This window comes from Cygnus atratus, chromosome 1 (genome assembly GCF_013377495.2).
Source record: "Cygnus atratus isolate AKBS03 ecotype Queensland, Australia chromosome 1, CAtr_DNAZoo_HiC_assembly, whole genome shotgun sequence".
NCBI lineage: Eukaryota > Metazoa > Chordata > Aves > Anseriformes > Anatidae > Cygnus > Cygnus atratus.
Window position 1 is genome coordinate 101406970 of NC_066362.1, and position 143853 is coordinate 101550822.

General features: G+C 44.7%; 3 protein-coding genes and 1 gene segment (V, D, J or C); 1 reads left to right on the plus strand and 3 right to left on the minus strand.

Annotated features, from left to right (window-relative positions):
• Positions 1-388: 388 nt before the first annotated feature.
• Positions 389-68794, minus strand: LOC118247547 (T-cell receptor beta-2 chain C region-like). The segment is given in 8 exon segments: positions 389-431; positions 1325-1431; positions 2159-2176; positions 2492-2827; positions 5426-5459; positions 64973-64982; positions 68019-68319; positions 68752-68794. Coding segments are annotated over 8 exon segments (852 nt in total).
• Positions 28711-58652, plus strand: LOC118247549 (trypsin I-P1). The gene is made up of 7 exons (XM_035545600.2): positions 28711-28806; positions 48364-48436; positions 54491-54580; positions 55771-55936; positions 56551-56804; positions 57596-57732; positions 58494-58652. The coding sequence occupies exons 3-7, from the start codon at positions 54541-54543 to the stop codon at positions 58641-58643; spliced, it is 747 nt and encodes a 248-aa protein (XP_035401493.1). The 5' UTR covers positions 28711-28806; positions 48364-48436; positions 54491-54540; the 3' UTR covers positions 58644-58652.
• Positions 32866-36513, minus strand: LOC118247550 (trypsin II-P29). Its single transcript, XM_035545602.1, has 5 exons — positions 36471-36513; positions 34772-34934; positions 33853-34106; positions 33416-33552; positions 32866-33015 (listed from the first exon to the last, which is right to left on the minus strand). The coding sequence occupies exons 1-5, from the start codon at positions 36511-36513 to the stop codon at positions 32866-32868; spliced, it is 747 nt and encodes a 248-aa protein (XP_035401495.1).
• LOC118247548 (trypsin II-P29) lies at positions 46808-50455 on the minus strand. Its single transcript, XM_035545599.1, has 5 exons — positions 50413-50455; positions 48714-48876; positions 47795-48048; positions 47358-47494; positions 46808-46957 (listed from the first exon to the last, which is right to left on the minus strand). Exons 1-5 carry the CDS (start codon positions 50453-50455, stop codon positions 46808-46810), a joined length of 747 nt encoding a protein of 248 aa, XP_035401492.1.
• Positions 68795-143853: the final 75059 nt, after the last annotated feature.

Below are 143853 nucleotides of genomic sequence, written 5' to 3' on the forward strand. Positions count from 1 at the left end.
CTTCCTTCCTTCCCCCCCAGGCTGAGATATAGAGACTTCCTTTTATGCCCTATGCAATTTAAATATACCATGAGAACATGATCTGGAGTACCACATTGCTCCAATAAGTAGAGGTCATCTTTGTTCAGTTGTATATTCTCCCTAGAGCGAATTGTATCCATTCAGTTCTTTGAGAACAGTAGAAATCAGTTGTGTCATCCTATCATAGCTTATAAAGGAAATTACAGAGAAGTTTATTAAAGATAGACTTTTATCAAAAGATAATTTGAAAACAAGCAAAAATAGAAGTATATAGCCAAATCGCTGTTGTCCTGCCTTTGTTAGTATAGAAGGCTGGTTCCTGAAGCAAATGAGGACTTGTGTTCAAAGATTTGAAGCTTGCATCATATGTCCGTCTTCCTCTTCAGGGCAAAGCATATCTAGAATATTTACTGCATAAAGAAGGAAAAGAGATTAAGGATGTGCCACTGAAATTACTGAAGTCCAAGCAATGTTTCTTATGTAAATTCTTTCTCTGAGAGAGAAAGGAAGAAAGGGACTAATCAAGTTTTCCACAGTTCAGTCTACAAATACTTAAATTCTTGCAATGGATAAAAGAACTAGGTGGTTTTGTTTACAACAACAAAAGGATTTAGAATACATTATGTATCTAGATGGAAAGTGATTATTTGTGTTTAAGTAATAAAGTCGATAGGAAGGAAGGAAGCAGGGAAGGAGGAGGGTAGAGATAGTGGGTAGAAGGGAGGAAGGGAAGGAAAAATGGAAGGAAGAACGGAAAGAAGGAAGGAAGGAAGGAAGGAAGGAAGGAAGGAAGGAAGGAGAGTTTTCAGGAAGGAAAAAACTTCAGAGGAAGTTTTCAACAACAAATCAATGCTGCTCACAAACATGGCTTTAAAGAACCATTACCTTTTTCCCCTTCCTGTTCCCCCATTGATTAAATTCTCTTCCATTTTTTCTTGGAGTTATAGGTTTTTGTTTGTTTGTTTGTTTTCCTCCTTTGCTTTTCTTTGTCTATCCTACTGTTCTCTGTGTTGTTTCACACTTTAATTGCTCTTTATTCTTTTCTTTAAAGACACCATAGATTTTGGTAATATTTAGTTCATTGCCTACCTCCCTGCCATCTTTCCCTCTTTTTGTCTGGAGACCTTCCCTCCATCCTCAATATTTTTTTCTCTTGAAAATGATGAGACACACAATATAATTTAGGAGAGGTGGGTTTGTATAAATATCAACTGCATGACCTCATTTTGCCCAGATGGGTCTCCTGTACAGTTAGAATGAATTAGGACAAATGTGTACAGAGTAAAAGAACTCTGTTCCTTACCTTGGACCTAAGCATCATCCCCGCTACAAATATCCCATACAAAATGCTCTTCAAAATAAGCATGATGTACAAAAACTTCCCAGCTGTAGCACTTCTTTGATAGTTTTCTGAAAAGTAGGAGAAAAAGAAGAAAATAAAAACCAACAGAGAAAACAAACTTTTTTACAAAACTTTCCTGGGCAAGGACATTATTATTTCAACCTGCTGATTAGGAAAACTTGTGCAATGCTCATTTGCACAAGTTATAACTTGGCTGCCCTTAGCTTAAATATCATCTTAATCATTAATTGTATTAGATTTCTCACATTCACAGTGGTGGGACTGATTAGGAGCTGATCTGAAGAAATAGAGTTTGGAAGCATCAAATGAAATTGTATTTGGAGTCTTTCACATGGGAATACAATTTATTCTGATTCTGCATTATATTTAAGGAGACGACATGCTGCAGAATGTCTTTGCTGTCAGTGACCTACCAAGTGTTCTGACTTCTCACTAGAAAATCAGCATCCAGCTTTATGCTATGAGCAGCTGTGCCACAGTGAGAGATATTTTTATGCCAAAATGTTGAGTTTTAGCAGCCAGTCTCATGGAATGTTTAATGAGAACAGACAGAATTGGATGTTCACACATATACAGTAGAACGTGAATGTATATGTCCACATATGTACTTGCTTGTGTACACAGGCATAAACTACCATGCCTGACAGGAAAAACAATCACAGGGACACACTGAGACACTTGTACACAGGACACATCTCTCATTGCACACATGAGCGTTTGTGTAAAGTAACAGACACTTTGTCAAGAGAAGAAAAAATCAGTCATTTAGCTTACCTTTGAAAATAGTACAGCCTAAAAGCAGAAGGAAAGAAAAATAGGAGTTATTATTTGAGCAGTGATATATATCAGCTCACCTTTTGCTGTGTTTGTGCAATTATTTGTATAATGGAGGGTAGATGTGAGAATGAGAATGATAGAGTTTTTAGCCAGTTTGAAGAAAAACAGAATAGAATGGATTCCTTTGACTGGTTTCAGTTTTCTGGGTACTGATAGATCTGAGTTAAGTGTACTAGAACTGCCAAGAAACATGCTTGCAGTGATGACTACTTGCCCTAGAGAAAGGAGCCTACAGAGGATGACACCCACACCCATATAAGTCTTACTCACCAGCATCACCATAGATGAATTTGTGTATTGATTCCTGTGTTTCATTCGTAAAAAAATTGGCAACACACTCAAAACGATTCAAAGGGTTGAACCATTCTTGGGCTGAGATTCTCAGTCGGCTGGTCAGTGAATAAGTATTCCCATATGATGTGGAAGTCTCATCTGTCCCCACCCCTTCTGTCCTGTCAGCACCATTCACCTTCCAGACTAGATTGAGGTTGTCGGGGTAGAAACCAGAGGCCAGGCATACCAGTGTGGCCTTGCTCTTCTCTTGGATCTCTTGCTTTGATGGGGAAAAGATGGCCACAGCTGGTGGTATGATTACATCATTCTTCTCTGAAACAGAAAGCAATACAGCCCAGAGCCTCCATTAATGACTTCACCATCACACATGCAAATATCAAAGCATGGGTGTTTTTTGTTTATTTTGTTTCTTTGATTGGTTGGTTTTGTTTTGTTTTGTTTGTTTGTTTGTAGAAATATGTGTATGGGAAGCTGTATAGTGAATTCACAATTCAATTTGACTTACAACACTGAGTATGCAGGACCATGATCTTTGGGCTAAAAGACAAGTACACATACATTAGCTTATAATTGTCTTTCCAGTATTGTATGTACTAAATATGTCATGCTATATATGCCATTTGAGTCAAAATCAATAGGATATTTGAACAGAATATGGTATGAGGATTTTAAACATAAGTGTGCAGAGCAAGTACAAAATATTTTTTCTTACTATTGACCAAATAGCCAAGATACTAAAGATGAGATGTTAATTGAATACTACTACCCATAATAATAATTTAATTCTTTGTGCTAAACTAGACAATGAGCAGGGGTCAAAGTGAGCCTCTGCATTCACCTTCTGTTGGGTCTTTATGTCTCTGTGTATGTTTGTCTCCTCTCTCTCTGAGTCAAGATTTTTCTGAAATGTCTTGGCTTATTTCACCTTAAGTCCTCTTTCTCTTGTCTTACCGTTTTAAAAAGAAAAATAAAACAAAAAAAACTGAACTCCCCAGACCTATAATCTACAATTTTTTTTAACCTACAAATTTTCCCAAAAGAATCAGGAGTGACAGTGTTTTCTTTCTTAGCAAAGAAATAGTAAGCTATGTTTTCTTACCTAAGCCAGACAGTTTAATTTCTGCCACAAAATGTTGCTTATATCCAAACCACAAGGACATAAAGAAGTAATAAATTCCCCACTTCCATCTATTGAGGAAAACTTGGATTTAAATTTTGAAGGCTTGATTCTGCACTAATGATACAACTTCCACTCTGCCTGTTGAGAAATATGTGGATTATATCCTTAGTGCTAAAAATAGTGCAAAGTGCAAGTTCATTATAGTATGAAAAAAAGCAAATGGGACTTCAACTGTGTTTCTCATGCCATTATCACAGGACTTGTCAGTTCCATCTTTTCTATGAAATGACTCTCTTATTTTTTTCTTGCATAAATCCATGGCAATGTGGAAATGGAGTTCGGAAAAACCAGACATGTCTAAATGTTAGACAAGAATTCTTTTTACCAAAAATCTACTTGCTTTTGTCTGACAATATAAATGCTTGAGTGTTATGGTTCTGTGTGTACATATCTGTAAAGATTTTCACTGATATAGAAACTTTCTCTGATAGACCCTCTTTAATTCAGACTCTTCCCATTTGTCTTTTCTTATGCCCTCATGGATGACACTATAGATTTATCTCCCTCATCAGCATTTACAGTTTTTGCTGATTTTCTCTCTCAGACTCATTTGACTATTTCCTTCTCTTCTTTTTCTCTTTCCTCATCTCTCTGCTAGGAATCCTTCTGAAATCTGAATAGCCAGACATCAGGTAGACAGACAGAAATATCATGGTAAAAATAACTTCAGCAACTCTAATTGGTGTGTCAGACGCCAGACTGAAACTAACAAAGGGAGGGTGGAATCTTGACTCTAGTGAAATTAGTGGAAGCTTTATCAGTCATTTCAATTAAACTAGCATTTTAACATTTTGATGCTTTTTTTTTTTTTTTTTTCCTGGATCCAATGGTATGGTTCAGGGTCAGCACCTAATTTGAGAAAATGCATTTTCCCACGTTTCCCATAGGTGGACATACATATAGGTCACGTCTCTTCCCCCTGAACTGGTCCTACCTTCCGAAAGTATAAATGCTGTCAATTAGGAAAGTCATAGATGTTAGCACTCTATCTGCAACTTTGAGCTGGTTTTCTCCAGCAATGTATTTTTCACCAGAGCTGGAGCAGGGTATGTTCATTCACTCACGCACTTTCATGCACCACCATTCCCCTCTAGTCTTAAATCTGTTGTGTTGCCTCTCTTTTCTCTCTATCTTTTCCTAGAGAATCACAGTTAAGATCACCAGATTTTACTGATTTAGTTCCCAACAAAAATTCTTTTTCATTTTATTTTAGAATCATAAAGGAATTATCTAGTGTTTGCTATATTTCTTTCTTTATTTATTACACGGAACTTTTAAGTGTATTCCTCCTCCAAAATGTACTCTCTGTCTTCGATAACACACTATGTTATTTTTGATCCAAAATGGCCACCCCCAAATCTCTCCTCCACTCGCTCTTATAAAGCTCCACCATATCCACTCTGTAAGTCTATGTGTAAGCAATAGGTTGGTCAGAATTTTTTTCATAGGTTTGATAAATACAGTCACATTCACCAGATGTCCTTATATTCATCTTAATGTGTTCCAGTCAGAGATGGAATTATTTTTATATTCCATTCTGCTGTGCTTCCATAAAAATGGAACAGTTATATTTCATTCTAGTCTACATTAACTATAGAGTATCAATAATGAGACATTCTGAAAAGAGTATCCTTCATCTGAATCTACTGTGTTTCATCTTTGTTTACCTCCATTACACTCCTAGAATCTTGCTCCTTGCACAACATAAGTCAGTTATGATTCCCACTTACCCAGAACTGTTACTTTTGTTCCTTCTCCAAAATACTGGGTATTGATAAAACACAGTTTCACAGTCTAATATCAAAACTACTCACTCCTGTCTTGCACTGCTGTCCAGTGATAAATGTGTTAAAGCTTCAGATATGATTTTTTTTTTTTCACAGTAGTAGCCAAAGGTGTACTGAAAAGAAGTTGTATCAATTATCTGTATGGTAGTTGATCATTAAATATTTTTCATTGTTTTCTAATGATGATTTGGATCATAGCATATGAACAAGCACTCATTTCTCTGTCATTAATAAACCATTAATAAAACAATTTATTGTCTACTGCTGTACTGTGATATCAACATATCCTCACACTTTTTAGGAATTATGATGCATAATGCAAGATCCATCCTCCTTTTGGATACATTCTCACTTTCCTTCCAGCTTCCATGTCTTTTGCTAGTTCCTTATGAATACATGTACATCCCTCCCAATTCTTCCATCCTTTTCTTTCATGGACACACATTCTATTTGGATATGACAATGGGAGATAGACTGTAGGGATACGAAGAAATCATAAGGATTGGTTCATTCTGCAGGTATCCTAATTCTGTGGAAAAAACTTGGTCAGGAATATAGTTCATTTCTAGTAGAAGACAGCCAGTAGACTCATTGAACCCTGGATAGTCTTTGGGACTTCTGCATTTCAAAGGTAGAATATGTTCTTCCAGAATACACATACTTACAAGTCAGTCTTATCTGACTTGAGGTATCTTCTTTGATTGTCTCTTCCTTCTGACTCCACTTTCTTCCATTAATCTTGCTTGCTTGCTAGCTTGCTTGCTAGGTTTATTAATCTGACAATATAATATCAACACATCCAATTCCCCGGGCAAATTTAATAGCAATGAATTGTTTAATTTGCCCCCCTCTTCCTCACAATCCCTGCTATATCCCTCTTTCTTGACCTGCCTTTCCTGAAACATCTTTCCAGCCTTCCTAGTGAGGCTCTGCTGATTCAAACCCTTCTGTTACACTTCTTTTCTTACCTAGAACAGTGAGCCATGTTCCTTCTTCAAAATATGGTATTGTTGCTGACCTTTACATGAAAATGTCTGAGGAGCTTGCCCTGCCTTTCTCCTCCTTATTGGCACAGTTTTCTATTTCCTAGTCCTTCATACTCAGAAAAGCCACCACTGGAACTGTTATACAAGCCACTGGAGATACAGTATGCTACTTCCGAAAGTAAAGTCTACAGCATTAAAATACTAGGACCATGGGGAAAGTCCTGTCCATTCTTCCCTTGCAGTCACTTACTACCTTTACTTCCCTTTCTTTCAAGCCTAACCAAAAAAAAAAAAAAAAATTTAAGCTGTACTGGAGTTAGTCACTGTCTTCCCTATTAACCTACAAAGACTTGCCTTTAGACAAGGAATTTATCAAACCCCTGACTTTAAGTGTCCCAAACAATAACCAGGAACTCTTTCTTTCTTTCTTTTCTTTTCTTTTCTTTTCTTTTCTTTTCTTTTCTTTTCTTTTCTTTTCTTTTCTTTTCTTTTCTTTTCTTTTCTTTTCTTTTCTTTCTTTTCTTTTTTCTCTTCTCTTCTCTTCTCTTCTCTTCTCTTCTCTTCTTTTTCTTTTCTTTTCTTTTTTCTTTTCTTTTCTTTTCTTTTCTTTTCTTTTCTTTTCTTTTCTTTTCTTTTCTTTTCTTTTCTTTTCTTTTTTCTTTTCTCTTCTCTTCTCTTCTCTTCTCTTCTCTTCTCTTCTCTTCTCTTCTCTTCTTTCTTTCTTTTCTTTTCTTTTCTTTTCTTTTCTTTTCTTTTCTTTTCTTTTCTTTCTTTTCTTCTTTTTTCTTTTCTTTCCTTTTTTCTTTTCCTTTCCTCTTTTCTTTTCTTTTCTTTTCTTTTCTTTTCTTTTCTTTTCTTTTCTTTTCTTTTCTTTTCTTTTCTTTTCTTTTCTTTTCTTCTTCTCTCCTCTCCTCTCCTCTCCTCTCCTCTCCTCTCCTCTCCTCTCCTCTCCTCCTCTCCTCTCCTCTCCTCTCCTCTCCTCTTCTCAGGTTATCTTTTTTGTTATCAGGTGCTTAACCTACAAAATCTGTTTTCTCCTCTCTCACAATTAATGTTTGTCCTGGTCTTTAAATACTTCATCAGCCCTCCTCCTCCTCATAAATTATATTAATAGAGCACTAGTTTGTCCCTTAATCTATCTTTCAATTCCTGAACGGAGTATTAGTGCCTTTATCTGCAATTTATCTCAGTTAATGAGTTTTGCTTCAAGAATAAAAACAGTCCAGTAAATTCTGGACTTAATCTTCTACTTTCTCCTAAGGGCTTCCCCCCTCATACTTTCCCGCCTGTGTTTCTGTTTGCTTTTATTCTTTTTTAAATTATTAATTTTTGTATATATATTTCTTCGACTTTCTCAAGAGAAAAAAAAATTACCTAGGAACACCTTTCACAATTATCAGTGCAAATGTGGCAAAAATTACTTATGAGCTAGCAACTGTAGGTGTAAGATTGATCACCAGTCTCACTGGTACATAGAATAACTTAAACATACTTATTTAAAATAGAAAATTATGATTTAAACAAACAAACAAAAATGCTGAAAGACAAAATTCTTCTAAGCAGTTCCGGCTTTCCTTTCTTTTATTTTAAACATACCTTCTAAACAACATTTTCTTACTTGTAACAATCTGCCTGGTCCCTGCTCTAAATTGCAATGGCTCTGTGTAAGCAGAGCTAGAAATTTTTGCTAATAATTATTGCTAAAAACTTGAAGGTAGAATTCCAAATGGCTATGATTGTTATTCTTCATCATCTGAGTCAGTGTGAAAGAGAAATCAGCTCAGATTTCCTCTCTTGGTGGAGAAATAAATGCTAAGACTTGTGACATTACAATGTTTAGTAGGTGATAATAAAAAGGCCTCCTTTTGTTCATGCCTTGTGAATTTAACACCCATAAAGGCATTTTTGTAAAAAGCAGTTTCACAGAAAACCGTTCCTTTGGATTGGAACTATCATGAGACTACATAAGTAACGTCTGTAATCAGAGCACCAAACAAACCTCTTTCTTCAATATGATATTTTCTCCTGTTTCAAAGTGTTTTCAGGAGATGAAGGAAGTGACAAGCCCATTTCATGGGCTCTATGCCTATCTTTCCAGTAGTACCTATATATATATACATTTTCTGACAATGACATTAAAAAATATATGCCAATTACACTAAAATCTGTCATCAAATCCTTTTCAAATAACAAGAATAACAAATGCATTAACTGACAGGACTTTTAATCTGTTCACCATATCAATTCACTTTTCTTACCTACCACAACAAGCCTGGTGCAATCACCAAATTAAACTCCAGTGTAAGAACACAGTGATAGAAGCAGCAGCTACCATCCCTCTCCTGAAAGGGTATCAGTTCTCATCTAGCTAGTGTTCTGTTCCTAGCTCTACCACGCTAGAATCCTGCATCTACTTTGGCTAGAAATCAGCACATTTTTTTATTAGCAGTTATTTGAACATTTGCTTAGATGACGGATAAGAGAAATGGAAGAAAGCTCCTCCTTCACACCCATTACACAGGCAAACACAGTAGAATATGTTCTAAAGCTTTGCCACTTGCTGATTTGGCTGTACTTGTTTTAAACAGGAATGCAAAAATGTCAAAATAGTTGTGTTGGTCATATTGAAAGGTTCCACTAAACTAACACCCTATCTCTGCATTCATTAAGAATAAATGTCAAGTGAAGACTATAGGACTAATGAAGGCATGTAGAAGTTACTTTCCTAAAACACTTTTATCTCCAGCACTTTTCAGTTCAGGTACTACAGGAAAATTGAAGGATCATTTATAGTTTTGTCCTACATTAACCTACATGATCTCACACCAGATCCACATAAACATTTAGTTTACAAATATGCTTAGTAATACAAACTTCTTCTTCTCCTTTATGTCAGTAGACACAGATTTAACAATTACTCTTAACTGCCTTTTGCCAAGATAATCAAACCTTTATCACCTTTTATTGGTTGTTCCAGAATTCTATTCTGTAATGAATTAATATCCTAGAGTAACAAACAAAGGGACAAAAGAAACTTACCAAGCACTGTCAGCTGGGTGCCCTTTCCAAACTGTAGTGGTGAGTTTGCACAGTATTTTGAAGTACCACTACAAAGTGCCACTAAAAGCTATCAACTGCACATAAAACCTATGAAGTATCAGGATATATCATAACTTTCGTTAGATCAGACACTGAAGGGACCATTATGCTGTCATTTGTGTTAGAAAAATACTATACTTTTTCTGAAAAATGTGTTGAAATAGGTTGAATATTACTTCTGGAGATACTGTATCTAGTGAACCCAGCCTCTCTAGGAAGTAACTCTTTCCACCTCTGTATTCTACTTCTCAGTTTCAGAATTCAATCTGAGAAAACTTTTGTAAATTAGAGCAGAAACAGTGAATCTATCTTCTTTCTGCCATCACTAAGCTGTGCTAATGAAGACTTGAGTTTCTGTAACTCACCCATTTGCCCATTCTGCGCTTAGTTTGCCTGTCTTCCCCCCCGCCCAATCTTCATACAACTCTTCAATTTTCTCTTACAAAAAACTCCACTGTCATGGATTTGTTAAAAGTACAGGCTTCTTTTCCTTACCTAGTACCGTTACGTGGGTCCCAGGACCAAACTCAACTGAATATGTATCACGGTACTACAGAGGCTCTCTCAAAATATGCCCCTCCCCATAACAAAAAGGGGACAGAGTAATATGACTACACCATGTGAAAAATCCAGAGAGGAGACAGAGACTGAGGCTAGCAGGAGAACGTGCAAGAATGCTAATAGAGCTAACAAGTAGGCCACAGAATCTGCTTCCCAGATAGAAGTGATATAAATGCTGTTTTGTTGGAAACTGAAAACTAGACTGGACAACATCTGAAGGAGTATCCTGTTGGATATATTGTCAAAAGGATGATGTGGGATTGGGAGGTAGATGTAGGCCTTCTTGTGGCCTCCTTCCTTGGAGACACTTACCTGATTTGGTACTTTTTCCCAGCAGGAGCAGTGTTCATAAGCCTGTCAAAATTACATTTTTCTTTCTTTCTTTTTTTTTTTTCCTCATGATAATATTGTATTCATTTTTCCTCAAGCCCCAGCCTGACAGAATCTTCCAGGACCTCATGGGAGAGCAGAAAGACATTGCATGAAGCAGTATGGTTCCCATGTGGCTATTTATTAATGACCACAAACCTACTGATTTCTGTACAGAGGACGTCCTGTTTGAGACTGTCCTGTCATGTTGGAAATATCTACAGATCACTGATGGACTGAGCAAAATGTTTTTTTTCTACTTACAAAGTCTTCAACGACGTCTAGACTACAAACCCTCCCACGTGAAGAAAAACAGGAACATTGCCAGGATTTCATTACAAGATAAAAAAAAATATGTGGGTGACTTCTGGGTATAAAGAGGAGAGAATTCATTATGTTTTGTCTACCTGTTCTCGCTGGGTGTACTTGGGAGCTTCAGAGTTTATCCCTTCTTAGGGAGGGTTTCTGTAAAGGCCTCCCAGAGGAAAGCATCGCTCTCCTACCAGTGTTCTTGCAATGACTGATTTTGATGCTTCCTTCAGCTCCACTCTCAGTGACCAAGGACAAATTTTAGAAAATGCCAAAGTCTGTGCTTACACTGACTGGACTATAGAAAATGGATGGTCTTGACTGTGTGATCATATTGCAAAGATATCTGGGGAGAATAAAGTGCTTCTGTCCCTCTGTATGCAGAGCTGTACTATGCTATTTGACTCCTCCAACACATTACCACACATCAACCCAGTCCTGTATATATATCTGATGACAAACAGGAAAGGGAGATGGCTGTGATAGGTTGAGAACTAGAAAGACACAGACATGGGTATGAGCACACCACAGAGATGCTAAACGCTAGTAGGAAGGTAAACAGCACAAGTGCAGTGAAAAAAGATGAGTGCAAACTTGTTGTCATGGGATAATTTAGGGGAAAGATAGTTACAAAAAGAAAACACCACCACCACAACCAAATGCCATAGTTTCTAAAATACATTTACTAATATATTAGGCTGGGTATAGTGGGTGGATAGCAGTTTTTATTCTAAGATTTCTGACACACACACAGACACAGAATACACCAAATACATCAATCAAGCCCTCCATAAAATCTGTGGCCAGCACCCTGGACATGGGTAAACATAACACTCACTCCAACTGGTCAATGGGTCTAAGTCCAAGCTGATCACCAGGCTTACAATGCGCACCTCAAGTTGTCTTCTACAGTGTTGGACATCATTAATGTTTTTGCCTAGAAGAGATCTTGTCTCAACTATTTACTGTTCTTTGCCTTAGATGGCTGGCATAAGTCAGCATTGGCCTTCCTAGTCATGTCACACCAGACTGACCTCTTTGACTTTATCCATATTTGAAGCCAATTAACAATTGTTACCTGTTACAATCACCTTCTAGCTTCCCACCATGTATATAACAAAGATGAAAACCTTTTAACAGTTTTGGAGGATGCAGTCTGGAACTCTCCCCCATCCCAGTGATCTGTGTTTCATTTCTCTGTACTGCATAGAATCATGTAATGAATGAGAACAGGGCAAATGTAGTCAAAGCCTCATTTTGTCTGAGCGGTACTTTCAGGCAGGTTTCACTTTGATACTCTCTGTCAAGGCCTGAGTGTGCCAATAGCCATAATGTACCTGATCACCCTCACCTGGGACCTCTCTCCATGAGCCCAGGATCTCCATTTGAGCTTGGACCTGGGCCTTCAATTCTTGCCTGAGCCATGTTTTAAGTGTACCTGTATCCATCCTCCTCAGTCGAACTTGGATCTTTGTTGTAGGTAGCTTGTTTTCTAGATGGACCTCTCATATGCACACTGTAGCTTGTCTCCAGTCATGTCTTTGGTCCTGTCTCTTGGACAGACCAGCACCATGAGGCCATACACAATGAGACCATGCAGCAGCAATGTGGCCTTATGGCAAAGAATCACAGAATCATAGAATTACAGAATCATCTAGGTTGGAAGAGACCTCCAAGGTCACCTAGTTCAACCTCTGATCTAACACTAACAAGTCCTCCACTAAACCATATCACTAAGCTCTACATCTAAATGTCTTTTAAAGACCTCCAGGGATGCTGACTCAACACTTCCCTGGGCAGCCTATTCCAATGCCTAACAACCCTTTCAGTAAAGAAGTTTTTCCTAATATCCAACCTAAACGTCCCCTGGCGCAACTTCAGCCCATTCCCCCTCATCCTGTCATCAGGTACATGGGCGAATAGGCCAACCCCCACCTTGCTGCAGCCTCCTTTAAGGTGTCTATAGAGAGCGATAAGGTCACCCCTGAGCCTCCTCTTTTCCAGGCTGAACAAGCCCAGCTCCCTCAGCCGCTCCTCATAAGACTTGTTCTCCGGACCCCTCACCAGCTTCGTTGCCCTTCTCTGGACTTGCTTGAGTACCTCAATGTCCTTCCTGTAGTGAGGGGCCCAAAACTGAACACAGTACTCGAGGTGCGGCCTCACCAGAGCCAAGTACAGGGGGACAATCACTTCCCTAGACCTGCTGGCCACACTGTTTCTTATACAAGCCAGGATGCTGTTAGCCTTCTTGGCCACCTGAGCACACTGCTGGCTCATATTCAGCCGACTATCAACCAATACTCCCAGGTCTTTCTCTGCCAGGCAGCTTTCCAGCCACTCATCTCTCAGCCTGTAGCTCTGCTTGGGGTTGTTGCGCCCCAGGTGCAGGACCCGGCACTTGGCCTTGTTGAACTTCATACAGTTGGCCTCAGCCCATCGGTCCAGCCTAAAGAAAGTTAATTGTGTCCTGGTCTGCCATAGGAGTGTTGCCAATAGGTTGAAAGAGGTGATCTTTCCCTCTACATAGCTCTGGTGAGGCCACATCTGAACTGCTGTGTCCATTTCTGGGTTCCATTGTACAAGAAAGATATGGAAATATTGAAGAGAGTCAAGTGAAGAGCCACTAACATGATTAAGAAACTGCTAAGGCTGAGGGAGCTGTGACTGTTTAGACTGGAGAATAGAAGACTAAGGGGGGAATCTCACCAATGTACACGAATATATGTGGTATGGTTTTAAGAAGACAGAGTCAGGCTTTCTTCAGTGGTACTGAAAGAGAAACAAGCTGCTGGTATTTAAGGTAGCTATTGTTTGACTTAAGTAAATTTAGTGAAGTCCTGGGCCACTGTATGAGCTCTGTGTAACCTGAACCTGGTATATAGTGGTGATCGAGCAACAGTGACCAGCATTGGTTGGGGTGGGGGTGGCACTGATGGGGTGGGGTGGGGGTGGTGAGGAGGAGAGGATGTGCTGACCAAGGATGGCGCCAGATGAGAGCCTTCCCCAGAAGATAACAGAAGCCATGCTGCTTTGAGAGATAGCAGAAGCCATCCTGCCCTGCAACAAACTGCAAATCTGAAGGAACATAACAAGCATGTGTCAAATACAGATTGGACTATAGCAGATGAAGTGAAGACTGTACATGTATAAGAATCAAGGGAAAGCTTTGAGTGGGGTCCCTCCTTGGAGGCACACAGTTTGAGCTGATGTAATGGGAACCATTAAATTCTCACTGCTTTAAATAAGAGTTGACTCTCAGTGAATTCTAGTTGTCTGGGGAGACCCATTCTGCTAGGGGAAACAAGGGGATCCCCTAACAGGTAGCCAGTGACAAGACAAGAGGCAATGGGCACAAACTGAAACACGGGAGGATCTTCATGAACATCAGGAAATACATTTTATTGTTTATTTTTTTACTATGACTGAACACTGGAGTGGGTTGCACATAGAAGTTGTGGAGTCTCACTCCTTAGAGATGTTCATAAGCCACCTGGACATGGTCTTGGGCAACCTGCTGTAAGTGATCATGCTTGAACAAGGGAGTTAGACCATAAGATCTCTGGAGATCTCTTCCAACCTCAACCATTTTGTGATTCTGTGAACCCACATTGTAGCCTTCTTTCCAGTCCTGTCTGTGGAGTACAGCCCATTCTAGTCTTCTTTTGCTGCTGACTGGACATCCTGGATGTATTCATCGTGGTTCACTGCTTACTGTGTTCAGCTGCTGTGGGACTGCGCCCTGGTTAGTGAAGCCACTGTTCATGTTGTATTCACCCTTGGCTCCTGGCTTCCCTTTCCCACTGGCCCTTGCTGCTCTTTGTCATTTTCTCAGAAGACTATACATAACTAATAACACTTAGACATATTCATACAGTTTCTCCTCATAGTAGTCTCCAGGTGAAAGACACAGAAACCAAACCTACAGAATAATGAGGGACTTCAGCAGGGAATGAAGACACTCAGGAAGTCTTAGCTGGCATGATGGAGAAGTGACTCAGTATGAGCTTCAAGCATGATCTGTAGTAGGAATTTGCAAGCCTTGGATGCAAAAGCAAGCAATAGAATGTAAGATATGGGAGATTGTTTTACAGTGCAAAAACACAATAATCTGTCTGAGAAGAACATAACATGAATTAATATCAGGGAGTTGAACATCTCCAGACAGAAATAAAGTAGATCTACCCAAAAGTGGAGGTGAAAAGCTACTACAACATTACTGAGAAGGGAAGGTCTTTCACTATAATTAAAATCAATTAAATGATAATTATATTAGATGATAGTTAAGTGGTCCTTTTTAGACTTCTGACAAATGCTTATGCTCATGAATAAGGTGGCTTTGAAATTAGTTTCCAAACTGGTTTTGTTATATGGCTTGACTTGTTCATACCTGATGCTGGCAGCCTGAAATCAATTCATGGTTTAACTTTTACAAGAAAAGCGAGAATTTATCCATTTTATTCTTTTGCCCAACTCTGTTGGTTGGAGAAAACAAAGAAGAGGTGCTCTTTCATTTCACCTTTGGTTATTCTATACTCTGGACTTGTTGGGTCTCCTTCAACACTGAAAAGAATGACCTGAACTATGTACAGCTCATTCAGATGCTAAGTGATTAACATAGGGTATAGACAAAGATCAGCAGCTCTCTATACCTGCTCATCCTTCTCCTCAGGAGTGTTTCTGACATGCCCCAAAGGGGCAATTCTTTTGGGGCCAGATTCACCAATCTGGACAACTTTCTTTTCATTATGAAGATACCACAAGATGGAGATGAACAGTACTCTTGACCATTGGGAGTGTGAATAACTTTTTCCTTGCTTTTTAAACTCTGTTCATCAATAGCTCTGGTCTGTTTCTTTCAGTCTTCCTCTTCTCAGGGGGGTATATTTTGATAGTAGTAGTCAAGCTTTCATTCTCACAGCCTTCCCTCCTCTCTCACATGATACCATCATCCATTTTCGTCATACAATACTGCATGCAGTAGAACAGTGTGTTTATCCTCTAGGAATACAAAAACACTACCATCATCCTAATCACATATCAGGGTGGGTGTGGGGAAGGATGTAGGAGGACATTATGAAGAGTCTTATGAGTGTTAAACAGGAGTACACAGTAGATGGACTACCGTTCATGCATGTCCTGTGAGTGTTTAACTTTATGCAGGAGTTAAATACACATATTTGGAATTTTCTTGTTTTCCTGCCCTGAAATAAATGTAAACTTTCTTTTGCCCAGGTAAGTGTCTAAAGTTAATTTTCTTGCATTTACCCTTAACTTATCTTCTGTAATATGAGGGAAAGAGAAACTCGTTTTTTATCACCTGTTTAGTCCTTGGTTTCTATAATGAGAAGGGCAGCAGTTAGTCCCTTCTGTATCAGCAGTGAGGGTTTCATTTCATAATAAAAAGGTCAAAATAATGGTCTGAATGTGAGATCTGTGTTGGTGTGCAAATGCTTCCATACTTCACAGCTGGCTACGTGTGGTATTGCAGGCAATACCAAAAAATTACGAAAAACTTATTTTTTTTTCTTCTTTGGCCCCCAAAGAATTTATGATTGTCAAATCACAGGAATATCCCTTCTACCTCAACCCCCATTTTTCTTTTCTTCATTTAGACTGAGGTTGGATCCATCTTCTCAATTTATGAACTGCTGTAGCACAAAAACTGTTGACAAAGAAGGGATGAAGCATAGGAAGACTGTTAACACAAAATGTACCACTGGCCATCTAAATACTGCTGTGCAAGGGTTGATGATGTCCTAGGTGTTCTAAGATGAAAGAGAGAATACTCTAGGAGGGAATGGTAAGTTCCAGTTATTTTATTTGGGGTTACTGAATCCAACAGAAAAAAGGCTGCTCCAGCCTCATTCTGTGTCCCTCTGGCTGATCAGCATAAAGGTCTGATCAGGAGGGATATACAGGATGGATCCCTCCATTAGCTGGCCTTAGACATTCTGTTTGTCTAGGAGCTGGCCCTGGATCCTTGGGCTCCTCACATCCTCACATGCTGGTAGCTGGACATTTGAGCCCCTGAGGCCTGCAGTCCCACTCCACTCCTTGGTACAGACACTTGGTACAGATACTAACCTCCAGTTACCCCACACACCTGCACACATACTGGGACCTACACATATGTACTATGCATCTCCCAGCAACTTGACTTAGACATGCAGTCTGTTTGGTATCCCCTCTCCCAGTCACTGGACTGGGCTGTGCAAGCTTCTGAAGCTTGGAGTCCACTCCAGTTGCTGCTATACAGTAGCAGCAGTGGATGAGCCTTCTAATATTCTCATAAGAGATAGACTGTTTCTCTCAGGACTGTCTGTGAATGTTTTTTAATGTGAGTTCCTCACAATACTACAGGTCACTGGAACTCATGGTGTAGGAAGCTATTGCTACAAAAAAATCAAACTAAAAAAAAAAAAAATCAATTCAAGCTTCTCAAATGGAATGAAGATAAAACTTTATTCCCAATTCAAGGAGCTGATGCAACTTGATGGAACTCTCTAATCAACAAGAAGGTGTTAGTTTTAAAGCTATGACAGAGATATTTTTGGATGTCCATGGAAAACCCACCAGTGATTACAACAAATTAGAAAGAACAGGAGGGAACAGAGAAACACAAGAAACAAGATCTTAGACAGAAGCCTGTATCCTTTATACAGTAAAAAATTGAATTTGCTTTGGTCCTGCTGATGCAATGGAGAGGGTTATTCATTCATTCTGTGTACAGTGTGCCACCAGCCTAAATGAAAACAAAACAGAATTAACAAACAAGCAAAAGCCACAAATACAACAATCTAGGAAATAGTAGTCCACATATATCAGTGTCTAAACTGTTGTGTTTCCTGAGAATATTAACAAAAATGAGCATGTTGTAGCTCTCGGTTTTCACCCTTTCTTTGTAGCAAGAAAGTATCTTAACCTCTACATATTATTTTCTTACATCCTGACCTAATAGTTTTACACACAGATTTTCGCAGATCATTGTGACCCAGTAAAGTACAAACCTACTTCCTCAAGCAGCCTTCAAAAAGGAGACAAAAAAGTCTTGAAAATAATTGAGGTTCTGTTCATACTCACTCTCAGCTCTGTCAGGTCCCTTTTCAAACATACCTCCCAGTCCTGTTTTTAAAGGAACAAATGCTGAGACTTCTACTACTCTTACTGGAATTATCTGCTAGGTGTATGAGAAGCTTATGGATAAAAAGTATTTCATGGCAGTTACTAGCTACTTAAACTTCTCCCACTTCTTCAGATTTATCCCATTCATCGCACATATCTCCTCAAAACCCCTGTTTATTACTTTTACTGCAGCCATGTGTCTCTTTTCAGTGCTTATAGAAAAGTATGATATATATGATATTTCCTTTTTTTACCTTCTGGATAAGTTGTGCATAATTATTCTTCTCTTTTTCCATGTGTTTAAAGAGTATTTCCAGAAGGAATTGCTCTGCTAGATAGCACTGATTTTGTTTGAGATGTGGAAAAACAGTAATAGAAAATTCATCACTTGCGATTTTTCAAACTAGGCAGGACATAGCTCTGCAGAGCATATGGAGAACACCCCACGCCTGAGAGTAGGTTTTGTCTTATGCTTGTACTAGTGAACAAAATCATACTGGAAGTGATACACAAGCCTACCTTGGCTGTCAACATCAGAGTGCACACCAAAATAGCATACAAGAAGGCTTTCCCACAGAGAATGAGGTAAGTGAGCTTCAGAGAATTTCCATGTAGCATGTAGAACTCTGCAAACCAAATATCATTGGTGTATTGAATTATCATCAACAGGAGAGACTGGATCTAATGTAGCTTTAATCAAATAAGAATTCTTGAAATCTTTAACTAAGCAAAGCAAAGGAACTAGAGCCAAATAAATAGCTATGTTAACACCTGTGATAGCACAGGAGATGAAAGAATATTGTGATTCAAAGAACCATAGGAGAAAATGACCCTAGAAAAGACATAGATTGGCTTTATTCTAAAAGAGTATGTCCTAATTGGGAACATTTAACCTTTGTGTTACCACACTTGCTGAAAAACTAGGGTGGTCTTGTTAATCACCCTTAGGAACTGGAATTAAGCTGAATCGCAAGATACAATTTTTTTCACTCATTCTTTTCAGTGGCCTTGTGAATGCTGATATATAAGCAAAGTTTTACTTAGTCCAGAATATCCTGGAATCTACACTTTCATTCTTACATCTTTTTCACTCTCAAGGTACCGTGGTAGTGTTGAGAGACCAGCCTGATTTCATTTCAGCCTTCAGATACTTGAAGCAGTAAAGAAGTTGGTCAAAATCAAGAATATGTAATTACGAATACATAGAGGAAATAATCATAATTATTTGTACAGATATCTTCACAGTTTGATGGAAAGCTGTGACTTTTAATAAGAAACATTCTGAATTCAATAATAGGAAATATTAAGAATTCTGGGGTTATAATTTTGAGGTCATAATCACTTGGCTAACTATGATTTCTTTTCTTTCAGGGATTATTTTTCTTCTAGGAAAAAGATAAGCAAGCAGCTTCCCAATAGAAAGCAACATTGAGGACTGGAGAAGATAAAAAGAGCAAATGACAGTACAGGAAAGTTCCACTGTTTCTTGTACCATTTCAAAAGGTAAACATAAAGAAGAGCTAAAAAACCAGCTATGTACAACATGCAGGTCCAGCCATTCCTGAGTCTTTTTTTTTTTTTTTTTAATCTGACATTCATGCTGTTTAGGTGTAGAAGTATAAGTTATTCTTTTATTGGAAAAAAAAATATATATGTCTTGTACCCCTTGTACATAACATCAGTAAAACTGGAATTGAAATAAATGCAGATATTTTTTTGCTTGTGAGGAGACACACATACCTTCAGTAAGCGCACATCCTGAAAGGCAAAAATGAATTGAAAATTACATTTCTCTTCAATGTGAATATAGCACAAATTTTAGAAGTTTAATTTCACAATATTTATTTTACTATACTATATATTTTACATCAGTATATATTTAGTACAGTAAATATATAAACACAGTATAAAATATAAATATAGTATATATTATATCATAATAAACATTTTACTATATATTTACACTAAGAAAATCTGAAGAAACCTTTGAAAACCTATAGATATATAATGATAATAATAGAAACACAGGTCTGGGAATATGGAAATAGGTACACATTTACATATAATTTGTGCCATGAACACACCACTGTACATAGAAATAAGTAACCCACAGCCTTTTTCCTCCTTTAAGTGATTTCTAGTTTGTACACCGTGATGATGATACTCTTTTATTTTTATTTTTTTACTTACCAGCATCACCATAGATGAATTTGTGTATTGATTCCTGTGTTTCATTCGTAAAAAAATTGGCAACACACTCAAAATGATTCAAAGGGTTGAACCATTCTTGGGCTGAGATTCTCAGTCGGCTGGTCAGTGAATAAGTATTCCCATATGATGTGGAAGTCTCATCTGTCCCCACCCCTTCTGTCCTGTCAGCACCATTCACCTTCCAGACTAGATTGAGGTTGTCGGGGTAGAAACCAGAGGCCAGGCATACCAGTGTGGCCTTGCTCTTCTCTTGGATCTCTTGCTTTGATGGGGAAAAGATGGCCACAGCTGGTGGTATGATTACATCATTCTTCTCTGAAACAGAAAGCAATACAGCCCAGAACCTCCATTATTGTTTTCAGCCAGGAAACTCTTGTAACTGTGCATCATATTTGTGCTGTGTGACTCCTGGTATGTCTGGCCTTTTAACAAATGCCTATTAGACATATAATTATTTGTTAGACAGATAGACGTCAAGAAACTGCAAAAATTCACTCATTGCACAGAAATATAAAAGGCCTGGCTACAGAAATGGAGCACTGTTTGTATTTCTGGTGTTGTCCCTGTCAGAAGAACAGGAAAGCTTATAAGAAGCTGAGCAAACAAAGTAAAGTACCCAAAAGGTCTGTATTTGTAGTAACAGACAAAAGCCTGTGTTGTAAGGCACAAGCATCTTTAGCTGACTGCAGCACATTCCTGGAGTTGTAGTAAGACAGGACTGTTACTGCAGTGTTCAGAATTATATTTCCATGTGATACCCTAATTGGAGCCCCAGCTGAGGGGCGACCTGAAAAGAAAGAGATAATCTTTCTCACTATCTGAAGTGAATAACTCTTTAGGTAGGTAACCTGAGCCTGCCTGGGGCAAGTTTAGCTCTAGATCTTTACTTGCCATCCTTTTTTAAGACTACCAAATATCTCTTTATGTTATTTATTATTTAGGTTATCCTGGGTATGAGAAAACCTCACCTTAGACTTTTCAAAGTAAAGTGAGAATCTATACACTCAGAAAACAAAAGATATTCCATGTCCTAGAGCATTTAATATTTTTAGTCTCAAGACTGTTTAAGACATTTAATCTTACATATATATATACATATAAAATATGCAGATATATGTATATCTTATATGTATATCTACAGTCAGAAGAGATGTACAAGGTAACAATGAGATGCTATTCAGAAACTAGGCAGTGACTAAAAGCCACCTTTTCATATTTTTTTATATTTGTTATATATTTTACTAGAGTTCCTTTCTTTTATTAAGCTTGATAATTCTGCCAGGTCTGCAGAGTGCACATGGAAACAGAAATTCAGAAAGAACTATGAAGCCAGATAAAGAGTAAACTTTTAGTTTTTCCTTATGATAGAATTAACAGAGTTGTGACCAGCAGTTCTAGGGAGGTGATTGTCCCTCTCTGCTCTGCCCTTGTGAGGCCCTACTTGGAATACTGTGTCCAGGTCTGGGGCCCCCAGCACAAAAAGATGTGGCCTTGTTAGAGCAGGTCCAGGGGAGGGCCATGAGGATGATCAGAGCTCTGGAGCACCTCTCCTATGAAGAAAGGCTGAGAGAGCCAGGGTTATTCATCCTAGAGAAGAGAAGGTTCCAGGGTGACCTCATTGCAGCTTTTCAAGACTTAAAGTGTGCTTATTAAAAAGATGGAGAGCAACTTTTTGGTTGGGCAGATAATGACAAGACAAGGGAGAATGGTTTTAAACTAATAGAGAGGAAATCTAAAATTAGATGTTAGGAGTGAAATTCTTCACTCAGAGGGTGGTGAGGCACTGGAATAGGTTGTCCAGGCAGACTGTGGATGCCCCATCCCTGGAGGTGTTCAAGATCAGGTTGGGCTAGGCCCCGGGCAGCCTGGTCTAGTGGGAGGTGTCCCTGCCCATGGCAGGGAGGTTGGAATTAGATTGTCTTTAAGGTCCCTTCCAATCCAAACCAGTCTATGATTCTACAGTACATTGTGGATGCTCTTCCTGATCATTCCCTCCTTTCTGGAGTGGACATACATAAATAAACAGAAATTTATCTTGCATAGATCTTGACCCATAAGCCCTGGACTTTTCTTTCAACCGTTAGCCTTAATCATGATTGTCAGTGCCTACTCTACAAAGAACCTTAGGGCCCTTCTGTGAAAATATGAGCTCATACAGACCTCAGAAAGAGGTAACTAGATAGTTACATATATAACTCACTAGCAAGTTTGGCACTGCTTTCCTTCCAAAAGTAAGGCTGATCACTTTTACTGCTCCTTCTAGTACATGGTTTGATGATTTATTTTTTTAATCTTAAAATTCTTTCTAGCATAAGTTCATTGTCTCATAGCCCCAGTGGCTAAAGAGTGAAGACACTGAAACAGATGAGAACAGAAAAGAATAGTGAGAAAGATTCAACATGCTAAAAGAAAAAAAGAAAAAAAAAAGAGAGAGAGAGAAGGAGGAAGGAAGTGAAAAAGGCTGACAGAAAAGATGACAAAAGTATTAAAAAAAAAAAAGCCAGAGATGAGCATGCTTGAAATGGAATAAGGAGACTGATACAAGCAAGAGCAGAGAGAATTAGAAAAAAATATGTATCAACAGCCCATTCTGTTCTGATCTTCCACATTGTTCATGGAAGATCACTGGTGCAATGCTTAATCACTGTCATACATAATTACATGTATACCCTGTTAAACATTCTTCATCCATCTAAGAGAAAAAGTATCACAGTTCTCCCATTCCCCTAATAGCAAGATCATTTTAATAATATCTTGCTATTTTTCACCTCTATTCCCATTTGAAAATCATCTGTGTATATGTTGTGTATCATTAATGCAAGGAAAATTTTCAAATGTCCTTCACATTGAGCTTACGTATAACTCTGAACACAGTGCCAACTCTAAATATAACTGGTACACTCAAAAAGCACAGGTGTACAACATTATATAGTAACACAGAGAGTCCTTGTGCTGTTTTTGTCAGCTACTTAGTTCTTCAAAATGGGAATGTTTAAAGGATCAAGCCCATGTGTATTTCTACAGTTTGCTGTTAGAGCTGGCAGTGGCAGAGGGAAAAGGTTTTTTTGTCCTGTGATTCCAAAATGCTCAACACAGCAGCCTTGATGTTAAGGGCAGATGTTATTAACAGAGCAGGTGATGTTAAATCCTTTCCTTGGAGGAGAGAAGGCAGAGAAAACATATATGTAAGAAGAGAATGAATAGCAGAGAAAAGTGCACTTCCTCTCAGAAAAGTAAGAGAAAGAGAATACAGACTTTTTTTAATATATTTTTTAACTGTGAAAAAGAATGTTAAAAGGAAAGTGTCCCAGTGCAATTTCAGGCAGCCTGCCTACCATCTATGGAGAGGGAAACAAAATACCAGCAAGACTGCTCCTTCCCTGCCTGATTCAGCCACCACAAGCATACAAACAGTGAACTTGGCTGTATCTCTGAAATTTTGCTTTTGGTTGTTAGACAGCAAACCAGAAGAACTGAAAAAACAAAAAAAAAAAACAAAAAAAACAAACAAACAAAAACAAACAAACAAACAAAAAAAAAACACCTTGCAGACTAAAGAAGGACCCTACATTTTCAAACTCTGTAATGTTTTCTTGAACAATGGGAGCAGTGTTTTTTTTCCCTTTCTCCCATCATGAATTTCACAGTCAGGGTAGACAGAACATCATAAGCCAAAAGAGAAAACAATCTTAAAATTGGTGCCTGCAAACCCTACACTTTTACATCAGAACATCTGTTTCTAATAAACAACCAATAAATCATTAATCCTGTCATCATGGATGAGCGAAAAATGGTCATTATTTTGCTGTGAATTGAGAATACTCTTGTCCCTTAAAACAGTATTACACACATAATACAGAGATCTGATTTTTCTCTTACCTATGACTGTGAGTTTTGTCCCAGTGCCAAAGAACAGTTTTTCATAATTCACACTATTTTGCAGCTGCAGTAAAACCTCTCTGCTACTATCAGTCCTCTGAGCCAAACCTCTGGACTAATCCTCCCTCATGCAGAACTAGCAAATACTGAAACACGGAGCTCATTAATTCATGGTCCCCTAAAAAAAAAAATGTGTAAAGGAACAGCAAGTACATCTGTGTGTCTGATCCAGTGAAACCAATCCAAGAAATAACTCTTCCAGAGCTCTCTGCTTCAGGCTTAGGTGAATCAGTTGCTGCAGCTTTCACCTTTTCTTTAGAGGACACATGCAATGTTAGAAAATATTTCTCAGATGCAGACAGAGCAATTTTCATTGCTTATTTTCTGCTGAACAGACTCAGTTCCTTATTTCCTCATTTTCTTTCAATCTTGTTAATATTACTGTCTTGTAAAAAAAATATTTTTTAACGTACATAATAGTTTGTAGTATCAATACTCAATTATGGGTTTGTGTAATATTTCCATCAGCACCACTGATTTGCACTGTATTTATTTTTTTTTAATGGCTGATCATGTCTGAGGAAGAGCCTCCATTTTTCCTATGAAGACTAAAATTTATCACTCGAAAGCATTTTTCTCTGCAGGGAAGGGTCTGGTATAAAAATGTGAGGTTCTTCTAATTCCAGGAATAATAATAATGAGAAAAAGAGATCACCATCATTAATCAGTCTCAGAAACAGGCTTGCTTTCCCTTGGATTCGGAAAGAGTCCAAATCCAGAAGTGTGGCCCAGATAAAAATATTCCACAGGAGTTACTTTTATTTGAAATGAACCACACATTCTCTTTTGGTGATTTTCAGTGGCCTTTCAGAATCTATTCTGAAATAGTAATTATAGTAATAGGAATAGTATTTTTATTTAATATTAGCAATAATAATAATAGTAAAAATAGAGTAATTTTTATTATCATCCTGACAAGTGTGCTCTGTGGAAGAAAAACTTGTCATGCTGTGGACAATAGTTTTCTAGAACAACTAGAAATTAAACAGCTGCAGAGAGCCGATAGTATTGCTTATGATAAAGCTGAATATTTTTGCTTCTGTTTGTTAGCCAAAAACAGTAGTATACTTATTTGTCTTTCCCAGTCATCTGAGATAACATGTTTTAGTTTACCCTCAAAAGACTCAAAGTAATTTGTTCGTAGATTCTTGATTTGTTTTCTAGACCTGTCCTAAATGTAAACGTAACTTAGACAACTGTTACGGACAACCTGGAAACCCAGGAGAACTAGCATTATGGAGGCATAGCTATACTTTCAAGAATAATGATTTTTGCAGATGCTGATTTATTGAGAAGATACAGTGATAACACGCACATATTATTCAACCCATCTATCCTTTTTATGGACAGTCCTTTATTCACAGAAGATGCCTTTGTTCAGTTCTCCAAAGTGAAATGTATGTCCTTAACTAGAGTAGCAAACTTAATCTAGTCTCCAAAGGAGACTGGGCTACTAGAACATTAGTAAAACACCAGCTTAACGATGAAAAGGAGGATAAAGTTGAAGTTCTCTGAAAATAAGAACTGGGATTTAAAGCTATTTAAAGAGAAAACAAAATTTTCTTACCCATCACTGTAAGTTTTGTGCCAACACCAAAATCACCTTAGTGTTGGTCACAATGACAAACTGTTGTATTATAAGCTAAGAAAATGGATGTGCTGCAGTTGAGTTTAGTAAGCAGAAACTTAGGTAATGTTTACTGTATCTGGAAACCCAAAGATGTCCTTGGTCTCTGAAGGACTATGGCAGAACACCAGCTTGAAATTCTATTGTATAATCTGTAGGATTTATAAGAGCACTTTTCAGAGTTTATTGATACTTACTTTGTTGTCTACATTTCACCTCCAGTTGTTTCACAGCCTAATCTCCATTTTCTCTCACTGATATCACCTGCTGCTCTCATTTTGAAGACATAAAAACCATACAGAGGTACCCAAAGTACCAGAGGCTGTCAAAGTCTACAAATACAAATACAAAATACAAAGTCTACAAATACTCTACAACTGCAGCTGCCTTTTTGTCCTACTTGTACTCTAAGCGTAGGAAAGCCTTCATTTCTGTAGCCTGTGGAGCTTAATAATCAAATTGTTTTGTGGTGGTCATAGTCACGTGTTTTCATATAGGTGCTTCAGCTTTGTGGTATTGAATTAAAACAAACTCATTTGTTTTCCCTTCACTGGCAGGCCAGACATCTCAAATAGTCATGCAAGATCCCATTAAAATTCCTGATAGGTTAAAAGTAATCTACATAAGTACAGTCCAGAAGAATCTGTTGGCTAGTCTCAGACAAACCCTTTTGTATCCATTAGAAAAAACTGCAGTGAGATAGAATGGAGGATTTGAGAAAAAAATTGCCTTGACAGGCATGTCTTAGTCAGTGGACACTGGAGACTTCTCCAGAGAAAGCCCCAACACCATTTTATATATTGCCTTTGACAGATACCTGCTACTTTTCAGATTTTTTTCCTAACACTTTGGTCATGTTAGCAAAGAACAATTGGGAGGGGGTCAGGGGGCGGAGGGTGGGGGCAATAGCAAACATTATTGCATCAGAAAAAAATATTAGTTCCCTGTTTCACATACTCTGATAGGTTTTAGGTGCATCTGCAATAATCTGGTTCGTTGAAAATTATTTCAAGGTCATCCCAGAATCTCCTGGCTTGTTTTCCAGACAGGATAGGCTTAGGCTTGCAGTTGTCAGATGATAAAAGTAAGTCTCAGCATACAGGTCTGTCAGGAGAAATCAAGACAGAACATGCCCACTGTGCTGCAGAATGCTCTGTACTTGTCTTAATACACTCTCCCCTGAGGCTTATGCACATATGGGTTTTTGTAAAGATCTCCTGGAGAATATATCATTGTGGAACCCCTGTCCCCACAACGATACAACCTCATACAAAAACAATCCCATACATCTCCACCCTCACATTTTGTCATCCAGTCACCATGAAAAGTTGCTGGGGCAACCACAGGCCCCTTCCTTCCACTGCCACTGTTTTGTCTGTGAGATAGTCTGGTTACCTCTTAGTGTATCCATTATCCCAGAATCTATATTTCCAACTTTTTTTTTCCCTATAGACAAAAATTAGTCTTTTATTTTTATTTTTTTCTCATTTTATTAACTGGTTTTATATGCAATTATTTTTCACCATGCAACTTCATGGCAGTATTTATGGTGCTTTCATTCTCACCCTTCCAACCCAGAATGATAAGCAGAACTCAAACCCACTGTAATTGCTTTGCATTGAGATTGATTTGCTTACTACAGACTGGTGTTTATATTTGTAGTCTTGCCTGATTGTGAATATCCTCTTCTGCCTGTGCAATACTTTTTGGCTGCTCTGAAAGGGAGGGAAGTACGATGCTGAGCTCTTAGGTTTTTACTCCTCTGACTACCCTGGTCCAGGAAGCAGAAATATAATCTTCTCCTGAGTACCTATGACTATGAAAAAGCTTCATCTAGGAATACGAGCGTACCTTCATGTTGGAGACTGTTTTAAGGTGGTGGGAACTTTAAGGTAGTAGGGTACTTTATTATTATTATTTTTTTCTCTCTCACATGTAATTAAATGAAGAAACAAAACTGCATTTTTCCCCTTAGGTGTGCCCAGGTATGACATAACTTCCAAGAGGGAAAGATCTGTGCCAGTGAGACTGTGTATACAAACAGACATTGAGGCAATACAGGGAGAGACAGGCGCATGAACAAACAAATTTAGGTTTAGGACATGCTCAGCTGATCCAGGCCTTATCTTCTCACACAAATAGTCAGGACATAGTTAGCAACATTACTGAATACCTTCAATTCATGTTGCAGTCTAATGGTTTCACTCCATCCTGTCTTGATATAAAAAGCAGTCAGTTACTACAGAATACATACAATTATTTGAAAATAGATAACTCTCTTAGGAAAATAATTTTATTTATTTTTTTTTCTTTTGTGCTGTTCTGCTAAGCCCCTAACAGCTGTTATGTCCCCAGGGGAGGTGAATGAGAAAGTCAGAGTAAGTTGAAACATTTAGGACCAAGACAGAAGACTACGGAAAGCCATTTAAAATATTGGACAGATGACAGGTGCCCTTGCAATACCTTCTCTTCTACAGCAGCCTGCATGTTTAACTTGCTGATTATAATAATGATGGCAGGCATTTGTCTTTGTTTGGACTGAATTATTTTAAAAATACATTTAGCATTTTTTTGGTCTGTCTCTGCCTACATGATAACACTAACAGTGTGATATTATTTGCCTGCCTTGGTCTAATTCTGTCTCTGATGTCAGCAGTGTTTATTCAGGGTCTAAAACCTTTTACTGAAATCCCTTTAAGATGATCCTGTTTCCTTTACCAGTCTACAGCTCCATTATGGTCCTTTTTGTCATTAGCAGACTCTCTCCAACATTGTGTCTTTCATGTAAAACCATTCAAACCACTTCTTCTGTATTAATTTTGAAGGAGTATTTCGATGTGATGCTAACATCACGTAGACGGTCACTATTATGAGGTAATTTCCAAAAGTGCCAGCAGACAGCAGTCTTGTCCCACTTTAGAGTTCATTATTAGTTCCCGCCCTCCACCCCCCCCCATCCCCCCCCATCCCTCCTCAAAAGGAAAGGGATTGTAGGCCGTGAATTTAAACGAGTGGAAGGGAAGCAAAGCTAGTTTCTTGATTTGGGTTTCCGTGTATCTGATAGGAGACTTCATGTGTAAAACTTCAGCCAAGAAGGAAAGGTAAGGATTTGTCAACAAGAGACATTTAAGGCCATATTATGTAAAAACAATATCATTTTAGTGAGGGAATTTCACAGGAAATAATGATCTCATTGCTTATGCCAGTCTTGGATTATTCTCTAATACACAGAGGAAGCAAAATACAGAGAAGTCTTGAGCTTTATAGATTTGTCTTAGGAGCACTAGGAAGTTTGTTTCATAAATGTTCGGTACTTCCGACCATGAACCCCTAAAATTAAGCAACAGCCCTTTTTCAGAGCATAATTGCACTGCATAGTGGAGAACAGAGAGATCAAGCTTCCTAGCTGGGTAAGCAAAAGTCAATTTCCTCATTCCAAGACTGATAAGCTTGACTTTCTAAAAGGGGAAAGGCAGAAAAAGTCTGAATAGCTAGAACAGACAATGAAGAAAAAGCTGAAAAACTGGATGTGGTCATCCTACAGCTACTGGGATGGTTTGCCACTACAGATGCTGTTTCTCAGGATTCTTGTGGTACAAGAGCTGACAGACCAGAAATAACAGGACAGATGACCTTGTGCTAATTGCTCAATATAGGCACTAGCTTGGGAGCAGATGGGCATTTGGGAAACAATATTGTTCCATAGTAGTAAAACTTGGGTGCAAACCAATGGCTCTAATACAAAGCTTGAGTATACACAGGCTAGGAGAGAAGGGAAGGAAAGAAAATATACCTGCATAGTATGACATATTCTACATAGGGATGAGACTTTACATATCCTCTCCTTCCACCATATTATCTTTTGAGTAGCCAGAACAATTTCTAGACTGTTGGTAGGCTATTACTGACAAATTGTTATTTTTGTGAATATACAACACTGTGAATATACTACAGTTTACACAATTGTGTCTGGAATGTCATTGCTGGACATCTGCAACAGGTACCTTTGACTGTGGTTTCTGTAATTACAGCTTCCCTAAACTCCACTCCAGCAGGAGTTGAAGAAGAATAAATATAAGGACAGGGAATGAGACAAGGAAAATAGCTATTTCATGATAAACTGTTCTTAGAATAGCTGGTTATTTTCAGTGCCACCTCAAGCTTGCAAAAGAACCAAAGCCTAGGATCAAGTTTTACCTCAGTGCTGGAATTGGGCACTGTGGCTGCAGAACTTCAAGTTGACAAAGTCCACAAGAGATATGGATGGTTTTCCACTGCAACTGAAAACTGCACAGCTGTGACCAGTCAATAACCAGCTCATTTATATACTGGACAGTGAAGGCTACTGATAATTTGCTTTAACAGGCTCTTACAATTGCATTTGCCACACTAAACTAAACATACCTGTGAGCTGAGAAATAGATTCTTTGCTTATGTTCCCAAGCTAATAGAACTGGTTTTCAATGCTTAAGCAAGAGGTCTGAGCTAGGACAGTAATATTATGAATTTCAGGAAGTGGTAACTTATTAAAGGATACAAAAAAAAAAAAAATGCCACTCCCAAAGTTGCCATCATGGTGTTTATATTCCATAGTGATTCTGGCTTAAACTGGTTTTCCCAGAACTTTCACAGGACTGTTGGACTGAAATGTAGGTCTTTGATTGCAGTGACCTTCTTCATTAGTCCTGATGTTGCATCTTCCAAGCAATATTACTGAGGTTTTCACTTTTTCCTCCCTTTTTGTTGTTATCTTTCGTATATTTGCCTGAAGCTCTAGAGAGATTCATACCTGTCCCTTGGCCTTCAAAGATTTGTAAAAAGGACATGCTCTGCCTGGAAGAGTGGTGTACATCCTGGAAGAATTGGTAGTGAATATTCCCCGTCTCTCTTTTTTAACCCTGCTTTTTAAAGAAGTAAACAGAACTGACCTGAAAAGCTATAGTTTCTTCCCAGAGAGGAAGAAAATATATTCTATATGATGCGTGAAAGCTTTGTATGCTCTTTTTATGCTTTGTATGCTTTGTAAGCCAAACCAGAGTAAGATAAAAGGCAGGTATGATTGAGCTCCCCAGTTCAGATCCTGAACTACTGGATTTTCCCCAAAGTTGGACAGAAAAAAAAAGGCCTATAAAGTACAAACATTAGAAAAACAATGAAAAGAAGGAAAATGAAAATGTCTAAGGTGAGGCAATCGATGCTGTTTTTCTTGGTGTGAGTGGTGAGTATGTCAGTCTGTGTTGATCTGTGTGCTTGGCTGTGTATGTAGGTATGCATGTGTTGTATGTATGCGTGCCTACCGAAAACACATTCTCAGCCTTGCTACTGTCTAGGCCTGGGTGTGTGTGTCCATGGCAGCCACCGCTCTGTTGGGCTACCAGATTCAGCCCTGCCCAACAGTAAGTCTTGGGGAAAGCAGTGAGATTGCCCCCTTAATAAAAAAGAGACTATAGGAAGAGATGTGGCAATGAGCAGAGGGCTGATGTCTCCTGCCTACATGGAAGAGGATCAAAGGATCAAGGAAATGCTTCCTATTGAGGGAAGGGTGTTTAAGGACAGTTGGGAACAGTAAGAGCTGCTCAGCAGAGGTTTCTGTTGAATCTGGAGGCTAATATCGTGAACAAGAACATCAAGAAAGGACTGGATTTCCAGTCCCGACAGGGACAAATGATGGTTGCAAGGCAAGGAAGACAATGGCAGCCCACTTCCAAAGCTCGACAGATGCTTAACACTTAAGGCCCCAACTGGGACTGTCCAGCTCAACTGTGACTGTGTGCAATTACCATCAGATGGCTCCTAAGCCTTAATGGATGTAAAGCATCTCGTGTCAGTTTCATTCAGTAGCCTACATTGGTGCACAGTTCCTCTGGAACCTGACCGGAGACAATTCTTCTTGCAGAAACCCTTCCACCTGGGGCTTGGCATCCCAGATCCCCTGCCCAGTCAGTCCTACGCTCCTTTCACATCTCTCATACCCAACCAGTCCATTCTTATTCCATTTCTGATAGGACTGCGTCTGCTCATGTGGTGTGAGTTTCCCCTCCTCCTCCATTCTATTTCACTGTGCCAGACTCGCTAGCTCCCACTTCTAAACTCCTTCCCAACTTTTTCAGACCACTCGACTCTCCACCTCACCACCCTTGCAAGAATCTTGCACTTTTCCCAGTCCCTCCTAGGCCTCTCTTTTTTCCTCGCAAGCTCCCCCATCTGAAATTCTCACAATGAAGAGGCGGTTTCTAGGTTTGGAGAGGCTAAAGTTGCTCCATAGTGGCCCAGTTTACACTGCCTCAGGGTGCTTTGGGGGAGGTCTTTCTTGCCACTAGCTACAGATCATGTGTTGCATGAGATGGGTTAAATATACACTTTAAAACTAGAACTCCACCATCCGCGATGTCCTTCCGGAGCCCAAAGCTTATGACAAAGTTGCTCTCTATCCTTCCTTTCTTAACTGATCTTCCCTCCATGCTTTACATTGCTATCAGGTCCCCGGCATTTTTCCTGCCTGTTTGCTATTGTCTGCCTTTCCCTAGCAGCTAGTCTGTGTTACCTGCTGGACCCTGCTGGACCCTGGTGGACACAGTCCACCTGTCTCAGATGTCCAGGAGCAAAGGAGAAGAAGGGGAACATATCAGTGCCCACAGGTGTTGTCTGCGGCCTGATTGCTCTGTGCTTCTGGATTCTGCCTGCTGTCCCACCTAGTGCCATAGCAGTAATGGCCACCATCAAAGCTGTTACGGTGCCAGTGAGAAGAAAACTTTGCCACCGGCAGGAGCAAAATGGAACTCTGCTCTGCTGCTGTAGGAACCCACTCCCTAGAGACCTGCTCCCTTTCTCAGTAAGAGGGCCATGAGCAAAGAAAAGGAGGTGCCTGGCTCAGAAGACTTCTTGGATGGTGGCACAGTGTCATATTCCCGTAGCCTGACAGCCCAGCAGCTCTAGAGCGCTGCTCCCAGTGCATGCACCTGAACCAGAACAGCAGGGAAGGTTCAGGAGGAGCTGGTGGAAGGCTGCAGGGAACCCCACTTGTCTCTAACGAGCTTCAGTCCCCAAAGTAAATGTCTGTAAGGCTCTTTAAGTGAGATATTTATTTGTGCTGTTGTCTTCTTAAGGAAAGTATTAGGGCAGGAGGGTAGTGGCCAAGGAGCCAGGTGGTTGTCAAGATATCAGTAGGCTGCAATGGTCTTTTGGATCCAATCAACATAATTGCAGACCTTGGTGTAGACACCGGGATAACCTTTCAGAGCACACCCAATTCCCCATGACACAATGCCCTGGAGTTCTCCGTTGCACACAACTGGTCCGCCTGAGTCACCCTGGAGGGGAAAATGTACGGGCACAAGATGACTGAAAAGCAGAATCCCACCTGGAAAGTTTTTGACTTGGCAAAAAGAATCCAGGGAATGCAAAACAAAGTGCAGCAGGCCCTGATACAGGAGCACAGAGAGAGCCCACCCCTTGTTTGCTGGCCTCCCCTAGCCCCCAACAATTCACTGGTACCATGCTCAGTGCCAACCAGCAGATGTGGCTGGACCGGCTATTTTCAGTGTAGTCCACCCTGCATCCAAAGCCTGCTGGAAGGGGTGCGTCAGAAGAGAGCACCTGGCGAGGAAGAGGCTGAAGCTAAGCAGGCTGCCAAGCTCCGACATATACCGTGCAGCCTGGGGCACCCTGGCAGTGTGTGGCCCAGGGCTCTGTGCAGACATCAACTCCTACCTGGCATGAGTCTTTCCCACCCTGCAGGAATCCTACGCAGATCATGTTGCTGGTGATTTCACCCGGGTAAGCATCTTGGCACTCTTGGTCACTCAGAATTGGTGCTTGCAGGCACTGGAGAAGTTCAGGGTAATTGGCTGCCGGGAGAGCAGTAACAATTTTAGGTTTTGTCTTGGGACTCAGTACTGTCAGTGAACAGAAAGATCCAAAGACCTATATGCGAGAGCCATCCAGCTAAGGAGGGTAAAGTAAAACGGTGAAGTGCATTGTAGATTGAGACACTGGCAGGGCAGTGTGGAGGCAGGGCAGTGTGGAGGACTTGCAGGCACAACAAGAAAAGGCTGCAAAGAAGGGGTGAACTGTACATGGGTCTCACGAGCATGGTGGTACAGCAGTAGAAGTGTGAACAGCTACATGCGATGTGTGTAGATACTCACTGCCACTGCTCAGTGTGTTTCCCCACCCCGAAATCAGGCACTCGGTCCCTGCCTTGGCACAAGAGGTGGGCAGGGCTATGGGTTGAACGTCAGCACTGTAGTCCACGGCGGATGCCAGCTTGATCAACATAATGTCATTATCAAGGGTTCTTGAACTGTAGTTAGGATGGCGAATGATTACTGAAGAACTCCGGACTACTTCACTGTCTTCCTGCACATAAATGTTGTACTCTCCCAGCCTCACTTGTATACGGCTGCAAAATTGTCAGCAGAGAAAAGCAGCAGTTAGCCAAGGGGTGAACAACTGGGTGCGACGTGGGGACTGGCAGACACTTGAAAGAGAGTAAGGGAGTGCTGCCCTAATCAAAGGTTTGTGTGTCATGCAGCTCTAGGAACTTCATGATTTCATGGAAGACAGAATTGGGAGAGCCTTGCCAGATGGGCATCCTGCGTGGTGGATCCCCAGCTGGCAGCTGTGGCAATGGTGTAAGCGTAGATGGATGACTCCAGAGACCTACGGCAATGCTTAAGAAAGGGAGATTCAGTTTCCTGTTGCTCTCTCTGCACAGTGTGCCCTAAACTCAGGACGAGACAGATCCATGGAGGAAGTCTGGAGGAATGAAAACGAAGAAAGCGGTAATGGTAAGCCTCATGGATGTGTAAATATAGACCGAAAGGCGTGTTAGGATGCACAGAAAAGGATGCTACGAGTGCAGGAATACTGGAAAGTCCATGTAACACAGCAGGACTGAGGCTAGGGTTTCTCCTTTGGTTTCAGGTACACCATGCATTGCCCCACCCCTGTCCCTTCCCCCATGCATGCATGGCCTTCTCTTGAGAGGCACCAGAGTTCCAGATCTGGTGGGTTTGTAAGATTTGACCAGAATCCATCCGGATACACAACCCAAGCCATACTTACGATAAGTAGCAGTGAGCAGCTGACACAACCCACTGGCTGTTGATGAGGGACCCTCCACAAAAGTGATACCCAGCATTCAGGGACACCTGGTAGGGAACTGAATGCTGTGGGCAGTTGTAGCCTCCCACAATCTTGTCATCATCAGCATCTCCAGGGAAAGCAACTGAGGGAGAGAGAATTGGGTTTCACAGCACCATGCCTGAATCGATTCTCTTAAAGTGCAGCAGCAGCCAGTGAGCTACAGAGGAATTAGCAAGAGCCAAAAGAGCTTGAAACTTCAGAAGTCTTCAGGCAACTCCTGAAATATCCTGCCGAGATCTTTCTGCACTACTCTGAAACACCTGGTTTTGTCTGTACCACCTCAAGTCAGGAAGAGAACAGAAGAGCACAAGCTGCCAAAGAACCTCACAAATGAATTGTACACAGCCTTCACTGTGTTCCTTCCGGGGTACCTTTGGATTGGGATGCGACAGCTGTGTCATGGTAGAAAGCGTACAGTGATCATTTGTGTAGGGTGGAAAGTGTTTCGAAAATGGCAAATGCAGTTGAGAGAACTTCTTAATTTGCAGGGGTGAGACAAAGAGTGAGCAAGACAGGTAGAAAAACGTGGTAGTGGAGGATTGAGAGAGAACACAAAGGCTCCACAGAGCTGGAAGATGATATTATAGCAGAAAGTTAGAAAAAACATATTTGTTGAAGCCAATAGAACAGTGGTCTCCAGCCTTTTTTGATTGCACACCCCTATCAGCAAAACACCCTCCCGCACCGCGACATATGTCTATTTGTTCATTTGTAAGTTACATACTTGCTCTACTGAAGTTCAAATGTTTTCCTCCCACACGGTAATGCACAACCCCAGAGGTGCATGCACCCCATTTTGGAGCCCACTGCATTAGAGCATTGTAGGCTGGGACCCTGCCTCTGACCATCCCCAGGGAATGCAGGCTCCGCAGGGAAGTAGTCACTGCACCAAGCCTGTTGGAATTTAAGAAGGATTTGGACTGTGCACTTAGTCACATGGTCTAAAATTTTGGGTAGATCTGTGTGGTGCCAGGATTTGGACTCGATGTTCCTTATATGATTATATGATTCATTGATGATTCAATGATTATATGATCCATTACAGATGCATGGAGTAGAAGATGCAAAACCCTTCCACATACACTCCCTAGCCTCCAGCAACTCAGGGGCTTGACATTTCTACGTCAGATGGAGTGTCTGAACTTCACAGAGTTAAATGGCTTTGTCTTTCACAAATGTGTCGCCTGTCTGTCCGTCCCATCCTCCTCCCCTCTGACCTGCCCCCCCTCCCCCCAATTTTCTGAGGCCATGTAAAACTTTTGCATCCTCAAAAAATGTGGAAAGGGGTTCACAGATTTCCTAAAAGAGCACAAATTGTCCTTTGCTGTTTGTGAACCTGCCAAAACGCCTAGGTGTGTTTCATACTTGCTAATTCTTGCAGAGGAGGAGACGGCAAGCCCTGCATTGTTTTATGCACCCCTGTCTTGTCCTACCTTCTCCATCTCTCTAGGAGGCTGAGAGTCCATGTCTCTGACATGGTTGGGAATTGAGGAAAAACAGAATGTTGTGCTACTGGGGAAAGAGAAGGGCCGGTAGAGAGGACAAGGCAAGAGGCTATGAGAGAAGGTTTGCTCAGGTGTGCAGATGGCTATAAGATCAGCAGCTTTAGAGAACGTACCAGCGGCTCCCAGGCAGGAGAGAATGAGGAAGAGAGAATGCATGGTGCCTTCACCACCAAGTTCCGTGATGTGCACGAGGACCAGCCTCAGAAACTCCTCAGCTTTATGCTCCTGAAGAGCTTTATCTTTGTCAGCCCACGGTCTCTCCAGCTTTCCCTTTCCCAGGATCTTGCATCAGCCTGGACGAGTTTACTTATTTTATCTGAGTACGGCGATGACACAGCTGACTGAAATACCTGAACTAGGAGAACACAGTTCTAGAAATGCAAGCTGTCATTGCCAGTCCATTGATAATACCCAACACAGCTGCTCTCCATTCAGCAACCCTCCTTCCTCCCATGCCCCTGGAGCCACCAGCATTCTGCTGCAGCACCACTGCACTCAATGAGAGAGTTGTTTGCAGCTGGAGAGTTGGACCCCCCCCCCCCCCCCCGGAGTTTATGTTTGGAAAGAGCCCGAAAAATGGGCCTGTGGGATGTTCACCCCCAGTGAGCAGAAGAGGGCATTTACATTTCATGGAGAGGTTCCTCATCTTAAAGAAAGAGGAGGAGGTGGGAGGGAGGGGAGATGTTCTAATTTTGACCTGAACACAAAGGAGTCAGTTCATCCTTCAGAGTTTCCGATGAAAAGCCTGAATTCTTTTCTGATGGGGCCTGTCTCCTGGATGATCTCTGAGTTGTCCATTTGAGATCTGTTTGTGCCATGAGCTCCAGCACCATTGAGCCTACAGGCGTGACCTCTCAATTACTGGGATTCACAGAGGCCTCTCAAAAGGGCCCCTGAGAGGTGGGTAGGAGAACGGGGAGGGACTTGGGTGCGGTACTTTCACTATATGTCTGTCATCAAGGACTTAGGAACAAGGATCCAGGACTTCTGCTGCAAGCTCTGGCATTAGTCCAGGAAGGGGTAAGTAGTGTCTGCAATGACATAGGCAAGTAGCACAGAGAGTCTTTGAGAGACCTTTTTCCTCTAAGGAGATTACCAACCTGCCCCCCTGTGATGTCGTGTGTGCTGTTGAGAGTGGATGATCCATTTTTTAAAACGCCAAATTAAAAAAAAAAAAAAGAGAGAGTCTTGTGTTTTAGTCTGGGCTTCCTGAGGCCTCGGGACGAAGCGGGTGCAGAGAGGCCCACCTGGTGTGCAGAGTGGTGCTTTAAGGATGTGCTGTTTTGCAGCTCCTTTTTGACTGACTGTCTACAGTACTAGTGTCCCACGTACCGCTGCCGAGGTGTCTGACGTTCTCATGAGCAGACCAGACCACAGCTTTGCCCACACACCATGTGCTTCCACACAGGGGGTGACGGTTCCTTCCCTGGGTCTTGAAGGGAGCCTTAAAAGGGGAGGTTGGTTAGGGAAATTGCAAACCTAGTTAGGCAGCGCTCTGGCCAACGTGCATTCAGTTTCTGCCCACAGCTGTCCATCACAATGGACGCACCATGTGAGAACAGCCTTCTGTGGTTTCCTTTCTCTGGCCATGCAGTTTTGCCATCAAAGGTGCCTTAGTCTTGCTCAGAACTGTATGCGTTCCTGTGGCAATTAAGAGGTGTGTGGAGCAGGTGGCTAAAAGTGTCTCCCAGAGCACAGTGTTACTTGTGAAGCTGCCAAGGGGCTGCCCCTTCCACAGTGGAATGTATGCCTGGTGCCTTGGGCATGCTTCCTCCCAGCTGGACTGGTGTCAGCCTCCCATGTCCATTGCCAGATGCTGGGCTCTCCTCCCTCAACAATCTTTCCTTCAGTGGGCACTTCTGTCTTTGGGTGGTATGTGGGAGAGCCTTGAATTTTCCTTTTGCTTTGTACTTTACCACACACTCTCTCTCCTTGGTGCCATGGTAGGGCCTGCTGTGGGGACTAGTGGCCCAGAACACGGCTGTGCTGCTGTAGCACTCACTAGTCCTGAGAAGTATCTGCTGCCTTTCACTAACCACGCCAGCAGTGCCCCAATTCTTAATGCCGACCTATGTGTTTGTATATCTGAAGAGTTTTTGTCTTCAAAAATGCTAGGTGCTGCTGCATTGTTTTGCCTGACCCGCTTCCCTCCAAAGAGTCCCGGCTCCATTAACCCACTTTGCCCTTGTTTCCCTTCTGCTCTTTCTCTGCCCCTCTCCAATCTGTCTCACATTTTTTCAGAGACTTTGTCTCCCATTCCGGCAAGGTGGGGATTTTATGTTAGTGCTCAACCCCCTCACTGTACCGTGTGATCACTCGCAGCACAGAAATACGTGGCTGCATCCTTGCATGTCACATTCTTGATAGTCATAACAGAGAGATCGCTGTTGTCTCTGCTGATCTCAAACTTGGCCTCACTGTAACCTTCCGCATAAGAGTTCTGCAACCACATAGAAGTGCTGGCTACTAACTTAAGACCACTCCCTGGAGGCTGCTGGTACCAGAACATATAGGCAAGTCGGCGGGTATGATTCTGGTAACAAGAGATGTCCACAGTCTCTCCAGCTCTCTTGAGGGTTTCTTCTGGCCATTGTGTGATGAGTCTTCCGACCCCAGCACCTGCATGAGTCAGAGAGAAAAAGTGGAAGGGAGAAGAAGAAGTATGGACAGTGGCCAAAAATGGTCCTTCACCTCATACCAGTCCAGCATGGCCTGGATGATGCTGCAGATGGATCTACTGTCTCTCACCAGGCAGAAGAGCAAGCAAAATGGTCAGCATGGTTAGGAGCAGCTGTTCCAGAACAGTGTGTGTTAAGAGAGAAGAGGCTAGAGACTGATGCCCCTCCCCGTGCGCTGATTTGTCCATGAAGTTTGGTCAGAGAAGAGCAGCTGACCTAAACTGACCAAAAGGATATTCCATACCATATGATGTCACACTCAGCAATAAAAGGTGGGAAAGGAGAAGCGGGGTGTGGGAGGGCTCTTGTTACAAAAATGTCTGTCCTCCCAAACAACCACTACATGTACTGAGGCCGTGCTTCCTGGGATGTGGCCGAACATCACGCGTTGCTGGGAAATAGAGACTAATTTATTTTCTGTCTCTGTGCTTCTATGCAGTCTTTGCTTGTCTTTTATTTTATTTTTTCTTTTGTTGTTTTATTTTTCCTTCTTCCTTTTCCCTTTAATTAAATTTTCCTTATCTCAACCCGTGAGTTTTTTTTTGTTTGTTTGTTTGTTTTGTTAATGTTTGTTAGTTTTCGTTCAAACATACTTTATTCTTCCCCTCTTCTTCTAAGGAGGGGGAGTGAGAGAGTGGTTGTGGTGGAGTTCAGATTGCAAGCAAGGTAAAGCCACCACAGGAAAATATTAAATGTTTGTAGATTCTTCTTCCTAGAAGAATTTTGGAACATTTTGTAGCCTCATCTTCAGGGGTCCTTCAGTCTGTTGTGTACAACCATTTTGGAGTAGAAGATGCTTTCTGTTTATCAGCATGTAGTCAGGTGCTATACATCTACTTAAAACATCTGAAAGAGTGTGGTGAACACTCAGGCGGCAGCGTACTCCTGCTGGGGAAAACAGCAGGCAGAACACGAACTCTCGCCATCACGCCCGGCCCCCAGCCGTATGACTAAACTTTTCCTGGTGCAGAATCCCTGAGAGCTGTACTTGGGAAATGAAAGCAACCTCTTCCTAGGACTAGTTTTCTTAATGTACCAGTGCTATGACCTAGTGAGGCTATTTTACTAATTGGGGCTGCTGTCTATACCATTTGCCCCAGTTAACTGGGTGTGCTGGGCTTCCTTAGTTTTCCTGGAAGAGTCAAAGGAACAGAGATTTTCCTGGGTTCTGATTTTAAATCCCCCTAACTGCAACTGGCGCTGGGAAAGTCCATGAAAAACCTGCAAAAGTGGACTATGTAGCTGTCTTAAAAATGCTTAACAAATACTGTTTTCACTTAGAGAGGCTTGTGCTCTGTCAGATGCTTAGTAGTTGAGATGCCTCTGAGAAGAGTAATGGTTGCCTGAGTCAGGGAACAGCACAATATACAAATGATAACAGAGCATAGCTTTGTGTCCTATTGTTCTGGAAGCTCTTGTTGAACTCCTTCTCAGAATCTGCCCTTCACGCCCTTTTATTTCAGAAAAAGCCTGGCATCCTTACCTTCAGGCTATTTGCACCAGGAGACAAAGGAACTATTGAAAGTCACAGTCTTTCCCTCCCTGACCACTGCAAGTGGAGACTGTTTAATATCTTTGCCTGGTATGTCAGGGGAGACAAGAAAATGGAGGACCATGGGGAGGATGAGATAAAATGGGGGGAAATAAACTTTTATATCAGCAGGCAGAGTGCATTCTCAACTATGAGGGACAGGCATGTGGAGAAGAGTAGTTTGGAAACAGTCCCCGACCTCTGTCACTGTCTACCCACATGTGTCAGGGCCTCCAGTGGGTAAAGAAGAAATTCCACTTTCCAGATGATATGTCAGGCTTGATTTTCAAATTGTTGGAATGTCCTCACAGGTTCTCCCCTCTTCCGTGGCTGGAATACCACTTATGCCACTAGTGAACAGTGCCATGAAGAGAGAACCAGCAAAGTTGTTCCCTTTTTTGCTGACTGCATCTGACTGGGACAGAACTTTTCACACAGCAGCCTTTGTAGTGCTCTGCTTTGTACTTGTAGCTAGACCAGTGTTGGTATCGCACCAATGTTTTGGCTGTTGCTGCGCAGTGCTTGCACAGCATGAGGGCTCTATCTCCAGCTCTGCCCCCTTACTGCCACTAAAGGTCAGTAAGCTGGGGGTGGGCAAGACTAAACTGACCAAAAGGATATTCCATTCTATATGGCATCATGCTCAGCAATAAAAGCTGGGGGGAGGAGGCAAGGAGAGAAAGAAGAGGGTACTTTTGTTATGAAAGCATTCATCTTCCTGAACGTCCACTACATGTATTGAGGCCCTGCTTCCCAGAAGTGTCTGAACATCCCTTGCTAATGGGGAGTAAAGAACTGTTGCTTTCTCCTTTTGCTTCTGCACAGCCTTTGCTTTATGTTCATTAAACTGCTCTTATCTCAAATCTGCAAGCTTTTTCCTCTACCATTTTTTCTCGCTTCTGCCCTGCGGAATCCTTCCTCCCTGAGTGGGAGTTAGAGAGTGGTTGTGTGGTACTTAGCTGTCTATTAGTGTTAAACCACAACAGTCCTTTTTGGTGCCCAGCACACAGGGCAACTTGAGATAAGGATGAAAACTACGAGAGGTAACAAGCAAAGCATGGACTGGATATTGCCAGAGTGTGCAATAATTCTGGAGAATTTGTGTTCTAATTGTGATGAAGGGATGAGGGGTGGAGTGTTCTGATTTGTCCATCAAGCTTGGTCGGAGGAGGGAGAAGAGACAGCTCACCTTTGATACCCTTGTTAGTGAGCCTTTAAAAGAAAAGCCAAGCATTCATGTGGCTGTTAAGTGTTGCTTAGCCTTTCTGCAAGAGACGCAGAGTTCTGATGTCATTGACAAAAATGTGGGACTGCCTGCAGACCAAAAAAATGCTCTCTGAATGTTGTATTGTCAGGCATTTCATCATTGTGCATTGGAGCTGTCAGGCATGGACCTAGGGTGTATTTGCTTCATGAATGGTTTGCCAACTCATTTACACCTCTGGATATGACTTGGGACATCTTGCCAGAGCTAGTACATTTACATTCTAGTAAATGTAATCATACAGTTTTCCATTCCCGAGAGATCTTCTCAGTACGTGACAGATGATTATACCTCACAACTCAGAACTTCTGTCAGACAGAAGCAAAGATAGGGAAGGCACAAAACAAATGTGCTTAGTCACATCTTAGTTTCTTCGGTTTTCCGGTCAGCGAAGCATATTCCCTACAGTTTAACCTTCCTGGGAGCACTTCCTAATTCACTTCCGAATAAAAGAAAGGAAGGTATCTCTGCCAGCCTTTTCTTCCTGAAAGCAAAAGCTGTGACTAGACATCACCTCATGATCAGTCTGACTTCTCTAGTCTTCCAAGTGTGTCCTGGCTAACTGAGGTTTTCATTTTTTCCTCCCTTTTTGTTGTTATCCCTCGTGTATTTGCCTGAAGCTCTAGAGAGATTCATACCTGTCCCTTAGCTTTCAAAGATTTTCAGAAAGTGCATGCTCTTTCTGTATGAGCAGTGTACATCTCAGTGGAATTGGTAGTGGATATTCCCCGTCTCTCTTTTTTAACCCTGCTTTTTAAAGAAGGAAACCGAAATGACCTGAAAAGCTATAGTTTCTTCCCAGAGGGGAAGAAAATATGTTGTATGTGATGTGTGAAAGCTTTGTATGCTCTCCAGTGGCCCTGACAAGTAGGGATATGACCATGGCGCCTGTCCAGTGAGTAGATATGGGGCCTGAGAATTTTCTGAGGAGCAGGTAGATGAGTGTTCCTTAGGAGCAAGGAACGGTGTGCCACACTCCTTGCTGAACAACTCCCGAAGTAAGAACATTACTGGTGTGCAAGGCCCTTTCAGAAATGTCTTTTTTGGATTGCATTAAGTCAGGGTAACAAAGAAAGTTAGCCTCCTCAGAGCCCTGCCTATGCCCAGGGCAGGACTACAATTATCATAAGTGTCTGTCATGCATCTGTATTTCCCTAGTCAAGCAGAGTGTAGGTTATTTTAGAGCAGAGCCTGGAAGCAAAGTAAAATTTATGCAGCTTGGTTGATCCTGGTATGACAGTGAGTGATCCATCCTGGCACTACAGAAGTCTCTTAGAAATTGTGGTAAAGCGGAGTATGGGAGGGAGGATCTAGCACAGGACATGCTCCCAGCTGCTTCCCTGTCCTTACTCTTACCAGCTATTCTCATCATCCCCCTCTCTTTTTCTTCTTTCTTTTTCTTTTTTTTTTTTTTTTCTTTTTCTTTTTCTTTTTCTTTTTCTTTTTCTTTTTCTTTTTCTTTTTTTCTCTTTCTCTTTCTCTTTCTCTTTCTCTTTCTCTCTCTTTCTCTTTCTTTTTTTTTCTTTTTTTTTTTCCTGTGATCAGATGGTAGTTTTCACTCCAGCGCATCCAGCTTTGCCACAGCATCAGAGAGCAGCATGGCATATTTGCACTCTGTGATCTGTTTTACCTCTTTGCTTTATGTGCTTATGTCTGCCATACCTCTTGAGACAAGCAATTGGCCTGTGCTTAAGAGCATGCAGACTGTCAAAAAGAAGGCCTAGAAGAAGAACTCCAAAATACACAACTCTAGAGCCGTACTTTCTTAAAGATACCTTTTTGCTCTTTTCTGTGAACTTTGAAGAAAAGGTAAATGCCAGGTTATGTAATAAAAATTGAAGCAGAGAGGCGACGGCAGACGGGGGGACACTCAGAAAATACCCTGGCCTCACTTTTCCCAGTCCTACCACACCAGAGTGATTAGCCCATCAAAGGTTCACCTCTGCAATCAAAGAGACAAGAGGCACAATGGGAGGCAGGGGGGAACCCAAATTTCAGAGTTGGAGAAACAGCCTGTCTGCGCTCTACCCAGAGCTATCCCAGAAGAGCCATAAGCCCCATGGTCCAGATGTGAAATCCATCCACATGAATCAAGGGGAGCAGCTCTCCGGATCACTTCTGGGTCTCATGGGTCTTATTGCCTACAGGCATGGAACGTGCTAAGGAAATCAGGAGAAGAGCACTTGGGGATTGCATCAGACTTAGGGGACGGTCATGTGAAGAACCAAAGGCAAGGAAATGGAGGGATTTAGGTGATCTGGGGAGGAATGAATGCGGGGAAAAAAAGAGGAATAAAGGTATAAAAAGGGCAAGCTGCTAGTGAGTATGCTTGCCTGGCTATGCCCTATGCCTCTGTCTGTCCCTTTCCTTTTATTAAATTCTACTACTAACAATTTCCCTGAGTGAGGGACTCTATTCTGTGTACATGTCCTTTGTGTATGGGGGCCTATGTGTAACGAACTGTAGTCAGACCACAGGTACCAGCGACTGGAGAGACCAGAGTGAGTGAACTTAAGCACTAGGAACTCGAATAAGGCCACAGGTAAATGGGCCCATGTTTTTGTGATGCCAGCTGCAGGAGCAAGGCAGGGTATGACAGTCTGTATGATCGCTAGTGAACTTCAAGCTGGACTTCATGGTACATAGGCAAAAAAAACATGGGTGGCATGTGCGTGTATTTATCTGATGGCAGGACTAGAGTGGGAACTGGAAAGCAAAGGGACCAGGGTTGTCCCAGGCAGCTGTTTGTAAAGATGTGTCTCTGTGATTGTGCGTATTAGGGCCAGCACTTGCATGCTTGGGGGCTCATAGGACCTGGTACCAGTGAAAGCAGACTGGAATCTAGGGGCAGCTACTGGCCAGACAGAGCGTCTGACCACAGCTATAGGAAAGATACAAATTGTACATATAGATGTCCGTATTTCCCCAAAATGAACCTTGCTTGTGAGCAGAACAAGAAAAGGCTGCAAAGAAGGTGTGAACTGTACATGGGTCCCATGAACACGGTGGTAGAGCAGGAGAAGTGTGAACAGCTACATTCAGTGTGTGTACTCACTGCCAGTGCATACTCACTGTCACTGCTCAGTGTTTCTCTACCCCAAAATCAATTGCTTTTCAGTTCAAAATATCTAATTCTTTCATGCTATTTTTCCAATAAGACTAAAGAAGGAAAAAAAAGAAAAAAGAAAAAAAGAAAAAACTAGGAAAGACAAACCGTAGTAAGATAAAGACAGGTATGATTGAGCTCCCCAGCTCAGATCCTGATTTTCCCCATATTTGGGCAGAAAAAATGCCTATAAGGTATAAACATATATAAAAAAAATCAAAATCCAACAAAAACAAACAAACAAGCAAAACAAACCAAAACAGAAAACATTAAAAGAAGGAAAATGAAGATGTCCAAGTGGATGCCATTGGTGCTGGTTTTGTTGGTGTGAGTGGGGAGTGTGTCAGTCTGTGCTGATCTGTGTGCTCGGCTGCGTATGTAGGTATGCATGTGTTGCATGTATGCGTGCCTACTGAGAACACATTCTCCGCCTTGCTACTGTCTGGGCCTGCGGGACACCCCATGGCAGTCACCACTCTGTTCAGCTACCAGATTCAGCCCTGCCCAACAGTAAGTCTTGGGGAAAGCAGTGAGATCGCCCCCTTAATAAAAAAGAGACCATCGGGAGAGTCAGGGCCCACCTGACCGGAGACAATTCTTCTTGCAGAAACCCTTCCACCTGGGGCTTGGCATCCCAGATCCCCTGCCCAGTCAGTCCTACGCTCCTTTCACATCTCTCATACCCAACCAGTCCATTCTTATTCCATTTCTGATAGGACTGCGTCTGCTTATGTGGTGTGAGTTTCCCCTCCTCCTCCATTCTATTTCACTGTGCCAGACTCGCTAGCTCCCACTTCTAAACTCCTTCCCAACTTTTTCAGACCACTCGACTCTCCACCTCACCACCCTTGCAAGAATCTTGCACTTTTCCCAGTCCCTCCTAGGCCTCTCTTTTTTCCTCGCAAGCTCCCCCATCTGAAATTCTCACAATGAAGAGGCGGTTTCTAGGTTTGGAGAGGCTAAAGTTGCTCCATAGTGGCCCAGTTTACACTGCCTCAGGGTGCTTTGGGGGAGGTCTTTCTTGCCACTAGCTACAGATCATGTGTTGCATGAGATGGGTTAAATATACACTTTAAAACTAGAACTCCACCATCCGCGATGTCCTTCCGGAGCCCAAAGCTTATGACAAAGTTGCTCTCTATCCTTCCTTTCTTAACTGATCTTCCCTCCATGCTTTACATTGCTATCAGGTCCCCGGCATTTTTCCTGCCTGTTTGCTATTGTCTGCCTTTCCCTAGCAGCTAGTCTGTGTTACCTGCTGGACCCTGCTGGACCCTGGTGGACACAGTCCACCTGTCTCAGATGTCCAGGAGCAAAGGAGAAGAAGGGGAACATATCAGTGCCCACAGGTGTTGTCTGCGGCCTGATTGCTCTGTGCTTCTGGATTCTGCCTGCTGTCCCACCTAGTGCCATAGCAGTAATGGCCACCATCAAAGCTGTTACGGTGCCAGTGAGAAGAAAACTTTGCCACCGGCAGGAGCAAAATGGAACTCTGCTCTGCTGCTGTAGGAACCCACTCCCTAGAGACCTGCTCCCTTTCTCAGTAAGAGGGCCATGAGCAAAGAAAAGGAGGTGCCTGGCTCAGAAGACTTCTTGGATGGTGGCACAGTGTCATATTCCCGTAGCCTGACAGCCCAGCAGCTCTAGAGCGCTGCTCCCAGTGCATGCACCTGAACCAGAACAGCAGGGAAGGTTCAGGAGGAGCTGGTGGAAGGCTGCAGGGAACCCCACTTGTCTCTAACGAGCTTCAGTCCCCAAAGTAAATGTCTGTAAGGCTCTTTAAGTGAGATATTTATTTGTGCTGTTGTCTTCTTAAGGAAAGTATTAGGGCAGGAGGGTAGTGGCCAAGGAGCCAGGTGGTTGTCAAGATATCAGTAGGCTGCAATGGTCTTTTGGATCCAATCAACATAATTGCAGACCTTGGTGTAGACACCGGGATAACCTTTCAGAGCACACCCAATTCCCCATGACACAATGCCCTGGAGTTCTCCGTTGCACACAACTGGTCCGCCTGAGTCACCCTGGAGGGGAAAATGTACGGGCACAAGATGACTGAAAAGCAGAATCCCACCTGGAAAGTTTTTGACTTGGCAAAAAGAATCCAGGGAATGCAAAACAAAGTGCAGCAGGCCCTGATACAGGAGCACAGAGAGAGCCCACCCCTTGTTTGCTGGCCTCCCCTAGCCCCCAACAATTCACTGGTACCATGCTCAGTGCCAACCAGCAGATGTGGCTGGACCGGCTATTTTCAGTGTAGTCCACCCTGCATCCAAAGCCTGCTGGAAGGGGTGCGTCAGAAGAGAGCACCTGGCGAGGAAGAGGCTGAAGCTAAGCAGGCTGCCAAGCTCCGACATATACCGTGCAGCCTGGGGCACCCTGGCAGTGTGTGGCCCAGGGCTCTGTGCAGACATCAACTCCTACCTGGCATGAGTCTTTCCCACCCTGCAGGAATCCTACGCAGATCATGTTGCTGGTGATTTCACCCGGGTAAGCATCTTGGCACTCTTGGTCACTCAGAATTGGTGCTTGCAGGCACTGGAGAAGTTCAGGGTAATTGGCTGCCGGGAGAGCAGTAACAATTTTAGGTTTTGTCTTGGGACTCAGTACTGTCAGTGAACAGAAAGACCCAAAGACCTATATGCGAGAGCCATCCAGCTAAGGAGGGTAAAGTAAAACGGTGAAGTGCATTGTAGATTGAGACACTGGCAGGGCAGTGTGGAGGCAGGGCAGTGTGGAGGACTTGCAGGCACAACAAGAAAAGGCTGCAAAGAAGGGGTGAACTGTACATGGGTCTCACGAGCATGGTGGTACAGCAGTAGAAGTGTGAACAGCTACATGCGATGTGTGTAGATACTCACTGCCACTGCTCAGTGTGTTTCCCCACCCCGAAATCAGGCACTCGGTCCCTGCCTTGGCACAAGAGGTGGGCAGGGCTATGGGTTGAACGTCAGCACTGTAGTCCACGGCGGATGCCAGCTTGATCAACATAATGTCATTATCAAGGGTTCTTGAACTGTAGTTAGGATGGCGAATGATTACTGAAGAACTCCGGACTACTTCACTGTCTTCCTGCACATAAATGTTGTACTCTCCCAGCCTCACTTGTATACGGCTGCAAAATTGTCAGCAGAGAAAAGCAGCAGTTAGCCAAGGGGTGAACAACTGGGTGCGACGTGGGGACTGGCAGACACTTGAAAGAGAGTAAGGGAGTGCTGCCCTAATCAAAGGTTTGTGTGTCATGCAGCTCTAGGAACTTCATGATTTCATGGAAGACAGAATTGGGAGAGCCTTGCCAGATGGGCATCCTGCGTGGTGGATCCCCAGCTGGCAGCTGTGGCAATGGTGTAAGCGTAGATGGATGACTCCAGAGACCTACGGCAATGCTTAAGAAAGGGAGATTCAGTTTCCTGTTGCTCTCTCTGCACAGTGTGCCCTAAACTCAGGACGAGACAGATCCATGGAGGAAGTCTGGAGGAATGAAAACGAAGAAAGCGGTAATGGTAAGCCTCATGGATGTGTAAATATAGACCGAAAGGCGTGTTAGGATGCACAGAAAAGGATGCTACGAGTGCAGGAATACTGGAAAGTCCATGTAACACAGCAGGACTGAGGCTAGGGTTTCTCCTTTGGTTTCAGGTACACCATGCATTGCCCCACCCCTGTCCCTTCCCCCATGCATGCATGGCCTTCTCTTGAGAGGCACCAGAGTTCCAGATCTGGTGGGTTTGTAAGATTTGACCAGAATCCATCCGGATACACAACCCAAGCCATACTTACGATAAGTAGCAGTGAGCAGCTGACACAACCCACTGGCTGTTGATGAGGGACCCTCCACAAAAGTGATACCCAGCATTCAGGGACACCTGGTAGGGAACTGAATGCTGTGGGCAGTTGTAGCCTCCCACAATCTTGTCATCATCAGCATCTCCAGGGAAAGCAACTGAGGGAGAGAGAATTGGGTTTCACAGCACCATGCCTGAATCGATTCTCTTAAAGTGCAGCAGCAGCCAGTGAGCTACAGAGGAATTAGCAAGAGCCAAAAGAGCTTGAAACTTCAGAAGTCTTCAGGCAACTCCTGAAATATCCTGCCGAGATCTTTCTGCACTACTCTGAAACACCTGGTTTTGTCTGTACCACCTCAAGTCAGGAAGAGAACAGAAGAGCACAAGCTGCCAAAGAACCTCACAAATGAATTGTACACAGCCTTCACTGTGTTCCTTCCGGGGTACCTTTGGATTGGGATGCGACAGCTGTGTCATGGTAGAAAGCGTACAGTGATCATTTGTGTAGGGTGGAAAGTGTTTCGAAAATGGCAAATGCAGTTGAGAGAACTTCTTAATTTGCAGGGGTGAGACAAAGAGTGAGCAAGACAGGTAGAAAAACGTGGTAGTGGAGGATTGAGAGAGAACACAAAGGCTCCACAGAGCTGGAAGATGATATTATAGCAGAAAGTTAGAAAAAACATATTTGTTGAAGCCAATAGAACAGTGGTCTCCAGCCTTTTTTGATTGCACACCCCTATCAGCAAAACACCCTCCCGCACCGCGACATATGTCTATTTGTTCATTTGTAAGTTACATACTTGCTCTACTGAAGTTCAAATGTTTTCCTCCCACACGGTAATGCACAACCCCAGAGGTGCATGCACCCCATTTTGGAGCCCACTGCATTAGAGCATTGTAGGCTGGGACCCTGCCTCTGACCATCCCCAGGGAATGCAGGCTCCGCAGGGAAGTAGTCACTGCACCAAGCCTGTTGGAATTTAAGAAGGATTTGGACTGTGCACTTAGTCACATGGTCTAAAATTTTGGGTAGATCTGTGTGGTGCCAGGATTTGGACTCGATGTTCCTTATATGATTATATGATTCATTGATGATTCAATGATTATATGATCCATTACAGATGCATGGAGTAGAAGATGCAAAACCCTTCCACATACACTCCCTAGCCTCCAGCAACTCAGGGGCTTGACATTTCTACGTCAGATGGAGTGTCTGAACTTCACAGAGTTAAATGGCTTTGTCTTTCACAAATGTGTCGCCTGTCTGTCCGTCCCATCCTCCTCCCCTCTGACCTGCCCCCCCTCCCCCCAATTTTCTGAGGCCATGTAAAACTTTTGCATCCTCAAAAAATGTGGAAAGGGGTTCACAGATTTCCTAAAAGAGCACAAATTGTCCTTTGCTGTTTGTGAACCTGCCAAAACGCCTAGGTGTGTTTCATACTTGCTAATTCTTGCAGAGGAGGAGACGGCAAGCCCTGCATTGTTTTATGCACCCCTGTCTTGTCCTACCTTCTCCATCTCTCTAGGAGGCTGAGAGTCCATGTCTCTGACATGGTTGGGAATTGAGGAAAAACAGAATGTCGTGCTACTGGGGAAAGAGAAGGGCCGGTAGAGAGGACAAGGCAAGAGGCTATGAGAGAAGGTTTGCTCAGGTGTGCAGATGGCTATAAGATCAGCAGCTTTAGAGAACGTACCAGCGGCTCCCAGGCAGGAGAGAATGAGGAAGAGAGAATGCATGGTGCCTTCACCACCAAGTTCCGTGATGTGCACGAGGACTAGCCTCAGAAACTCCTCGGCTTTATGCTCCTGAAGAGCTTTATCTTTGTCAGCCCACGGTCTCTCCAGCTTTCCCTTTCCCAGGATCTTGCATCAGCCTGGACGAGTTTACTTATTTTATCTGAGTACGGCGATGACACAGCTGACTGAAATACCTGAACTAGGAGAACACAGTTCTAGAAATGCAAGCTGTCATTGCCAGTCCATTGATAATACCCAACACAGCTGCTCTCCATTCAGCAACCCTCCTTCCTCCCATGCCCCTGGAGCCACCAGCATTCTGCTGCAGCACCACTGCACTCAATGAGAGAGTTGTTTGCAGCTGGAGAGTTGGACCCCTCCCCCCCCCCGGAGTTTATGTTTGGAAAGAGCCCGAAAAATGGGCCTGTGGGATGTTCACCCCCAGTGAGCAGAAGAGGGCATTTACATTTCATGGAGAGGTTCCTCATCTTAAAGAAAGAGGAGGAGGTGGGAGGGAGGGGAGATGTTCTAATTTTGACCTGAACACAAAGGAGTCAGTTCATCCTTCAGAGTTTCCGATGAAAAGCCTGAATTCTTTTCTGATGGGGCCTGTCTCCTGGATGATCTCTGAGTTGTCCATTTGAGATCTGTTTGTGCCATGAGCTCCAGCACCATTGAGCCTACAGGCGTGACCTCTCAATTACTGGGATTCACAGAGGCCTCTCAAAAGGGCCCCTGAGAGGTGGGTAGGAGAACGGGGAGGGACTTGGGTGCAGTACTTTCACTATATGTCTGTCATCAAGGACTTAGGAACAAGGATCCAGGACTTCTGCTGCAAGCTCTGGCATTAGTCCAGGAAGGGGTAAGTAGTGTCTGCTGCTTGACATAGGCAAGAGCACAGAGAGTCTTTGAGAGACCTTTTTCCTCTAAGGAGATTACCAACCTGCCCCCCTGTGATGTCGTGTGTGCTGTTGAGAGTGGATAATCCATTTTTTAAAATGCCAAATTAAAAAAATAATAAATAATAATAAAAAAAAAGAATCTTGTGTTTTAGTCTGGGCTTCCTGAGGCCTCGGGACGAAGCGGGTGCAGAGAGGCCCCACCTGGTGTGCAGAGTGGTGCTTTAAGGATGTGCTGTTTTGCAGCTCCTTTTTGACTGACTGTCTACAGTACTAGTGTCCCACGTACCGCTGCCGAGATGTCTGACGTTCTCATGAGCAGACCAGACCACAGCTTTGCCCACACACCATGTGCTTCCACACAGGGGGTGACGGTTCCTTCCCTGGGTCTTGAAGGGAGCCTTAAAAGGGGAGGTTGGTTAGGGAAATTGCAAACCTAGTTAGGCAGCGCTCTGGCCAACGTGCATTCAGTTTCTGCCCACAGCTGTCCATCACAATGGACGCACCATGTGAGAACAGCCTTCTGTGGTTTCCTTTCTCTGGCCATGCAGTTTTGCCATCAAAGGTGCCTTAGTCCTGCTCAGAACCGTGTGCGTTCCTGTGGCAATTAAGAGGTGTGTGGAGCAGGTGGCTAAAAGTGTCTCCCAGAGCACAGTGTTACTTGTGAAGCTGCCAAGGGGCTGCCCCTTCCACAGTGGAATGTATGCCTGGTGCCTTGGGCATGCTTCCTCCCAGCTGGACTGGTGTCAGCCTCCCATGTCCATTGCCAGATGCTGGGCTCTCCTCCCTCAACAATCAATCTTCTCTTACCACACTCTCTCCCTCCTTGTTGCCACGGTAGGGCCTGCTGTGGGGACTAGTGGCCAAGAACATGGCAGTGCTGCTGTAGCACTAGTCCTGAGAAGTATCTGCTGCCTTTCACTAACCACGCCAGCAGTGCCTCAATTCTTAATGCCGACCTACGTGTTTGTATGTCTGAAGGGTTTTTGTCTTCAAAAATGCTAGGTGCTGCTGCACTGTTTTGCCTGACCCTCTTCCTTCCAAAGAGTCCCAGCTCCATTAACCCACTTTGCCCTTGTTTTCCTTCTGCTTTTCCTCTGCCCCTCTCCAATCTGTCTCACATTTTTTCAGAGACTTCGTCTCCCATTCCAGCAAGGTGGGTATTTTATGTTAGTGCTCAACCCCCTCACTGTACTGTGTGATCCCCCTGGAGGCTGCTGGTTCCAGAACATATGGGCAAATCAGCGGGTATGATTCTGGTAACAAGAGATGTCCACAGTCTCTCCAGCTCTCTTGAGGGTTTCTTCTGGCCATTGTGTAATGAGTCTTCCGACCCCAGCACCTGCATGAGTCAGAGAGAAAAAGTGGAAGGGAGAAGAAGAAGTATGGACAGTGGCCAAAAATGGTCCTTCACCTCATACCAGTCCAGCATGGCCTGGATGATGCTGCAGATGGATTTACTGTCTCTCACCAGGCAGAAGAGCAAGCAAAATGGTCAGCATGGTTAGGAGCAGCTGCTCCAGAACAGTGTGTGTTAAGAGAGAAGAGGCTAGAGACTGATGCCCCTCCCCATGCACTGATTTGTCCATGAAGTTTGGTCAGAGGAGGAAGAAGAAACAGGCTATGTAAACTAACATTAATTAATGTGCAAAATGGGAACGGGAGATAGCCTTTGTAGCCTATAAGTTACTAAAATCAGTTATCAGATTTATACGTCACGAACAATATTTGAAATGTCTGATGACAGTCCTTCTCTATGCCAGTGGTATGTTTTTGAGAATGAAATTAAAAATCCACAGCAGTATCAAATTAAACACTATTGCAGCATGGAAATGCTTTTGCCCTACTTATGTGTGATGCAGTTAGATAGCTCTGATACTTTCTGCCATCCTTACTACTATTAACATTATAAATCCCTTTCCAGAGGATATCTCTAATCCTTATTTGTTTTTCAGTTTGAAAGGTTTTGTAAGAAAACTGTGTGCTGATTAAAGCCCAAGGTCATTAATCCAATACTGTGGAGTATTCCCTGATCTTGGGCTTGTCCTTTATCATGAAGGAAAATTTCCATCTCTATGGTGCCACCAATCATTCATAAAATAGAGTAGAAAAATAATTTTGATTTAGTCTCTCATGCCATTTCAGCATCGCAAAGTATATGACTTCTGTTAATGGATACTTGAGATTTTCTGATGTCTTTCAGGAACTGGCATGGCAGCTGCTTGGAAAATGGTTATTTGCCAAACACATTAAGCTTTAACAAGCTCAGCATCGTAGAAGAAATTATGACACATTCAGAGAAGAATTTCCGGAAATCTCATTATTTGTGATCACAGTATTTTTGTTCACTTACTTTATATCCATAAATATCAATTTATATGGAGATTTTTCTGTGGCAAAAGCCACTGTCTGTAGAATATTCCAAAATGAAATAGAAAATGTGATTCACTACTTAGTTTTTTATGATCATTTAGATAAAATGAGAAAAATGCTTTCAAAGAAAAATGGTGAGCATTCCCACATTTGAAAAATTTAACTTGAGAAATGGAGGGTGATAGAGAATAGTTTTCTCATACTCACTTACTGAAATTACTTATGACTAATTTTGATTAAACACTGTGTATAGATGAGAAGACAAGTTAATCAAGGAAATTAATTTTTAAAAATAAACTGTAGAAAACACAAAGTTTCTTGTTTTTTGTTACTTTATTTTGTTGGTTGGTTAGTTTGTTTGTTTAGTTGGTTGATTTTTGTTGTTAAAATAAATGTAAAATGTCTTATAGTACATTACCTACAATATTCAGCTTCTGGAAAAACATATGTTCTTAAAAATGACTTCATAAGAGCAGAGGAATCTCAAAGGTATGCTATTATCAAGTGCTGCATACAAGAGTGAGAAGGACAAACAACTACACATCTTCCAAGCCAAAATATATTTTTATATTGAAGGTTGCTCTTTGAAATAATTTAAGAGAGCTATCTTAAGAAAGGTGTATGCTTAGTTAATAAGTTATTTGTACCTTCTGCCAATGCCTTTTAATATCTGCATTTGGATCTTCAAATTTTCCACTGTGTATTTTTTCCTGGAGAAAACCTTGGGCTATAGATAAGGCCATTTCAGAAAATATATTTCCAGCAGCTTGCATTTCCAGTCCACCAGTCTGGGCTTGAGGCTGTGTCAAGATCATGAAGTACATACTGTTTGTCGCCTTTGTTGGTGTGGCTGGTGAGTATATTTTTAAATTTAGTTTTGTAATGTATAATGAAGCTCATTTCTGAAGAAATTTGCAAGGTAGTCTCTTGTGAGAAAGTACAGTCCAATTACACCTTGCAAAAGTTTTAAGGCAGAGCACTGCAACTTCTTTTGACTGCTACATATCTGTTCAGGATAGTTTGTTTCACAGACTGTCGAATGAATGCCCTCATAAGGGTTCTTGACCAGGAATATTGAAATGACTTTATATTTTCAATAATTGACTTTATAAATTCATGACTCTCAAGAAACTCTCAAGAAAGTACAAAGATATTATCTCTTGCTCAGGAAGTCCTAAAGCTGTTGTTAATTCTTGGAATACTGAGGAGTGTTCCAAGGAAATACCACTGCAGACTTGTCTTGTACTTTGACTCAGTCTGCTATTGACTACTACTGCAGACAAGATTGTGCTGGGTCTGGCTGGGATGGAGTTAACTTTCCCTGCAGCAGCCCACACAATGCTGTACTCTGCACTTGTAGCTAGAACAGCACTGGTATCACACCAGTGTTTTGTCTATTGCTGCACAATAGTGGCATCGCATTAGGACTCCCTCCAAGCCCCCAAGAGCCAGCAGGCTGGGGGTGGGTAAGTGATGGGGAGGGGACATCACCAGGGCAGCTGACCTAAACCAACTAAAGGGATATTCCATACCATGTGATGTCACACTTAGCAATAAAAGGTGGGAAAGGGGAAGGAGAGGGGATGGCTTTCATTGTGGAAGCATCTGTCCTCCCGAGCAACCACTAGGCATATTGAGGCGCCGCTTCCCAGGGCCTGCTTCCTGCTTCCTGCTTCCCCTCGTCTTTGAGGAGGGGGAGTGAGAGTGCGGCCGTGGTGGAACTCTGCTACCCACCTGAGTAAAACCACCACAAAGATCCTGGGACAAACAGACCTTTGATCCTGTCCAACAAAAATATTTCTGTATTCTTAGTTTCAGCCTGGGACGAGCAGCCAGTGCTTTAGATGCAAATAGATGAGCTACCAATCTAAGTTCAATCAGCTTATTTTAGGGAGCAGTAAACAAATGTCTGTTACACTTGCCCACCGCTGCCACTGTGCATTTTTATAGGACCAGAGCCTACAAAAGAAATGCTTCAGTCAATCACAGGGCCACAAAGTTCCTTATGCCAGATGTTAACATATGCTGCTTCTTATCTCCCAGTTGCCTTCCCCATCAATGATGACGATGATGACAAGATTGTGGGAGGCTACACCTGTGCAAAGAACTCTGTCCCATATCAGGTGTCCCTGAATTCTGGGTATCACTTCTGTGGAGGTTCTCTCATCAGCAGCCAGTGGGTCGTGTCAGCGGCTCACTGCTACAAGTCGTGAGTGGAAAAAATATGTTCTTCCATAACCTACCTATTTCTTCCAGTTCACTTTTAACAGTGAGATTCTAATATGTATGAGATTCAAATATGTAACTGACCCAGTTCTGACAGGAGACAACCAAGGAATGGATGGTTCATTCAGAAAGCTGGGCTGGGGCATGATATGGGGTTTTCCACTTTTGCAAATATTTCTGTGGATGCAGGTTACTTTCTGAAATGACAATGTGATTATCTAACAACAAATTATGGGCTGTGATCTCTTGTAAATTGCATTAATCTTGTTAAAACTTAATTACTGGAGAACAAGAAGAGGAATGACCTCATGGTGGTACCAGTTTGTCTTTTTCCAGAAGGTTTGTATAAGGCACTGTAATATATTTAATTTGACCCTGCTCAGAAAAGTAATCCTTCCTGAATTCACCACCTGAACTGGGTGTGCGTAAGATCTCAGTGTGGATGCCCAGGAGCTGTTGCAGGACAATAAAGGTACCCTGGGTGAAAACAGCTACTACTATAATGATGTTGAAGCTAGTGCGTACAGTAACAGGGAGGTTTCTCCTAACTACGATGTCAGTAACTGTAAAGTATATGACATTCCTTATCTTTTCCAGTTCCATCCAAGTGAAACTTGGGGAACACAACCTGGCAGCCCAAGATGGCAGTGAGCAGACCATAAGTTCAGCTAAAGTCATCCGCCACTCTGGCTACAACTCCAACACACTGGACAACGACATTATGCTCATCAAACTTTCCAAAGCAGCCACACTCAACTCCTATGTCAATACGGTTCCTCTTCCTAGCAGCTGTGTGGCCACTGGCACCACATGCCTAATCTCTGGATGGGGCAACACACTCAGCAGCGGCTGTGAGTGCTCAATGGGAATGTACAGCATTCTGAGGGCCTGGGAGCCATTCTAAGACCTCACAATTAGGTCCAAACAGTACAGGGTAAAGAACAGAATATTGCTGCAGGTTAGGCCTTTTTGAGGAATGACTGTAAATGATCTGTGTAGGACAGTAACCATTTAAATGCTCTAATGGCAAGCCTGGTCCTTCCTCTTGTTTTGTGTTATGAAAATGGAATCATTTAGGTCATCCAAGTGCCCTTCACTAGGATGCCTACATTACCATACATTATATGCCTTGGCACTATGCAGTGCCAAGCACTAGCAATTTAGCTAATGTTAATAGAGTTGCCAGTTCTCTGAGAACATGATAAAAATGTGTGATTGTGCATCTAAAATTTCTAGAAGAGAGCTCCACTCACTTACACCAATGGTCAGAAGCGCAGATGCTGACTGCTATCTAATTCTCTGAAAACCACCAAACCTGCACCAGAGGAGAGGATGCTTTTCCTCAGACCCATGTTTTCTCCAACATATGCATTAAAAGAATAGCTCTTAGTTCCACACTTGCTAGTTGATGGTTTTCTAGATATCACATATGTTTATGTAGCTGCAGTGTAGAACAGTGGACCCATGGGCAGAATCTCTTCCACCTAAACAGAATCCAGGCTGTGATTTTCCTTCAGAGGAAAAATGAGGACTGATAAAACTGGGTGTTCAGCAATGACTTTTCTGTGAAGACAGATGGCTTCTCTGGGCTCTGAAATCAAATCAGACATGTCATCAGACATTTCTCTCTATTTTCTTGTAGCTCTGTATCCAGATAACTTGCAGTGCCTGAATGCTCCTGTACTCTCCTCAAGCCAGTGCAGCAGTGCCTACCCCGGTCAAATTACTAAAAACATGATATGTGTAGGATACCTGAATGGAGGAAAAGACTCCTGCCAGGTAAAACATCTGCCTCTCCTACCTGTGTCTCTCCTGCAGTTTCCTAGTGGAAGAGGATATCACGTTAGAGAAGCTGCTATACTTGGCGGCATGTCTGAACCCCGTTTTTTGACTAACAGTGGAGGCTTAGGGTAGAGGTTACTTATTGAGCAGGTTAGGTTTTTCACTCAATTTGTCTTTCTTGGGCATTTTCTTTTGTTGTTGATGAGTTGTTTCGTTTTTGTTTTGGGGACATGATATACCTCTCTGGCCTAATTGTCCACAAGCAGAGTATGCCACCTTCTGCACTTTAGGCCTCTGAAAATGAAGGAGTGCTGCACCACAGAATCAACAATAATCACAGTGGCTATAGAGCTTAGGATGCAAAGGTTGCTTTTGGACTCACTAAAAATGAACTACCCAATATGCCAATCTCCAGGAAGTCTGGTGCATGAACACACCTGGCAATTGCTCTGCATGTTTCTAATGCCTAACTCCAGGGAAATATTTGACAGAATAATGTGTAAAACACAAATTTCCTTATTATCTACCAAGAACTACATCTGTGAAAAACAGGCAGCTTACTCACTCTTAGCTATGCTAAGCTAAAGTAAGGCACACTAGCATCAAGTCTAGAGTGGTAATCTGAAATGAAGTTTGTAGAGCTTCTGCATGAAAAAAGCCCAGCAGAGCTCTCCAGAATCTCAGTGTTTTCTAGGACATCTGGCTTATTGTTTATGCTGAAAATGTTTGCTGAATGTCTGTATCCTTTATCTGCATAGGGGGATTCTGGTGGTCCAGTAGTCTGCAATGGGCAGCTCCAAGGTATTGTTTCCTGGGGCATAGGATGTGCACAGAAAGGCTATCCTGGAGTTTACACTAAGGTTTGCAATTACGTCTCCTGGATCCAATCAACTATTTCTGCCAACTGAGGCACTGTCTGCTATGTGACCAGCTTTTCCTCATCATCATTTTCTTCTGTTTTGGAATTGGACATGCAAAACTTATCAAAAAATAAAGGCTTTCAGGCAGACCTTCTTTGTGCAGAGTTCCTGTGGGTACTTCCGTGGGTTATCACATAGAGGACAGAGAGAGGAAACACTCTGGGGAAATGTACGGGGTCTGGCTGGGATGGAGTTAACTTTCCCTGCAGTGACCCATACAGTGCTGTGGCTGCACTTGTAGCTAGAACAGCACTGGTATCACAACAGTGTTTTGTCCATTGCTGAGCAATACGGCACAGCATCAGGACTCCCTCCAACCCCCCAAGAACCTGCAAGAGCAAGAGATGCAACCCTCCAACCTGCAAGGTGGGCAAGAGATGGTGAGGAACATCACCAGAACACCTGACCTAAACGGACCAAAAGGATATTCCATACCATATGATGTCACACTCAGCAATAAAAGGTGGGAAAGGAGAAGCGGGGCATGGGAGGGCTCTTGTTACAAAAATGTCTGTCCTCCCAAACAACCACTACATGTACTGAGGCCGTGCTTCCTGGGATGTGGCCGAACGTCACGCGTTGCTGGGAAATAGAGACTAATTTATTTTCTGTCTCTGTGCTTCTATGCAGTCTTTGCTTGTCTTTTATTTTATTTTATTTTTTCTTTTGTTGTTTTATTTTTCCTTCTTCCTTTTCCCTTTAATTAAATTTTCCTTATCTCAACATGTGAGTTTAGTGATTTTTCTTTTCTTTTCCTTTTTCTTCTTTCTTTTCTTTTCTTTTCTTTTCTTTTCTTTTCTTTTCTTTTCTTTTCTTTTCTTTTCTTTTCTTTTTGTTTCGTTTCGTTTCGTTTCGTTTCGTTTCGTTTCGTTTCGTTTCGTTTTTCTTTTCTTTTTTTCTTTTTTCTTTTCTCTTCTTCTTTTCTTTTCTTTTCTTTTCTTTTCTTTTCTTTTCTTTTCTTTTCTTTTCTTTTTCTCTTCTCTTCTCTTCTCTTTTCTTTTCTTTTCTTTTCTTTTCTTTTCTTTTCTTTTCTTTTCTTTTCTTTTCTTTTCTTTTTGTCTTGTCTTGTCTTGTCTTGTCTTGTCTTTCCTTCCATCATACATTATTCTTCCCTTCTTCTAAGGAAGGGTAGTAAGAGAGCGGTTGTGGTGGAGTTCAGATGCCCAGCAAGCTAAAACCACCACAGGAAAATATTAAATGTTTGTAGATTCTTCTTCCTAGAACAATTCCTAGCCTCATCTTCAGGAGTCTTTCAGCCTGTTGTGTACAACCATTTTGGAGTAGAAGATGCTTTCTGTTTATCAGCATGTAGTCAGGTGCTATACATCTACTTAAAACATCTGAAAGAGTGTGGTGAACACTCAGGCGGCAGCGTACTCCTGCTGGGGAAAACAGCAGGCAGAACACGAACTCTCGCCATCACGCCCGGCCCCCAGCCGTATGACTAAACTTTTCCTGGTGCAGAATCCCTGAGAGCTGTACTTGGGAAATGAAAGCAACCTCTTCCTAGGACTAGTTTTCTTAATGTACCAGTGCTATGACCTAGTGAGGCTATTTTACTAATTGGGGCTGCTGTCTATACCATTTGCCCCAGTTAACTGGGTGTGCTGGGCTTCCTTAGTTTTCCTGGAAGAGTCAAAGGAACAGAGATTTTCCTGGGTTCTGATTTTAAATCCCCCTAACTGCAACTGGCGCTGGGAAAGTCCATGAAAAACCTGCAAAAGTGGACTATGTAGCTGTCTTAAAAATGCTTAACAAATACTGTTTTCACTTAGAGAGGCTTGTGCTCTGTCAGATGCTTAGTAGTTGAGATGCCTCTGAGAAGAGTAATGGTTGCCTGAGTCAGGGAACAGCACAATATACAAATGATAACAGAGCATAGCTTTGTGTCCTATTGTTCTGGAAGCTCTTGTTGAACTCCTTCTCAGAATCTGCCCTCCACGCCCTTTTATTTCAGAAAAAGCCTGGCATCCTTACCTTCAGGCTATTTGCACCAGGAGACAAAGGAACTATTGAAAGTCACAGTCTTTCCCTCCCTGACCACTGCAAGTGGAGACTGTTTAATATCTTTGCCTGGTATGTCAGGGGAGACAAGAAAATGGAGGACCATGGGGAGGATGAGATAAAATGGGGGGAAATAAACTTTTATATCAGCAGGCAGAGTGCATTCTCAACTATGAGGGACAGGCATGTGGAGAAGAGTAGTTTGGAAACAGTCCCCGACCTCTGTCACTGTCTACCCACATGTGTCAGGGCCTCCAGTGGGTAAAGAAGAAATTCCACTTTCCAGATGATATGTCAGGCTTGATTTTCAAATTGTTGGAATGTCCTCACAGGTTCTCCCCTCTTCCGTGGCTGGAATACCACTTATGCCACTAGTGAACAGTGCCATGAAGAGAGAACCAGCAAAGTTGTTCCCTTTTTTGCTGACTGCATCTGACTGGGACAGAACTTTTCACACAGCAGCCTTTGTAGTGCTCTGCTTTGTACTTGTAGCTAGACCAGTGTTGGTATCGCACCAATGTTTTGGCTGTTGCTGCGCAGTGCTTGCACAGCATGAGGGCTCTATCTCCAGCTCTGCCCCCTTACTGCCACTAAAGGTCAGTAAGCTGGGGGTGGGCAAGACTAAACTGACCAAAAGGATATTCCATTCTATATGGCATCATGCTCAGCAATAAAAGCTGGGGGGAGGAGGCAAGGAGAGAAAGAAGAGGGTACTTTTGTTATGAAAGCATTCATCTTCCTGAACGTCCACTACATGTATTGAGGCCCTGCTTCCCAGAAGTGTCTGAACATCCCTTGCTAATGGGGAGTAAAGAACTGTTGCTTTCTCCTTTTGCTTCTGCACAGCCTTTGCTTTATGTTCATTAAACTGCTCTTATCTCAAATCTGCAAGCTTTTTCCTCTACCATTTTTTCTCGCTTCTGCCCTGCGGAATCCTTCCTCCCTGAGTGGGAGTTAGAGAGTGGTTGTGTGGTACTTAGCTGTCTATTAGTGTTAAACCACAACAGTCCTTTTTGGTGCCCAGCACACAGGGCAACTTGAGATAAGGATGAAAACTACGAGAGGTAACAAGCAAAGCATGGACTGGATATTGCCAGAGTGTGCAATAATTCTGGAGAATTTGTGTTCTAATTGTGATGAAGGGATGAGGGGTGGAGTGCGTGTAGATTGTCCACCTTTATTTTTCTTGTGATGATGTTATGCTGATATTGGTGAGGGTGTCCTAGTTTCAGTTCGGATAGTGTTAATTTTCTTCCTAGTAGCTGGTAGGGTGCTATGTTTTGGGTTAGGATGAGAAGAGTGCTGATAAGACGCTGATGTTTTAGTTGTTGCAGAGCAGTGCTTACACCAAGCCAAGGACTTTTCAGCTTCTCGCTCTGTCCTGCTAGCGAGCAGGCTAGGGATGCAGCAGGAGCTGGGAGGGGACAGACCCAGGACAGCTGACCCAAACTGGCCAAAGGGGTATTCCATACCATCTGACATCACGCTAAACAGTATATAGGGGTGGCTAGCCAGGGTGGGGGGGCTGGCTGCTCAGGGATAGACTGGGCATCGGTCAGCGGGTGGTGAGCAATTGCATTGTGCATCACTTGTTTTGTACACATTATTATTAGTAGTACTATTATCGTTATTATTATTATTATTTTCCTGTCTTAATAAACTGTTTTTATCTCAGCTCACAGGCTTCACTTTCCCGTTTCTCTCCCCCATCCCAGAGAGGGAGAGGGGAGGGTGAGAGAACAGCTGTGTGGTGTTTAGCTGCTGCAATTGCTAACCACCCGCTGACCAATGCCCAGTCTATCCCTGAGCAGCCAGCCCCCCCACCCTGGCTAGCCACCCCTATATACTGTTTAGCGTGATGTCAGATGGTATGGAATACCCCTTTGGCCAGTTTGGGTCAGCTGTCCTGGGTCTGTCCCCTCCCAGCTCCTGCTGCATCCCTAGCCTGCTCGCTAGCAGGACAGAGCGAGAAGCTGAAAAGTCCTTGGCTTGGTGTAAGCACTGCTCTGCAACAATTAAAACATCAGCGTCTTATCAGCATTCTTCTCATCCTAACCCAAAACATAGCACCCTACCAGCTATTAGGAGGAAAATTAACTTTATCCCAACTGAAACAGGGACAACCTTATCATGGGCTGTACTAATCAAATTGCCAGACATCAGCAGCAGGAGCTATCAGTCACACTGGAACTTCAGGCTGTGGAGAGAAGACCATTCTGGAACAGTCCTGTCCTGGCTTCAGGTTTTGTTTAAGGTTAAACAACTACTTAGGAATCTCATCTGGAGATCTGTCTTGAGGTGGGATAGTTGTGAGTGGCAGGGAGTGTGGGAGGATATGGGCAGGTTTCTAGAGCAGTGGGCACCTCCAGTGTTTTGGACATTCACCCCTGAACAACTGCAAAATCCTAAAAAACTGGTAGAATGCTTGAAAAAAAGGTGTCATGACTCTGGCAGTTCCAAAGTGACACAAATCACTGTGGCGTGCTGGGGTCTGGCTTGTGCCTATCGAGCTGCAACTGATGCTACTATCAACCTAGTGACAGACCCTGCGGCCGTTCCAGTTCCAGCTCCCGCAGCCGTTCCAGTTCCAGCTCCCGCAGCCATTCCAGTTCCAGCCTATATTCCTGCACACTCTGGTACAGACCCTTACTGGGGCAGTTCTTGAAGAACTGCAGCCCATGGGAAGCCCACATTGGATCATTTTGTGAAGAATATCATCCCAAGGGAGGAACCCCATGCTGATGATGAGGGGTGGAGTGTTCTGATTTGTCCATCAAGCTTGGTCGGAGGAGGGAGAAGAGACAGCTCACCTTTGATACCCTTGTTAGTGAGCCTTTAAAAGAAAAGCCAAGCATTCATGTGGCTGTTAAGTGTTGCTTAGCCTTTCTGCAAGAGACGCAGAGTTCTGATGTCATTGACAAAAATGTGGGACTGCCTGCAGACCAAAAAAATGCTCTCTGAATGTTGTATTGTCAGGCATTTCATCATTGTGCATTGGAGCTGTCAGGCATGGACCTAGGGTGTATTTGCTTCATGAATGGTTTGCCAACTCATTTACACCTCTGGATATGACTTGGGACATCTTGCCAGAGCTAGTACATTTACATTCTAGTAAATGTAATCATACAGTTTTCCATTCCCGAGAGATCTTCTCAGTACGTGACAGATGATTATACCTCACAACTCAGAACTTCTGTCAGACAGAAGCAAAGATAGGGAAGGCACAAAACAAATGTGCTTAGTCACATCTTAGTTTCTTCGGTTTTCCGGTCAGCGAAGCATACTCCCTACAGTTTAACCTTCCTGGGAGCACTTCCTAATTCACTTCCGAATAAAAGAAAGGAAGGTATCTCTGCCAGCCTTTTCTTCCTGAAAGCAAAAGCTGTGACTAGACATCACCTCATGATCAGTCTGACTTCTCTAGTCTTCCAAGTGTGTCCTGGCTAACTGAGGTTTTCACTTTTTCCTCCCTTTTTGTTGTTATCCCTCGTGTATTTGCCTGAAACTCTAGAGAGATTCGTACCTGTCCCTTAGCTTTCAAAGATTTTTAGAAAGTGCATGCTCTTTCTGTATGAGCAGTGTACATCTCAGTGGAATTGGTAGTGGATATTCCCCGTCTCTCTTTTTTAACCCTGCTTTTTAAAGAAGAAAACAGAAATGACTTGAAAAGCTATAGCTTCTTCCCAGAGGGGAAGAAAATATGTTGTATGTGATGTGTGAAAGCTTTGTATGCTCTCCAGTGGCCCTAGGGCCCTTTGGCACTTAGCATGTGAGAAGTAGGGACATGACCATGGTGCCTGTCCAGTCCCTGGCAGTTCTTGCCACTGCAGGTTTTGTCAGGAGAAACTGTTCCTTACTTGGGCTCCAACGAGGCTGGGCACTGTGCTGGACGTCTTACAGTTCCAGTGGCTTCTCAAAAAATTTTAGACAATCTAGAAAATTTGTCTGAGTACCTTCAAAACCTTTTGTGTTTTTCCTTGCAGTTTAGTTGTGCTTTCAAAGTCAATAGAGCTGTTAGCCAATGAGTTTGAACAAATTTTACATGCTTTTGTATCCTTTCATGATTTTCGACTCAGATTATCCTCCGATGCACATTTTTAGCTTTTTAGCTTTTAATGGAGTGGGGAAAAGAGCCATGCCAGAGCAGGGAAAGAGAGTGAGGGCGGATTTGCCAAGACAAAGTGTAACCACATTCCCATTTGCCTGAGCTGCTTGGGGGGAAGAGGTAGAAAAAAAGTGGATGAGGGAAAGGTGTTTTTAGCTTGCTTTTAGTTCACACTGCTCTAGTTAGTATTTCATTGGTAATAACTTACATTAATGCCACTTATACTGAGTCTGTTTTGTCCATGACGGTAATTGGTGAGTGATTTTTCTGTCCTTATCTCAAACCACAGGCTTTTATTATTTTTTTATTTTTATTTTTATTTTTTTTCCAGCGTATTTTCTCCTCATGTTTTGTTTAGTAGGGGGAATGAAAGAGTGGCAGTGTGGTGCTTACCTACCTGTTGGTGTTATACTACCAGTCTTTTCTGGCACCCGTATGCCCCAAACTCATGACCCAGAGTCTCATGTTCTGTGTGCTGTCTGGTAAGTGCAACCGAAATCTGCAGAGAACCGAGATGTGAGGACACTTTTTACTTCTCCCACTGCTGACATTTCTACATATTGTTTTTCTCACACAGAAGGAGTGTGGGAATTACAGAACTGTCAGGACTAACTGGAGCCTGAGGGTCAACAGGACAATGTGCCCTGTGGTTTCTCTATTTTTCTGAGGAAAAAAAAGTCTGCTGGGATCAAGTGCAACGTATTTGGGTGCACACACAAAGGCAAGAAAAGCTCTCGGCAACCTGGGATGACAGGAAAATAAGTGATCAACAGGCAGGAGCGCTCAACTGAAAGGCTCCAAGAATGAGACAGAACACAGGATCTTGGTCAGTCCAACTTCTCAAAACTTCCTAAGCTTCCAAGACACACGACTTGGAAGAAGTGTTAAGAATAGAAATGAGAAACAAATTTTGGTATTTTGTTGAAAAGCCAATGTATCTCCTGTGGAAGGGTAGAGGGAAGAATTGTGACTCAGAAATAACATTGGAATAACAAGGAATACCTCTTTATATTTTTTCTGTGTCAGGGAAAAAGAAAAGTGAGAAACACCAGTTTTCAAGAAGCATAAATTACAACACTTTTGTTAGCCCATGGATTACTGCTAAAATGTCTGTTGTTCAATATAGTTTTCAGTGATTTGGAAAGGAAGATGACAAGGTATCTGAGGAGATCTCAAATTGTCCTAGAAAAATCCAAATGCCACAGATGAAATTGGAAAAAAAAAAAAAAAAGAGAAAATAAATAGCAGAATCATGGAGCAAATGTCTTAAGATCAAAAAATAACATTGGGGGGAGGGAGAGAGAGGTAGGGAAAAAGGTGTGTGTGTGTTGGGGTGAATGACACAGAGACAAAAGGGAAACCCCCAGATCCTTTTCCTCTGCACAGCTTTTGAGCCACTCTGCCCCAAACCTATAGCTTTGCATGGTGGTGTTGTGGCCAAAGTGCAAGACCCGGCACTTAGCCATGTTGAACCTCATCCCATTGGCCTCTGCCCATTGACCCATGCTGTCCAGGTCCCTCTGAAGAGCCTCCCATCCCTCCAGCAGATCGACACTTCCCCCCACCTTGGTGTCATCTGCGAACTTACTGAGGGTGCACTCAATTCCCTCATCCAAATCATCAATAAAGATATTAAAGAGGATGGGCCCCAACACTGATCCCTGGGAAACACCATTCATGTCTGGTTCTCAGCTGACTTTCACTTCATTCACCACCACTCTTTGGGCCCAGCCATCCAGCCAGTCTTTAACCCAGCAAAGAGTGTACCTGTCCAAGCCATGGGCTGCCAGCTTCTCCAGGAGAATACTATGGGAGACCACGTGAAAGGCTTTGCTGAAGTCTAGATAAACTACATCAACAGCCTTTCCCTCATCCACCCGGCGGGTTATCTGGTCATAGAAGGAGATGAGGTTTGTCAGGCAGGACTTGCTTTTCATGAACCCATGCTGACTGGGCCTGATCACCCATTTGTCCCTCATATGCTGCGTGATTGCACTCAAAATGATTTGTTCCTGTTGTGGTTTAGCCCGGCTGGCAGCTAAACACCACACAGCCGTTCGCTCACCCTCCCCCCTCCCTCTCCGGGATGGGGGAGAGAAACGGGAAAGTGAAGCCTGTGAGTTGAGATACAGACAGTTTATTAAGACAGGAAAAAAAAAATAATAATGGTATTAATAATAATAATGTGTGCGAAATAAGTGATGCACAATGCAATTGCTCACCACCCGTTGACTGATGCCCAGCCTATCCCCGAGCAGTCGGCCCCCCCCACCCCGGCTAGCCACCCCTATATATTGTTCAGCATGACGTCAGATGGTATGGAATACCCCTTTGGCCAGTTTGGGTCAGCTGTCCTGGGTCTGTCCCCTCCCAGCTCCTGCTGCATCCCTAGCCTGCTCGCTAGCAGGACAGAGCGAGAAGCTGAAAAGTCCTTGGCTTGGTGTAAGCACCGCTCTACGACAATTAAAACATCAGCATGTTATCAGCGCTCTTTTCATCCTAATCCAAAACATAGCACCCTACCAGCTACTAGGAGGAAAATTAACTCTGTCCTAACTGAAACCAGGACAGTTCCATAGCCTTCCCTGTCACTGAAGTCAGTGACAGGCCTGTGTTTCCCCGGATCCTCCTTATGACCCTTCTTATAGATGGGCATCACATTAACAAGTTCCTCTGCCTCATTCAACAGCAGGACCACATCTTCCCTAGACTTTCTTGTACTGTTTACACGCTTGTAGAGTCTTTTCTTGTTGGCCTTTGCATCCTTCAACAGATTCAACTGCAGGTCAACCTTGGCTTTTCAGCTGGTGGAAGAAAGTCTGTGTGAACGAATTCCACATCCTGCATGCCTGTGAGTTAGTGCAACAGGTTGAAAAGGAGAAGAAATGGAAGAGGATTAAGGAAATTGGTGGGGGACATGTATCTGAGAGAGGACAAAGAAGAAAGGGGAGAGGGACAGAGAGAAGACTAGAGGAGGAAAGTGTAGAGAAATCTATGGATGACAGAGAAATGAGGAGAGAGTTGAGTACAAGAAAGCAAAGTCAAAAAGTGATTCACGGATAGGAATATATAGGAAAAAAAAGTAGAGAACCAGCAGAAGAGACAAAGGAAAACACCACTTTCCTTAAGTAGACGGAGCTGGAGGGTGAGAGCAGAAAATGGTTTTAGTGTTAAATAGAGGGCTGTATGTACTTGAGACAGATCTCCTTTTGCAGGGAGAGGTTTTTGCTATGCTGCTCCAGCTGTTGTGTCACAGTGTATCTTGCTTAGCGCAGAAATAAGTGCCTGAGTCATTAAGTAGGGCATGATTTGTCTCCACAGATAAGCAGCTGCTCTTAGTCCCACTACTCTGGAAGTGGTTTATGAATTCCTTTTCAATCTCTGCTCTGCCACCTTCCACTGAATTTACAATCAGCTGCAGAGTGGCATCCTTCCCAACAGGCAGCTTGTACCAGTACAAGGTCAATAATGCACTCTCTGTTTTTTCAGAACAGTTCAGAATCAGTGAGTCTCCCTCCCGGACAACTGTGTCTGGTGATTGCTGAAGGGCCCATCCTGAAAAAAAGAAATGAAATGTGAGGAGTGAAATAGTTTGAAAGGGATGCAAAGACACATCCCTGAAGCATGACATGGGATGGGGTGGTTTAAGAATGTCAGCAAGAATATGGGACAGTGTCCCATTTCTCTGAGAGAGACATATAGGAGAAAGAAAAAACAATTTCAAATGTACTAGAAATTTAATATATGTGTGTTTAATAATAACATAAGTGCTCTCAGCTGTTTTATCAAAATATGGCAGAAACACCGAATGGATATACTTGTTGAGTTTTCTGAGTAAGAGGCTGAGGAAAATCTTTTCACCTCATTCATTGTCCATATTCCCCCAGGAAGCCATGGGGAATGGAGCACTGCCAACAGCTGAGCATTGGGGCAGTAGGAAGCAGAGGAACCAATGAATATTCTGAAGGGAGAGGAAAATATACCTACCTAGAGAGACAAGGATGGCCACAAGAAACCAGCAGGGAACCATGGAGAAAGGCTGCCTTGTGGCAGCAGTGGCCTCCCAGGCAGAGAGAGGTGTGATGAGGAAATGCTGAGGAAGGAATGGATGCACAATGCTGGGTATGGGGCGGGGGGGGCGGAGCAATGTGAGGCCGCCCAAAATGTGAAAAAGCTGTTGGCTGCCTGGGAACAGTAGGAAATACACACAATAGTGGGTGGTACAAACCCTTCATATCTGTCTTAATATTTGTGTATGTCTGAAATCACAGGAACATGATGGTGATACCGGTAACTAATTAACTCTGTAACTAATTAACTCTGTGTTTCAGAAGTGTCTGTTTCCTAACTAACTGAGAAAGCATATAAGGTATATAATAATTGAGATGCAGTAGTAAAGGAGAAAAGACATAAGGAGAAACAAAAGAACACACAAGTGCAAGTAAGTCTGCTTGCAACGGCCGTGGTTCAAGCCCACACATTGACACATGGTAGAGGATTTCAAAAAGGAAGAAGAGACAGGGTGATGGGAAACCAATGCGGAGGAAAAGGGGATGTTATGTATCTCCCAAAGATAAGACACGTTTATAAACGTGTGTTTATAAAAACTGTGTGTGAATGATAAATGGAACATACGGTGTGGGTGCATTGGGGAAGCTGTTGTGCTCAGCGTGGAGAATGATGGCCTGCTTTGTTGTCCCTGCCATGCTGGTACTTGCCTCTACACTGGCAGGTCCCTACAACACTGCTTTGCTCCAATACCTGGAGGTAGTTCAAAGGAAGGAGACCATCTCTGTCACCGCACAGCCTGTTGGAAGGCTAAAGGAAGATATCACGGATCTGTGTGTCTTGGGGGATCTTCTTTCCGTTAGGCTCAAATTCTTCACATCCTCGTCAGTCCCCCATCTGGTCAGGCATTTCCCACACTAATATGAAGATGGGGTAATCTCCAGCTTGATGTGGCCTTGCATCCAGGGTCCATGTTTTTCCTCTAGCTCAACAGCCTTTCATGGCTTCCCTCAAGTACTCTGCACCTTCAGTTGACTGGCTTTCCCTGGAATTAAATCCCAGACTCAGGAAGAAGCCTGGGAGGGAATATCAGTTCATTCAGTAGCAATAGCTTTACTCAGGGAATTACAAATGCCTCATTTAACTGCATGTTTGGAATTGCCTTGGTATGAGGATCAACTGCCTGGCCGTCTTTTCAATTCTACATCTGTTACCAACCCTCCATGCCCAACCACACCTGGCCAGATATTTGTATCTCCAGCCAACACCATGACTCTGTCTACTTCCCCACCCCACCTCCTCCTCCCCCACACAAGGAAAGAGGAATGCTAGGATTCAGTAGCATAATGTGCATTGCCTTCATCCTTAACCCTTTCCTCATCAGACCCTGGTTATGTTGGAGAGTCGGTACGTCCTGACCTTTTCTTTTCTCTTCCGGATACACACTTTAGAAAGAAGAGATCAGAGGCAACTTCAATGTCTATAGATTCAAGCCAACAGAGCTCCCAGTTCAGGCAAGGGATGTGGAAACATGCCCAGCGTATATCGGGGCTGGATAACTCTGGCCAATGTACTTTTTAAGTGGAAATGAAGAATGACGTGAACGTGGACACCTCCTCCAGCTGCTCCAACTCAAGGACCATTCCGGTTTGGCCACTCGCATCCAGCCCACTGCCTGGGGACCCAGAGTGTCTGCTCGGGTTGGGGAATATGGTTGCTGCTTTCCTTTTTTTACATTTTCAACCAGTAGCAAACCTGAACATGTATACCAGAGACACACAGATACACACACAGAGAGACTGGATGTTGACACAACTAGTCACACAGGCTACCCTGGTTAAGAGCTACCTTCAACAACATTTACACACCCTCATGTAAACATAGACACAGACAACTGAATTCCCTTCCTCCTCTCTGGCTGGTAAAGATAGAAGTTCCCTAGTGAAGGCACACACAAAGCTCTCTCTATGTTCATAAACACACATACATTTGTGGATCCTTAGAGTACTTGGCACAGCCCCTCTGTCCACCCAGCACTACTGCACAGATCCTGGGCACTCTTACCTGCTTCACAGTCACCTACACATTGGTTAGTCCAGCTTGAAGTTCACCGCAAACACTCACACACCCTCACACTTTTCCCACTGGCATACCACTTTCTCAAGTCCACCTGGGAGTACCAGCACAGACCCACAGCTAGCCTAGACCTGAGGCCTCCACTACTTGTTGTCTAGTCCCGCTTAAAGTTTGCTAGCAAATACACAGGTACAGCAGACTGGGGAGGATGCAGATATTTGGCCCTACCCTCCGCCAGCAGCTGGCACTAGGCACACAGCCTGTGACCCACAGCCCCACTCCAGGTGCTGGTGTGGAAACCCCCACTCACTGATGTCAAGGCATGTGCAGGACAAGGAGGTGATCCGATACAGCCAGCATGGCTTCATCAGGGGCAAATCGTGCTTGACCAATCTGGTGGCCTTCTATGATAGAGCAACTGCATCAGTTGACAAGGCAAGACCAACTGATGTCATCTACCTGGACTTCTGTAAGGCCTCTCTGTTTCCACGAAGGAGCAAACTGGGGAAAGCACAGGCATGAGCTGGACAGCTGTGTATCCAAACTTCCAGTCCTTCCCAATCCCTTTAGGGAGAGTCTGAAGTGAATTAGATAGGCCAGAAAGCAAAAATAAAAAAAGTTAGGAAAGAGAGTTGTCAAATGGACAGGGAAAATAGGGAGGTTTGATGAGAGAAGCCAGAAAAGTGGACTGAAATGAGAGGAAGTCTATGGAGTGAGGATTGAGGAGAGTTGGAAAGAAGGTGGGGAGAGAAAAGGAGGCAGAGAGGGCTAGACCGATTGTCAGAGGTGAATATAATGTAAATGAGAGCAAACAAAGAGGGAGGCAGGGAGTGGAGAGGGAAGGAGAGAAAGAAGGGAAGAGTCTGAGGAGGAAAGGAAGGCTAGGGAGCAGAGACAGTAACGAGTACAAAGGTATTGTCCTGCCTTGTGCCGTGCAGAGGAGGAGGATAGTTGGTCACTTTTGTGCAGGGAGAGGTTTGTGCTCAGGTCCCTCATCAACCTACCCACTGTGTTTCACTTTCAGCACAGTAATACATGCCAGAGTCACTGAGAAAGGCACTCTCAATTGAGAGGGTCATCCCATCTCCTTGTATCTCACTGCTCTTGAAGTGGCTTTGGAATTCCGCTTCAACATTTGCTTTGCTACCTTTTATTGCAGTAGCCACTAGGATCAGCCCAGAGTCATTCCCCAAAGGCATCTTGTACCAGTACATCATTGTATAGGAGGATGTCATTTTGGAGCAGCTCAGATTCACGGATTGTCCTTGCCATATGGCTGTGTGTGGGGACTGTTCCAGAGCCAACACTGGAAGGGAAAAGGAGAAGCATTAAGGAGGATGGGGAGAAATGGATTGACGGAGAGATGAGGAGAGGTATTCAAGCACGAAGCAGGGCACGACATGAATTCAGATACAATGAAAAAGCATGAACTAGACATGGAGTGTTGTTCGAAAGAAGGATGAGAAGGAACAGAACAGGCTAGGGAGCAGGGGAAGGAATGGAACAGTACTTTAGATCACTATGTGAGCTTCCAATATCCAGGCAAGATAGGCAAGAAATATTCTTGGGCGCTGTGCACACAAGAAAGAAATAGACATTGCAGGAGACTCATGGATTCTTGCCCATCTTATTCAATGTCTGTCCTTACCACAGGAAGCTTTGGGAAATAGGCATCCAGCTGAGTCAAGCAGCAGGGGAATCTATGCAGGTGCTAAGGGGGTTGTTGAGTTCACTTACCCACCAGGGCCAGCAGGGCCACAAAGAAACAGCGTGAAACCATGTGAAAACACCTGTCCTTCCTGTTCCTTGCAGGGACCTCTTTTGTAGCTGCTCAGAGGTATGTGAAAAGAAAGTACTAAAGGAGGATGAGACACATTGGGGCTGGGCAGAGCAATGAGAGAGCAGGAAATGTGAGAAAGGATTGGCTGGCTGAGAACGCTGGGGAATGACGCATGCAATTACAGGAAAGTATAATCCCTGCAGAAATGGGAGGGGAGCAGGGGAGGCAGGTAGTGGACAGATAGGAATACGCTGAGGTTTCATGTGGAGTCTGAGTGTGTGCCAGGCAGTAGAATGCTGAGAGTTGCCCTTCTCTTTTTGAAGTCCTTGAGAACAGGAAGACTGAAGTTTCAAAGAGACACAGAAGTCCCTTGCATTGTCCCACAGCTGACACAAAATAGTTTTTTTTGGTTTTGTTGGTTTATCTGTGTCCTGGTTTCAGTTAGGACAGAGTTAATTTTCCTCCTAGTAGCTGGCAGGGTGCTATGTTTTGGATTAGGATGAGAAGAGCGCTGATAACATGCTGATGTTTTAATTGTTGTAGAGCAGTGCTTACACCAAGCCAAGGACTTTTCAGCTTCTCGCTCTGTCCTGCTAGCGAGCAGGCTAGAGGTGCAGCAGGAGCTGGGAGGGGACAGACCCAGGACAGCTGACCCAAACTGGCCAAAGGGGTATTCCATACCATCTGACGTCATGCTGAACAATATATAGGGGTGGCTAGCCGGGGTGGGGGGGGCCGGCTGCTCAGGGATAGGCTGGGCATCGGTCAACGGGTGGTGAGCAATTGCATTGTGCATCACTTATTTCGTACACATTATTATTATTAATACTATTATCATTATTATTATTATTGTTGTTATTATTATTTTCCTGTCTTAATAAACTGTCTCTATCTCAACTCACAGGCTTCACTTTCCCGTTTCTCTCCCCCATCCCGGAGAGGGAGGGGGAGGATGAGCGAACGGCTGTGTGGTGTTTAGCTGCCAGCCGGGCTAAACCACAACAATCTGTTTGTTTGTTTGTTTCCTGGAGGTGTGAGGTCTCTTTTTCACTTTGGAGTACTGTGAGCACAGTAATCGATGTCAATGAGAAGCAGGACCAACAAGGACACAACAACAGCTCAAGTGTTTTGTCTCCTTAGGTCTCTCATGGGCTTTGCAGTGAAGGTCCTCCGCCATCATTTCTCTGAAGAGCAAAACAATGCCCATAGCTTCCAGCTGCTTTCCCACGTGAAACAGTGAATCACATTGCAGTGAGTTTCTCTTACTCTGTGTATCAGAGTGGGCAACGTTTCTGAAATCCACAAAGGACAGTGGGATGGAGTCCCAGCTGCCCCACACTGTATCTCTCATCCTGGGATCAGAACGGGCAGGAAACAAGGCAGGCTAGAACTCCCTTCCCTGGCTGCTTTCCCCAGACCTGTTCCCTCCACAGAGGGATTGCAGAGACAACAAATGCTTAGAGTCCTGTGCATTTGCCCACTCCAGCCAGGCCAGTCACAACACACTTCTGAGAGCTGGAAGTGCTCAGGCTGCTGCAGTGATCACTGTGATGGGGATGCGAGGCATAGGATGGGTCAGTGCTCCCTCCAGTCCTGGTCACACAGAGCTGAGGAGACGAATGGGAGAGAAAAACAAATGCCACTGCAGAGCTCAGGAACTGTCAGTGCTCTGCCATGTGGAGCAAGAAAGAATAAAGAGTGCGGACAAAAGTGAAAGGCATGAGGGAGAGGAGGTGCTTGTGATCAGGCACAGGGTGGCTTCTCCTTCTTCCTTCTTTGCTGACAGGCAGTAGCCCGAGTTCCTTCAGAGGTAGCTTCTCCCTGGGACTCGGGGCTTAGGTGGGGAGCCCTGGATGTCTCAGTTAGGTGTTGCCTCTGGGCAAGGACTTTTGGCAGCTCTGCTTCACAAGCACACTTTGGCAAATTCAAGAAGTGCTTGAGGACTGAGACCGTCTCTGCAATTGTCCCCTCTGCCCTGTGAATCACCCCAGCCAAGGTGGTCTTCCTTTCTGGCAGAACTGAGCTTGGCCGACAGAGGGGCACGGAGGGCACAGCTAGGATGCAGTCGGTGAGATCACTAGTGTCTTAAAAGTGGTTGGATAGTACAGTTTGCTCATGCTTTACCCGTGACAGCTCTCTATTGCTCTGCTCGCATGCTCAGGAGATGCAGAACATGCGATCCACAGCGCCCTCAGGTGTTTCTGTTCAGAAGGACATCCACATGGCTCTCCCGAATGGGGAAACTCAGCTATCTGAGACCTCCTGACAGAACCTTTCCCTTCTCCTTGAAACCGTCAGGACCTTTGCCTTGGACCTCTGACTGGTAACAGGGAAAGAGAAGCAAGTGGGAAGGTGCTGATGTCCCTGGTGATACTCCCCTCTCCTGATGCCAGGAAGGAAAATTCTGATGGTGTGTGCCCCAACTTCATGCTTCTCTGACAGAGAAGGGCCAGTGAAAGGCATAAGGAGAACTGTATGCAGGTGCTAAGCAAGAGAATCTGGATCAACAGGTGGGGACCATGGTCTTGCACAGTTTGCTTGCATGCCATCATCTCATGTTACATCATCATCTTACAGCATGAGCTGGAGCACCCCGACCAGCCCTGTACCTCCCAGTGCAAGAAGGATTTCTTAGCTTCTGCCCCTAGTGGTCTGGAGTAATATATCCGAGCATTAGCTCCACTGGGGACTTCCAGTCCCTTGATGTTCAGAGACACTGAAGATAAAGAAGAGCAGGCAATTCAGAGCAGCCCTCTTGTCTTGCAGCTAGCAGCGGGGGATGCAATAGATGGGCCAGACCAGATGCTTGGAAACTGCACGCTTCCTCACAATCCCTTCTCCAGGACTTTCTGGTCACAAGGGCCATCCCCAGTGCACCTGGGATTTCTCCTGCTGTGGGTGGGGACAACTCACAATGTAGTTCTCATTGCGTTCCCCATCTCTTTAAGCCATAGACTCCACTGTCCTCTAACAGAGAACCGAGGTGGGAAGACAGTCCACATAATTGGCACTGCAGCGTTGTACTTCTGACAAGTCTCCCTCACCCACCATTACCTTGTTACCTTCATGTAACAGTCATGTAGATCTTTTTTAACAGAAAGGCTAGGGAGATTGGACATGATGCATAAAGTCTGGCCAGAGGATTCAGCTGTGCGTGCTCTTACCCTCTGCTTCGCTTGTTTTTGTAAAAGGCCTTGGGAAACACAGAAACTTACAAACATGCGAAAACACTGGCAATTGCAAAAGAGGGCATTGGAGGGCAGATGAAGGACTTTGGTGTTCTTGAAACCAGTGCTGTCCACACTGCTAAGTGGCACTGCTAAGCATTGTGTGGTAGCACTGTCTATTATCATAGAGTACGAGCAGCGTGGATATCTGGGTTACCTGCAGAGCAGTAGAGTCTGTGAGAAGCCTGGACACCTGAATGATCTGGAGGAGAGGTGAGTGTTGTGGTCAGAGTGGTGTGTTAATGTAGGTAGTGTGTATGTGTATCTGTGTGGAGGAGGGGCTGTCTGTGGGCCTGGCTTCTTTTATCCATTTCCATCATAGTTACATGCAAATCTTAGTCTTGGTTAGCAAAGCATCCTGGGTCCCCACCTACCCCATCATGAAACTCCCATCCCACTACCGGGAAGATATAACCCAGGTGTCTGAGGTCACAGCCTCCCCTTTCCTTCTGTACCTTAAAGACACTCTTTCCCTGGTACTCCTAGAGGAGGAAATGGAGTTCAGTTAATTGGAGCAGCAGCACAAACCCTGGCCACAGTCACTCTCTCACACCTTGGATGCCTAGGTTCTCTCACACTTTGCAACTTATTCAAGAGCATAGATTAAAGCAAGGAAGGGGACTCAGATACTTGGGTTGTCTCCTTTGGGAAGCAGTGGGGCAGTGAGGTAGAGTGTGAGAGGGGTGCTCACATAGTTTCTCTGCCATGTCCAGAGACCTCCCAAGTGACTTTGTTTCCAACATTTTTACCTGGGCTGTGCTTTGCAAACTCATGACTCCTATAAGGTTCCCAACTAGTTCAAATATAAAAATTGCACATCAGCCCGCTTCATTCCTTCCAAGTTGCCCTGTTCTCTATCTTCACCACTTGTAGCCCTGGTTTCCCATCTGTAGTTCTTCACAAAGTCAAGACACCCAATGTCCCCAGGCAGAAGGGAGTGGAGAGCTCTACATGGAGAAGATGGAGGACTGAGTTTGTCTTATGGGGATGAGAAATGGGAAGGAACTGACAGAAATGGGAATTGTTCCTGTTTCAGCCATGGCTGTTTCAGCAGTGCAATTGAAAAATTCTCAGGTGTGTTGCATCCACACCTCCTCTCTATTGCCACTGGGAGAACTGGCTGTCAGCATCGCCCCAAGTGTAGCTATTTCATGCTGTCATATAGTCTTGATTGTTCTTTTTTCCTTTTCTCTGAGGATTTTGTGGAACCGGGCATGGAAAGGACTTCCTTGATGATGGCTTTCTTGGCCATGAAGTACAGGTCTCCCAAAAGGTTTCTGTTCGGAGCACTTTTTCCTGCGAGACCTAGGTGGGCTTAATGTGCACTTAGGGTCCTAAGAAGGGTTAGGTTTAGGATTAGGGCGTGGAGAGAGAGAATGTGCAGGGTCCTGTTGCGAGTGGGGTTGTGTAAAGGCTGCCAGGGGATTTTAAGGTATCCCAAAAGGCTTCTGTTGTGAGCATTATTTCACGGGAGGGCTTAGGTGGGCTTATTGTGGGTTTAGGGTCATAATTGGGGTTAGGGTTAGGGTTGGTGTAAGTGTTAGTGTTAGGGTTTGGAGAGAGACAAAGCTCAGAGTGCTGTTCTGAGTGGGGTTGTGTGAAGGTTGCCAAAGGAAGTTCAGGTCTCCCAAAAGGCTTCCATTGTGACCATTATTTCATGGGAGACTTAGGTGGGTTTTGTGTGGGTTTAGGGTCATAATTAGGGTTAGGCTAAGGTTTAGAGTTAAGGTTAGCAGTGAAGCTGGGATAAGAATCTAGGTGTCCAAGTCCCTAAACCTATCTGGAGAGAGAACCTGGGATTTTGCCCCTCCCCTCACAACCTCACAACTCAGAACTTCTGTCAGACAGAAGCAAAGATAGCGGAGGCACAAAAAAAAAAATCCGCTTAGTCACATCTTAGTTTCTTCAGTTTTCCAGTCAGCAAAGCATTCTCCCTACAGTTTAACCTTCCTGGGAGCAATTCCGAATTCACTTCCAAACTGAAAAAAGTGAGGTATCTCTGACAGCCTTTTTTTCCTGAATGCAAAAACTGTGACTAGACATCACCTCATGATCCATCTGATTTTACTAGTCTGCCAAGTGAGTCCTAACTAGCTTTGTCCTAAAGCTAGCCTTAAGCTACTCTTAACTTATACCGCTCTCTATTCTTTTCTGATTATGCCAAGAACTTATAGTGTTGCAGCTGATTCTTTTCTCACTAGCACTTTGACTGAAATGGAGGTCTTTGATTGCAGTGACCTTCTTCATTAGTCCTGATGTTGCTTCTTCCAAGCAATACTAGTGAGGTTTTCACTTTTTCCTCCCTTTTTGTTGTTATCTTTCATATATATGCCTGAAGCTCTAGAGAGATTCATACCTGTCCCGTGGCTTTCAAAGACCTGTAGAAAGGGCATGCTCTGTCTGTGAGAGCGGTGTACATCTCAGAGGAATTGGTAGTGAATATTCCCCGTCTCTCTTTTTTAACCCTGCTTTTTAAAGAAGGAAACAGAAAAGAGTGGCAGTGTGGTGCTTACCTACCTATTGGTATTATACTACCACACTCTTTTCTGGCACCCGTATGCCCCAAACTCATGACCCAGAGTCTCATGTTCTATGTGCTGTCCGGTAAGCGCAACCGAAATCTGCAGAGAACCGAGATGTGAGGACACTTTTTACTTCTCTCACTGCTGACATTTCTACATATTGTTTTTCTCACACAGAAGGAGTGTGGGAATTACAGAACTGTCAGGACTAACTGGAGCCTGAGGGTCAACAGGACAATGTGCCCTGTGGTTTCTCTATTTTTCTGAGGAAAAAAAAGTCTGCTGGGATCAAGTGCAACGTATTTGGGTGCACACACAAAGGCAAGAAAAGCTCTCGGCAACCTGGGATGACAGGAAAATAAGTGATCAACAGGCAGGAGCGCTCAACTGAAAGGCTCCAAGAATGAGACAGAACACAGGATCTTGGTCAGTCCAACTTCTCAAAACTTCCTATGCTTCCAAGACACACGACTTGGAAGAAGTGTTAAGAACAGAAATGAGAAACAAATTTTGGTATTTTGTTGAAAAGCCAATGTATCTCCTGTGGAAGGGTAGAGGGAAGAATTGTGACTCAGAAACAACACTGGAATAACAAGGAATACCTCTTTATATTTTTTCTGTGTCAGGGAAAAAGAAAAGTGAGAAACATCAGTTTTCAAGAAGCATAAATTACAACACTTTTGTTAGCCCACGGATTACTGCTAAAATGTCTGTTGTTCAATATAGTTTTCAGTGATTTGGAAAGGAAGATGACAGGGTATCTGAGGAGATCTCAAATTGTCCTAGAAAAATCTAAATGCCACAGATGAAATTGGAAAAAAAAAAAGAGATAAAATAAATAGCAGAATCATGGAGCAAATGTCTTAAGATCAAAAAATAGCATTGGGGGGAGGGAGAGAGAGGTAGGGAAAGAGAGGGAAGGGGGCGGAGTGCGGGGGGAGGAGAAATGACACAGAGACAAAAGGGGAAACTTATAGGAGAAGTAAGGTTAGTAGTGTCAGAAAGCCTGTCCCCGGACAACTGGTGTCAACTTGTCAGTGGAGCTGGGGAACACACATGGATCTATTTATTTTGTAGGCATAGATATGTCTGCAACTTTGTCATGATAAAAGAGCCTTGATATAACAGACTCCTGAGACACCTCATTCTCGGGGCCAGCTGCAGTTTGTCACTGGGAAGCGCTTCAGGCATAAGTACATTGTTACATAGCTGCATCAGATGGAAAAAGATATCCCTGTCTGAATGGAATGTTCTAGTTTCTCATGAGTCTCATATGTGCTTAATGTAGAACTTTTCTCCTGTCTGCCTCAAAAACAAACAAACAAAACAACCAAACCAAACCAAACCAAACAAAGTAACAAACAAAAATGATAAAATAACTATCTTCCACTCAGAGATTACTAGTAATAAGAAAGAGGAAACATTGTGATGCTTATGCGATGTATTGGCTATACCAGCACAAGCAAGAGAGACAGCATAGAAATTCTGTGTCTCTCTCTGCAGAGACACAAAGAGACTCGATGTATCTCTGTGCTGTGTCTGGTTAGTGAGTTCCGCACCCTTTCCTCTCTTACACTGACAGAAAGACATGATCCCCTGCAGCCTGAAAGTTCTCAGTGCTGCCAATGAACAGAGGTTTGTGTCATGGTAAGCATGCTGAACTCTGTTATACCCTTTGCTCAAACAGCAGGAGATGCTTTGTGGGCTGCATTATCATCTTCCCCTTCAGCATCAGTTCTGTTTCACTGCCTCATTCTTAGCTGTTGGTTCTTTCCCTCCATAACAATCTTCTAAGCTTTTCCAGTGGCTCTAGAAGCTTCTCTCTACGAGGATGCTATGGGAGACAGTGTCATAGGCTTTACTAAAGTCAAGGTGAAAAGCATCCTCTGCTCTCCCCTTATCCACCAGGCTAGTCACAGAATCATAGAATCATTAAGGCTGGAAAAGACCTTCAAGATGATCTGGTCCAACTGTCCCCGTACCACCAATATTATCCAGTAATCCATATCCCTAAGCACCTGGCCCAAACTTTTCTTAAATATCCCAGGGACTGTGACTCCACCACCTCCCTGGGTAACACGTTCCAATGATGAACTACTCTTTCTGAGAAGAAATTTCCAACCTGAACTTTCTCTGGCATAACTTGAGGTCATTCCCTCTAATCCTATCACTAGTTATCTGCAAGAAGAGGCTGGCCCCCAGCTCACCACAACCTCCTTTCAGGTCGTTGTAGAGAGCAATAACATCTGCCCTGAATCTCAACTTCTGCAGACTAAACAACCCCAGTTCCCTCAGCCACTCCTCATAAGACCTGTGTTCCACACCTTTCACCAGCTTTGTAGCCCTTCTCTGAACATGCTCCAGGGCCTTGATGTCTTTCTTGTAGTGAGGGTCTCAAAACTGAAGACAGTACTCGAGCTGTGGCCTCACCAGGACAGAATACAGGGGGAGGATCACCTCCCTGGTCATGCTGGCTACACCGTTCCTGATACAAGCCAGGATGCCATTGGCTTTCTTGGCCACCTCGGCACTCTGCTGGCTCTTGTTCAGATGAGCATTGACCAACACCCCCAGATCCTTTTCCTCTGCACAGCTTTTGAGCCACTCTGCCCCAAATCTATAGCTTTGCATGGTGGTGTTGTGGCCAAAGTGCAAGACCCGGCACTTAGCCATGTTGAACCTCATCCCATTGGCCTCTGCCCATTGACCCATGCTGTCCAGGTCCCTCTGAAGAGCCTCCCATCCCTCCAGCAGATCGACACTTCCCCCCACCTTGGTGTCATCTGCGAACTTACTGAGGGTGCACTCAATTCCCTCATCCAAATCATCAATAAAGATATTAAAGAGGATGGGCCCCAACACTGATCCCTGGGAAACACCATTCATGTCTGGTTCTCAGCTGACTTTCACTTCATTCACCACCACTCTTTGGGCCCAGCCATCCAGCCAGTCTTTAACCCAGCAAAGAGTGTACCTGTCCAAGCCATGGGCTGCCAGCTTCTCCAGGAGAATACTATGGGAGACCACGTGAAAGGCTTTGCTGAAGTCTAGATAAACTACATCAACAGCCTTTCCCTCATCCACCCGGCGGGTTATCTGGTCATAGAAGGAGATGAGGTTTGTCAGGCAGGACTTGCTTTTCATGAACCCATGCTGACTGGGCCTGATCCCCCATTTGTCCCTCATATGCTGCGTGATTGCACTCAAGATGATTTGTTCCATAACCTTCCCTGGCACTGAAGTCAGGCTGACAGGCCTGTGTTTCCCCGGATCCTCCTTATGACCCTTCTTATAGATGGGCATCACATTAGCAAGTTCCTTCATTGAAGAAAGCAGTGATTTTAGGCAAGCATGAATTTTCTTCCGTAAATCCTTGTCATCTACTCCATGGCACTTTCTTGGCCCTCATGAATTTGTAAATACATTCCAGAAAGTATACTCCATCACCTTCCCAGGGACTGAGGGAACGTTAACTGGCCTGTAGTTCCCCAGGTCCTCCTTCTTGCTCTTCTTAAAGATCAGTGTGGTACCTGCTCTCCTCCAGGCTTCAGGAACCTCTCCCACTCATCACAGTTGCTCAGAGATCAAGAGTGACCTTGCAGTGACAGCCAGATCTCTCAGCACTTGGTGCTATCTATCAGGCCACATGAACATCCAAGTTGTCTAACTGTTCCCCGACCTGGTCCTCCTCCACTGAGGATGAGTCTTCCTGGTTCCAGACTTCCCATCTAGTCTCAGGGGTCTCGAATATCTGAAAGCCAGTTGTGAGAAACATCTCAAATAATTTTCTTCAGACAGGATCTTCTGTGAAGCTCTTTTATTCGCAATTGCAGTGGTGGGCGTCCTGTCAATTAGGAGTGCATTTTAGTAAACAAATCAAAACCTTTTAGTCCCTATTACCCGACACCTGATCACCTCCCCTGTTTCCTCATTGGCTGAGTACTACAGGTTCACAAGCTACTCAATGCTCCTCTATACCAAAGACGTACAATTTTTCTTTTTTTCAACCCTTTAATTTCTCCTTTCTTATGTTTTGAGAACTTGTGATGGTTGTTTTACTCTTCTCACACTGCTCATCCTGTTTTTCTCAAGCTTCTACCTTATTTTGGAACAGTGAGGCCTTCTACTGTCCGCTTATCTACTTAGCATTTCTCCTTATTATGACTACACAACTACCTTGGAATACAGAAAATTAGTTCTCTACTGCAAAAACACAACTTTATTTCTCACAATTCCCCCCTCTTCTTTTCTTACTCCTATTGTTGTTTTTGCACTTCTTCACATACCGCGCTCCTTAGTTTTTACAGTATTAAGGTGCAATATTCTTCTTCGGATGTCACGGGGGAAGATAAATATACAATGCCATTACTATTACAATACCAACAAATAGTTGTTTGAGCCAATTCTATTCGGGTAATCACGAAATTAGTTTCTCCCAGATGTTTCTAAATCCCCAGGAAGTGTCATCTTGAGCTACTCTATGCGGGATCTTGTTGTGTTGTTTTTTTTTTCCCCAAATATCTTTAAGATCAGTCAAATTCATCCCATTTGATCTACATATATACAGCAACTAGTATTAATTACAGTGCACCTCCTCCTTAAGAGGTTATTTATAAATCTAATAGTATTTGATTCTAGAGTACTGTTTTTGCAAACTTACCTAACTTATTTTCTAGATCTTCAATATATTTACAATAGCATTTTCTAATTCACTCACCCCTAACCAAGGTAAAAACCACCTTGCAAAACTGTGAAATGCTAGAGAATTTTACTAGAGGATTATCTGGAGTCCACTTAATTCTGCGTGTGGTCTCAAGGGGCTTTAGCTTTGTGGGTCTTCATAATAGTTACATTTGGAATTATTGCCTCCAGGATGCAAGCTCCCTTCCATCCTAGGGGCAACACCTTCCTGGCTTTATGGTCATATAGCCAGCACCACCCCTTGCCATTTGGGACAGGCCATCCGGTTACAGGATTCTCATGTTGTATCTGGTGTTCATTATGTATATTATCATTCCCGTGGCTACCATATTCGGTACAGTATGGATTATTCCCTACTTCATGGATATTTCCACACCCAGGGTCAGTAATATTGCCCCCTGAGTTTTCTATCAATGTAGTTTAAAAGGCACCTTTGATAGCACAGTATATTGTAGCCAGGACTATATGTAGGGAACCCAACTTCAAAATCTATTTCTTCCCGGGACTGTGTATGATCTGTCATTTTTAGAAATCTAGAGAATCCAGACACAGTTGCTGCTGGAAATATCAATCAGGGACAAGGCCTTTTCAGTCTTTCTAGGCATCTGGGTGCAAATCCAACAATTATTTCGAGACAGAACTCAAGAGATGTTCTGGATTAATTGGAAATGCTGATTTTTCCCTCCATCCTATCACTAATCCATTGAGAATAGGTATTACTAAGATAAACTTAAAATACATCATTTCTATATATATATATATACTCCCTTATAATAATTAAGAAATAATTAAGAAAAACAATAAAAATAACAAACTAATAAGGATTCTTCTGGTAGGGATTAAATACCCCCCTCTCTTTTTCTCCCACTTCCAGAGAGTGTTCCCTGAAAACACTCCAATTCTGTGTAATTCAATCCCTTTTACTCATTAATTCATTAAGAATTCTCCTAAGGAGAAGTTAAAGGTTTACAATAGATAGTTTAAACAGTTTTAACCTTGAAAGTCTTTGTTAATACAGTCTCTCTGGTATCAGGGTTAACTGATGCTATTACCCAAGTATGAGTCCACCCTTTCTCAGCCGTTCTTACTGTCATCTCGGTAGTCAGGAGCACTTGGAACAGTCCGTCCCACTCAGGTTGCAGTTTCAGTTCTCTCTATGTTCGCATCAGATCCCAATCTCCTTCTTGGAATGGATGGATCAGGGCTTCCAGGACTGGGGTTTGCGCTAATGATCCACAGGGCCTGAGAGATGACAAAGAGGACGACAGCCCGAGTATATAGTTCTTAAGAAAAGCATCTTTTCTCTCAAATTGAGGTAATTCATTCCCTTTGTCGATGTACAGCAATCCAAATAATATTTCATATGGTGAAACTCCCACATCTTTTCTTGATGCAGTTTGAATTCGGAGAAGTGCCAAAGGTAAACACTTCGTTTGGGGAAGCTGAGTTTCTAAAACTAATTTAGTTAGTTGTTTTTTTTTTGTTATCTGATTCATTTGTTCCACTTTCCCAGAAGAGGAAGGATGCCAGGGAGTATGAAATTCCCAGTTAATCCCCAAAGCTCGCATTACCCCTTGCAATATCTGTGATGTAAAGTGACTTCCTTGATCAGAGTCAATATTTTCAACAATTCCATACCTGGGAGTTATTTGTTCTAGAATTACTTTAGTTACTATGTTCGCAGTAGTAGATACTGAAGGGAAAGCTTCCACTCACCATGACAAATGATCCACCAAGACTAATAAGTATTTAAATCTAGCTACTCTAAGGAGTTCTGTAAAACCTACCTGTACATTTTGGAAGCGTTGAATTCCTGGTTCTTGCCCCACTTGGTCTGACTGCAGATAATTTTCCTGTTTACCTTTTGACATACTGTGCACACTTGTTCAGCCAGAGTATATATGTTCCTACACATACGTATTTCCATAGCGCAGCGTCACACATTGCTTGAATTCCCCAATGACCCTCTTGATGTAAAACAGTTAATATTTGCCTCATTAGTACTTTATTCAGCATTTTTCTCCCATCGGGGAGTATCTATTTTGCTTTGGACTTCGTGACTCCTAAGTCCTTTAAAACCTCTTTCTCTTAAAACTTTTTAGTTCTTTTTAGTTTTGGGTAGGGGTAGCTCAACAATTCCCTGAATCCTCTCTAGATTTATTCTTCATTCCCCCTCAGATACTAGATGCCCTAAATATTTGACTTCTCTTTCTACAAATTTTAATTTATTTTCCAATACTTTCAAGTCCTGTTTTCCCAGAAAGTCGAATAGCTTGTTAGTGGCTTCCTTCACAACTTTTTTCTCCTGTCCTGACAATAAAAGATCATCCATATATTGTAACAGTAATGCCTCCTCTGGAGGTTGGAATTACTCCAAAATTTGTTCTAGAACTTGACCAAATAAATCGGTGGCCCTGTAAACCCCTGAGGTAAAATTGTCCATCCGTATTGCTACTTCCACCCCATTTCAGCATCTTTCCACTCAAAGGCAAATATTTCTTTACTCTCAGGGTCTGAGAGCACCCCATTAATAATACCATTATTCTAGCGTAACAATTTACTATTTGAAAGCCCATTTTCATTATCAAATCCTTTCCCAACAAGTTAGTCCCTGCCTCGGGTGCATACAATAGTTGCCCAGTGATCATTCTATCCCTAGTCTCGGCTTGGCATCCCCAAAAAGTGGCACAGTTATCCCAGTCCCTTCTACCCCCATCACATTTAGGGTTTCATTAGTTAATTTAAGCCTTAATACTTTACAGGCCAGTAATGACCTAGCTGACTCAGTGTATTGGGTTCACATGGCAAGGTTCTGGTAGCAGAAGCGGCTGCAGTGGTAGCCGCTGTGAGAAGAATCCATCAGCTGCCCCATGTTAGATAAGGGCCAGTTTCAGCTGGCTCCAAAGGGGCCCATCACTGCCTGGAGCCAAGCCATGACCAATGCAGTTTAAATCTCTATGAGAGCACATCCAAGAAAAGGAAAAAAAAAAAAAAACTGCTGCACAACTGCAGCTGGGAGAGTGAGGAGTGAGAAACCTCCCTGCAGACACCAAGGTCAGTGCCGAGGAGGGGGAGTACAGTGCAGAGATGCTCCAGGTGCCGGAGCCGAAGCCCCCCCGTGGCCCACAGAGAGGCCCCTGGTGGGGAAGGCTGACCCCCGCAGCCCATGGTGTACTTCTGCGGAGCAGATCTCCACGCTGCAGCCCATTTAGGAACAGTCCAGGAAGGTCGGCACCTCACGACAGAGCAGGGGGAAGAGTGAGTGTGAAGGAGCAGGGGAAACAAAGCACCACGGACTGACTGCAGCCCCCATTCCCGGCCCCCCCGCGCCACTCAGGGCACGGAAGAGGTGGAAGAGAGTGAATGGGGGAAGGTGTCCCAGGCTTGTTTCTCTGTTTCTCACGCTCCAGCCCGTCAGCAATAGGTAATAAATTTTATTAATCTTCCTATGCTAAGTCTGTTTTGCCCCGGTAATTGTAGAGTGATCCCCATTGTGGTACACTTGAGGAACCCTTGAGGTATGCTTTTTCATTTATCAGGGAACTAGCTTTCTGAGAAGCCCTGACTCCCCTATTCTGAATTTATAACAGCAGTCTCTTCTTCTTCCACTCCAGATACTCCTATTTGAAGTGGCCGGCCTGGCCACACTTAAAACATCTTCTCAAAGCCTGTCCCTGCTAGGATTTAGGCTGCAACACAGGTTGCTTTCTTTGTCTGCCATTCCTTCATCTCTCTTCCTCTCCTTTCCATCCTGGGCCCTCTATCTCCAACCCTCTGCCTCACTACCCAGTACTCTGTGAATACTATTTGTTTTGCTCTCTGCTTTTCCTTCTCATCTCCCCTCCTGGCGTACACCTTCATACTACCTGCACTGTTCACTCCATCCTCCCACTTTCTGGAGCTTTTTCTGTATATCTGGCCAGGCTTTAATCACAAAATGAACTTTAAAGAGCCCTTGGGCTACCGGGTCCTCAGGATTCATCCCCGAGTACTTTCTCATTCTGACCCCAAGTCTCTCATATGATTTCTATGTTGTGGGTTGTTATTGTTTCAGTTGGATAAGTGGATATTTTTGCTCTATCGGAATTACTCTTGGTCTGGGGGGGGGGGGTGTGTGTGTCTAGTTCTTTCCCATTCTTGCATAGCTGCCTGCCAAATCATTCCCCTCCTAAACATTCTTCTCCAGTGAATAACATACTCAGGATTGACATTGCCCCTCAGGAATACAATTTAGGCCTTAGAAACGGATTTGACTGTTCTGATAGGCCCTCAATTAAAGACTTCCATTTCCTTCTTAAAACTCCTAACCTCTCTGCTGGTAAGGGGGGAGTGGCACCAGCCCCGTGTTGGCCCTGCATGGCCCCGAGGCCCCACCGGGACCCCCCCGCCTCCATTCCTGCCACTCCACGCTCCCTGGAGCGACTTCTCCAGGGACAGTGTCAATTGCAGTCCCTGTCTCCCCTCCTGGAGCACCTGCCGCTGCCTCCAGTGCAATATTAGGATCATAGGGAGCATAACTTGATTCCTCCTCCGAAAACAGAACCCTATTGTTTACATATAAATTTCAAGCCTGAATTTTCATCAGACATGTATTTTAGCCAAAATACTGAAGATCCTTTTATCAGCTTTTTAGGCCAGACAATTACACAATATCAAACCATTTTTTTAATTATTTTTTTTAAATATTTTTCCCTAGTTTTTGGGTTGTTTTTCCAAATCCTTATCATTCTCTCCAAAGGGCTATCTTTAGGCACAATTCTGGGGTCTCCCACCCCACACTGCTGACTCTTGGAATCCTTAATCCCCAGCTCTTCCTGATGTGCTGCTGTGGACTTCACCACCCACAGCATACCACATGCCTTCACCTAGGATTAGGACAGAGGTGGGGTGTACTGCCAAGCACCTCACTTCACTGTGCTCGGGGTACCGTACACCTAAGGGCCCAAACCCCCCGAGACTCTCTTTCACTCCTCTCCTCTCTCTTTCACTTCGTTCCTCTCCAGCCGAGGGGACTTTGTTCGTCCCCTTGTGGGACTACAGAACCTCAGGGATCGGGACTCCACATTCGCTCCACACTAAAAGTGCATCTCATTCACACTCACACTCATTAACACCAGAGTCTCCCCGAACCCAACCCGAGGCAAGACACAGTAAAGTTTCCCTTACCTCGGTCCGTGCACGGCTTCCTGGTCTGGGTTATCAGCAGTAATCCCAGTGCCTGTTCCCGATCCGGGCTGGACTATATGTGGGCTGTGTCTGTGTATGTCAGTGCTGGCCTCCCTTCTCCCCAAAGCTTCACAGAGCCTGTCTTCAAATTAACAGTCTCGGTCCTTTGCTGGCCACACCGAGACAACCCACCACCCCCGACAGGACTGCTGAAATCAGCAGGGTGCACCTTCCTGTCTGTGGTGGCAAGAAATCTTCGGCAGGCGACAACATCCCCAAACTGTGAGAAACTTCTCAAATAATTTTCTTCAGACAGGATCTTCTGTGAAGCTCTTTTATTCGCGATTGCAATGGTGGGCGTCCTGTCAATTAGGAGTGCATTTTAGTAAACAAATCAAAACCTTTTAGTCCCTATTACCCGACACCTGATCACCTCCCCTGTTTCCTCATTGGCTGAGTACTACAGGTTCACAAGCTACTCAACGCTCCTCTATACCAAAGACGTACAATTTTTCTTTTTTTCAACCCTTTAATTTCTCCTTTCTTATGTTTTGAGAACTTGTGATGGTTGTTTTACTCTTCTCACACTGCTCATCCTGTTTTTCTCAAGCTTCTACCTTATTTTGGAACAGTGAGGCCTTTTACTGTCCGCTTATCTACTTAGCATTTCTCCTTATTATAACTACACAACTACCTTGGAATACAGAAAATTAGTTCTCTACTGCAAAAACACAACTTTGTTTCTCACATAGTTTTACTGGTAAAGACTGAAGTAAAAAGGCATTGAGTACGCCAGTCTTTTCCATCTTGTTTCTCATAAGTTCCCCTGCCTCATTCAACAGCAGGACCACATCTTCCCTAGACTTGTGCTGTTTACACACTTGTAGTCTTTTCTTGTTAGCCTTTGCATCCTTCAACAGATTCAACTGCAGGTCAACCTTGGCTTTTCAGCTGGTGGAAGAAAGTCTATGTGAGCTAATTCCACATCCTGCATGTCTGTGAGTTAGTGCAACAGGTTGAAAAGGAGAAGAAATGGAAGAGGATTAAGCAAATTGGTGGGAGACAGGTGTCTGAGAGAGGACAAAGAAGAAAGGGGAGGGGGACTGTCCTGGTTTCAGTTAGGACAGAGTTAATTTTCCTCCTAGTAGCTGGTAGGGTGCTATGTTTTGGATTAGGATGAGAAGAGCGCTGATAACATGCTGATGTTTTAATTGTTGTAGAGCAGTGCTTACACCAAGCCAAGGACTTTTCAGCTTCTCGCTCTGTCCTGCTAGCGAGCAGGCTAGAGGTGCAGCAGGAGCTGGGAGGGGACAGACCCAGGACAGCTGACCCAAACTGGCCAAAGGGGTATTCCATACCATCTGACGTCATGCTGAACAATATACAGGGGTGGCTAGCCGGGGTGGGGGGGGCCGACTGCTCGGGGATAGGCTGGGCATCGGTCAACGGGTGGTGAGCAATTGCATTGTGCATCACTTATTTCGCACACATTATTACTATTAATACTATTATTATTATTATTGTTGTTGTTATTATTATTTTTCCTGTCTTAATAAACTGTCTTTATCTCAACTCACAGGCTTCACTTTCCCGTTTCTCTCCCCCATCCCGGAGAGGGAGGGGGGAGGATGAGCGAACGGCTGTGTGGTGTTTAGCTGCCAGCCGGGCTAAACCACAACAATCCATTTGGCGCCCAACGTGGGGCCCGAAGGGTTGAGATATCGACAGATTTGACCAGAGTGTGTTAAACTAAAATTGGTATAAGTATTCGACCTGCTTAATAGTTGCTAGTCACAATGTTGATTGCTTTCATCTCAAGTCTGCTGTGCCTGTTTCCCAAATTGAGTTTTATAGCACGTTACTTTCTGTATGTGCTCCCTGTCTTGCTGTTTATCCTTTCCGGGCCCTGGTTCAAGATTGTTATGGTACTGTGTGGTGCAACGATGGCTTATGAAATGATGAGATTTCTGGTCATGACTCTAACCTGGTATTTGTACTCAGCACTGTCGTCGACTCTATACTTCGGAAACCATATCTCAGAAACTATTAGCAATTACACCTATTGCCTTTTTTCATCAGGGAGTCAATCTTTGGAGGGGACAGGGGAAGATATCTTTGCCTACCTGTTCACTCTCCCTTCCTCCTTCACCACCCTCTTATCCCCCGAGCTAGTTACGGTAGCTCTCCAAGATGTTGAATATCCTTGGGATACTCAGACCAGCATGTTCTTGTTGTTATGTCTCCTGAATGCGCTTCAGGTTTTGTTTAAGGTTAAACAACTACTTAGGAATCTCATCTGGAGATCTGTCTTGAGGTGGGATAGTTGCGAGTGGCAGGGAGTGTGGGAGGATATGGGCAGGTTTCTAGAGCAGTGGGCACCTCCAGTGTTTTGGACATTCACCCCTGAACAACTGCAAAATCCTAAAAAACTGGTAGAATGCTTGAAAAAAAGGTGTCATGACTCTGGCAGTTCCAAAGTGACACAAATCACTGTGGCGTGCTGGGGTCTGGCTTGTGCCTATCGAGCTGCAACTGATGCTACTATCAACCTAGTGACAGACCCTGCGGCCGTTCCAGTTCCAGCTCCCGCAGCCGTTCCAGTTCCAGCTCCCACAGCCGTTCCAGTTCCAGCTCCCGCAGCCGTTCCAGTTCCAGCTCCCGCAGCCGTTCCAGCTCCAGCTCCCGCAGCCGTTCCAGCCCCTGCAGCTGCTGCAGCTCCTGCAGCTGCTCCCACTCCTGTGGCTGGGTCAGAGAAACGAACTGTAGCAGTGCAAGTTGTCCCTGCAGAGGGTATTCCAACCCCTGTGGCAGACTCTGTGGCTGGGTAGGAGAAACGAACTGTAGCAGTGCAAGTTGCCCCTGCAGAGGGTATTCCAACCCCTGTGGCAGACCCTGTAGCTGGGTCAGAGAAGCGAGCTGTAGCAGTGCAAGTTGCCCCTGTAGACAAGGTGAAAAAATGGTATAGAAACTCAGGTCGTTTAGAACGCAGACAGTCTTCTGCTAAGTCTGGGTGTGGAGAAGACGGGGCTGGGCCATCAATGTGCAGGAGGATGAAGATGAGGATGAGGATGTCGAAAAATCAACAGTAACTACCCGAACCCTATACCAGCGTGAGCTACGAGATGTGCGAAAAGATTTTGGTCACTGTATAGGTGAACAGCTTGTCACCTGGCTGCTCCAGTGCTGGGACACTGGAGCCAATTGTGTGGAATTAGAGGGCAGGGAAGCCAGGCGGTTGGGATCCCTTGCTAGAGATGCAAGCATTGACAAAGCAATTGGAGATGGAGCACAATCTCACAGCCTCTGGAGGCGTCTCCTGTTAGCTGTGAAGGAAAGGTATCCCTTCAAGGAAGAACTTGTATGTCTACCAGTCAAGTGGACCACCATGGAGAAGGGAATTCAGTACCTGAGGGAATTAGCCGTACAGGAAGTAATTTATAAGGACCTAGACGACGCACAAATATCCACAGATCCAGATGAAGTCCAGTGTACTCGACCCGTGTGGCGGAAGTTTGTACGGAGTGCACCATCATCATGGGCCAGCTCATTGACAATAATAACCTGGAAAGACGGTGAAGACCCCACAGTGGGTGAAATGGCTAAACAACTCCGGGAGTACGAAGGAAATCTCTCCTCTTCCCTACAGGCCTGCGTCTCGGCTGTGGAGAAACTCTCTGAAGAGTTCCACCAACTTAAAGAGAATTTATCTTCCCCCCCACCTGAACAAACCAGTGGCCACCAACTAAAAGAGAATACTTTGGAGAAACTTTTTGAAGAGGTCCACCAACTTAAAGAGAGTTTATTTTCTTCCCCACCTGTACAAACCAGTGTCTCGGCTATTAGGGGTAAACGTTCATCCGTGCAAAGAAGACAATATGGTGGGTACACACCCCGCGCCACCCTGTGGTTTTACCTATGTGACCATGGAGATGACATGAGAAAATGGGATGGAAAATCTACCGAGACCCTAGAGGCACGGGTACGTGAGTTGCAAAAGAAAACAATCGGGAGAAAGGGGTTCTCTGAAAAGTTTGCTGCTCCAATTTCCAGCAGGCAGTCCTTTAAACACAGAAACGAAGATTCTGACCAGGACTAGAGGGGCCCTGCCTCCAGCCAGGGGGAGGAAAGGGACAATCGAGTTTATTGGACTGTGTGGATTCGATGGCCTGGCACGTCTGACGCACAGAAGTATAAGGCTTTAGTAGACACCGGTGCACAATGTACTCTAATGCCATCAAGCTGTAAAGGGCCGGAGCCCATCTGTATTTATGGCGTGACAGGGGGATCCCAGCAGTTAACTATATTGGAGGCTGAAGTGAGTCTAACCGGAAATGAGTGGCAAAAGCACCGTATTGTGACTGGCCCGGATGCTCCGTGCATCCTTGGCATAGACTATCTTAGAAGAGGATATTTCAAGGACCCAAAAGGGTTCCGCTGGGCTTTTGGCATAGCTGCCTTAGAGACAGAGGACATTAAACAGTTGTCTGCCTTGCCCGGTCTCTCAGAGGACCCTTCTGTTGTGGGGTTGTTGAGGGTTGAAGAACAGCAAGTGCCAATCGCTACCACAACTATGCACTGGCGGCAATATCGCACCAACCGAGACTCCCTGATTCCCATCCATAAGCTAATTCGTCAACTGGAGAGCCAAGGAGTGATCAGCAAGACCCATTCACCTTTTAATAGTCCCATATGGCCAGTGTGAAAGTCTAATGGTGAGTGGAGACTAACAGTGGACTATCGTGGCCTGAACGAAGTCACGCCACCACTGAGTGCTGCAGTGCCGGACATGCTAGAACTCCAGTATGAACTGGAATCAAAGGCAGCCAAGTGGTATGCCACAATTGATATCGCTAATGCATTTTTCTCCATCCCTCTAGCAGCAGAGTGCAGGCCACAGTTTGCTTTCACCTGGAGGGGAGTCCAATATACTTGGAATCGGCTGCCCCAGGGGTGGAAACATAGCCCTACCATTTGCCATGGACTGATCCAGTCTGCGCTGGAGCAGGGGGAGGCTCCTGAACACCTGCAGTACATCGATGACATCATTGTGTGGGGTGACACTGCAGAGGAAGTTTTTGAGAAAGGGAAGAAAATAGTCCAAATCCTTCTGAAGGCCGGTTTTGCCATAAAACAAAATAAAGTTAAAGGACCTGCACGAGAGATCCAGTTTTTAAGAATAAAATGGCAAGATGGACGTCGTCAAATCCCAATGGATGTGATCAACAAAATAACAGCTATGTCTCCACCAACTAGCAAAAAGGAAACACAAACTTTCCTAGGTGTCGTGGGGTTTTGGAGAATGCATATTCCAAATTACAGTCTGATTGTAAACCCGCTCTACCAAGCAACCCGTAAGAAGAATGCTTTCGAATGGGGCCCTGAGCAACGACAAGCCTTTGAACAAATTAAGCAGGAAATAGTTCATGCAGTAGCTCTTGGGCCAGTCCGAACAGGACCACATGTAAAGAATGTGCTCTACACCGCAGCCGGGGAGAATGGTCCCACCTGGAGCCTCTGGCAGAAAGAACCTGGGGAAACTCGAGGTCGACCCCTGGGGTTTTGGAGTCGGGGATACAGAGGATCTGAGGCCCGCTATACTCCAACCGAAAAGGAGATATTGGCAGCATATGAAGGAGTTCGATCTGCTTCGGAAGTGGTCGGTACTGAAGCGCAGCTCCTCCTGGCACACCGACTGCCGGTACTGGGTTGGATGTTCAAAGGAAGGGTCCCCTCTACACATCATGCAACTGATGCTACATGGAGCAAGTGGGTTGCACTGATTACTCAGCAGGCTCGAATAGGAAACCCCAGTCGCCCAGGAATTCTGGAAGTGATTATGGACTGGCCAGAAGGCAAGTACTTTGGGATATCATCAGAGGAGGAGGTGGTCCGTGCTGAAGAAGCCCCACTGTACAACAAGCTACCAGAAAATGAAAAGAAATATGCCCTGTTCACTGATGGGTCCTGTCATATTGTGGGAAAGCATCGGAGATGGAAAGCTGCTGTATGGAGTCCTACATGACGAGTTGCAGAAGCTGCTGAGGGACAAGGTGAATCGAGTCAGTTTGCAGAAGTGAAAGCCGTTCAGCTGGCCTTAGATATTGCTGAACGAGAAAAGTGGCCAGTTCTCTATCTCTATACTGATTCATGGATGGTAGCAAATGCCCTGTGGGGGTGGTTACAGCAATGGAAGCGGAACAACTGGGAACGCAGGGGCAAACCCATCTGGGCTGCTGCATTGTGACAAGATATTGCTGCCCATGTAGAGAACCTGGTTGTAAAGGTACGCCATGTAGATGCTCATGTGCCCAAGAATCGGGCTACTGAAGAACATCAAAACAACCAGCAGGTGGATCAGACTGCTAAGATTGAAGTGGCTCAGGTGGACCTGGACTGGCAACATAAAGGTGAATTATTTATAGCCCGATGGGCCCATGACACCTCAGGCCATCAAGGTAGAGATGCAACATACAGATGGGCTCGTGACCGAGGGGTGGACCTGACCATGGACACTATAGCACAGGTTATTCATGATTGTGAAACATGTGCTGCAATTAAACAAGCTGAGCGGTCAAAGCCTCTTTGGTATGGAGGATGATGGCTGAAATACAAATATGGAGAGGCCTGGCAGATTGATTACATCACACTCCCCCAAACCCGCAACGGCAAGCGCCACGTACTTACAATGGTGGAAGCAACCACCGGATGGCTGGAAACATATCCTGTGCCCCATGCCACCGCCCGGAACCCTATCCTGGGCCTTGAAAAGCAAGTCCTATGGCGACATAGCACCCCAGAAAGAATTGAGTCAGACAATGGGACTCATTTCCGAAACAACCTTATAGACACTTGGGCCAAAGAACATGGTATTGAGTGGGTGTATCACATCCCCTATCACGCACCAGCCTCCGGGAAAGCTGAACGATACAATGGACTGTTAAAGACTACACTGAAAGCAATGGGTGCTGGGACATTCAAAAATTGGGATACACATTTGGCAAAGGCCACCTGGTTAGTCAATACTAGAGGATCTGCCAACTGAGCTGGACCTGCCCAATCAAACCTGTTACGCACTGTAGAAGGGGATAAAGTTCCTGTAGTGCACGTAAGAAACATGTTGGGTAAGACAGTCTGGGCTACTCCTGCCTCAGGAAAAGGCAAACCCATTCGTGGGATTGCTTTTTCTCAGGGACCTGGATGCACTTGGTGGATAATGCAAAAGAATGGGGAGGTCCGGTGTGTACCTCAAGGGGACCTAATACTGGGTGAGAGTAGCCCATGAGTTGAATTGTAGTATGTTAATTATCATATAACACTGTATGTCATCACTACCATGGTTGCTATATATCATAGATGAAAATGGTGATTAATTAGAAGGTATTGGAAAGAGTGTAACCTGAGCATGACATAAATGGTATGGAATAAGGGGTGGATATCTGTCCTGGTTTCAGTTAGGACAGAGTTAATTTTCCTCCTAGTAGCTGGTAGGGTGCTATGTTTTGGATTAGGATGAGAAGAGCGCTGATAACATGCTGATGTTTTAATTGTTGTAGAGCAGTGCTTACACCAAGCCAAGGACTTTTCAGCTTCTCGCTCTGTCCTGCTAGCGAGCAGGCTAGGGATGCAGCAGGAGCTGGGAGGGGACAGACCCAGGACAGCTGACCCAAACTGGCCAAAGGGGTATTCCATACCATCTGACGTCATGCTGAACAATATATAGGGGTGGCTAGCCGGGGTGGGGGGGGGCGGCTGCTCGGGGATAGGCTGGGCATCGGTCAACAGGTGGTGAGCAATTGCATTGTGCATCACTTATTTCGTACACATTATTACTATTAATACTATTATTATTATTATTATTATTATATTATTATTTTTCCTGTCTTAATGAACTGTCTTTATCTCAACTCACAGGCTTCACTTTCCCGTTTCTCTCCCCCATCCCGGAGAGGGAGGGGGGAGGATGAGCGAACGGCTGTGTGGTGTTTGGCTGCCAGCCGGACTAAAACACAACAGGGACAGAGAGAAGACTAGAGGAGGAAAGTGTAGAGAAATCTATGGATGACAGAGAAATGAGGAGAGAGTTGAGTACAAGAAAGCAAGGTCAAAAAGTGATTCACGGATAGGAATATATAGGAAAAAAAGTAGAGAACCAGCAGAAGAGACAAAGGAAAACACCACTTTCCTTAAGTAGACGGAGCTGGAGGGTGAGAGCAGAAAATGGTTTTAGTGTTAAATAGAGGGCTGTATGTACTTGAGACAGATCTCCTTTTGCAGGGAGAGGTTTTTGCTATGCTGCTCCAGCTGTTGTGTCACAGTGTATCTTGCTTAGCGCAGAAATAAGTGCCTGAGTCATTAAGTAGGGCATGATTTGTCTCCACAGATAAGCAGCTGCTCTTAGTCCCACTACTCTGGAAGTGGTTTATGAATTCCTTTTCAATCTCTGCTCTGCCACCTTCCACTGAATTTACAATCAGCTGCAGAGTGGCATCCTTCCCAACAGGCAGCTTGTACCAGAACAAGGTCAAGAATGCACTCTCTGTTTTTTCAGAACAGTTCAGAATCAGTGAGTCTCCCTCCCGGACAACTGTGTCTGGTGATTGCTGAAGGGCCCATCCTGAAAAAAAGAAACGAAATGTGAGGAGTGAAATAGTTTGAAAGGGATGCAAAGACACATCCCTGAAGCATGACATGGGATGGGGTGGTTTAAGAATGTCAGCAAGAATATGGGACAGTGTCCCATTTCTCTGAGAGAGACATATAGGAGAAAGAAAAAACAATTTCAAATGTACTAGAAATTTAATATATGTGTGTTTAATAATAACATAAGTGCTCTCAGCTGTTTTATCAAAATGTGGCAGAAACACCGAATGGATATACTTGTTGAGTTTTCTGAGTAAGAGGCTGAGGAAAATCTTTTCACCTCATTCATTGTCCATATTCCCCCAGGAAGCCATGGGGAATGGAGCACTGCCAACAGCTGAGCATTGGGGCAGTAGGAAGCAGAGGAACCAATGAATATTCTGAAGGGAGAGGAAAATTTACTTACCTAGAGAGACAAGGATGGCCACAAGAAACCAGCAGGGAACCATGAAGAAAGGCTGCCTTGTGGCAGCAGTGGCCTCCCAGGCAGAGAGAGGTGTGATGAGGAAATGCTGAGGAAGGAATGGATGCACAATGCTGGGTATGGGGCGGGGGGCGGGGGGGAGGGTGGGGCGGAGCAATGTGAGTCTGCCAAAATGTGAAAAAGCTGTTGGCTGCCTGGGAACAGTAGGAAATACACACAATAGTGGGTGGTACAAACCCTTCATATCTGTCTTAATATTTGTGTATGTCTGAAATCACAGGAACATGATGGTGATACCGGTAACTAATTAACTCTGTAACTAATTAACTCTGTGTTTCAGAAGTGTCTATTTCCTAACTAACTGAGAAAGCATATAAGGTATATAATAATTGAGATGCAGTAGTAAGGAGAAAAGACATAAGGAGAAACAAAAGAACACACAAGTGCAAGTAAGTCTGCTTGCAACGGCCGTGGTTCAAGCCCACACATTGACACATGGTAGAGGATTTCAAAAAGGAAGAAGAGACAGGGTGATGGGAAACCAACGCGGAGGAAAAGGGGATGTTATGTATCTCCCAAAGATAAGACACGTTTATAAACGTGTGTTTATAAAAACTGTGTGAATGATAAATGGAACATACGGTGTGGGTGCATTGGGGAAGCTGTTGTGCTCAGCGTGGAGAATGATGGCCTGCTTTGTTGTCCCTGCCATGCTGGTACTTGCCTCTACACTGGCAGGTCCCTACAACACTGCTTTGCTCCAATACCTGGAGGTAGTTCAAAGGAAGGAGACCATCTCTGTCACCGCACAGCCTGTTGGAAGGCTAAAGGAAGATATCACAGATCTGTGTGTCTTGGGGGATCTTCTTTCCGTTAGGCTCAAATTCTTCACATCCTCGTCAGTCCCCCATCTGGTCAGGCATTTCCCACACTAATATGAAGATGGGGTAATCTCCAGCTTGATGTGGCCTTGCATCCAGGGTCCATGTTTTTCCTCTAGCTCAACAGCCTTTCATGGCTTCCCTCAAGTACTCTGCACCTTCAGTTGACTGGCTTTCCCTGGAATTAAATCCCAGACTCAGGAAGAAGCCTGGGAGGGAATATCAGTTCATTCAGTCGCAATAGCTTTACTCAGGGAATTACAAATGCCTCATTTAACTGCATGTTTGGAATTGCCTTGGTATGAGGATCAACTGCCTGGCCGTCTTTTCAATTCTACATCTGTTACCAACCCTCCATGCCCAACCACACCTGGCCAGATATTTGTATCTCCAGCCAACACCATGACTCTGTCTGCTTCCCCACCCCACCTCCTCCTCCCCCACACAAGGAAAGAGGAATGCTAGGATTCAGTAGCATAATGTGCATTGCCTTCATCCTTAACCCTTTCCTCATCAGACCCTGGTTATGTTGGAGAGTCGGTACGTCCTGACCTTTTCTTTTCTCTTCCGGATACACACTTTAGAAAGAAGAGATCAGAGGCAACTTCAATGTCTATAGATTCAAGCCAACAGAGCTCCCAGTTCAGGCAAGGGATGCTAAAAAATACCCAGCGTATGTTGGGGCTGGATAACTCTGGCCAATGTACTTTTTAAGTGGAAATGAAGAATGACGTGAACGTGGACACCTCCTCCAGCTGCTCCAACTCAAGGACCATTCCGGTTTGGCCACTCGCATCCAGCCCACTGCCTGGGGACCCAGAGTTTCTGCTCGGGTTGGGGAACATGGTTGCTGCTTTCCTTTTTTTACATTTTCAACCAGTAGCAAACCTGAACATGTATACCAGAGACACACAGATACACACACAGAGAGACTGGATGTTGACACAACTAGTCACACAGGCTACCCTGGTTAAGAGCTACCTTCAACAACATTTACACACCCTCATGTAAACATAGACACAGACAACCGAATTCCCTTCCTCCTCTCTGGCTGGTAAAGATAGAAGTTCCCTAGTGAAGGCACACACAAAGCTCTCTCTATGTTCATAAACACACATACATTTGTGGATCCTTAGAGTACTTGGCACAGCCCCTCTGTCCACCCAGCACTACTGCACAGATCCTGGGCACTCTTACCTGCTTCACAGTCACCTACACATTGGTTAGTCCAGCTTGAAGTTCACCGCAAACACTCACACACCCTCACACTTTTCCCACTGGCATACCACTTTCTCAAGTCCACCTGGGAGTACCAGCACAGACCCACAGCTAGCCTAGACCTGAGGCCTCCACTACTTGTTGTCTAGTCCCGCTTAAAGTTTGCTAGCAAATACACAGGTACAGTAGACTGGGGAGGATGCAGATACTTGGCCCTACCCTCCGCCAGCAGCTGGCACTAGGCAAACAGCCTGTGACCCACAGCCCCACTCCAGGTGCTGGTGTGGAAACCCCCACTCACTGATGTCAAGGCATGTGCAGGACAAGGAGGTGATCCGATACAGCCAGCATGGCTTCATCAGGGGCAAATCGTGCTTGACCAATCTGGTGGCCTTCTATGATAGAGCAACTGCATCAGTTGACAAGGGAAGACCAACTGATGTCATTACCTGGACTTCTGTAAGGCCTTTTCACGGTCCCACATGACATCCTGATCTCCAAGGTGGAGAGAGATGTGTTTGAAGGGTGGACCATTCAGTGGATATGAAATTGGATTGAAGGCCACACCCAGAAAGTAGTGGTCAGTTAACCTGAACAGGTACAAACTTGTGTTGTGCTGTGCTTCATGTATAGATTGGCCTTCAGGCTATGTTGGTTGCACATTTCCCTTGGCCACAGAATGAACTCAGACAGCTCATTGTAAGAGAAGAGCCTGCAGGCAGCCCCCACTTGGTACCAGTGCTTGCACCAACTGTATGGCCTTGCCTTTATCTGAATGTTCAACAAGCAGTCCACATGCAAACATCCTTTAGGAATATAGTTGTTTTCTTGTAAGAAAACCTGCTGTAGTTTGAAGGACCAAAAAGGTGGAACCCCTCTCCATGGATGGAAATTGCACAGCATGCTGTGAGAGAAACCCATCTGGGTTCTGTCTGATGTTGTATAAATGCAGGGTGCTCAGCATCTTGAGGGAGTTAAAATTTACTTGTAATCTATATTTATAGTAATAGTAATAGTAATAATAATTATTATTTAATACAATTTATTATTATTATTATTATTAATGTCTTTTTACAAGAGGTAGTTCATTTAGCCATTTCTGGCCTGACTTTTCTTACTGAGATCTAGAAAGAAACATGCACCATTTCTCTCTCTCTCTCAATGCCCCACAGCCAGGACATAACAGGTGACAGCATAACCTTAGAGTGGGAGAGACTTTGGTGCAGGTAAGAGAACCCTCAGCCTTTCCTCACTCCAGCCCACATGGTCATATGAGATGGATTTTTGAGACTGGCCACATGAATGGATTTTGAGAGATTGGTCACGACAGGACTACTGTAGAGTGAGAAATATAGGTCAGAGTACATGCACAGGGCTCCACACAGTCCTCACACAGCAGAGCTGATGAGAGATGTTAGACTCCAAGATGGGAAACATCCGGAAAAGAGAGTGGCTACAATCTGTGACAGACTTCTCATCTTGCAAAGAAACATCTGCGTGCTTCTGCATGCAAAGCACCCTCTCATCCAGTAAACAGGACCTTGTTTTGTGAGTTTTCCACTCCAATACCTGTGTGCCTATCAAGTCCTGCTGTTGTAGTCAACTGTCTTCTGGCATCATCAGTGAGGCAGACACTAGTACACTTATCCATACACTTGGGATCAATCTCTGGCTGCTTTGGCCTTGATCACTGAGTCCAAGCCTCTGTGCACCCTGAATGCTCTCCATGATTATTTAACAACGTCATGTGCTACCACTGACTCAAAGACAGAGGTCAGGTTTTCCCATCACATGCTTTTTGGCAGAACCAGCAAAGACTGATTCCGAGCAGAGTCCTGGGTAGGAAAATTCCTTTGTGGAATCACAGAATCACAGAATGTTTGAGGTTGGAAGGGATCTCTGAATGTAATCTAGGCCAACCCCCATGCCAAGCAGGATCACTAGAGCACATTGTGCAGGATGGCATTCAGGTGGGTTTTGAATATCTGCAGAGCCGGAGGCTCCACAACAATTCCAAGCAACCTGTTCCTGTGCTCCGTCGCCCTCACAGTAAAGAAGTGCCATCTCTGTTTCCACGAAGCAGCAAACTGGGGAAAGCACAGGCATGAGCTGGACAGCTGTGTATCCAAACTTCCAGTCCTTCCCAATCCCTTTAGGGAGAGTCTGGAGTGAATTAGATAGGCCAGAAAGCAAAAATAAAAAAAGTTAGGAAAGAGAGTTGTCAAATGGACAGGGAAAATAGGGAGGTTTGATGAGAGAAGCCAGAAAAGTGGACTGAAATGAGAGGAAGTCTATGGAGTGAGGATTGAGGAGAGTTGGAAAGAAGGTGGGGAGAGAAAAGGAGGCAGAGAGGGTTAGACCGATTGTCAGAGGTGAATATAATGTAAATGAGAGCAAACAAAGGGGGAGGCAGGGAGTGGAGAGGGAAGGAGAGAAAGAAGGGAAGAGTCTGAGGAGGAAAGGAAGGCTAGGGAGCAGAGACAGTAACGAGTACAAAGGTATTGTCCTGCCTTGTGCCGTGCAGAGGAGGAGGATAGTTGGTCACTTTTGTGCAGGGAGAGGTTTGTGCTCAGGTCCCTCATCAACCTACCCACTGTGTTTCACTTTCAGCACAGTAATACATGCCAGAGTCACTGAGAAAGGCACTCTCAATTGAGAGGGTCATCCCATCTCCTTGTATCTCACTGCTCTTGAAGCGGCTTTGGAATTCCGCTTCAACATTTGCTTTGCTACCTTTTATTGCAGTAGCCACTAGGATCAGCCCAGAGTTATTCCCCAAAGGCATCTTGTACCAGTACATATCTGTACTGGAGGACTTCATTTTGGAGCAGCTCAGATTCACGGATTGTCCTTGCCATATGGCTGTGTGTGGGGACTGTTCCAGAGCCAACACTGGAAGGGAAAAGGAGAAGCATTAAGGAGGATGGGGAGAAATGGATTGACGGAGAGATGAGGAGAGGTATTCAAGCACGAAGCAGGGCACGACATGAATTCAGATACGATGAAAAAGCATGAACTAGACATGGAGTGTTGTTCGAAAGAAGGATGAGAAGGAACAGAACAGGCTAGGGAGCAGGGGAAGGAATGGAACAGTACTTTAGATCACTATGTGAGCTTCCAATATCCAGGCAAGATAGGCAAGAAATATTCTTGGGCGCTGTGCACACAAGAAAGAAATAGACATTGCAGGAGACTCATGGATTCTTGCCCATCTTATTCAATGTCTGTCCTTACCACAGGAAGCTTTGGGAAATAGGCATCCAGCTGAGTCAAGCAGCAGGGGAATCTATGCAGGTGCTAAGGGGGTTGTTGAGTTCACTTACCCACCAGGGCCAGCAGGGCCACAAAGAAACAGCGTGAAACCATGTGAAAACACCTGTCCTTCCTGTTCCTTGCAGGGACCTCTTTTGTAGCTGCTCAGAGGTATGTGAAAAGAAAGTACTAAAGGAGGATGAGACACATTGGGGCTGGGCAGAGCAATGAGAGAGCAGGAAATGTGAGAAAGGATTGGCTGGCTGAGAACGCTGGGGAATGACGCATGCAATTACAGGAAAGTATAATCCCTGCAGAAATGGGAGGGGAGCAGGGGAGGCAGGTAGTGGACAGATAGGAATACGCTGAGGTTTCATGTGGAGTCTGAGTGTGCGCCAGGCAGTAGAATGCTGAGAGTTGCCCTTCTCTTTTTGAAGTCCTTGAGAACAGGAAGACTGAAGTTTCAAAGAGACACAGAAGTCCCTTGCATTGTCCCACAGCTGACACAAAATAGTTTTTTTTGGTTTTGTTGGTTTATTTGTGTCCTGGTTTCAGTTAGGACAGAGTTAATTTTCCTCCTAGTACCTGGCAGGGTGCTATGTTTTGGATTAGGATGAGAAGAGCGCTGATAACATGCTGATGTTTTAATTGTTGTAGAGCAGTGCTTACACCAAGCCAAGGACTTTTCAGCTTCTCGCTCTGTCCTGCTAGCGAGCAGGCTAGGGATGCAGCAGGAGCTGGGAGGGGACAGACCCAGGACAGCTGACCCAAACTGGCCAAAGGGGTATTCCATACCATCTGACGTCATGCTGAACAATATATATAGGGGTGGCTAGCCGGGGTGGGGGGGGCCGACTGCTCGGGGATAGGCTGGGCATCGGTCAACGGGTGGTGAGCAATTGCATTGTACATCACTTATTTCGTACACATTATTATTATTAATACTATTATCATTATTATTATTATTGTTGTTATTATTATTTTCCTGTCTTAATAAACTGTCTCTATCTCAACTCACAGGCTTCACTTTCCCGTTTCTCTCCCCCATCCCGGAGAGGGAGGGGGAGGATGAGCGAACGGCTGTGTGGTGTTTAGCTGCCAGCCGGGCTAAACCACAACAATCTGTTTGTTTGTTTGTTTCCTGGAGGTGTGAGGTCTCTTTTTCACTTTGGAGTACTGTGAGCACAGTAATCGATGTCAATGAGAAGCAGGACCAACAAGGACACAACAACAGCTCAAGTGTTTTGTCTCCTTAGGTCTCTCATGGGCTTTGCAGTGAAGGTCCTCCGCCATCATTTCTCTGAAGAGCAAAACAATGCCCATAGCTTCCAGCTGCTTTCCCACGTGAAACAGTGAATCACATTGCAGTGAGTTTCTCTTACTCTGTGTATCAGAGTGGGCAACGTTTCTGAAATCCACAAAGGACAGTGGGATGGAGTCCCAGCTGCCCCACACTGTATCTCTCATCCTGGGATCAGAACGGGCAGGAAACAAGGCAGGCTAGAACTCCCTTCCCTGGCTGCTTTCCCCAGACCTGTTCCCTCCACAGAGGGATTGCAGAGACAACAAATGCTTAGAGTCCTGTGCATTTGCCCACTCCAGCCAGGCCAGTCACAACACACTTCTGAGAGCTGGAAGTGCTCAGGCTGCTGCAGTGATCACTGTGATGGGGATGCGAGGCATAGGATGGGTCAGTGCTCCCTCCAGTCCTGGTCACACAGAGCTGAGGAGACGAATGGGAGAGAAAAACAAATGCCACTGCAGAGCTCAGGAACTGTCAGTGCTCTGCCATGTGGAGCAAGAAAGAATAAAGAGTGCGGACAAAAGTGAAAGGCATGAGGGAGAGGAGGTGCTTGTGATCAGGCACAGGGCGGCTTCTCCTTCTTCCTTCTTTGCTGACAGGCAGTAGCCCGAGTTCCTTCAGAGGTAGCTTCTCCCTGGGACTCGGGGCTTAGGTGGGGAGCCCTGGATGTCTCAGTTAGGTGTTGCCTCTGGGCAAGGACTTTTGGCAGCTCTGCTTCACAAGCACACTTTGGCAAATTCAAGAAGTGCTTGAGGACTGAGACCGTCTCTGCAATTGTCCCCTCTGCCCTGTGAATCACCCCAGCCAAGGTGGTCTTCCTTTCTGGCAGAACTGAGCTTGGCCGACAGAGGGGCACGGAGGGCACAGCTAGGATGCAGTCGGTGAGATCACTAGTGTCTTAAAAGTGGTTGGATAGTACAGTTTGCTCATGCTTTACCCGTGACAGCTCTCTATTGCTCTGCTCGCATGCTCAGGAGATGCAGAACATGCGATCCACAGCGCCCTCAGGTGTTTCTGTTCAGAAGGACATCCACATGGCTCTCCCGAATGGGGAAACTCAGCTATCTGAGACCTCCTGACAGAACCTTTCCCTTCTCCTTGAAACCGTCAGGACCTTTGCCTTGGACCTCTGACTGGTAACAGGGAAAGAGAAGCAAGTGGGAAGGTGCTGATGTCCCTGGTGATACTCCCCTCTCCTGATGCCAGGAAGGAAAATTCTGATGGTGTGTGCCCCAACTTCATGCTTCTCTGACAGAGAAGGGCCAGTGAAGGGCATAAGGAGAACTGTATGCAGGTGCTAAGCAAGAGAATCTGGATCAACAGGTGGGGACCATGGTCTTGCACAGTTTGCTTGCATGCCATCATCTCATGTTACATCATCATCTTACAGCATGAGCTGGAGCACCCCGACCAGCCCTGTACCTCCCAGTGCAAGAAGGATTTCTTAGCTTCTGCCCCTAGTGGTCTGGAGTAATATATCCGAGCATTAGCTCCACTGGGGACTTCCAGTCCCTTGATGTTCAGAGACACTGAAGATAAAGAAGAGCAGGCAATTCAGAGCAGCCCTCTTGTCTTGCAGCTAGCAGCGGGGGATGCAATAGATGGGCCAGACCAGATGCTTGGAAACTGCACGCTTCCTCACAATCCCTTCTCCAGGACTTTCTGGTCACAAGGGCCATCCCCAGTGCACCTGGGATTTCTCCTGCTGTGGGTGGGGACAATTCACAATGTAGTTCTCATTGCGTTCCCCATCTCTTTAAGCCATAGACTCCACTGTCCTCTAACAGAGAACCGAGGTGGGAAGACAGTCCACATAATTGGCACTGCAGCGTTGTACTTCTGACAAGTCTCCCTCACCCACCATTACCTTGTTACCTTCACGTAACAGTCATGTAGATCTTTTTTAACAGAAAGGCTAGGGAGATTGGACATGATGCATAAAGTCTGGCCAGAGGATTCAGCTGTGCGTGCTCTTACCCTCTGCTTCGCTTGTTTTTGTAAAAGGCCTTGGGAAACACAGAAACTTACAAACATGCGAAAACACTGGCAATTGCAAAAGAGGGCATTGGAGGGCAGATGAAGGACTTTGGTGTTCTTGAAACCAGTGCTGTCCACACTGCTAAGTGGCACTGCTAAGCATTGTGTGGTAGCACTGTCTATTATCATAGAGTACAAGCAGCGTGGATATCTGGGTTACCTGCAGAGCAGTAGAGTCTGTGAGAAGCCTGGACACCTGAATGATCTGGAGGAGAGGTGAGTGTTGTGGTCAGAGTGGTGTGTTAATGTAGGTAGTGTGTATGTGTATCTGTGTGGAGGAGGGGCTGTCTGTGGGCCTGGCTTCTTTTATCCATTTCCATCATAGTTACATGCAAATCTTAGTCTTGGTTAGCAAAGCATCCTGGGTCCCCGCCTACCCCATCATGAAACTCCCATCCCACTACCGGGAAGATATAACCCAGGTGTCTGAGGTCACAGCCTCCCCTTTCCTTCTGTACCTTAAAGACACTCTTTCCCTGGTACTCCTAGAGGAGGAAATGGAGTTCAGTTAATTGGAGCAGCAGCACAAACCCTGGCCACAGTCACTCTCTCACACCTTGGATGCCTAGGTTCTCTCACACTTTGCAACTTATTCAAGAGCATAGATTAAAGCAAGGAAGGGGACTCAGATACTTGGGTTGTCTCCTTTGGGAAGCAGTGGGGCAGTGAGGTAGAGTGTGAGAGGGGTGCTCACATAGTTTCTCTGCCATGTCCAGAGACCTCCCAAGTGACTTTGTTTCCAACATTTTTACCTGGGCTGTGCTTTGCAAACTCATGACTCCTATAAGGTTCCCAACTAGTTCAAATATAAAAATTGCACATCAGCCCGCTTCATTCCTTCCAAGTTGCCCTGTTCTCTATCTTCACCACTTGTAGCCCTGGTTTCCCATCTGTAGTTCTTCACAAAGTCAAGACACCCAATGTCCCCAGGCAGAAGGGAGTGGAGAGCTCTACATGGAGAAGATGGAGGACTGAGTTTGTCTTATGGGGATGAGAAATGGGAAGGAACTGACAGAAATGGGAATTGTTCCTGTTTCAGCCATGGCTGTTTCAGCAGTGCAATTGAAAAATTCTCAGGTGTGTTGCATCCACACCTCCTCTCTATTGCCACTGGGAGAACTGGCTGTCAGCATCGCCCCAAGTGTAGCTATTTCATGCTGTCATATAGTCTTGATTGTTCTTTTTTCCTTTTCTCTGAGGATTTTGTGGAACCGGGCATGGAAAGGACTTCCTTGATGATGGCTTTCTTGGCCATGAAGTACAGGTCTCCCAAAAGGTTTCTGTTCGGAGCACTTTTTCCTGCGAGACCTAGGTGGGCTTAATGTGCACTTAGGGTCCTAAGAAGGGTTAGGTTTAGGATTAGGGCGTGGAGAGAGAGAATGTGCAGGGTCCTGTTGCGAGTGGGGTTGTGCAAAGGCTGCCAGGGGATTTTAAGGTATCCCAAAAGGCTTCTGTTGTGAGCATTATTTCACGGGAGGGCTTAGGTGGGCTTATTGTGGGTTTAGGGTCATAATTGGGGTTAGGGTTAGGGTTGGTGTAAGTGTTAGTGTTAGGGTTTGGAGAGAGACAAAGCTCAGAGTGCTGTTCTGAGTGGGGTTGTGTAAAGGCTGCCAAAGGAAGTTCAGGTCTCCCAAAAGGCTTCCATTGTGACCATTATTTCATGGGAGATTTAGGCGGGTTTTGTATGGGTTTAGGGTCATAATTACGGTTAGGTTTATAGTTAGGCTTAGGGTTTGGAGAGAGAGGAAGTGCAGAGTCCTGTTGTTATTGGGGTTGTGCATAGGCTGACAAGGAAGTTCAGGTCTCCCAAAAGTTTTCCATCATGAGCAGTATGATGAGTATCATGAGCATGGGAGACTTAGGTGGGTTTTGTGTGGGTTTAGGGTCATAATTAGGGTTAGGCTAAGGTTTAGAGTTAAGGTTAGCAGTGAAGCTGGGATAAGAATCTAGGTGTCCAAGTCCCTAGACCTATCCAGAGAGAGTACCAGGGATTTTGCCCCTCCCCTCGACAGTGGTCTCACCCCAGAGCTGTGCAGAAAATAGGAAGGGACTAGGAGGGCAGTTGCCCATAGGGTCGTGATTGGATCTGCTGGCCAAAAACCCACAAGCCCACAGGATAGGACACAGATTTGACCATATCTACACTATCATTCAGAAAGCTTCGCATGCTCTCTTAGCATGCGTAGAAAGGTACTCTCTGACAATAGCGGGAGGAGGAGGAGGAAGACGAGGGAAAGCACAGAGCCCAGAGTTTCCCCACCATGGTTGACTCAAGAGAAACGCTGATGTGAACCAGAACTTTGGACAGATGGACATGCTGGACCCCTCCTCTACACCTACAGCATACATTGTTCCATTCTCGAGCGATATTCTCAGTACATGCCAGATGATTATGCCTCACAACTCAGAACTTCTGTCAGACAGAAGCAAAAGTAGGGAAGGCACAAAAAAAATCTGCTTAGTCACATCTTAGTTTCTTCAGTTTTCCAGTCAGCAAAGCATTTTCCCTACAGTTTAACCTTCCTGGGAGCAATTCCGAATTCAACTACAAATTGAAAAAAGAGAGGTATCTCTACCAGCCTTTTTTCCCTGAAAGCAAAAGCTGTGACTAGACATCACCTCATGATCCGTCTGATTTTTCTAGTCTGCCAAGTGTGTCCTAGCTAGCCTTGTCCTAAAGCTAGCCTTAAGCTACTCTTAACTTATACCGCTCTCTATTCTTTTCTGATTATGCCAAGAACTTATAGTGTTGCAGCTGATTCTTTTCCCACTGGCACTTTGACTGAAATGGAGGTCTTTGATTGCAGTGACCGTCTCCATTAGTCCTGATGTTGCTTCTTCCAAGCAATACTAGTGAGGTTTTCACTTTTTCCTCCCTTTTTGTTGTTATCTTTCATATATATGCCTGAAGCTCTAGAGAGATTCATACCTGTCCCTTGGCTTTCAAAGATCTGTAGAAAGGGTATGCTCTGTCTGTGAGAGCAGTGTACATCTCAGCGGAATTGGTAGTGAATATTCCCCGTCTCTCTTTTTTAACCCTGCTTTTTAAAGAGGGAAACAGAAATGACCTGAAAAGCTATAGTTTCTTCCCAGAGGGGAAGAAAATATGTTGTATGTGATGTGTGAAAGCTTTGTATGCCATCCAGTGGCACTAGGGCCCTTTGGCACTTAGCATATGAGAAGTAAGGATGTGACCATGGTGCCTGTCGAGTCCCTGGCAGTTCTTGCCACTGCAGGTTTTGTCAGGAGAAACTGTTCCTCACCTGTGCTCCAACGAGGCTGGGCCCTGTGCTGGACGTCTTACAGTTCCAGTGGCTTCTCAAAAACTTGTAGACAATCTAGAAGATTTGTTTGAGTACCTTCAAAACCTTTTCTGTCTTTCCTTGCAGTTTAGTTGTGCTTTCAAAGTCAATAGAGCTGTTAGCCAATGAGTTTGAACAAATTTTACATGCTTTTGTATCCTTTCATGATTTTTGACTCAGATTATCCTCCGATGCACATTTTTAGCTTTTAATGGAGTGGGGAAAAGAGACGTGCTGGAGCAGGGAAAGAGAGTGAGGGCGGATTTGCCAAGACAAAGTGTAACCACATTCCCATTTGCCCGTGCTGCTTGGGGGGAAGAGGTAGAAAAAAAGTGAATGAGGGAAAGGTGTTTTTAGCTTGCTTTTAGTTCACACTGCTCTAGTCAGTAAGTCATTGGCAATAAATTACATTAATGCCACTTATACTGAGTCTGTTTTGTCCATGACGGTAATTGGTGAGTGATTTTTCTGTCCTTATCTCAAACTACAATGGTGTTTTTTTAGCATATTTTCTCCTCATGTTTTGTTTAGTAGGGGGAATGAAAGAGTGGCAGTGCGTTGCTTACCTACCTGTTGGTATTATACTACCACACTCTTTTCTGGCATCCGTATGCCCCAAACTCATGACCCAGAGTCTCATGTTCTATGTGCTGTCTGGTAAGTGCAACCGAAATCTGCAGAGAACCGAGATGTGAGGACACTTTTTACTTCTCTCACTGCTGACATTTCTACATATTGTTTTTCTCACACAGAAGGAGTGTGGGAATTACAGAACTGTCAGGACTAACTGGAGCCTGAGGGTCAACAGGACAATGTGCCCTGTGGTTTCTCTATTTTTCTGAGGAAAAAAAAGTCTGCTGGGATCAAGTGCAACGTATTTGGGTGCACACACAAAGGCAAGAAAAGCTCTCGGCAACCTGGGATGACAGGAAAATAAGTGATCAACAGGCAGGAGCGCTCAACTGAAAGGCTCCAAGAATGAGACAGAACACAGGATCTTGGTCAGTCCAACTTCTCAAAACTTCCTAAGCTTCCAAGACACACGACTTGGAAGAAGTGTTAAGAATAGAAATGAGAAACAAATTTTGGTATTTTGTTGGAAAGCCAATGTATCTCCTGTGGAAGGGTAGAGGGAAGAATTGTGACTCAGAAATAACATTGGAATAACAAGGAATACCTCTTTATATTTTTTCTGTGTCAGGGAAAAAGAAAAGTGAGAAACATCAGTTTTCAAGAAGCATAAATTACAACACTTTTGTTAGCCCACGGATTACTGCTAACATGTCTGTTGTTCAATATAGTTTTCAGTGATTTGGAAAGGAAGATGACAAGGTATCTGAGGAGATCTCAAATTGTCCTAGAAAAATCCAAATGCCACAGATGAAATTGGAAAAAAAAAAAAAGAGATAAAATAAATAGCAGAATCATGGAGCAAATGTCTTAAGATCAAAAAATAACATTGGGGGGAGGGAGAGAGAGGTAGGGAAAAAGGTGTGTGTGTGTGTTGGGGTGAATGACACAGAGACAAAAGGGAAACCCCCAGATCCTTTTCCTCTGCACAGCTTTTGAGCCACTCTGCCCCAAACCTATAGCGTTGCATGGTGGTGTTGTGGCCAAAGTGCAAGACCCGGCACTTAGCCATGTTGAACCTCATCCCATTGGCCTCTGCCCATTGACCCATGCTGTCCAGGTCCCTCTGAAGAGCCTCCCATCCCTCCAGCAGATCGACACTTCCCCCCACCTTGGTGTCATCTGCGAACTTACTGAGGGTGCACTCAATTCCCTCATCCAAATCATCAATAAAGATATTAAAGAGGATGGGCCCCAACACTGATCCCTGGGAAACACCATTCATGTCTGGTTCTCAGCTGACTTTCACTTCATTCACCACCACTCTTTGGGCCCAGCCATCCAGCCAGTCTTTAACCCAGCAAAGAGTGTACCTGTCCAAGCCATGGGCTGCCAGCTTCTCCAGGAGAATACTATGGGAGACCACGTGAAAGGCTTTGCTGAAGTCTAGATAAACTACATCAACAGCCTTTCCCTCATCCACCCGGCGGGTTATCTGGTCATAGAAGGAGATGAGGTTTGTCAGGCAGGACTTGCTTTTCATGAACCCATGCTGACTGGGCCTGATCCCCCATTTGTCCCTCATATGCTGCGTGATTGCACTCAAGATGATTTGTTCCATAACCTTCCCTGGCACTGAAGTCAGGCTGACAGGCCTGTGTTTCCCCGGATCCTCCTTATGACCCTTCTTATAGATGGGCATCACATTAGCAAGTTCCTTCATTGAAGAAAGCAGTGATTTTAGGCAAGCATGAATTTTCTTCCATAAATCCTTGTCATCTACTCCATGGCACTTTCTTGGCCCTCATGAATTTGTAAATACATTCCAGAAAGTATACTCCATCACCTTCCCAGGGACTGAGGGAACGTTGACTGGCCTGTAGTTCCCCAGGTCCTCCTTCTTGCTCTTCTTAAAGATCAGTGTGGTACCTGCTCTCCTCCAGGCTTCAGGAACCTCTCCCACTCATCACAGTTGCTCAGAGATCAAGAGTGACCTTGCAGTGACAGCCAGATCTCTCAGCACTTGGTGCTATCTATCAGGCCACATGAACTTATGTACATCCAAGTTGTCTAACTGTTCCCCGACCTGGTCCTCCTCCACTGAGGATGAGTCTTCCTGGTTCCAGACTTCCCATCTAGTCTCAGGGGTCTCGAATATCTGAAAGCCAGTTTTACTGGTAAAGACTGAGGTAAAAAGGCATTGAATACGCCAGTCTTTTCCATCTAGTTTCTCATAAGTTCCCCTGCCTCATTCAACAGCAGGACCACATCTTCCCTAGACTTTCTTGTACTGTTTACACGCTTGTAGAGTCTTTTCTTGTTGGCCTTCGCATCCTTCAACAGATTCAATGCAGGTCAGCCTTGGCTTTTCAGCTGGTGGAAGAAAGTCTGTGTGAACGAATTCCACATCCTGCATGCCTGTGAGTTAGTGCAACAGGTTGAAAAGGAGAAGAAATGGAAGAGGATTAAGCAAATTGGTGGGAGACAGGTGTCTGAGAGAGGACAAAGAAGAAAGGGGAGGGGGACAGAGAGAAGACTAGAGGAGGAAAGTGTAGAGAAATCTGTGGATGACAGAGAAATGAGGAGAGAGTTGAGTACAAGAAAGCAAGGTCAAAAAGTGATTCACGGATAGGAATATATAGGAAAAAAAGTAGAGAACCAGCAGAAGAGACAAAGGAAAACACCACTTTCCTTAAGTAGACGGAGCTGGAGGGTGAGAGCAGAAAATGGTTTTAGTGTTAAATAGAGGGCTGTATGTACTTGAGACAGATCTCCTTTTGCAGGGAGAGGTTTTTGCTATGCTGCTCCAGCTGTTGTGTCACAGTGTATCTTGCTTAGTGCAGAAATAAGTGCCTGAGTCATTAAGTAGGGCATGATTTGTCTCCACAGATAAGCAGCTGCTCTTAGTCCCACTACTCTGGAAGTGGTTTATGAGTTCGTCTTCAATCTCTGCTTCGCCACCTTCCACTGAATTTACAATCAGCTGCAGAGTGGCATCCTTCCCAACAGGCAGCTTGTACCAGAACAAGGTCAAGAATGCACTCTCTTGTATTTTCTGAACAGTTCAGAATCAGAGTCTCCCTCCCGGACAACTGTGTCTGGTGATTGCTGAAGGGCCCATCCTGAAAAAAATGAAAGGAAATGTGAGGAGTGAAATAGTTTGAAAGGGATGCAAAGACACATCCCTGAAGCATGACATGGGATGGGGTGGTTTAAGAATGTCAGCAAGGATATGGGACAGTGTCCCATCTCTCTGAGAGAGACATATAGGAGAAAGAAAATACAATTTCAAATGTACTAGAAATTTAATATATGTGTGTTTAATAATAACATAAGTGCTCTCAGCTGTTTTATCAAAATGTGGCAGAAACACCAAATGGATATACTTGTTGAGTTTTCTGAGTAAGAGGCTGAGGAAAATCTTTTCACCTCATTCATTTTCCGTACTCCCCCAGGAAGCCATGGGGAATGGAGCATTGCCAACAACTGAGCACTGCGGCAGTAGCAGAGGAACCAATGAATATTCTGAAGGGAGAGGAAAATTTACTTACCTAGAGAGACAAGGATGGCCACAAGAAACCAGCAGGGAACCATGAAGAAAGGCTGCCTTGTGGCAGCAGTGGCCTCCCAGGCAGAGAGAGGTGTGATGAGGAAATGCTGAGGAAGGAATGGATGCGGTGTGTTGGGGGGCGGGGGGGAGGGGGGGGAGGGGCGGGGCGGAGCAATGTGAGTCTGCCAAAATGTGGAAAAGCTGTTGGCTGCCTGGGAACAGTAGGAAATACACACAATAGTGGGTGGTACAAACCCTTCATATCTGTCTTAATATCTGTATATGTGTGCAATCGCAGGAACATGATCATGACATCAGTAATTAATTAACTCTGTAACTAATTAACTCTGAGTTTCAGAAGTGTCTATTTCCTAAGTAACTGAGATAGCATATAAGGCATATAATAATTGAGATGAAGTAGAAAGGAGAAAAGACAAAAAGAGAAACAGAAGAACACACAAGTGCAAGTAAGTCTGCTTGCAATGGTTGTGGTTCAAGCCCACACATTGACACATGGTAGAGGATTTTAATAAGGAAGAAGAGACAGGGTGATGGGAAACCAATGCGGAGGAAAAGGGGATGTTATATATCTCCCTCATCTCTCAGACCCATTAGAGTTACATCCCTGTGTATATTGTTGGAAGGAGTGGAATTGGATAAATGAATGCCCAGAACTACATCAGTCTAGGGAGCCAAAATTAACAAGTGTTCCTGAAGCAGACTTATTAATGGTTGGCATGGAAAAATAGGATTGAAGAGGACCAAGGACAGAATTATCCAGTACCCCAGCAGAGCCCCTGGTTTCAGTAAAGCTGGGAAATGAGATTATTAATTGTTTAGTACATACACGAGCCACTTATTTGGTAGTAAACAGTTGCAAGGGACCACTGAGTAAATTCTGTATGACAGTGACTGGGGCTATGGGAAAGCAAGACGTTAAACCCTTTTAGCACCCAATTAGGTGTAAAACTGGGAAATTAGTGTTGACTCATGAATTTTTATACTTGACAGAATGTCCTCATCTCTGTTAGGACGAGACTTATTAAATCAATGAGGTGCCCAGATAACCTCCAAGAAAGGAAAAAAATCCAAGTATATATTCCTAAAGATAATACCTGGCAGACACAAGTATATTTGTTACAGGAAAGCTTGAAAGGGCAGATAAGGAAATTGGCCAGGAAACAGTTAAAATGGACAGAGGTATTACCTATAACACCGATTAGAGTTTGGATAAATAATTGACACACATTGACACATGGTAGAGGATTTCAAAAAGGAAGAAGAGACAGGGTGATGGGAAACTAACGCGGAGGAAAAGGGGATGTTATGTATCTCCCAAAGATAAGACACGTTTATAAACGTGTGTTTATAAAAACTGTGTGTGAATGATAAATGGAACATACGGTGTGGGTGCATTGGGGAAGCTGTTGTGCTCAGCGTGGAGAATGATGGCCTGCTTTGTTGTCCCTGCCATGCTGGTACTTGCCTCTACACTGGCAGGTCCCTACAACACTGCTTTGCTCCAATACCTGGAGGTAGTTCAAAGGAAGGAGACCATCTCTGTCACCGCACAGCCTGTTGGAAGGCTAAAGGAAGATATCACAGATCTGTGTGTCTTGGGGGATCTTCTTTCCGTTAGGCTCAAATTCTTCACATCCTCGTCAGTCCCCCATCTGGTCAGGCATTTCCCACACTAATATGAAGATGGGGTAATCTCCAGCTTGATGTGGCCTTGCATCCAGGGTCCATGTTTTTCCTCTAGCTCAACAGCCTTTCATGGCTTCCCTCAAGTATTCTGCACCTTCAGTTGACTGGCTTTCCCTGGAATTAAATCCCAGACTCAGGAAGAAGCCTGGGAGGGAATATCAGTTCATTCAGTCGCAATAGCTTTACTCAGGGAATTACAAATGCCTCATTTAACTGCATGTTTGGAATTGCCTTGGTATGAGGATCAACTGCCTGGCCGTCTTTTCAATTCTACATCTGTTACCAACCCTCCATGCCCAACCACACCTGGCCAGATATTTGTACCTCCAGCCAAGCCAAAGCCATGACTCTGTCTCTTACCTCCCCCAAAAGGAAATGCTAGGAATCAGTAGCATAATGTGCATTGCCTTCATCCTTAACCCTTTCCTCATCAGACCCTGGTTATGTTGGAGAGTCGGTACGTCCTGACCTTTTCTTTTCTCTTCCGGATACACACTTTAGAAAGAAGAGATCAGAGGCAACTTCAATGTCTATAGATTCAAGCCAACAGAGCTCCCAGTTCAGGCAAGGGATGCTAAAAAATACCCAGCGTATGTTGGGGCTGGATAACTCTGGCCAATGTACTTTTTAAGTGGAAATGAAGAATGACGTGAACGTGGACACCTCCTCCAGCTGCTCCAACTCAAGGACCATTCCGGTTTGGCCACTCGCATCCAGCCCACTGCCTGGGGACCCAGAGTTTCTGCTCGGGTTGGGGAACATGGTTGCTGCTTTCCTTTTTTTACATTTTCAACCAGTAGCAAACCTGAACATGTATACCAGAGACACACAGATACACACACAGAGAGACTGGATGTTGACACAACTAGTCACACAGGCTACCCTGGTTAAGAGCTACCTTCAACAACATTTACACACCCTCATGTAAACATAGACACAGACAACCGAATTCCCTTCCTCCTCTCTGGCTGGTAAAGATAGAAGTTCCCTAGTGAAGGCACACACAAAGCTCTCTCTATGTTCATAAACACACATACATTTGTGGATCCTTAGAGTACTTGGCACAGCCCCTCTGTCCACCCAGCACTACTGCACAGATCCTGGGCACTCTTACCTGCTTCACAGTCACCTACACATTGGTTAGTCCAGCTTGAAGTTCACCGCAAACACTCACACACCCTCACACTTTTCCCACTGGCATACCACTTTCTCAAGTCCACCTGGGAGTACCAGCACAGACCCACAGCTAGCCTAGACCTGAGGCCTCCACTACTTGTTGTCTAGTCCCGCTTAAAGTTTGCTAGCAAATACACAGGTACAGTAGACTGGGGAGGATGCAGATACTTGGCCCTACCCTCCGCCAGCAGCTGGCACTAGGCAAACAGCCTGTGACCCACAGCCCCACTCCAGGTGCCGGTGTGGAAACTCCCACTCACTGATGTCAAGGCATGTGCAGGACAAGGAGGTGATCCGATACAGCCAGCATGGCTTCATCAGGGGCAAATCGTGCTTGACCAATCTGGTGGCCTTCTATGATAGAGCAACTGCATCAGTTGACAAGGCAAGACCAACTGATGTCATCTACCTGGACTTCTGTAAGGCCTCTCTGTTTCCACGAAGGAGCAAACTGGGGAAAGCACAGGCATGAGCTGGACAGCTGTGTATCCAAACTTCCAGTCCTTCCCAATCCCTTTAGGGAGAGTCTGGAGTGAATTAGATAGGCCAGAAAGCAAAAATAAAAAAAGTTAGGAAAGAGAGTTGTCAAATGGACAGGGAAAATAGGGAGGTTTGATGAGAGAAGCCAGAAAAGTGGACTGAAATGAGAGGAAGTCTATGGAGTGAGGATTGAGGAGAGTTGGAAAGAAGGTGGGGAGAGAAAAGGAGGCAGAGAGGGTTAGACCGATTGTCAGAGGTGAATATAATGTAAATGAGAGCAAACAAAGGGGGAGGCAGGGAGTGGAGAGGGAAGGAGAGAAAGAAGGGAAGAGTCTGAGGAGGAAAGGAAGGCTAGGGAGCAGAGACAGTAACGAGTACAAAGGTATTGTCCTGCCTTGTGCCGTGCAGAGGAGGAGGATAGTTGGTCACTTTTGTGCAGGGAGAGGTTTGTGCTCAGGTCCCTCATCAACCTACCCACTGTGTTTCACTTTCAGCACAGTAATACATGCCAGAGTCACTGAGAAAGGCACTCTCAATTGAGAGGGTCATCCCATCTCCTTGTATCTCACTGCTCTTGAAGCGGCTTTGGAATTCCGCTTCAACATTTGCTTTGCCACCTTTTATTGCAGTAGCCACTAGGATCAGCCCAGAGTCATTCCCCAAAGGCATCTTGTACCAATACATATATAAATAGGAAGACGTCATTTTGGAGCAGCTCAGATTCACGGATTGTCCTTGCCATATGGCTGTGTGTGGGGACTGTTCCAGAGCCAACACTGGAAGGGAAAAGGAGAAGCATTAAGGAGGATGGGGAGAAATGGCTTGACGGAGAGATGAGGAGAGGTATTCAAGCACGAAGCAGGGCACGACAGGAATTCAGATACGATGAAAAAGCATGAACTAGACATGGAGTGTTGTTCGAAAGAAGGATGAGAAGGAACAGAACAGGCTAGGGAGCAGGGGAAGGAATGGAACAGTACTTTAGATCACTATGTGAGCTTCCAATATCCAGGCAAGACAGGCAAGAAATATTCTTGGGCGCTGTGCACACAAGAAAGAAATAGACATTGCAGGAGACTCATGGATTCTTGCCCATCTTATTCAATGTCTGTCCTTACCACAGGAAGCTTTGGGAAATAGGCATCCAGCTGAGTCAAGCAGCAGGGGAATCTATGCAGGTGCTAAGGGGGTTGTTGAGTTCACTTACCCACCAGGGCCAGCAGGGCCACAAAGAAACAGCGTGAAACCATGTGAAAACACCTGTCCTTCCTGTTCCTTGCAGGGACCTGTCTTTTGTAGCTACTCGAAGGTATGTGAAAAGAAAGCACTAAAGGAGGATGAGACACATTGGGGCTGGGCAGAGCAATGAGAGAGCAGGAAATGTGAGAAAGGATTGGCTGGCTGAGAACACCGGGGAATGACGCACGCAATTGCAAGAAAGTATAAACCCTGCAGAAATGGGAGGGGAGCAGGGGAGGCAGGTAGTGGACAGATAGGAATACGCTGAGGTTTCATGTGGAGTCTGAGTGTGCGCCAGGCAGTAGAATGCTGAGAGTTGCCCTTCTCTTCTTGAAGTCCTTGAGAACAGGAAGACTGAAGTTTCAAAGAGACACAGAAGTCCCTTGCATTGTCCCACAGCTGACACAAAACAGTTTTTTTTGGTTTTGTTTGTTTATCTGTTTGTTTGTTTGTTTCCTGGAGGTGTGAGGTCTCTTTTTCACTTTGGAGTACTGTGAGCACAGTAATCGATGTCAATGAGAAGCAGGACCAACAAGGACACAACAACAGCTCAAGTGTTTTGTCTCCTTAGGTCTCTCATGGGCTTTGCAGTGAAGGTCCTCCGCCATCATTTCTCTGAAGAGCAAAACAATGCCCATAGCTTCCAGCTGCTTTCCCACGTGAAACAGTGAATCACATTGCAGTGAGTTTCTCTTACTCTGTGTATCAGAGTGGGCAACGTTTCTGAAATCCACAAAGGACAGTGGGATGGAGTCCCAGCTGCCCCACACTGTATCTCTCATCCTGGGATCAGAACGGGCAGGAAACAAGGCAGGCTAGAACTCCCTTCCCTGGCTGCTTTCCCCAGACCTGTTCCCTCCACAGAGGGATTGCAGAGACAACAAATGCTTAGAGTCCTGTGCATTTGCCCACTCCAGCCAGGCCAGTCACAACACACTTCTGAGAGCTGGAAGTGCTCAGGCTGCTGCAGTGATCACTGTGATGGGGATGCGAGGCATAGGATGGGTCAGTGCTCCCTCCAGTCCTGGTCACACAGAGCTGAGGAGACGAATGGGAGAGAAAAACAAATGCCACTGCAGAGCTCAGGAACTGTCAGTGCTCTGCCATGTGGAGCAAGAAAGAATAAAGAGTGCGGACAAAAGTGAAAGGCATGAGGGAGAGGAGGTGCTTGTGATCAGGCACAGGGCGGCTTCTCCTTCTTCCTTCTTTGCTGACAGGCAGTAGCCCGAGTTCCTTCAGAGGTAGCTTCTCCCTGGGACTCGGGGCTTAGGTGGGGAGCCCTGGATGTCTCAGTTAGGTGTTGCCTCTGGGCAAGGACTTTTGGCAGCTCTGCTTCACAAGCACACTTTGGCAAATTCAAGAAGTGCTTGAGGACTGAGACCGTCTCTGCAATTGTCCCCTCTGCCCTGTGAATCACCCCAGCCAAGGTGGTCTTCCTTTCTGGCAGAACTGAGCTTGGCCGACAGAGGGGCACGGAGGGCACAGCTAGGATGCAGTCGGTGAGATCACTAGTGTCTTAAAAGTGGTTGGATAGTACAGTTTGCTCATGCTTTACCCGTGACAGCTCTCTATTGCTCTGCTCGCATGCTCAGGAGATGCAGAACATGCGATCCACAGCGCCCTCAGGTGTTTCTGTTTAGAAGGACATCCACATGGCTCTCCCGAATGGGGAAACTCAGCTATCTGAGACCTCCTGACAGAACCTTTCCCTTCTCCTTGAAACCGTCAGGACCTTTGCCTTGGACCTCTGACTGGTAACAGGGAAAGAGAAGCAAGTGGGAAGGTGCTGATGTCCCTGGTGATACTCCCCTCTCCTGATGCCAGGAAGGAAAATTCTGATGGTGTGTGCCCCAACTTCATGCTTCTCTGACAGAGAAGGGCCAGTGAAGGGCATAAGGAGAACTGCATGCAGGTGCTAAGCAAGAGAATCTGGATCAACAGGTGGGGACCATGGTCTTGCACAGTTTGCTTGCATGCCATCATCTCATGTTACATCATCATCTTACAGCATGAGCTGGAGCACCCCGACCAGCCCTGTACCTCCCAGTGCAAGAAGGATTTCTTAGCTTCTGCCCCTAGTGGTCTGGAGTAATATATCCGAGCATTAGCTCCACTGGGGACTTCCAGTCCCTTGATGTTCAGAGACACTGAAGATAAAGAAGAGCAGGCAATTCAGAGCAGCCCTCTTGTCTTGCAGCTAGCAGCGGGGGATGCAATAGATGGGCCAGACCAGATGCTTGGAAACTGCACGCTTCCTCACAATCCCTTCTCCAGGACTTTCTGGTCACAAGGGCCATCCCCAGTGCACCTGGGATTTCTCCTGCTGTGGGTGGGGACAATTCACAATGTAGTTCTCATTGCGTTCCCCATCTCTTTAAGCCATAGACTCCACTGTCCTCTAACAGAGAACCGAGGTGGGAAGACAGTCCACATAATTGGCACTGCAGCGTTGTACTTCTGACAAGTCTCCCTCACCCACCATTACCTTGTTACCTTCACGTAACAGTCATGTAGATCTTTTTTAACAGAAAGGCTAGGGAGATTGGACATGATGCATAAAGTCTGGCCAGAGGATTCAGCTGTGCGTGCTCTTACCCTCTGCTTCGCTTGTTTTTGTAAAAGGCCTTGGGAAACACAGAAACTTACAAACATGTGAAAACACTGGCAATTGCAAAAGAGGGCATTGGAGGGCAGATGAAGGACTTTGGTGTTCTTGAAACCAGTGCTGTCCACACTGCTAAGTGGCACTGCTAAGCATTGTGTGGTAGCACTGTCTATTATCATAGAGTACAAGCAGCGTGGATATCTGGGTTACCTGCAGAGCAGTAGAGTCTGTGAGAAGCCTGGACACCTGAATGATCTGGAGGAGAGGTGAGTGTTGTGGTCAGAGTGGTGTGTTAATGTAGGTAGTGTGTATGTGTATCTGTGTGGAGGAGGGGCTGTCTGTGGGCCTGGCTTCTTTTATCCATTTCCATCATAGTTACATGCAAATCTTAGTCTTGGTTAGCAAAGCATCCTGGGTCCCCGCCTACCCCATCATGAAACTCCCATCCCACTACCGGGAAGATATAACCCAGGTGTCTGAGGTCACAGCCTCCCCTTTCCTTCTGTACCTTAAAGACACTCTTTCCCTGGTACTCCTAGAGGAGGAAATGGAGTTCAGTTAATTGGAGCAGCAGCACAAACCCTGGCCACAGTCACTCTCTCACACCTTGGATGCCTAGGTTCTCTCACACTTTGCAACTTATTCAAGAGCATAGATTAAAGCAAGGAAGGGGACTCAGATACTTGGGTTGTCTCCTTTGGGAAGCAGTGGGGCAGTGAGGTAGAGTGTGAGAGGGGTGCTCACATAGTTTCTCTGCCATGTCCAGAGACCTCCCAAGTGACTTTGTTTCCAACATTTTTACCTGGGCTGTGCTTTGCAAACTCATGACTCCTATAAGGTTCCCAACTAGTTCAAATATAAAAATTGCACATCAGCCCGCTTCATTCCTTCCAAGTTGCCCTGTTCTCTATCTTCACCACTTGTAGCCCTGGTTTCCCATCTGTAGTTCTTCACAAAGTCAAGACACCCAATGTCCCCAGGCAGAAGGGAGTGGAGAGCTCTACATGGAGAAGATGGAGGACTGAGTTTGTCTTATGGGGATGAGAAATGGGAAGGAACTGACAGAAATGGGAATTGTTCCTGTTTCAGCCATGGCTGTTTCAGCAGTGCAATTGAAAAATTCTCAGGTGTGTTGCATCCACACCTCCTCTCTATTGCCACTGGGAGAACTGGCTGTCAGCATCGCCCCAAGTGTAGCTATTTCATGCTGTCATATAGTCTTGATTGTTCTTTTTTCCTTTTCTCTGAGGATTTTGTGGAACCGGGCATGGAAAGGACTTCCTTGATGATGGCTTTCTTGGCCATGAAGTACAGGTCTCCCAAAAGGTTTCTGTTCGGAGCACTTTTTCCTGCGAGACCTAGGTGGGCTTAATGTGCACTTAGGGTCCTAAGAAGGGTTAGGTTTAGGATTAGGGCGTGGAGAGAGAGAATGTGCAGGGTCCTGTTGCGAGTGGGGTTGTGCAAAGGCTGCCAGGGGATTTTAAGGTATCCCAAAAGGCTTCTGTTGTGAGCATTATTTCACGGGAGGGCTTAGGTGGGCTTATTGTGGGTTTAGGGTCATAATTGGGGTTAGGGTTAGGGTTGGTGTAAGTGTTAGTGTTAGGGTTTGGAGAGAGACAAAGCTCAGAGTGCTGTTCTGAGTGGGGTTGTGTAAAGGCTGCCAAAGGAAGTTCAGGTCTCCCAAAAGGCTTCCATTGTGACCATTATTTCATGGGAGATTTAGGCGGGTTTTGTATGGGTTTAGGGTCATAATTACGGTTAGGTTTATAGTTAGGCTTAGGGTTTGGAGAGAGAGGAAGTGCAGAGTCCTGTTGTTATTGGGGTTGTGCATAGGCTGACAAGGAAGTTCAGGTCTCCCAAAAGTTTTCCATCATGAGCAGTATGATGAGTATCATGAGCATGGGAGACTTAGGTGGGTTTTGTGTGGGTTTAGGGTCATAATTAGGGTTAGGCTAAGGTTTAGAGTTAAGGTTAGCAGTGAAGCTGGGATAAGAATCTAGGTGTCCAAGTCCCTAGACCTATCCAGAGAGAGTACCAGGGATTTTGCCCCTCCCCTCGACAGTGGTCTCACCCCAGAGCTGTGCAGAAAATAGGAAGGGACTAGGAGGGCAGTTGCCCATAGGGTCGTGATTGGATCTGCTGGCCAAAAACCCACAAGCCCACAGGATAGGACACAGATTTGACCATATCTACACTATCATTCAGAAAGCTTCGCATGCTCTCTTAGCATGCGTAGAAAGGTACTCTCTGACAATAGCGGGAGGAGGAGGAGGAAGACGAGGGAAAGCACAGAGCCCAGAGTTTCCCCACCATGGTTGACTCAAGAGAAACGCTGATGTGAACCAGAACTTTGGACAGATGGACATGCTGGACCCCTCCTCTACACCTACAGCATACATTGTTCCATTCTCGAGCGATATTCTCAGTACATGCCAGATGATTATGCCTCACAACTCAGAACTTCTGTCAGACAGAAGCAAAAGTAGGGAAGGCACAAAAAAAATCTGCTTAGTCACATCTTAGTTTCTTCAGTTTTCCAGTCAGCAAAGCATTTTCCCTACAGTTTAACCTTCCTGGGAGCAATTCCGAATTCAACTACAAATTGAAAAAAGAGAGGTATCTCTACCAGCCTTTTTTCCCTGAAAGCAAAAGCTGTGACTAGACATCACCTCATGATCCGTCTGATTTTTCTAGTCTGCCAAGTGTGTCCTAGCTAGCCTTGTCCTAAAGCTAGCCTTAAGCTACTCTTAACTTATACCGCTCTCTATTCTTTTCTGATTATGCCAAGAACTTATAGTGTTGCAGCTGATTCTTTTCCCACTGGCACTTTGACTGAAATGGAGGTCTTTGATTGCAGTGACCGTCTCCATTAGTCCTGATGTTGCTTCTTCCAAGCAATACTAGTGAGGTTTTCACTTTTTCCTCCCTTTTTGTTGTTATCTTTCATATATATGCCTGAAGCTCTAGAGAGATTCATACCTGTCCCTTGGCTTTCAAAGATCTGTAGAAAGGGTATGCTCTGTCTGTGAGAGCAGTGTACATCTCAGCGGAATTGGTAGTGAATATTCCCCGTCTCTCTTTTTTAACCCTGCTTTTTAAAGAGGGAAACAGAAATGACCTGAAAAGCTATAGTTTCTTCCCAGAGGGGAAGAAAATATGTTGTATGTGATGTGTGAAAGCTTTGTATGCCATCCAGTGGCACTAGGGCCCTTTGGCACTTAGCATATGAGAAGTAAGGATGTGACCATGGTGCCTGTCGAGTCCCTGGCAGTTCTTGCCACTGCAGGTTTTGTCAGGAGAAACTGTTCCTCACCTGTGCTCCAACGAGGCTGGGCCCTGTGCTGGACGTCTTACAGTTCCAGTGGCTTCTCAAAAACTTGTAGACAATCTAGAAGATTTGTTTGAGTACCTTCAAAACCTTTTCTGTCTTTCCTTGCAGTTTAGTTGTGCTTTCAAAGTCAATAGAGCTGTTAGCCAATGAGTTTGAACAAATTTTACATGCTTTTGTATCCTTTCATGATTTTTGACTCAGATTATCCTCCGATGCACATTTTTAGCTTTTAATGGAGTGGGGAAAAGAGACGTGCTGGAGCAGGGAAAGAGAGTGAGGGCGGATTTGCCAAGACAAAGTGTAACCACATTCCCATTTGCCCGTGCTGCTTGGGGGGAAGAGGTAGAAAAAAAGTGAATGAGGGAAAGGTGTTTTTAGCTTGCTTTTAGTTCACACTGCTCTAGTCAGTAAGTCATTGGCAATAAATTACATTAATGCCACTTATACTGAGTCTGTTTTGTCCATGACGGTAATTGGTGAGTGATTTTTCTGTCCTTATCTCAAACTACAATGGTGTTTTTTTAGCATATTTTCTCCTCATGTTTTGTTTAGTAGGGGGAATGAAAGAGTGGCAGTGCGTTGCTTACCTACCTGTTGGTATTATACTACCACACTCTTTTCTGGCATCCGTATGCCCCAAACTCATGACCCAGAGTCTCATGTTCTATGTGCTGTCTGGTAAGTGCAACCGAAATCTGCAGAGAACCGAGATGTGAGGACACTTTTTACTTCTCTCACTGCTGACATTTCTACATATTGTTTTTCTCACACAGAAGGAGTGTGGGAATTACAGAACTGTCAGGACTAACTGGAGCCTGAGGGTCAACAGGACAATGTGCCCTGTGGTTTCTCTATTTTTCTGAGGAAAAAAAAGTCTGCTGGGATCAAGTGCAACGTATTTGGGTGCACACACAAAGGCAAGAAAAGCTCTCGGCAACCTGGGATGACAGGAAAATAAGTGATCAACAGGCAGGAGCGCTCAACTGAAAGGCTCCAAGAATGAGACAGAACACAGGATCTTGGTCAGTCCAACTTCTCAAAACTTCCTAAGCTTCCAAGACACACGACTTGGAAGAAGTGTTAAGAATAGAAATGAGAAACAAATTTTGGTATTTTGTTGGAAAGCCAATGTATCTCCTGTGGAAGGGTAGAGGGAAGAATTGTGACTCAGAAATAACATTGGAATAACAAGGAATACCTCTTTATATTTTTTCTGTGTCAGGGAAAAAGAAAAGTGAGAAACATCAGTTTTCAAGAAGCATAAATTACAACACTTTTGTTAGCCCACGGATTACTGCTAACATGTCTGTTGTTCAATATAGTTTTCAGTGATTTGGAAAGGAAGATGACAAGGTATCTGAGGAGATCTCAAATTGTCCTAGAAAAATCCAAATGCCACAGATGAAATTGGAAAAAAAAAAAAAGAGATAAAATAAATAGCAGAATCATGGAGCAAATGTCTTAAGATCAAAAAATAACATTGGGGGGAGGGAGAGAGAGGTAGGGAAAAAGGTGTGTGTGTGTGTTGGGGTGAATGACACAGAGACAAAAGGGAAACCCCCAGATCCTTTTCCTCTGCACAGCTTTTGAGCCACTCTGCCCCAAACCTATAGCGTTGCATGGTGGTGTTGTGGCCAAAGTGCAAGACCCGGCACTTAGCCATGTTGAACCTCATCCCATTGGCCTCTGCCCATTGACCCATGCTGTCCAGGTCCCTCTGAAGAGCCTCCCATCCCTCCAGCAGATCGACACTTCCCCCCACCTTGGTGTCATCTGCGAACTTACTGAGGGTGCACTCAATTCCCTCATCCAAATCATCAATAAAGATATTAAAGAGGATGGGCCCCAACACTGATCCCTGGGAAACACCATTCATGTCTGGTTCTCAGCTGACTTTCACTTCATTCACCACCACTCTTTGGGCCCAGCCATCCAGCCAGTCTTTAACCCAGCAAAGAGTGTACCTGTCCAAGCCATGGGCTGCCAGCTTCTCCAGGAGAATACTATGGGAGACCACGTGAAAGGCTTTGCTGAAGTCTAGATAAACTACATCAACAGCCTTTCCCTCATCCACCCGGCGGGTTATCTGGTCATAGAAGGAGATGAGGTTTGTCAGGCAGGACTTGCTTTTCATGAACCCATGCTGACTGGGCCTGATCCCCCATTTGTCCCTCATATGCTGCGTGATTGCACTCAAGATGATTTGTTCCATAACCTTCCCTGGCACTGAAGTCAGGCTGACAGGCCTGTGTTTCCCCGGATCCTCCTTATGACCCTTCTTATAGATGGGCATCACATTAGCAAGTTCCTTCATTGAAGAAAGCAGTGATTTTAGGCAAGCATGAATTTTCTTCCATAAATCCTTGTCATCTACTCCATGGCACTTTCTTGGCCCTCATGAATTTGTAAATACATTCCAGAAAGTATACTCCATCACCTTCCCAGGGACTGAGGGAACGTTGACTGGCCTGTAGTTCCCCAGGTCCTCCTTCTTGCTCTTCTTAAAGATCAGTGTGGTACCTGCTCTCCTCCAGGCTTCAGGAACCTCTCCCACTCATCACAGTTGCTCAGAGATCAAGAGTGACCTTGCAGTGACAGCCAGATCTCTCAGCACTTGGTGCTATCTATCAGGCCACATGAACTTATGTACATCCAAGTTGTCTAACTGTTCCCCGACCTGGTCCTCCTCCACTGAGGATGAGTCTTCCTGGTTCCAGACTTCCCATCTAGTCTCAGGGGTCTCGAATATCTGAAAGCCAGTTTTACTGGTAAAGACTGAGGTAAAAAGGCATTGAATACGCCAGTCTTTTCCATCTAGTTTCTCATAAGTTCCCCTGCCTCATTCAACAGCAGGACCACATCTTCCCTAGACTTTCTTGTACTGTTTACACGCTTGTAGAGTCTTTTCTTGTTGGCCTTCGCATCCTTCAACAGATTCAATGCAGGTCAGCCTTGGCTTTTCAGCTGGTGGAAGAAAGTCTGTGTGAACGAATTCCACATCCTGCATGCCTGTGAGTTAGTGCAACAGGTTGAAAAGGAGAAGAAATGGAAGAGGATTAAGCAAATTGGTGGGAGACAGGTGTCTGAGAGAGGACAAAGAAGAAAGGGGAGGGGGACAGAGAGAAGACTAGAGGAGGAAAGTGTAGAGAAATCTGTGGATGACAGAGAAATGAGGAGAGAGTTGAGTACAAGAAAGCAAGGTCAAAAAGTGATTCACGGATAGGAATATATAGGAAAAAAAGTAGAGAACCAGCAGAAGAGACAAAGGAAAACACCACTTTCCTTAAGTAGACGGAGCTGGAGGGTGAGAGCAGAAAATGGTTTTAGTGTTAAATAGAGGGCTGTATGTACTTGAGACAGATCTCCTTTTGCAGGGAGAGGTTTTTGCTATGCTGCTCCAGCTGTTGTGTCACAGTGTATCTTGCTTAGTGCAGAAATAAGTGCCTGAGTCATTAAGTAGGGCATGATTTGTCTCCACAGATAAGCAGCTGCTCTTAGTCCCACTACTCTGGAAGTGGTTTATGAGTTCGTCTTCAATCTCTGCTTCGCCACCTTCCACTGAATTTACAATCAGCTGCAGAGTGGCATCCTTCCCAACAGGCAGCTTGTACCAGAACAAGGTCAAGAATGCACTCTCTTGTATTTTCTGAACAGTTCAGAATCAGAGTCTCCCTCCCGGACAACTGTGTCTGGTGATTGCTGAAGGGCCCATCCTGAAAAAAATGAAAGGAAATGTGAGGAGTGAAATAGTTTGAAAGGGATGCAAAGACACATCCCTGAAGCATGACATGGGATGGGGTGGTTTAAGAATGTCAGCAAGGATATGGGACAGTGTCCCATCTCTCTGAGAGAGACATATAGGAGAAAGAAAATACAATTTCAAATGTACTAGAAATTTAATATATGTGTGTTTAATAATAACATAAGTGCTCTCAGCTGTTTTATCAAAATGTAGCAGAAACACCAAATGGATATACTTGTTGAGTTTTCTGAGTAAGAGGCTGAGGAAAATCTTTTCACCTCATTCATTTTCCGTACTCCCCCAGGAAGCCATGGGGAATGGAGCATTGCCAACAACTGAGCACTGCAGCAGTAGCAGAGGAACCAATGAATATTCTGAAGGGAGAGGAAAATTTACTTACCTAGAGAGACAAGGATGGCCACAAGAAACCAGCAGGGAACCATGAAGAAAGGCTGCCTTGTGGCAGCAGTGGCCTCCCAGGCAGAGAGAGGTGTGATGAGGAAATGCTGAGGAAGGAATGGATGCGGTGTGTTGGGGTGCGGGGGGGAGGGGGGGGCGGGGCGGGGCGGAGCAATGTGAGTCTGCCAAAATGTGAAAAAGCTGTTGGCTGCCTGGGAACAGTAGGAAATACACACAATAGTGGGTGGTACAAACCCTTCATATCTGTCTTAATATTTGTGTATGTCTGAAATCACAGGAACATGATGGTGATACCGGTAACTAATTAACTCTGTAACTAATTAACTCTGTGTTTCAGAAGTGTCTATTTCCTAACTAACTGAGAAAGCATATAAGGTATATAATAATTGAGATGCAGTAGTAAGGAGAAAAGACATAAGGAGAAACAAAAGAACACACAAGTGCAAGTAAGTCTGCTTGCAACGGCCGTGGTTCAAGCCCACACATTGACACATGGTAGAGGATTTCAAAAAGGAAGAAGAGACAGGGTGATGGGAAACCAATGCGGAGGAAAAGGGGATGTTATGTATCTCCCAAAGATAAGACACGTTTATAAACGTGTGTTTATAAAAACTGTGTGTGAATGATAAATGGAACATACGGTGTGGGTGCATTGGGGAAGCTGTTGTGCTCAGCGTGGAGAATGATGGCCTGCTTTGTTGTCCCTGCCATGCTGGTACTTGCCTCTACACTGGCAGGTCCCTACAACACTGCTTTGCTCCAATACCTGGAGGTAGTTCAAAGGAAGGAGACCACCCCTGTCACCGCACAGCCTGTTGGAAGGCTAAAGGAAGATGTCACAGATCTGTGTGTCTTGGGGGATCTTCTTTCCGTTAGGCTCAAATTCTTCACATCCTCGTCAGTCCCCCATCTGGTCAGGCATTTCCCACACTAATATGAAGATGGGGTAATCTCCAGCTTGATGTGGCCTTGCATCCAGGGTCCATGTTTTTCCTCTAGCTCAACAGCCTTTCATGGCTTCCCTCAAGTACTCTGCACCTTCAGTTGACTGGCTTTCCCTGGAATTAAATCCCAGACTCAGGAAGAAGCCTGGGAGGGAATATCAGTTCATTCAGTCGCAATAGCTTTACTCAGGGAATTACAAATGCCTCATTTAACTGCATGTTTGGAATTGCCTTGGTATGAGGATCAACTGCCTGGCCGTCTTTTCAATTCTACATCTGTTACCAACCCTCCATGCCCAACCACACCTGGCCAGATATTTGTATCTCCAGCCAACACCATGACTCTGTCTGCTTCCCCACCCCACCTCCTCCTCCCCCACACAAGGAAAGAGGAATGCTAGGATTCAGTAGCATAATGTGCATTGCCTTCATCCTTAACCCTTTCCTCATCAGACCCTGGTTATGTTGGAGAGTCGGTACGTCCTGACCTTTTCTTTTCTCTTCCGGATACACACTTTAGAAAGAAGAGATCAGAGGCAACTTCAATGTCTATAGATTCAAGCCAACAGAGCTCCCAGTTCAGGCAAGGGATGCTAAAAAATACCCAGCGTATGTTGGGGCTGGATAACTCTGGCCAATGTACTTTTTAAGTGGAAATGAAGAATGACGTGAACGTGGACACCTCCTCCAGCTGCTCCAACTCAAGGACCATTCCGGTTTGGCCACTCGCATCCAGCCCACTGCCTGGGGACCCAGAGTTTCTGCTCGGGTTGGGGAACATGGTTGCTGCTTTCCTTTTTTTACATTTTCAACCAGTAGCAAACCTGAACATGTATACCAGAGACACACAGATACACACACAGAGAGACTGGATGTTGACACAACTAGTCACACAGGCTACCCTGGTTAAGAGCTACCTTCAACAACATTTACACACCCTCATGTAAACATAGACACAGACAACCGAATTCCCTTCCTCCTCTCTGGCTGGTAAAGATAGAAGTTCCCTAGTGAAGGCACACACAAAGCTCTCTCTATGTTCATAAACACACATACATTTGTGGATCCTTAGAGTACTTGGCACAGCCCCTCTGTCCACCCAGCACTACTGCACAGATCCTGGGCACTCTTACCTGCTTCACAGTCACCTACACATTGGTTAGTCCAGCTTGAAGTTCACCGCAAACACTCACACACCCTCACACTTTTCCCACTGGCATACCACTTTCTCAAGTCCACCTGGGAGTACCAGCACAGACCCACAGCTAGCCTAGACCTGAGGCCTCCACTACTTGTTGTCTAGTCCCGCTTAAAGTTTGCTAGCAAATACACAGGTACAGCAGACTGGGGAGGATGCAGATATTTGGCCCTACCCTCCGCCAGCAGCTGGCACTAGGCACACAGCCTGTGACCCACAGCCCCACTCCAGGTGCTGGTGTGGAAACCCCCACTCACTGATGTCAAGGCATGTGCAGGACAAGGAGGTGATCCGATACAGCCAGCATGGCTTCATCAGGGGCAAATCGTGCTTGACCAATCTGGTGGCCTTCTATGATAGAGCAACTGCATCAGTTGACAAGGCAAGACCAACTGATGTCATCTACCTGGACTTCTGTAAGGCCTCTCTGTTTCCACAAAGGAGCAAACCGGGGAAAGCACAGGCATGAGCTGGACAGCTGTGTATCCAAACTTCCAGTCCTTCCCAGTCCCTTTAGGGAGAGTCTGAAGTGAATTAGATAGGCCAGAAAGCAAAAATAAAAAAAGTTAGGAAAGAGAGTTGTCAAATGGACAGGGAAAATAGGGAGGTTTGATGAGAGAAGCCAGAAAAGTGGACTGAAATGAGAGGAAGTCTATGGAGTGAGGATTGAGGAGAGTTGGAAAGAAGGTGGGGAGAGAAAAGGAGGCAGAGAGGGTTAGACCGATTGTCAGAGGTGAATATAATGTAAATGAGAGCAAACAAAGGGGGAGGCAGGGAGTGGAGAGGGAAGGAGAGAAAGAAGGGAAGAGTCTGAGGAGGAAAGGAAGGCTAGGGAGCAGAGACAGTAACGAGTACAAAGGTATTGTCCTGCCTTGTGCCGTGCAGAGGAGGAGGATAGTTGGTCACTTTTGTGCAGGGAGAGGTTTGTGCTCAGGTCCCTCATCAACCTACCCACTGTGTTTCACTTTCAGCACAGTAATACATGCCAGAGTCACTGAGAAAGGCACTCTCAATTGAGAGGGTCATCCCATCTCCTTGTATCTCACTGCTCTTGAAGCGGCTTTGGAATTCCGCTTCAACATTTGCTTTGCTACCTTTTATTGCAGTAGCCACTAGGATCAGCCCAGAGTCATTCCCCAAAGGCATCTTGTACCAGTACATCCTTGTATAGGAGGATGTCATTTTGGAGCAGCTCAGATTCACGGATTGTCCTTGCCATATGGCTGTGTGTGGGGACTGTTCCAGAGCCAACACTGGAAGGGAAAAGGAGAAGCATTAAGGAGGATGGGGAGAAATGGCTTGACGGAGAGATGAGGAGAGGTATTCAAGCACGAAGCAGGGCACGACAGGAATTCAGACACGATGAAAAAGCATGAACTAGACATGGAGTGTTGTTCGAAAGAAGGACGAGAAGGAACAGAACAGGCTAGGGAGCAGGGGAAGGAATGGAACAGTACTTTAGATCACTATGTGAGCTTCCAATATCCAGGCAAGATAGGCAAGAAATATTCTTGGGCGCTGTGCACACAAGAAAGAAATAGACATTGCAGGAGACTCATGGATTCTTGCCCATCTTATTCAATGTCTGTCCTTACCACAGGAAGCTTTGGGAAATAGGCATCCAGCTGAGTCAAGCAGCAGGGGAATCTATGCAGGTGCTAAGGGGGTTGTTGAGTTCACTTACCCACCAGGGCCAGCAGGGCCACAAAGAAACAGCGTGAAACCATGTGAAAACACCTGTCCTTCCTGTTCCTTGCAGGGACCTCTTTTGTAGCTGCTCAGAGGTATGTGAAAAGAAAGTACTAAAGGAGGATGAGACACATTGGGGCTGGGCAGAGCAATGAGAGAGCAGGAAATGTGAGAAAGGATTGGCTGGCTGAGAACGCTGGGGAATGACGCATGCAATTACAGGAAAGTATAATCCCTGCAGAAATGGGAGGGGAGCAGGGGAGGCAGGTAGTGGACAGATAGGAATACGCTGAGGTTTCATGTGGAGTCTGAGTGTGTGCCAGGCAGTAGAATGCTGAGAGTTGCCCTTCTCTTTTTGAAGTCCTTGAGAACAGGAAGACTGAAGTTTCAAAGAGACACAGAAGTCCCTTGCATTGTCCCACAGCTGACACAAAACAGTTTTTTTTGGTTTTGTTTGTTTATCTGTGTCCTGGTTTCAGTTAGGATAGAGTTAATTTTCCTCCTAGTAGCTGGTAGGGTGCTATGTTTTGGATTAGGATGAGAAGAGCGCTGATAACATGCTGATGTTTTAATTGTTGTAGAGCAGTGCTTACACCAAGCCAAGGACTTTTCAGCTTCTCGCTCTGTCCTGCTAGCGAGCAGGCTAGGGATGCAGCAGGAGCTGGGAGGGGACAGACCCAGGACAGCTGACCCAAACTGGCCAAAGGGGTATTCCATACCATCTGACGTCATGCTGAACAATATATAGGGGTGGCTAGCCGGGGTGGGGGGGGGCGGCTGCTCGGGGATAGGCTGGGCATCGGTCAACAGGTGGTGAGCAATTGCATTGTGCATCACTTATTTCGTACACATTATTATTATTAATACTATTATCATTATTATTATTATTGTTGTTATTATTATTTTCCTGTCTTAATAAACTGTCTCTATCTCAACTCACAGGCTTCACTTTCCCGTTTCTCTCCCCCATCCCGGAGAGGGAGGGGGAGGATGAGCGAACGGCTGTGTGGTGTTTAGCTGCCAGCCGGGCTAAACCACAACAATCTGTTTGTTTGTTTGTTTCCTGGAGGTGTGAGGTCTCTTTTTCACTTTGGAGTACTGTGAGCACAGTAATCGATGTCAATGAGAAGCAGGACCAACAAGGACACAACAACAGCTCAAGTGTTTTGTCTCCTTAGGTCTCTCATGGGCTTTGCAGTGAAGGTCCTCCGCCATCATTTCTCTGAAGAGCAAAACAATGCCCATAGCTTCCAGCTGCTTTCCCACGTGAAACAGTGAATCACATTGCAGTGAGTTTCTCTTACTCTGTGTATCAGAGTGGGCAACGTTTCTGAAATCCACAAAGGACAGTGGGATGGAGTCCCAGCTGCCCCACACTGTATCTCTCATCCTGGGATCAGAACGGGCAGGAAACAAGGCAGGCTAGAACTCCCTTCCCTGGCTGCTTTCCCCAGACCTGTTCCCTCCACAGAGGGATTGCAGAGACAACAAATGCTTAGAGTCCTGTGCATTTGCCCACTCCAGCCAGGCCAGTCACAACACACTTCTGAGAGCTGGAAGTGCTCAGGCTGCTGCAGTGATCACTGTGATGGGGATGCGAGGCATAGGATGGGTCAGTGCTCCCTCCAGTCCTGGTCACACAGAGCTGAGGAGACGAATGGGAGAGAAAAACAAATGCCACTGCAGAGCTCAGGAACTGTCAGTGCTCTGCCATGTGGAGCAAGAAAGAATAAAGAGTGCGGACAAAAGTGAAAGGCATGAGGGAGAGGAGGTGCTTGTGATCAGGCACAGGGCGGCTTCTCCTTCTTCCTTCTTTGCTGACAGGCAGTAGCCCGAGTTCCTTCAGAGGTAGCTTCTCCCTGGGACTCGGGGCTTAGGTGGGGAGCCCTGGATGTCTCAGTTAGGTGTTGCCTCTGGGCAAGGACTTTTGGCAGCTCTGCTTCACAAGCACACTTTGGCAAATTCAAGAAGTGCTTGAGGACTGAGACCGTCTCTGCAATTGTCCCCTCTGCCCTGTGAATCACCCCAGCCAAGGTGGTCTTCCTTTCTGGCAGAACTGAGCTTGGCCGACAGAGGGGCACGGAGGGCACAGCTAGGATGCAGTCGGTGAGATCACTAGTGTCTTAAAAGTGGTTGGATAGTACAGTTTGCTCATGCTTTACCCGTGACAGCTCTCTATTGCTCTGCTCGCATGCTCAGGAGATGCAGAACATGCGATCCACAGCGCCCTCAGGTGTTTCTGTTTAGAAGGACATCCACATGGCTCTCCCGAATGGGGAAACTCAGCTATCTGAGACCTCCTGACAGAACCTTTCCCTTCTCCTTGAAACCGTCAGGACCTTTGCCTTGGACCTCTGACTGGTAACAGGGAAAGAGAAGCAAGTGGGAAGGTGCTGATGTCCCTGGTGATACTCCCCTCTCCTGATGCCAGGAAGGAAAATTCTGATGGTGTGTGCCCCAACTTCATGCTTCTCTGACAGAGAAGGGCCAGTGAAGGGCATAAGGAGAACTGCATGCAGGTGCTAAGCAAGAGAATCTGGATCAACAGGTGGGGACCATGGTCTTGCACAGTTTGCTTGCATGCCATCATCTCATGTTACATCATCATCTTACAGCATGAGCTGGAGCACCCCGACCAGCCCTGTACCTCCCAGTGCAAGAAGGATTTCTTAGCTTCTGCCCCTAGTGGTCTGGAGTAATATATCCGAGCATTAGCTCCACTGGGGACTTCCAGTCCCTTGATGTTCAGAGACACTGAAGATAAAGAAGAGCAGGCAATTCAGAGCAGCCCTCTTGTCTTGCAGCTAGCAGCGGGGGATGCAATAGATGGGCCAGACCAGATGCTTGGAAACTGCACGCTTCCTCACAATCCCTTCTCCAGGACTTTCTGGTCACAAGGGCCATCCCCAGTGCACCTGGGATTTCTCCTGCTGTGGGTGGGGACAACTCACAATGTAGTTCTCATTGCGTTCCCCATCTCTTTAAGCCATAGACTCCACTGTCCTCTAACAGAGAACCGAGGTGGGAAGACAGTCCACATAATTGGCACTGCAGCGTTGTACTTCTGACAAGTCTCCCTCACCCACCATTACCTTGTTACCTTCACGTAACAGTCATGTAGATCTTTTTTAACAGAAAGGCTAGGGAGATTGGACATGATGCATAAAGTCTGGCCAGAGGATTCAGCTGTGCGTGCTCTTACCCTCTGCTTCGCTTGTTTTTGTAAAAGGCCTTGGGAAACACAGAAACTTACAAACATGCGAAAACACTGGCAATTGCAAAAGAGGGCATTGGAGGGCAGATGAAGGACTTTGGTGTTCTTGAAACCAGTGCTGTCCACACTGCTAAGTGGCACTGCTAAGCATTGTGTGGTAGCACTGTCTATTATCATAGAGTACAAGCAGCGTGGATATCTGGGTTACCTGCAGAGCAGTAGAGTCTGTGAGAAGCCTGGACACCTGAATGATCTGGAGGAGAGGTGAGTGTTGTGGTCAGAGTGGTGTGTTAATGTAGGTAGTGTGTATGTGTATCTGTGTGGAGGAGGGGCTGTCTGTGGGCCTGGCTTCTTTTATCCATTTCCATCATAGTTACATGCAAATCTTAGTCTTGGTTAGCAAAGCATCCTGGGTCCCCGCCTACCCCATCATGAAACTCCCATCCCACTACCGGGAAGATATAACCCAGGTGTCTGAGGTCACAGCCTCCCCTTTCCTTCTGTACCTTAAAGACACTCTTTCCCTGGTACTCCTAGAGGAGGAAATGGAGTTCAGTTAATTGGAGCAGCAGCACAAACCCTGGCCACAGTCACTCTCTCACACCTTGGATGCCTAGGTTCTCTCACACTTTGCAACTTATTCAAGAGCATAGATTAAAGCAAGGAAGGGGACTCAGATACTTGGGTTGTCTCCTTTGGGAAGCAGTGGGGCAGTGAGGTAGAGTGTGAGAGGGGTGCTCACATAGTTTCTCTGCCATGTCCAGAGACCTCCCAAGTGACTTTGTTTCCAACATTTTTACCTGGGCTGTGCTTTGCAAACTCATGACTCCTATAAGGTTCCCAACTAGTTCAAATATAAAAATTGCACATCAGCCCGCTTCATTCCTTCCAAGTTGCCCTGTTCTCTATCTTCACCACTTGTAGCCCTGGTTTCCCATCTGTAGTTCTTCACAAAGTCAAGACACCCAATGTCCCCAGGCAGAAAGGAGTGGAGAGCTCTACATGGAGAAGATGGAGGACTGAGTTTGTCTTATGGGGATGAGAAATGGGAAGGAACTGACAGAAATGGGAATTGTTCCTGTTTCAGCCATGGCTGTTTCAGCAGTGCAATTGAAAAATTCTCAGGTGTGTTGCATCCACACCTCCTCTCTATTGCCACTGGGAGAACTGGCTGTCAGCATCGCCCCAAGTGTAGCTATTTCATGCTGTCATATAGTCTTGATTGTTCTTTTTTCCTTTTCTCTGAGGATTTTGTGGAACCGGGCATGGAAAGGACTTCCTTGATGATGGCTTTCTTGGCCATGAAGTACAGGTCTCCCAAAAGGTTTCTGTTCGGAGCACTTTTTCCTGCGAGACCTAGGTGGGCTTAATGTGCACTTAGGGTCCTAAGAAGGGTTAGGTTTAGGATTAGGGCGTGGAGAGAGAGAATGTGCAGGGTCCTGTTGCGAGTGGGGTTGTGCAAAGGCTGCCAGGGGATTTTAAGGTATCCCAAAAGGCTTCTGTTGTGAGCATTATTTCACGGGAGGGCTTAGGTGGGCTTATTGTGGGTTTAGGGTCATAATTGGGGTTAGGGTTAGGGTTGGTGTAAGTGTTAGTGTTAGGGTTTGGAGAGAGACAAAGCTCAGAGTGCTGTTCTGAGTGGGGTTGTGTAAAGGCTGCCAAAGGAAGTTCAGGTCTCCCAAAAGGCTTCCATTGTGACCATTATTTCATGGGAGATTTAGGCGGGTTTTGTATGGGTTTAGGGTCATAATTACGGTTAGGTTTATAGTTAGGCTTAGGGTTTGGAGAGAGAGGAAGTGCAGAGTCCTGTTGTTATTGGGGTTGTGCATAGGCTGACAAGGAAGTTCAGGTCTCCCAAAAGTTTTCCATCATGAGCAGTATGATGAGTATCATGAGCATGGGAGACTTAGGTGGGTTTTGTGTGGGTTTAGGGTCATAATTAGGGTTAGGCTAAGGTTTAGAGTTAAGGTTAGCAGTGAAGCTGGGATAAGAATCTAGGTGTCCAAGTCCCTAGACCTATCCAGAGAGAGTACCAGGGATTTTGCCCCTCCCCTTGACAGTGGTCTCACCCCAGAGCTGTGCAGAAAATAGGAAGGGACTAGGAGGGCAGTTGCCCATAGGGTCGTCTGGCCAAAAACCCACAAGCCCACAGGATGGGACACAGATTTGACCATATCTACACTATCATTCAGAAAGCTTCGCATGCTCTCTTAGCATGCGTAGAAAGGTACCCTCTGACAATAGCGGGAGGAGGAGGAGGAAGACGAGGGAAAGCACAGAGCCCAGAGTTTCCCCACCATGGTTGACTCAAGAGAAACGCTGATGTGAACCAGAACTTTGGACATATGGACATGCTGGATCCCTCCTCTACACCTACAGCATACATTGTTCCATTCTCGAGCGATATTCTCAGTACATGCCAGATGATTATGCCTCACAACTCAGAACATCTGTCAGACAGAAGCAAAAGTAGGGAAGGCACAAAAAAAAATCTGCTTAGTCACATCTTAGTTTCTTCAGTTTTCCAGTCAGCAAAGCATTTTCCCTACAGTTTAACCTTCCTGGGAGCAATTCCGAATTCAACTACAAATTGAAAAAAGAGAGGTATCTCTACCAGCCTTTTTTCCCTGAAAGCAAAAGCTGTGACTAGACATCACCTCATGATCCGTCTGATTTTTCTAGTCTGCCAAGTGTGTCCTAGCTAGCCTTGTCCTAAAGCTAGCCTTAAGCTACTCTTAACTTATACCGCTCTCTATTCTTTTTGTGCTTCCAAAGTCAATAGAGCTGTTAGCCAATGAGTTTGAACAAATTTTACATGCTTTTGTATCCTTTCATGATTTTTGACTCAGATTATCCTCCGATGCACATTTTTAGCTTTTAATGGAGTGGGGAAAAGAGACGTGCTGGAGCAGGGAAAGAGAGTGAGGGCGGATTTGCCAAGACAAAGTGTAACCACATTCCCATTTGCCCGTGCTGCTTGGGGGGAAGAGGTAGAAAAAAAGTGAATGAGGGAAAGGTGTTTTTAGCTTGCTTTTAGTTCACACTGCTCTAGTCAGTAAGTCATTGGCAATAAATTACATTAATGCCACTTATACTGAGTCTGTTTTGTCCATGACGGTAATTGGTGAGTGATTTTTCTGTCCTTATCTCAAACTACAATGGTGTTTTTTTAGCATATTTTCTCCTCATGTTTTGTTTAGTAGGGGGAATGAAAGAGTGGCAGTGCGTTGCTTACCTACCTGTTGGTATTATACTACCACACTCTTTTCTGGCATCCGTATGCCCCAAACTCATGACCCAGAGTCTCATGTTCTATGTGCTGTCTGGTAAGTGCAACCGAAATCTGCAGAGAACCGAGATGTGAGGACACTTTTTACTTCTCTCACTGCTGACATTTCTACATATTGTTTTTCTCACACAGAAGGAGTGTGGGAATTACAGAACTGTCAGGACTAACTGGAGCCTGAGGGTCAACAGGACAATGTGCCCTGTGGTTTCTCTATTTTTCTGAGGAAAAAAAAGTCTGCTGGGATCAAGTGCAACGTATTTGGGTGCACACACAAAGGCAAGAAAAGCTCTCGGCAACCTGGGATGACAGGAAAATAAGTGATCAACAGGCAGGAGCGCTCAACTGAAAGGCTCCAAGAATGAGACAGAACACAGGATCTTGGTCAGTCCAACTTCTCAAAACTTCCTAAGCTTCCAAGACACACGACTTGGAAGAAGTGTTAAGAATAGAAATGAGAAACAAATTTTGGTATTTTGTTGGAAAGCCAATGTATCTCCTGTGGAAGGGTAGAGGGAAGAATTGTGACTCAGAAATAACATTGGAATAACAAGGAATACCTCTTTATATTTTTTCTGTGTCAGGGAAAAAGAAAAGTGAGAAACATCAGTTTTCAAGAAGCATAAATTACAACACTTTTGTTAGCCCACGGATTACTGCTAACATGTCTGTTGTTCAATATAGTTTTCAGTGATTTGGAAAGGAAGATGACAAGGTATCTGAGGAGATCTCAAACTGTCCTAGAAAAATCTAAATGCCACAGATGAAATTGGAAAAAAAAAAGAGATAAAATAAATAGCAGAATCATGGAGCAAATGTCTTAAGATCAAAAAATAGCATTGGGGGGAGGGAGAGAAAGGTAGGGAAAAATGGAGGGGAGGGAGGGGGGAATTACACGGAGACAAAAGGGGAAACTTATAGGAGAAGTAAGGTTAGTAGTGTCAGAAAGCCTGTCCCCGGACAACTGGTGTCAACTTGTCAGTGGAGTTGGGGAGCACACATGGATCTATCTATTCTGTAGGCATAGATATGTCTGCAACTTTGTCATGATAAAAGAGCCTTGATATAACAGACTCCTGAGACACCTCATTCTCAGGGCCACCTGGGTTTGCACTTAGATGACTGCAGTTTGTTCCTGGGAAGTGCTTCAGGCATGGGTACATTATTACATAGCTGCATCAGATGGAAAAAGATGTCCCTGTCTGAATGGGGTGTTCTAGTTTCTCTTGAGTCTCATTTGTGCTTAATGTAGAACTTTTCTCCTGTCTGCCTCAAAAACAAAACAAAACAAAACAAACAAAGAAAAAACAAAAACAAACAAAGTAACAAACAAAAAGGATACAATAACTATCTTCCACTCAGAGATTACTAGTAATAAGAAAGAGGAAACATTGTGATGCTTATGCGATGTATTGGCTATACCAGCACAAGCAAGAGAGACAGCATAGAAATTCTGTGTCTCTCTCTGCAGAGACACAAAGAGACTTGATGTATCTCTGTGCTGTGTCTGGTTAGTGAGTTCCACATCCTTTCCTCTCTTATACTGACAGAAAGACATGATCCCCTGCAGCCTGACAGTTCTCAGTGCTGCCAATGAAAGCACAGAGCCCAGAGTTTCCCCACTATGGCTGGCACAAGAGAAGTGTTGATATGAACCAGAACTTTGGACAGATGGACGTGCTGGATCCCTCCTCTACACCTACAACGAACAGCATGACCTGTACAGGATCCTTGTCTGATGTGCTGGGCACGTGACATAGGCTCGGTGGGCAGCATCTACGTAAGCAATAAGGTTTGTGCCTGGAGAGGCAAGGTGTTTTGTTTTTTTTTTTGCTGTATGTGTATTTGTATGCAGTGCTGTGTGGAGAATGGGCAGTGTAGGTGTGTGCACACGTTAGCAACCATTCAGGTATTTCCATACCAGGATGTGCATGCACAGGTGGTATGTCCAGTTCTGACTGGATGTTCACACATATGATAACTGTATATGAAAGTAAGTACACAGGACTATGTGCCGGTACACTGTAGCATGTAACCAGTGGGGTGCATATGAACCAATGGGGTGCGTATGCAGCGGTGTATGTGCATACAGACCTATCTCTGTTTACACATCTACATGCATAGCCATGTTTTTCCGCTTCCCCACAACTCCAGCTAAGCATCAGAGAGTGACCCAAGTACTGCTCCCAGAGTGCAGCTCCCAGAAGCAGCCAACACAGGCATTAGTTTGCACAGCAGTCTTTGGTTCTCCTTTTGATACTTGAGGACTTTCTGGAGTTGAGGTCCAAAAGCCTTGAGGAGTGCCTGGTAGCTCTCTGAGAAACTTGAGGGTGCCTCCCTCTGTAAGGCAAGGACAAAGGCAAGGACAAAGGTAAGAAGCCTCACATGACATCTAATGAGCATCCTTAGCTGCCCTTGTCCTCCCCCTTGCTGGGTAACTGACTGGGTATCGGACAGGGGAAGGTGAACAATTGTGTTGCGCATCACTTGTTCGTTGTTTTTATTGTTACTGGAGCTTTTTTTTTTCCCTTTCTTTTCTTTCTTATTATCTCAAACCACAAGTCTTTCATTTTTCTTTTCAATTCTCTCATCCATCCCACGGCAGGGGGGTGAGCAAACAGCTGTGCAGTGTTTACCTGCCTGCTGGGTTATACCACAGCAAACTCCCTCTAGTGTAGAGAAGACTTGCAGGAAGATCTATAATAGATCTCCATAGTGCTGGGCACTCACCAATCCTACAAAATATAACAAGAGCAAGTGCTGAATTTTGCATCTGGGACAGAGTAATCTTAGGTATACGTACAGATCAGGGGATGAGAGGCTGGCAAGCAGCCCCGTGGAAAGCGATGTGGGAGTTTTGGTTGATGACAAGATGAATATGAGTCAACAGGGTGCCCTGACAGCCAGGAAGGCCAACTGTATCCTGGGGTGTATCAAGCACAGCATTGCTAGCCAGTCAAGGGGAGTGATGGTCCCACTTTACTCTGCTGGTACAGCCTCACCTTGAGTACTGTGTGCAGTTTTAGGCACCGCAATATAAGAAGGATATAAAACTGTTTGAGAGTGTCCAAAGGAGGACAACAAAGGCAGTGGAAAGTCCAGAGGGGAACGCATGAGCTGAAGTCACTTATTTCTGCCCTCAAGAGTTTGGATGACACCATTTCATGGTCACTGCAGCCAAGACTGTCAAAGACAGTCACACTCCTCCCACCAGCCCTTCCTTGTGGTTGAGAATAAGGTCCAGCATAGCATCTTTCCTCTTTGGCTCCTCTATCATGTGGAGAAGGAAGTTTAGCATCAATACATTCTGGGAACATCAACATCCATCCCTAGGCACAGCTCCATGCGCTCCAGCTGGTTATTGACACAGCAGGCAAACCGCCCCGCCCTCCCAATCTTGTTTCCTCAGCCTGTCCTTCCTGTAGAGCCTGTATTACAACATTACAGTCATGGGAGCCATCCCACCAGTTCTCCCTGACTTCAAGAAGATCACAGACCTGCAACTGCACACACCTCTCTAGCTCATCTTGGTCATTTCCCATATTGTGTGTGTTAGTAGACAGGCACTTAAGAAGGGCACCCCAACATGTTTTGTTCCTGGAAAGCACTTGAGGGATTTCTCTGTAATGATGCCTTGCAGGAATTTGTTTGCTTATCTGCAAGTGCTGGAGATCACCCCAGTTGAACTCCATTACGATGATTTTGTGATCCCTTCCTACCACATCACCCCATGACTCTTGTTCAGCAACCCTGTCCATCACTGCCCCACAGTGCTCCTGATTACATTCTTTCTCCCCTCTCCTTCTTTTGCAGTTTAAAGCCCTCCTCTCAAAGTCAGTCATCCTGTTGGCAAAAATGTCCTTTTCCTGCTTAGAGAAGTGCATTTCATCTCTCCCAAGCAGATGCTGATCTTCAAACAGGGTCCCATGGTCATAGAACCAAAAACCCGTCACCAACACCAGCTCTGCAGCCTCTTCCATCAATGCCCTCCTTCTCACATTCTTTCACCTCACCAGCAAGACTGAGGAGAACACCACCTGGGCCCCTGACTACTGCCCCAGGAGCTCTGTGGTCTCATTTGACACTGTCCAGGTTTCCCTGGACAAGAGAGAGTACAAGTACAGAGGGAGGTAGTTAAGAAAAGGTTTAATGATAAAAAATATGATAGGACAGAGACAGACTGTAGTGATCAGACTCAAGGCTCAGCCATACAAGCATACTGACTGGACCCATTTTACATGTGATGGCCCATTTATACCCTTTTAAGGGATGCATATTGTCCTGTCTTCCTGGGATAGACTTCATTTTCTACATCATGACTCATATAGTGCCGTGTTTTGGATTTAGGATGAGAATAATTTAGATAACACACCAATGTTTTAGTTCTTGCTGAGAATTGCTTACATTCAGTCAAGGACTTTCAACTTTTCATACTACCCTATCAGCAAGGGTGCAGAAGAAGCTGAGAGGGGACACAACTAGGACAGCTGACCCAAACTGATGAAAGGCATATTCCATACCGTAGCATGTCATGCTCAACCATATAATACAGGTGTTGTCTTCACTACGCGTCAGTGACTGGATGGGCCTCATTCAGCTGGTGGTGAGCAATTCCATTCTGCAGCACCTGCTTTGTTTATTCTCCACCCCCCCCCCTTTTTTTTTTTATTAAACTGTCCTTATATAAGCCCACACGTTCTTGCATTTCTCATTTCAATTCTCTCCACCTTTCCACTGAGGTAGGAGAGTGAGCAAACAGATGTGTGGTCTTTAGCTGTTTGCTCAGTTAAACCACAACATGGCTTCTCCAGAGCACCTGCTAAAGGAGTATATGATCTTCCCTAATCAAGGGGAGGTTGCAACAAATCAGTCAATCAATAAGGTGGACAGATGAATCAGGTGGCCTCTCTCCCCTACAGCTGGGAGTCACCCATTACAATGACTCACCACCTCCTTCTGGGCTGCCTTATGGGGTTTACGTGGACTAGATTCATTGTGAGTAGGCACGCCTGGCTCCTCTTCAAATTTGAGGGCAGTACAACAATTGGGTAGCTAAAAGCCCTCAGGTAGGGTAGGAGTCTTTCTCTTGTAGCTGGAAGTCACCACTTTCTACCCTTCCCATTCTTCCTCAACTAGCAAGGTTGCACTTACCTCACTAGTGGGGGGTAAACACTACCATCTCTTCACCAACGGTCAGGGCTGGCAGCTCTGTGAGCTGACATGCAGCACAGAAGAGGCTATCACTACCCCATTTGCTTTCTCTGATAATGCACAACATATTTACTTTTTCTTGTCAGTCTTGCACTTGATGACACTCCTCCTGCAAGGTAAGGGTCCATCTCTTCTGGCCTCAAAGAGAGGTCCTAGGCACTTCCTACCGTCAGGGACCTGGTGGGCTGCC

Bases quoted from the DNA above. Each gene is read 5' to 3' on its own strand.
- LOC118247549 (XM_035545600.2), top strand. From the start codon at position 54,541: ATGAAGTACATACTGTTTGTCGCCTTTGTTGGTGTGGCTG. The intron at 54,581-55,770 runs GTGAGTATATTT...CTTATCTCCCAG, and splicing joins CGCCTTTGTTGGTGTGGCTG to TTGCCTTCCCCATCAATGAT. The intron at 57,733-58,493 runs GTAAAACATCTG...TTATCTGCATAG, and splicing joins GAGGAAAAGACTCCTGCCAG to GGGGATTCTGGTGGTCCAGT.
- LOC118247550 (XM_035545602.1), bottom strand. From the start codon at position 36,513: ATGCATTCTCTCTTCCTCATTCTCTCCTGCCTGGGAGCCGCTG. The intron at 34,935-36,470 runs GTACGTTCTCTA...TCTCTCCCTCAG, and splicing joins CTCCTGCCTGGGAGCCGCTG to TTGCTTTCCCTGGAGATGCT. The intron at 33,016-33,415 runs GTAGGAGTTGAT...TTTCCCCTCCAG, and splicing joins GTGGGAAAGACTCATGCCAG to GGTGACTCAGGCGGACCAGT.
- LOC118247548 (XM_035545599.1), bottom strand. From the start codon at position 50,455: ATGCATTCTCTCTTCCTCATTCTCTCCTGCCTGGGAGCCGCTG. The intron at 48,049-48,713 runs GTAAGTATGGCT...ACAATTTTGCAG, and splicing joins GCTGCTCACTGCTACTTATC to CCGTATACAAGTGAGGCTGG. The intron at 47,495-47,794 runs GTGAGTATCTAC...CTCTCCCGGCAG, and splicing joins AAACACACTGAGCAGTGGCA to CCAATTACCCTGAACTTCTC.